Below are 140,628 nucleotides of genomic sequence, written 5' to 3'. Positions count from 1 at the left end.
CAGCGGGAAATACTCAGTTTCATTACATCTAGCCCCACAGTCAGCATTTCACGAGTTCCGTGGTTTCCACCCAAGGATCACCAGGTCAGGAGTTAAGTCCTCTAGGTCTTCGTGTCCCCATCAGATTGAGCACAGCCCTAAAATGTGAAGTTTTTTTTAAAGATGATTTATTTTAAACAGTGGGGGGAGGGGCAGAGGGAGAGAGATTCCCAAGCAGGCTTCCCACCGAGCATGGAGCCCATCACCAGCTCGATCCCACGACACTGAGATCATGACCTGAGCCGAAACCACGAGTCGCCTGCTTAACCGACTGAGTCACCCAGGTGCCCCTAAAACATGGAGACTCTTCAGAGGGTTCTGAAGGCAGAACTTCTTCAGGGAAGAGGAAAAGAGGGAGGGAAGAGGGGAAGGATGGTTGGAAGGAAAGAAGGAAGAAATGCTCAGTGGCGAAAACCTTCCTGTCTTTGGACAGGTAAAAGCGCTATGTTTAGGAAAGGCCATGAGTGGGAACTGGGGGGTAGGGCACTGCGGGTGGCCAGGAAGGGCCTTGGCTCTAGGTGACTTGGAACCTGGGACGGATCAGCTCTCTTCTGCCATCATGGAGTCGGAGGGAGCGTGAGCCGGTGAGGGGAGGGTGGCCGAGGAGGGTCCCTTTGGCCAGTCACTGCCTCTGTTGTGTTTTTCCTGGTAGTTGTGAGTGGGGCTGGGCCAGGGTGCAGGGGGTGGTGGTAGGGGGTGGGTGTTGATGCCTTTGGTGACAGGAGATAAATGAATCCATCCTAAAGAGCAGCTCCTTTTCTAGAAATGTAGCAGTTCAGCTCTTGACTTCACTGCCTTGGAGTTTTAATTAAATGTCAAATATAATTTAAGACTGCAGTCCTGATGGGTGTATGAACATGGAGTCTAGAGCCTCCTCTTTGTGGGTCTCCTCACGTCATACCCAATTTGGGGGGTTAATTGATCATTCTTTATTTGAATGTGACAGGAGAAAGCATTTGATTTCCCTTCTCCCCTCATCCTTGGTTTTGAAAAAAAGTAGTTGGAAGAGTCAAAATCAGACACAAAACCAGAAACTTACATATTTGTTACAAGTAGAGAAAGATCTAGGTTGGGACCTGGGTGATTTGAGGCCTCTGCAGAAATATGTGTATTTGTTCTGTGGTTTTTCTTTCTCCAGTCAGGCTTGGGGTGGCATAACTACGGCCCCATGTTCTCTGCTTGATAAAGCTGTCCCAGCAACTTCCCCTGCCTGTTTTGTGGGAGCAAAGAGGAGGGAGCCCCGGAGCCCTCTCCTGGCTGCCGGATGCCATCAGCCACAGTCCCCAGGATCGCTGCCAGGAGTGAGAGCCGTGTCTCCACTTGCCTTGTGCAGGTGACCAAGGACGGACGTGGCTGAGGCCATCGGCTGGGATAGGGGCAGAGCCAGAGGCGTGGCTGAGAGCTTTCTGAACCCCCTAGCAGTTGTTTGAAGCAGTGTGTATCACAAAAATAACTGGGCTAACTTCACTGCCATCCAAGTCAACACGTATGACATGTGAATGTAGTAGTGGGAGCTGGGAAGCCAAATCGTCCTGGGTGTTACTCAGAGATCATCTCTGTCTCTCGGGGTGACAGGCTCTTCCTTTATAGGATCGATGTCATTTTCCAGCACAGTGCTGTTGCTTCCTTGTTTGGAGCTCCGTAAACCTCTCCTTTGCGTGGCAAAGTAGACCTTTTACAGCCTGGTCCAGACCATCCTCCGTAGCCTCCTTCCCACCAATCCATAGGGCGCCCCCGAACTCTGGCCAGACCAGGCCACCCCCCAGCCCTGGGCATGATTTCCAGTGCAGAGCTGCCTCCGTCTGAACCTCCCACTTGGGTGGGTGAGGATGGTGTTGAGCGGCACGTGTAGGACACTGACGCAAGCACAGCCTCAATCTGTAGGACCTTCTATTTCTCCCGCGAGAGGAAGACAGGCCATTGCCAGACTTTCAGCTATTCAGCAGCGCTGTTGGAATCCCAGGTCTGCTCTCCCTTCCCGCTCTGCCATGCTTAGCTGGTTGGCGTTCTGTTGTCTGGCTCCCCACCGGTGGTCGCAAGATGGCTGTAGTGGCTTTAGGCATCGCATTTGCATTCAGGGCAAGAGGAAGGAAAGGGATAGCCACAAATCCATCTGTTCTTTCACTCGGGAAAGCAAATGCTGGCCCAGAACCTTCTCCAACAGACCTCCTCTCCCTTCTCGCTGGCCAGAACTGGGTTATGTGGCCACTGCTGGATACAAGAGCCTGAAAAGCAAGAATCTGACAAGGGGGTGAGGATGTCTTGACTGGCTCATGGGAGTGGGCTGGTGCCTCCACTCCCCCAGCCCTTAAGGGGGGGGTAATTTGGAGGTGTGATTCACACTGTTTCCCAGAGCTTCTCTATGGGCTTGAGCTTCAGACACACACTGAGGTCGCGGGCTTAGTAAGACACACTTCTGGACCACTGCCCTCTACCTCGCTGGTGTTCCCAGGACCTCCCTGGTTAGCCACATTGGTCCTTGGCCCAGGGTGCTCTTCCAGGGTGATCCAAACTAGGACGTGGTTCTAGTCATCTAGGTATTTCCAAAGGTCAGCATAGTACCAACTTTAGAGCAGACCCCCACAAGTTCCGTGGAATGAACCACTGGGTAGCCAGGGAGGGGAGGTAATACACAGAGTTAAGCATCGTCACAAGGCGACTTTTCTCATGCAGCCCTGTGGTAGAGACATTGACTTCCCCTCAGATATCTGTGTGCTTCTCCGCATTTCCCATCCTCCTTGCAGCTGCGGGGATTTATGTGGCAAGCCCTGGCTAATGGCGAGGAGGGGGCCCGACACACTGCCCTGCGTACAGCATTCTAGCTCTGTCTTTCCCTCCATGGTTACCTGAAATCCCTGCATCGGCCCAGCGGGCAGTGTGACACGATGCAAGTAGCCTCGATGTCTGAGCTCCTGCCTGGAGGGCACCTGACCCATGGTAAACTTTGGATGAGTGGGAAGCAAGCCATGTTAAGCCATGGGGGTTTCTTTTTTTGTTATCACAGAGTCATCTAGCCTGACCTGCATGATTCATTCACCAACACTTACTTTTGAGCTCCTGCTACGTGGTTCCTGGTGCTAGGGAAAGAGGCAAGTGGAGAGGCCGAATCCTTGTCCTCAGGGGCTTGTCCTCTCCTTACCTATGCCAGCTGAGGGACAGGAGCCTTCTCTCCCAGGTGGGAGTGGCTCTAGCGTGACTCCCCTCTCACTCTTGGCCACCTCCCTCCTGACTCTCTGGTGGAGAAATTAGGCAGATTATAAGTTTGTGGGGCTATTGAGGCTCGAAAGCACTAATATGCAATGTTTTTCAAAAAGTTTTGGTTGCAACTCACAGTGAAAAATACAGTTTACATTTCATTAGAATGCAACATGTATGTGTAGGGATGGGATCAATATCACTGGCAACATATTCTGATTTTTCGTATTCTATTTAATTCTGTTGAAGAATGCTCATTGTGGCCCACTGAATTGATTTTCATGACCCTCTAATGAGTCTGCAGTTTGAAAAAAAAAAATGAGTTGATATGGTAGGACTTTAGGGAGCTAGAAAGTGGTGGTAAACGCTGGGGCCCAGGGATGGGTCTAGGGATGCTTCCTGTAGGAAAAGCCCCTTGACCAGGGTCCTGGAGGAGGGGTAGGAGCTGGATCAGTAAGGGAAAGTCATCCTAGGAGAGAAGCCTGAGCAAGACCTTGGCAGATAAGCCTACATGTTTGGGGTTAGCCTACCTGTGCAGAGGGGCCCTATGTGGGTAATGGGAAATAGTAAACAGGCAGGAGTGATACTCCAAATAGCTCCGATCTGGAATATCTCTGACCCCTGGATGAACACGGGCTTTGACCAAGCAGAACATCACCAGCTGGGCGCCATCCTGCCTGAGCGATGGTACCAAGGTAAGCCTGACTGTCTCTCTGGAAACAGGACCTGCAAGGAAAGGAGTTGGTTTTGAACAGGGCTTGGGGATGGTGGTGGAGCTGGGAATAGCAGGTTTGGGGACCAGAAGCCCTTGTGGGATGGAAAAACATCTCTGCGTTATGCTCCTTTCTAAAAAATAATCTTATTAGCTTTTTTTTTTTAAAGATTTTTTAAAAAAAATTTTATTTATTTGTCAGAGAGATAGAGTACAGGCAGGCAGAGTGGTAGGCAGAGTCAGAGGGAGAAGCAGGCTCCCCGCGGAGCAAGGAGCCCAATGCGGGACTCGATCCCAGGATGCTGGGATTGTGACCTGAGCTGAAGGCAGCCGCTTAACCGACTGAGCCACCCAGGCGTCCCTCTTATTAGCTTTTTATATGATTCCAACCCCCTCGGGATTCTGAACATCTAATTCCCAGGTGAGGATCCTGTCTGGCTGAAGCCTGGGAGAGATTAGGATTCAGTGAAGGTCAGGGGCAGGTCACAAACAGGAACACCTGTGCATGCTGGGGCAGACCGGGAGGCAGCCTGCCGAGACAACTGTGTTTGGTGTTGCCGGACTGAGGGCCGAGGGAGACATTGGGGATCTGGGTTTAGGTCCAGACAACACACTTCCTTTGCCATGAGTTTCAGGGTCTAATAAAGGAAGTATAACAACATCTGCCCCGCTGACCTCAGAATTATACCATGAGCATGTGACAAGGAGAAGTCAGAAATCACCTTGAAATGAAAAAGTGGTTTATGAGCAGAAACACGGCCTTGAGGTGGCGGAGGAAACACTTTCCTCCCGACTTGCCTAAGAAGGGAAATTTTTGTTTGAATAACACAAATGTAATAGAACTGTTCAAAGTACATGATTTCTGCAAGGAAATTGGTGGGACCTAACTCACGGTTCTCGTAGTTTTAGAACAGTGTGAAAATAATGCATTTTTCATCAAGATTAGAAATAAAAACAATAATAAAAATCTAACATTTATTGTGTGTTGATTATGTGCCAGCAACTCGACCAGGCACTTTGCATCTCATCTAATTCTCACAACCTACCTGTGCAGTGTATACTATTATCATCTTCGTTTCACAAAGAAAAACAGCCAAAAAGCTGGTATAATTCAACTGATGATGGCATGGCAATTGTCACCTCCTGCAGTGCCCTTCCACCTGCAGGCAGGCGTTTTCTTGCTAGCCTAAGGGCACAAATGCGAGGTCCTGCCTCTGCCCCATCCCCCAGCTGTCTTGGGCCATCTTCCCCTAGCACAGCCACATTCTGCTCCCACCCCACACCCCCGCTCCTCTGGTGTCTCTCTGCCAAGCCTCTTAAGTTCCCAAGAGCTTGGGTAGGAGTGTGGTGTCTGGAGCAAGTACCCTAGGAGCAGAGTAATCCTGTCACTTTCTCTGAGGTCTGCACCATCCTCCTGTTACTCCAGGACACGGCCTGGAGAAGGGGAGGGGCTGGCAGCCATCTGCGAGCTTCGTTGGGAGTCTGCGTTCCTTCTCTTTCCCATACGCATAGTCAGCAATACCCAAGGGAAGCTTGTGATTCTTACTAGGTCTTCCCTGAGATGCCATGATGCCCGGGTCCTCCCTGTTTTCATCTGCTTTTCCAGATCCTGCCCATGCCCCCTGCCCCCAACACGTTCCCCGCCCCCCACCCCAGGCCCCTGCTACCTGACTGTGGAGATTGAGCTCCAGGCACACCTACTCCATGAAACTTTGCTTTGTCTTTTGTAGTCAGGTGCATCTTTCCTTCTTGGCACCCTGTCTGTCGACATTTGGCCACGTGGGATTCTTACTTGTCCGTATTGTGAAGAACACGTTGAGTTGACGTTCCACGAGGTAGTTTTTAGGGTTTCTCCCATTGGGACACTCTAATGTGTTCACAAACCCACTTAGACTTGCTTCTGTCCACCCTTGATAGATCTTTATGAAAGAGGATGGCTTCATGAGCTTGAATTCCTCATCCGCCACTTTCTGTCTGTGTGCTGTTGGGCAACCCAGTCCCTTTTCTCAACCCACGAATGAGGATAATGATACCTCAAAGAGTGGCTGTGAAAAGTAGAAAGAATTAGGTAAAGCACCTAGCACAATGCTGGTTTCAATAAACAGCCCTGGGATAGGAGAATAAACCAGGACTGGTAGAACGAAGGTTGCATCCTGGCTCTGTGACCGTTCAAACTGAACTTGAACAAGACAGATCTCTCTTTGGAGCCTTGGTTTCCTCATTTGTGGAATTAGCAGGTCTGGATGATATTTGAGGTTTCTTCCAGTTTTTTTCTTTTCAAGTATGTATGTATGTATGTATGTATGTAAATTCCAGTGAACATACAGTGTAATAATATTCATTTCAGGTGTACAATATGGTGATCAACCCTTTGATATACACCTGTTGCTCCTCACATGTGCCCTCCTTCATCCTCATCACCTGTCCCCCCTCCGCCTCCCCTCTGTGACCTCAGTTTCTTCTCTAGAGTTAAGAGTCTGTTTCTTGGTTTGTTTCTTTCCTTCTCTCTCTCTCTCTCTTCTTTCCCCTTGGTTCATTTGTTTCGTTTCTTAATTTCCACTCATGAGTGAAATCATATAGTATTTGTCTTTCTCTGACTGACTTATTTCACTTAACAAAATACTCTCTGGCCCCACGTATGCCATCAGAAATGGGAGATTTTGTACCTTTTTATGACTGAGTAATATTCCGTTTTATACACACACATATATCTATATATCTATATCTATATCTAATCTATATATATATCTCACAAGTTCCTTTTCCCCCTTCAGATTTAGGATTAGAGTTTGGGTTAGGGTTGGGGTCAGGGTGAGGGCCAGAGTGAGGGTGAGGGGTGGGGGTTAGGGTGAGGGTGGGGGCTGGGAGTGGGGTTACTGTGAGGGTCAGGGTCAGGGTCAGGGTGAAGTTGTGTGCCTGGTGACCTGCAGCTAAGAGTTCTCTCCAGAGTGTGAGGTTTAGGGTTAGGGTTAGGGTACCGGTTAGGGTTAAGGGTTAGTGTTGAGGATCAGGGTTGGGTTAGGCTAGGATATGTGCCTGGTTTCCTGCAGCTCACAGCTGCTGTTCTTTTCTTCCCTACCCTGAAGTTTTTATTTAAATTCCGGCTGGTTAACATATTGTGTTATATTAGCTTCAGGCATAGAATCTAGGGATTCATCACTTCTGTCCAAGACCCTGTGCTCATCACAACAAGGGCTCCCAGACGCCCATGCCTTGTTTCACCCATCCCCCTCCACTCCCCTTCGGTCACTATGAGCTTGTTCCTTATAGTTAAGAGTCTGTTTCTTGGGTTGCCTCTCTTCCAGTTCTCATGTTGTCTCTGACCCAGCTTCCCCCGCAACCCCCACCCCCACCAACAAGGCCTAGATGAATGAGCCCAGTAGGACTCAATTGGTTCCCCTGAGCTGAATTTCGAAGGTGTCTGCTTTCCCAGGGAACATGGTTGGCCTCTCCTTTGTGACTGGGGAAGCTTGGGCTCTTCCCTGTGTGAGGCCTGGCTTGGAGAAGAGAGAATGGGCAGGCAGGAAAAAGGGAGGGCATCTGAGAGGAGGACATCGTGACCTTGAAGCTGACGTCCTGTTGTTATCCCAGAAATGACAGGTTAAGGAAGGGCTCTGGCATGCTGCTTGTCTCAACTTTAATTACTATAATTCTGAGAAGACTTGAGTCTAAGCCTCAGAATTCCTCCACAGAAAACCGTGTCTTTGCAGCGTCCGCAGACAAGGACGTTAGCAAACTGGCAGTCAACGCTCCATCAACTCCCCATGCAGGGAGGGCCACCGCTGACAGATGGAGGTGTGTTTGCGGCATGGGTCAGAGTTTGCCGAGCACCTTCCGCACGCCTGGCTCCCCTTTCCCTGTGATCACATGGCTACTCAGTCGGCCACAATTACAGAGCTATGAAGATGTCTGTTACCTGGTGGGGAGGTGTGAGGGGACAGAGCCATTCTGAATGAGGCAAACAGAAGAAAAGGTGGGGAAGAGTCAGGGACGTTGATGTTGGGGTCTTTGTACTGGATGGCAGGTCCATGTTATAGGGGTTGCGGGGTCCTCTCTGTGTAGTTCTGGGTGGAGGAGGGGGATGCCTTGCTTGTGTGTGCACACGTGTGACCATGATGGTGAGTGAGAGGCAAGCCATAGCTGGCAGGGCTTGGAGAAGCCTGGCTCCCACGTAAGTATCTTACTCATTCATCAGGCCCAGAGAGCCTGGAACCTTTCCTGATTCTGGAAATGATTATTCAGTAATTTCAGTGTTGATTCTTGGCAAAATCCCAAAACAGATGACTAAAACTGATGATTTGTGAGTTCTTGGAAAAGAAAAGGTGATTGCTAGAAGCCAGCATGAGTTCACTTAGAACAAAGCAGATCAACCCACCTCCTTTCCTTCCTTTTGACAGCTGTTGGATTGATAATCAGTGTGGTGGCGCTTTCGCTCAGCGGAGGGTGGGGGCTGGCAGTTGAGAGTTCTCCTTCTCCCCATATTGTCCATGTGCCCGTGGGACTTAGGTACTTCAGGGTGGGCGGCCTTGTGGGCTGTCCCTCTCACAAGTCTCTGTTTTTATCCTGAAAACATGCAGGAATGGGGTGGTCCCCAGAGAGACCGGGGAAGCGGACCCCATGGCCACATTGCCACCTTGGATGGCTGCATCTAAGGCACATAGGCAGGCAGGAGCAGCATGGCTCCCTGGGGGCACCTCACCAGTAGATAAAGGGCAGTGGGACCCCGGGCCCAGACCTCTAAGACCATTAGCACGAGGCAGGGGATGTATGTGTGGGTGGGGTGGGGAGGTGGCTTTGGATTCCATATGGGCCCAGGGCAAATTTAGAACACTGGGGGCCTGGGAAAAGCTTTACACTTCCCATTAATACTGCAAAACTTGGGGTCCTGAGTAGATGTGGTATCCTCTTTCTCACCCTGGAGGGCTATCATAGTCCCTGCAAGTCAGACTGACCTCTATGGCAAGGCCAGTGAGGGGACCTAGCCTCCAAGTTTCTGCTTTCTTTGCAGATAGCAGCAATTTTAGACAAGTTTATACAACCCTGGGAATTCCTGGGTATTTCTGGCAATCAGATCCTTGGTTAAGTGGGTGGGGACTCAAAGCCATACTAACTTGGGCATGAAAGGAAATGTGACCACATTTTATATGTAGAGGCTGATGAGACCTAGCTAGTTGGGCTGGTCAATCTTTGAACTCACAAGTTAAAATCGCTCATGACAGCCTTGTGAAGAAATGACAAAAGATGATTTTTCGTTGGTAGTGCCCTTGGGTGGGCCCAATAGTGTCCTTAAAGGAGATGGCTTAAATCTCAAATCTCGGGCTAGAAGGGAGACTCCAAGTATGGAGCCATAGCACTCAGCCCTAAACCCTTTCAGCTCAATGATTTCATTGATGATGCGGGCGAAGACACAGAGAGTAGGATTATTAAATTTTTAGATGACAGTTAGAAAGGATAATTGAGGTCCGGCGAAAGAGCTGAGGGCTTGAAAACAACCTGATAAGCTGAAATGATGCCTGAAACAAACAAGATGAAATTTAATAGGGACAAATATTAAGCCCTATATTTAGGTAATAAAAATGAATTATGTAGGTACAGTTTGGGAAAGCAGGATTTCAAATTAAAATTGGGTGGCTGGGACACATTGAGCAGAAACTGCCTGATGGGGGCAGCAGAGAGCAGCTGCTTTTTGGAGCTCACTAGGGAGCGTGGACCAGGCAGGTAGGGGTGCCGTTTGGGTAGCAAGAGGCACAGAAGCACAAGGGGACACTCGCGTGCCCGGCATGGGCGGGGGAGAACTGATCTGCAGCACACGGGCTCCAGGTGTGTGGGCTGTCTGAATCCAAGTGAGGCTGGGCTCCTGGTGCCTTGAGTCACTTCTGTCCCAGGCCTGCCGTCCTCGTCAGTCCTTTTCTCAGCTGGGTTTTGCCCAGTCTCTGAAGGGGCTTTCCATGCCCACTAACCCCGTGGGGGGCACAGACTGGAAATGACTCGCTTCTTGAGATGGAAAACAGATGAGTGACAGCCTGAGAGTGGGGTGGGGGCATGGCATTTGAGGGGGAGGAGGTAGAGGAGGTGACCTTTGTGGTGATGGAACAGTTCTGTATCTTGATTGCAGTGCTGGTTCCATGAATCAACACCCGTGAGAGAAAAAGGCAGGGAACGGCATACACACATTGTGTCACTGTACCTTGTCAGTTTCCTGGTTTTGTTATTGTCGTATAGTTATGTAAATTGTAACCATTCAGGGAAACTGCATGGAGAGTCGGAGGTGGATCTGTACTTTTTACAACTTCCTGTGAATCTGTAATTATTTTTTTAAAAAGTGAAAGAAAACAAAACAGGAGAAAAACTAAGCCAGACTCTGCGATGAGTGCCCTTGGATGGGGGTAGAGGAGCAGATCTCCAGTCCTGCAGAAACTAGCTGTTAGGACAGCCTGTGGGGAGGGAGGTGAGGCTCCCATGCAGGAGGTCCTCGGGGTCACTGGCATTTGAAGAGCCCTTGGCAAGGCCCAGGACTTTGGGAATATAAAGCTTATGCACGATTGAGATAAGAGCTACTCCCCAACCCCACAGATGCTCCAGTTGGGTGGAGGACCGGAGGCACTCCCCATTCCTGGGTCCTTGACAATGAGTTTGGTTAGTGGTTGCCAGGGAGAGGTGTTTTGGGATTTTATCCCCGGAGGGACACTCAACGATTGGTAAGGTCCAGCCTGGGAAAACCTGCCCCAAGTTCTCTAAGAGCTGGAGAAGCAGAAAGTAAAGGTCTCCTGGCTTGAGAACTTGGACAGGACTGGAGCCCTAGGGAGACCTGCCCTTGGCCAACCTCAGCCCAGACCTCCTGCAGAGCAGGCTGGGTGATGACCAGCTGTGCGCAGGGCTCTGTGAGGCCACCTCTGAGGGGGGGCCAGCTCTAGTTTCTGCTCTGGGGGAGGTGAGAGGCAGAGTGTGAACTGCCCTGGAGGACATTGCCAGGACGACCCTCCTTGGGGGCCCTAATGACTTCCAAGGACATGGCTGCAAGTGTGTCCTCTGTCCTGTCCCTGCTGAGGGCTTGGGACTGTACTGCTCTCGGCATGCTGTTCCACCCCTCTCTTGGGGCCCAGGAGAGGCTAGTCATAGTCCTGCCCCCAAAGCCAGTGGGATCTGGAAATGGATTTCCCAGAGAGGACAGAAGTGTCAAGTATTTTGGCAAGGCTATCAAAAGGCAGCCCCCTCCCCTGATGTCTAGAGAAGGAGAGGCCTGGTGGCTTTCCAGGGCCCTCTTCTCTCCCATGGGTTGCTTGCTTGCTGGGGCTCCTCCTAGCCCCCAAGACTGGTACCCAGGGCATGAGTGGCACTAGATGCCCCTCAGTGCATCTCTCACGTCATTCCCATGGCTTCTTTCCAAGAACCAGGTCCCAAACCACCTCCTCTTTTTGCCAGAGTCTCTGCGAATCAGGCCTTTGCAGCTGACACTCCCACCAATGGCATCGCTCTGTCGAGGGCACATAGCCCCACTCCTTGGTTGACATTCTCCTGGGTCCTTGACACTGCTCTGGTCCTGCTGAGACTGGGTCTCTGAGTGACAGCTCCTCTGATGGTTCTGTTCCCCTAGCCCCGTTGGAATGTGCCATATTCCTGCACCCCCAGAGCCCATTCCTTTTATATCCTCGTCGTGCCAAGGAGCTGGCACCAAGTGCTTGTAGATTTTGACCTATGCGGGCAGCACATGCCCGGGAAGGACTCTGCCTGGGGAGGGAGGGACTTGAAGAGACTAGGGACATCAGTATGGGATAAAGGAGCAACTTAAAGGTTCTAGAACAATTAGGGGAGGCGGGGGAAAGGGGAGCGTGACTCTCCCCAAGCTAGAGACCAACATACCTGGTGAGGAGGTGTGGAGAAGACCCTATGTTGTGGCTCATTTCCACTCCCTGAGTCCAGAGTTAAGACAGCAACAGGGACCTGTTTGGGTTTGGGGACCTGTGCTCATCAGCAAAAGGGGTTGTGTCATCTGCTACGCGCCTTTCTTATTTGGCTTTCGAGGGAGACCACGGGGCTCACAAATTCTCCTTTTTGAGCTGAGCTGGTGACAGATCATGGTTTGTTAATTCTGTGCCTACTGCATACCACATATTAGAAGATGATCAGGAAGATAAAAAATGTGGGGTCCGCTTATGCCCAGGACTATAGGAGAAGCAGCATCTGGGGCTTAGGGCACCGGGTGCAGGGTCTGTCTGACCTTGGCAGAATCATGTTGCTGAGTGAGAAGGGGCAAGCGGTTTGCATGTGCTGCTCCTCCACTCCCCTTCCCGAGCTCTGTGTCATCCCTGAAGTTCTCTCCCACCCCTGACATCCGGGAGGCTGCTCCAGGAAGCCCATTGCAAAGTTGCTGGGAAAAGACCAAAGGGGTCTCTTGCAAAGACCAAAGGGGTTGCCAGTTCCAAAGACCTTGAGTGTCCTGATGGCCACGTGGACTGGGACAGCTGGGGGTTGGTGCATCAGGGCACGGTGGGGCCTGTGGGGGCTGGGGAGTCCGCACTGCAGCGGAAGTCATTCAGATACAAGTTGTTTAACAATGGCATCTACCAAAGAAGATAAATCTGAGGCTGGAATCTGGCAGAAGCTCATGCTGACCTTTCTCTTCTGTCCTCCCCTCAGAAGGCGGCTCTCCTTGTCTACTCCTCAGGGTTCTTCCCACCCCAATCCAGTCACTCCAGGAAAGTGGCCTGGTGTGTGAGTGAAGGTCTGGTTCATTAATCTGCTCCCTGAATGACTTGGGGCAAATAGTCGACCTCTCTCTTCTCTTGCTCTACTCATCTGTCAAATGGGTATCATGATATCCTTCTAAATCCGCTTTGAAGCATTGTTCTGAGGATGAAATGAAATAGTGTATTTTTAAAATTCATACCCTGTTTCATTCCACAGTGAATTTGAGGCAGCTTCTAAAAATACCTGTGATATAAAGGATAAAAATAAATAATATGTGAAATCATTTTGCGATTGTATTGTAAACACGTTTTCCTTATCGTTCCTGGGAGCAGTGTGAAAGTGATAATAGATATATTATTTCCCAGACTCATTTTCAATTTAACCTTGGCCTTCAGGGCCTTAACTGAAAGCTGGGCTGTGGGGGTGGGGGAGGGGGGAGATCCTCAGACACCAAAGCCAGCCATCTGCTGGGCCCTAAGGATGGTTTTGCCTGGGGGTGCTTGGTGGGGGCGAGGGGGGTGGTGAGGCGGTGAGTTCTGACTCTTCAGCCTCTTGCTGCTCTGCGTGGAGGCTTTCCTGGCAGCTCTGTTATCATTCACGTCAAACCTTTCTTGAGCATCTCCTTTGTGACTTGGCCCTGGCCTGGGTGTGCAGACACAGAGAAGAAAATGACCAAGGCAGGTCCTACCCCGGGGGCTCAAGAGGAAGGACTCTGGGAGGGAAAGTCACAGGGGCTTAGCTTGATTGGGAAAGTCATTAATTCAATTCTTTGTTTCTAGGATGGACACCATAAACTTCCTCTTCCTCCCTTGCAGCAGTGCTGGAAGGAAGAAATGGGAACATGCTCTGATAAAACAAAATTGCTATGCAAATGTAAAAAATCATCCTTTCTGTTCAGTGCTGCTCTGAAATGATTCTGAAAATGACAGAGCTGTGAGGATTTCGGAGCCGACATGACCAAGGGGGTTCGCCTTGAATGCTCCGTCCTAGAATCTTTCAGGGACCTCTGCAGGACTGGGAGCCCAAGCCACAGAGAGGAGCCCTTCTCCGAAGAAAACAGAATGCCTATCAATTCTGGGGCATGTAGGGAATATTTAATATGTGCCTGGCACGGAGGTAGGCGTTCTGAGGGGAGGGTTGTTATGGGCCGAATTGTGTCACCGCCCCACCCCCCAAATTCCTGGGTGAAGTCTTAACACTCAGGGCTTCAAACTGTGACTGTATTTGGAAATAAGTCTTTAAAGAGGTAATTAATTAAAATGAGGCCGTTAGGGTGGGCCCTCATCCAATTTTTTAAGGGTGTCCTAATAAGAAGAGGACATTTGGTCCCACACAGAGGCACCAGAGGGGAGACCGTGTGAGGACCGAGGGAGAAGGCGGCCACCTGCAGATCAAGCAGGGAGGTCTGGGCAGGAGCCAACCCAGCCAGCACCTTGATCTTGAACTTGCAGCCTCCAGAGCCGTGAGACAATCAATGCCTGTTGCTTAAGGTTTGTAGTCTGTGGCATTTTGTTCTGGCAGCCTGAGCAGACTCAGGTAGACTTACAGAGAAAAGTACAAAGCATTCATGCCTTTAATGACCACTCAGTGAGGTGGGTGCTGGGTGGACAGGAGACACCAGCATGAAGAAGAAAGAGGTGGTCTGCACTCTCAGCAAGCTTAGTGTCTGAGAGGATAGTGTTGCTGCCTTCAGGATGGGGACGGAAGACCGGCGTTCAGAGAAAGCACACTGGCCATCTAATTCTGTGTGTGTAGGTGGAGTTTAAATTGAGTGGTGCTGACTCCCAGCGGGGGGTGCACAGAGAAAATAAAACTGAAAGGGAATCACGAGGGGAGGTTTTGTGGGGCGGGGGGCTAGAACAGTTCAGGGGATGCCAATCTGGGCTGCTCTGGACATTTGCAGCGAACTTCCTGCGGGTGTCCTGCCTGTGCTCAGGGTGCTGGCCAGGCCAGGCTTGTCTCCTGGGAGCCACCACCACCACCCTCCGGCCGAAAGCTCCTGCTCTCGGATGGCTGAGGCTTGGCTGGCCCTTGTGTGGTTGGTTGGTCGCTGCCGTTTCTCCAGGCAGATGGGGACTGCTGGCTGTTCATCAAGTTAGCAATTAACAAGTAATTCATTAGGCGCCTAATGAACAAATTATTAACCTGGCAAGCCATGTCCAGCTGCTGACTGGGGGGAGAAATGGCTATTAATAAGGTCTTGCAGTGGCAGCTGCGGTTTAGTGGTGAAGGCAAGGGCTGGGCAATAGGAGATGTGGGTTCTGGACTTTTGGGCCAAATCTCTTCGCCTCTCTAGGCCTTAGTCTGGCTGCTCACATGGTGGGAGTAATAAAACCCTATTAGTGGGCAAATAAAATGTCAGAAACTGTCTGTATAAATGCAGGGATCCACTCCAAAGCCCCTTCATTCTAACTCCCTATGATTGTACCTCCCCAAACCGATGTAAGGCACACCAGGACCATCCCTAGAACCCCAGGGAATCGGGGAGTGTCACTCACAACTTAGTATCTGCCTGGAGCCCTAGTGTATGCGAGGACTATGGAGGGTAGGGTAGATGTGAATGATGGGTCCTTGCTCTGCTGGTGCTTACCATTTGCGAATATCAGGCATTCAAACACAGCAAACTCACTGGTTTACGAAGCAGTCTGTGATGGGGCCAAGAGCCACAGAATTTCAGAGGAGAAAAAGAAGTGTAAACCGAGGGATGGGGGAGCCTTCCAGGAGGGCAGGGACTTGAAGCATGACTTCATTGTGTTTTTCTGATTGTAAAAATAACATGCACTCCTTCCCTCAAATCTCCAAATAGAGAAAATTGGAAAGAAGAAGATAAAGATAATCTGTAATCTCATCAGCCCGAGATAACTGCTGTTGACATTTTTGTGTGTATCTGGGGAGGATTTTGACAGACAAAGATGGCAAAAGGATATTCTAGGTGGAAGCAATGCCTTGAGTGAAAGCTCTGGGCTGGAGGAGGGTAGGACCTGGGGTGGGGGCTCCGGGAGATGGATGTGTGGACCGGGCAGGCTGGAGCAGGGGTCCTGGAGCAGAAGGGAATTGGCGGCCCGGAGGCAGGATAAAGGGCTGGAGAGGGCAGAGGGGTCAGACAGCTGTGGTGGAGGGGGAGTGTGTGTGAGAGAGTGCCTCATGCAACAGACCAGAAGCCCCAGCCAGCAAGCCAGCCCTCCGCTCTTCAATCACACTCGTGATGCAATGGAACTTATTGATGTAGCTGTCCCACTTAGGAGAAATACTGCAAAAGCCCCGGCAGGAAAAATAAACAAATACAAAGCTGTGGCAGAGCTGCCAAAAGGGGTGCGGGATCAGAGGAAGAGTCGAAGGAGGCTGTGTCTAGTGGGACTGGCTGGGGCTGTTCTGGCTGTGTCGTCGTCTCCTCAGGGGATACAGGACCCTGTCCTGCTTTGCCCTCCACCTGGCAGGGGAGACCTCCCCTCAGACCCTCACCCATCTTAGGAGACATTTAATCCACAGATGGTTTCTGTCTCGTAACAGCGTCAAGCTGACAAAAGTCCAACCAGATACTTCAAAGGGTTTTGCGGGAGGCAGTTTTTCTTTGGCTCCCATGTCGAAGACACAGAGGCCCACCACACGCCTACCAGCCCCACTGCGTCAGACGGGACCACATCCCTGTTCTGGTCAACGGGCCATGAGTGAAAGTGACGGATCGCTCTGGCCAGCCCTCTCTCCTCCTGCCTCAGTGGCTGAGAGGACTTTTGTTCCAGGAGGAGCGGCCATGAATGGAGAGGGCGTCGCTCGGTCTGAATCCCTGAGCGACCGTGTGGAGCAGAGCTCCCTGCGACCTTGAGGCGAGCATGTTGCGTGAAGAAGAAAGAAACCTTTGTGGTGTAACCCTCGGAGACCCTGGAGGTGTGTTCTCTGCCCTAGCCTAGCCTAGTTTAACTAAAACAACCCATTTCGGTAGACTCAGGTCTGACCTTTTATCTAACAGTAAACCTAACAGCTTTCACTGGACAGCTTTCCCCAGCTTATTAGAGAGCAGGTTCACATCATTTCAATCCTAGGAGCAATTACATATATGGGAATCGGTCCCTGGTGAGAGCTCAGGAAATGTTAATTCTTTATGCAATGACTTCTTTAAATCCCCACTGCTACGCATATCCAGGTTTTAATCAATCCCTCTCCCTACTATGCTCGAATTCTACCAGTGTTTTGTTTCTCAACGGTGTTATACTTCTTTGTTCTTACATCCGCCTCCCACAGCCAGGTTAGAAGCTCCTTGATCCTGTCTTATTCAGGACTGTGTTTGTCCATTTTGCGTGTCTGTGACTCCAATGGCAGGTGCTCAGATGTTGGCAGAGCGAGCCACAGCTGTGTGTGAGCAGTGTGGGCCTATCGTCATTGTTTTGTGGAGGGGCAGCCAGGTTAGGGGACTGGCCCATGGTCACGCAGCTACTAAGCCAGCAGTGGGCGCCAGCCTCCTGACTAAGAACCACAGCCTGTTGACTCCTTTGAGACCCAAATGAGATATTGCCAAGGTGTCTTGTGAGGCATTCCCATTATGTTTGCATTTTCTATTTCTAAAGGCAAGTGGGGAGTCCCAGGTTGGGGCGGTGGGGCGGGGGGAGGTTAGAAGCTGGAGAAGAGCCGGGTTGACTAAAGAGGGCTGTTGCAAGGACAGGGACAGGAGCTCCCTGGGGGAGGAGGCCTTGTCTGCCATATCCTTGGCAGGACAATGGGGCCTGGAGCATAGTTGGCGCTCAGTTCAGTGCCCCCTTGAACAAATGGGAAGGAACCCACAGGTGAAGGGAAGCCGGGAAGGAAGCTGCAACTTGAATTCTGAAGGGACAGATCTGTGACGGGGTGTGCAGGGTGGGGAAGGTGCACAGCCTCCCTTCCTGCCTACCCTCCAACTGAGCGCACCCCTGGGGGCTCAGGTGGCATCTATCTCCTGCCCCTGTGGAAATGCCGGGATGGGGTTGGCCGCCAAGCACGTGATATTATGTGTGGCTGGCTCACTGTTGCACTCGTGCCATCCATTTAAGTGCTCCCAGAAAGCCCATTAGCAAACACAACATCAGCCATGGGGCTTCCCTATTCCTAGTTCCTCACCAGGGTAGGGGGGCGGAAGGGAGTCCCTTTCTCACACTCTGGTGGCCTGAATCCCATCCAAGGAGCAGATGGATGGAGCATCCGGGTGTGGTGGTCCAGCGGGGGCTGCGGGCAGCGCCTGAGGAAGAAATGCCTGCTCCCTCAGGGCTGACGGCATGTGAGGGCTCTTCTGTGGCAGGGATTGGTCTTAATTAGTCATCAGATTCCAACAGGGGCTGGTTGCTTTTCTTGGCACAGTAGTTCTCTTCCAAAAGACCCATTCCCTGTCCTCCTTTGGGGAGCAGAAAGATGTTTCTCTTTTGAAAAGCCCTTTGACACCCCCACTGGACACTCCTGGCATGGCTGGGTACTGTGAGGTCAGCCATAGTGTGATTTGAGGGGTGAAGAGAACAGCTTCCCAGACACCTCCCAGAACCCCAGACCTTAGGACCAGAGGGCATTCAGAATTCATCAAGCGCCCCTTGCAAATGGATTAGATGAACTCGCATGCCCACTGCAAGGGACTGGTTATGGCTGCCTGGAGCGCTGCACTGAGCAGTCTTGGCTGCGATCAATTAACAGTATCTGTGGTGGTTGCAAGAGGGGAGTGTGCATGAATGCAGCAGATTTGCCTTCTCAGATCTCATTTGAATCCCTTTCTCCTGGTGCCTGATTTCCACCATTAGAGAACCATTACCTTGCATTAAGGCCTTCTCTCTCTGTTCATATTTCTTTAGAATGCATATGTATCAGAGAGGAGTACCAAGAAGATATTGAAGAATTCAATGATTGATTGATCAGGATTGATCACAAAGAAAGGACACTTATCAGTTTTGCTAGTTCTGGAAAATGCAACACACTGACAACCTTAAAATGCATGGATTATCACTTGGCTTAGGATCTGTTTATCAGACCGCCTTCTGAAGTGGCAGCGGGCTGAAAGGAAATGGGAGAGCAGGTCAGTCCGGTGCAAGGCAAGGTTGGAAAGTAGAGGCCCCCCTCCCTGATGGGGTGCACACTGGGGGTCAGAGGTATGGAAGCATGACCTGTGGGAGGGCACAGACCAGCTCTATTCCTTCTGTTCAAAAACCCTTTTTTGGGAGACCGTGTGTTCCTGGCACCATTGCCCATTCTCTGAGGGCTGTGTCTTTATCACCCACTTTGAGGGAGGGCAGGTTTGGGGAGAACGAGGTTTGTAACCGCTTCATTTCTTCCGAGTAAATATTATTGGGGTCGCTGGGCTGAAGTGCCGGGTGTGGGGCATTACGTGTTAACAAGTAAGCCAGGCAGTTCATTGTGTCGATCGGGAATTCTAATGAACCGTTAATGTACTAAGTCTTTATAGAATTAGACTTTAAAGTGAAGAGTATAAGCCAATCTAGCTTGAATTAAAAGAACTTAAATGGCAAAAAAATCCTTTGGTCAGATGTATCAGTTTTTCCTAAGGAGAACAGAATGGGAGTAAAGAGAAGCCTTCTATATGGGTCAGGTAGACCTCAGTGAGTCCAGCAATAGTCCAGTAAAAGAAGGGCTTTGACCCAGGTCAGTGATCCCAGGTCTGAGCCTCTGTGCTGAGCTCAGGTCAGGGAAGGGGAATCATCCATCCATCCATCCATCCATCCATCCATTCAACAAGCACTTACCTGAACACTGATTATGTACCAGCATCTGACCATATGGGGATGAAGAAGATATAGGTCTAGTCTGCCTAGAGCTTTGAGTGCGGTGAGGAGTATAGACAAGAAAACAGGCATTCTCAGTAGAGTGGTAAGTGCTGAGCTTTGGAGGCCTTGGTTTTCACATCTGTGAATAGGGGCTATTCCTCTTTACCACGGAGCTCCAAGCCACTGGAGCAGCCAGAGCTGTCCCAAGCCATGCACCAGGTGTGGGTGGTTCATCTGGAAGCAGACAGGGAGGGGCCTCCAGAACTCACCATGGGATGGGGGCTGCCCCAGAGCACAGTGACTTTTTCTGCGAAACTGTCTTACTTTTTTACAATTGAAAAGTATTTCATTTTTATTTTACTGAAGTGTTTGAGCAGAGGCTACCTCACAAATAGGCAATTTGGAATCAGTTCAGTCTGGGTTCAAGTCCAAGGTCAGCAACTCACTATGTGATCAGGGATAAGTCACCTGATGTTCTGACTTCCAGTTTTTTTAATCTGGGAAATGCCCACCTCAGAGGCTGTTTGCAGGAGCCCAAAGGAGTTGAATTTACAGAAAAAAAATCTTTGTAAGCTGTTGAGTGTTATGCATGTGTTGGCTCTTTATTCTTGTCCTGCAAGTTTCCTTCAACCCTGAGAACCCGAGGGCCCATGATGATTGAAATTCTACCATTAGTACTTCATTCTTTTGGGTTAAACATTCCCCCTCCCCTTGGGAGCAGCATCGGTTCAGACTTTCCTGCTGGGGCAAGAGAGAGGATAGTAGAGGAAAGCACAGTGCACAGGGACAGTGGAGGTAAGGAGAGAACATTTTGGATGATGGGCAAAGAAGTTCCCAGGATGAGAGGTCGGGCTGAGGAAGGTGGGCTGGTAAATGTGATCATCTGTCTAAACTCTAGGTTGGGTCCAGGGAAGGCATTTCTGCTCAAAGAAGGACATTCTGCACCCCGTTTTCTGTCCAGAGCTCCCTGTGAGTTGCCTTCCAGCTCGCTGGAGAACTTCAAGTGACAGTCCATCTCAGACCTAGCTCTGGTGCCCCACCCACTTTGCCAGGCTTGGCTAAATAAAGACACAGTCCCTGTGGGGAGCTGCTGGGTCTGAGAGCTCTCCTGGGGGGCACCAGGCAGCAGGAGCCAGCTCCCCACAGCTTAGCAGGAGCAATCACTGCCCCTCTCCCTGGATTCTGTCTCTGACCTTGGGTAACCTGGCAGATCGCCAGTGCCTGAGAGCTGGGGAGGGTGTGCATGCTCAGGAGAGGCTGTGGGGTTGTTCCAGGCAGCTGGGGTCTGCCAAGCACAGTGTTGGCACTAGGACAATTCTGGGGGGCGTGGCCTGGATGGTGCCAACACGGGCGGCAAGCTCCGCAGTCAGAGCTGTTGGGGAGGAGGCTTGACAGTGAGCTGGGATATTTTAAGCTGACAGTAGCTTCTATAGAGGGGCCATTTACCAGCTCCACTCCTGCTGCCATTAGGGAGTTGTGAAGGGGGCAGAGGAGAAAGTGGGTTTTGCAGTTTTCTCAGGATATCTGTGACTTCAGGTGAAAGAGGAGTTTAGAGAAACAGTCCTTCCTACATTTGTCCCAGATGAAAGAAAATCACTGCCAAAAAATATTGGGTGCCTTCTCCCTCTTCTCCATGATCTCCTATGTGGGAGAAAGCAGCAGAGAGGCAAGGCACCCTGGTGGGATGAGTGCTTGGTTTCCTTGTTACAAGGGGAAAACTCACTAGACCAGAGTGTGGGAGGACCTACTTTTGAGTCCCCGCTCTGCCACTTGCAGACTGCATTTTGACCTTGGCCACATTGTGGGACATCATCAACCCTGAGTTGGTTCACTTGGAAGGGAGGCTAATCCTGCCACACTCCCTTCTCAGAGATGCTGTAAGGGCTTCAAGATCAAGGAAGAGAAAGCCATGAAACTCTGAGGTCCTATATCCACATAAGGTGGTTCTGATAGCTCCCTGCTGGGAGTCACAGAGTAACATCCCATCTGCCTTCCTGCATCCCTGCTGCAGTAGCAGCAGCAGCTTCCTCCCCCTCTAATGGGTTAGCCTAGAGCTTAGGGACTCCCTGGCATGGGTGGGGCTGCACAGAAGTCTCTGATGCCCTGAGGAGAGGATAAGTAAAGCCAGATTCCCACCTCCTTTGGTGCCTACCTCTAAAGACAATGATGAAGCACAAAGAACACTGACCGAAATCAATTAGAGAAATCAATGCCCACCTTGTATGGTGCAGTATGCCCTTCTTCCCTCCTACCTTGGACCCACCCACCTTGCCCAGCAGCCCTGTTCACCCTTGGGGATCAGATGGTTTAGTTGAATCCCTGCTGGTCTCCATTCCCAGACTAGTTCTCTCCTAGGCTGGGCCTCAGGGATCTGGAGTAGGGGAGGGAATGCTGGTAAGGGTGTTCAGCCTGCCATTACGAGGGAGACAGAGGGCCGGATGAGGGCTGGGAAAGCCCATGGTTGAGCTGGGCACTGTGCAGGTTCACCATGTTGGACAGGATCCTTGCTAGGCTCGCTACTTGAATTCCAAGGATGAGGCCAGGCAAGGACCACAGGAAAAAGAAAAAAGAAATTTCAGTTTTTACAATGTCCTCACACTGGTTGCTGGGCAGGGCAGGGAGAAAGGGAATATTTAAGATGCTCTGAATTGGGACATGAAAACTTACAGGCTAGAGAGCCATCACTTTGCTTATTTATTTAGGGCACATAGATTACCAGGGAGGAACCCTGGATCCCAGCTGCCAGAGTCCAAATCATGATTCTGGCACTTAAAATAGGACTTCAGCAGAGTTAAATCACTTTTCTTGCCTCAGTTTTCTTATTTATAAATGGGGCTATTAATAGTACCTACCCCACAGAGTTCTTATAAGAATTTTGGGGCGCTTGGGTGGCTCAGTGGGTTCAGCCTCCGCCTTCAGCTCAGGTCATGATCCCAGGGTCCTGGGATTGAGTCCTGGGATCGAGCCCTGGGATCAAGCCCCACATCTGGCTCTCTGCTCAGCAGGGAGTCTGCTTCCCCCCCCACACACTCCCCTACCCTCCTGCCTCTCTGCCTACTTGTGATCTCTGTCTGTCAAATAAATAAATACAATCTTAAAAAAAGAGAATTAAATAACAACATGTATCTTGCCACAAAGCCGGTTACTTTATTTTTTTCCAGTGACAAAGCCTGAAAAGTCAGTGCTGGTCATCTTATACTGGCTTGACCACTGTCTGAGTAGAAAGCAATTTCCCCCCTTCTGGCCCTCTGTGATGGATGAATCTGTTACCAACAGCTTGCAGGTTTATCTTGATATTTGCCTCTGACATTTCCTGTCCACGTCCACCGTCACCTTCTGCTGTCCACCACCACCTCCTTCTCCACACCCACCTTCTCGTATCCCTGCCCACCACTGCTTTCTGTCTGGAGCTTGTTACTGCCTGTCACGTCCACCACCACCTCCTTGTCCACTCCTACCTTCACCTCCTGCCAAGCCCACCACTGCTTTCTATCTATACCCATTGTCCCCTCCCACCACTCCCACCACCACCACCACCACCACCTTGCTCACTCCTTCTGTCATCTGCTGTCACGAGCACCATCACCTCCTCCACGCCCACCTTCTCCTATCCCTGACCCCCACTGCTTTCTGTCCATGCCCATCCTCACCGCCTGCCATGCCCACCACCACCTCCTTCTCCACGCCCACCACCTCCTTGGGTTTTGGGTAACCCTCGTTACCTCGGGTGAGACTGTTATAATTGCCCTAACTGTTCTCCTGTCTCCATCCTTCACAGAGTTGTCAGATCAATCTTCCGAAAATACCATTTTCGTTATGTCATTTGCCTGTTCAGAAACTTTCGGTGGCTTCTAGGGGGAGCAAGTCCGAGGCCTTCACTAGTTTGGTCCTCCATTGTCCATATCGATGCGGCCTTCTAGATCCTCTTCCATTAGCCCGTCCTGACCTGTGCCCATGGTTCCTCCTTACTCTTGGACTGTTTCTCAAACCTTTCTTACCACTGTGTTTTTACCTATGCTGCCCCCTTCCCAGAGCTCTCTCCTTTGTGTGCAGCCAAATTTTACCCATCATTCCAGGTCCAGCTGGCATCCTGCCTCCCGAGAAAGTCCTGAAATCCAGTGGTGCTCTTCTTTTCTCTTACTTGGCCCAGTATGCCTTTGGGTTGCTCACTCTTTTCATAGTATATGCCCTAACTCTATCTGTAAATGTTTCCATGGCAGGGACAGTCTGATGCTGTGCTGGGGACAGAAAAGGGGTCGGTTAAATCTGTGCTGGTTGGCTGACTGCAGGAGACTCTGGTGGGTCTTTGGCTGTCTCATACTGGTTTTTGAAATGTCTTAGCTGGCACCTTTTCATTCTTGGTTGGTTTTATCTCCAGGGCAAGGGAACACTCACTCAGCCTTCTTCCCTCCACTGAAGGAAAGGAAAGGATGAGTTTCTGCTAAGGGTAGCCCAAGTCTGGTCAGCTGAGCTCTGTGGCTAATGAGTGTGTGCACATGCCTATGTATGTAAGTGTGTGTGTGTGTATGTACATGAATGTGTGTGCACTGCACGTGTGTGCACCGAGATGGGGCTGCAACCCCCCCTCCCCCAGTCCTTCTTCCCTCCCTGCTACTGCTCTTGCCCTCCAGAGAATCCACTCTACAAGACGAGTAGGTCTAGAGAGATGAGGCAAAGGGAAGAAACTAAAGGTCTAAGTGTTCTCTTTCCCTTCCCTTTGCACATCATAACTTGTCCATCTTTGATGGTGGAGTGACAGGCATGCTGGGTGGGTGGGTGGGCAGGAGGCTTACCTGCTGGGTAGCTCAGGATAGCTGGGATGGGCCCTTGCAGGTGGTCTGAAGGATATAGTACCTGAGTGTGAAAGTGTGTCAATAAGCCCCTGGGGCTTTTGTTCACACCTACTCACTCTCCTTTCTCCCATGACTCCCTCTTGCAAGATCTCCTACCCCTCATACTCTACAAAGTGGTCTTTGGATCCCCACAGCCTTTTATCTTCTCATTTCCCACTAAATTTTATGTCTTGTCATTGGTTCCCAATCCTTTCCCTGGATCCCAGAGGAAAAGGGTGACATTTTATGAACAACTTCCTATGAACCAGGCATTTGACTAGCTATTCTGTGTACAACGTCTCATCTAATTTCTTCAAGGTTTTTTTTTTTTAATTCCCATTTTATAGAGTAGAGATTTTCTAGATTAAATCGCCCATGGCTAGTATGTGTTCATCTGTATTTCCTCTGTAGATCCTGGCTGAGGGGAGCCTTACATACAGCATATGCTCAGGAAATAATTGAGGGCTGGGGTCAGCAGAGGGTGGGCTGTAGTGGAAGAGGCTTATACAGATAGGGAGGAAGAGAGAGCCCAAGATCAGAGTGCCCCACAGCCCCAACAAGCTGAATGTTGATTTGGCTGGTGTTGTCCACTGTCCTTGTGAAAGCCTGGTAACCTCAAGTCTGTAAAGGGCCTCAGCCACTCACCTCTTGCTACCACATTCCGCCCCCCCAACAAGAGATGTCAGTGGGAGCCACTCTTGGGTGTCCATTGATGCTTTCTCAGCCCCCTTCACAGAAACAGGGGCCAGGCAAAGCTTCGACATAAGTTTCAGAGTTGTCCTTCATGTACCCACTGGGGTTAAAAGACAGTTTAACACATTTTTGGAGGAGAAAGAGAGATGTGCTAATTTGGGAGCCTGGAATAGAGCCCTTGAAAGAGGGACAAGCTGCATCAGATAACGTGGTGTGGGGATGGTGGAGGGTATTTGGGCCACCAGAGGGCCCTGAAGTGGGGGAGCCGCTGGAGAAACGTTATTTATAGCTTTATTTATAGAGGGCTCCCAACCTCTGGCCTCCAGTCCAAGACTCCCCAGCAGTATAATTCCTATTGGCTTGTCATCCTTTCATCTATACTTTTCTGAAGCTGGTTCCTTAAGTTCCCAAATTTTGGAGAAGAAGCTGGGAGACCTTGTCAGATGTGAAGTCTGTTTCTAGAACTATAGAGGCCTGGAATAAAGGCAGGGAGGGCTGCCCTGAGGAGGCTTTCCCCAGCTCCGATCCCCAAGCTTTCTTGGCGCTGATCTTCCACTAACTGCCTAGGACTGCGGCTGCAAGCGGGAATAATTCAGTGGCGTGGGGAGGAGATAGGGCTGCGGCCAACGCGCCAGGATCAGCCAAATAAGAGAGGCATTCGGAGGCGACCCGCGCGCTGTGTATGCAGGGCTGGAGAAGCCCAGTTCCCGCCTAAATCCTCAAGATGGAAGTTGCTCCCTCTAGCTTTTCCGCTAGTGAAGCGTATTGGTTTTGGGAGTGACCACCCCCTTCTCGCGCGGGTCGACTTTTAACATTTACTATTTTCTAGAGTCTTGTTCATTTAAAAATGCATGGTAAAAGACACTACCAAATACCCCTTAGATCCGGCCCAGATCCGGTTTTGGGTAGCACGGAAAGTTTACAAGGTGCTAGGTGTACCCCACCCCAGCACACGGGGTGCACGCAGAGCCGAATGCAAGAATGTGTGCTCCAAAGCCGAGGGACCCTGGCAGCTCTAATGTTGCAGAGGATGTGGCGGGAGGGAGAGTGAAACTGGGGTGCCCAGCGTGCGTAGGCGAGTGCCCCCGCATGTCCACGGCCTCGCCGCCTCGCCCCCTCTTGCTGAAACGTGCCAGCAACCTCAGCTCTCCTTCAGCCCTTTCCCAGCCAGACGCTCCCTTTTTGGTGCCTCTGGGCGTTTACTGTAAATTCCGTGACTAAAGCACGCCGGTGAGCCCGGCCCATGGACAGATGGATCAATCGCCCCCTTCTCGGCTGGGGGAGGGGGACCCCACCCGGAGCCTCCGAAGCGGTTTGCTGCCGGCTGCCTTGGGAGAGCTCTCCGAGCCCAGCCTGCCGCCGAGCGCGGACCGCGGAGCTTGCCTGGCACGGAGCCCTGGGCCGGGTCGGTTTCGGGCGCTCCCGCCGTGGCGGGGTGCGAGCCCCCGACAGATCCCTCCCGTGCGGTTCGGGCAGGTCAGCCGGCCTCGGAGGAGGCGGTCAGGGCGCCCGGGCACCGCGGCCTTCCTCCCGGGCCAGGGGAGAGGAGTGGGTAAGGGGTGTCTCGAAGGGCTGCAACGCCGGGGAGTGAGGGGGCCGAGGGCGCCGGAGGCGCGTGGGGAAAGTTCTCGAGCTCCCCGTGGAAAGCACACGCGTAAGCGTGCTAGGGGCTAGACCCGGGCAGGCAGGCTGCTTGGGACGCTGGGGGCTGGCGCTGGAGGTGGGGTGGGGGTGGGGGGGGTCCTTCTTTTCTCTTGAGCCTTCGGGAAGAAGCTCTGCTTCGACTCTCCCGCCCAAGGACGCATCTGTCCAAGGAGGGTGGAGCCCCTCCCTAGACCCAGGCCACCCAGCCGGGGATTTTCGAGCGCCCCCCCCCCCCCCCATGCCTCCGGGATGGCTGGGGTGTTCTGGACTCCATGCCCTTCGGCCTCAGCTGAGCTTCCCCAGGCTTTCGAGACCCGTGGGCCGAGGCGGCGGGGGCAGGGGCAGTGGGGGTTGGAGGGCTCAGCCCCTCCGCGGCGGGGTTGGGGGGGCGCGGAGGGCGGTGTTGAGCTGCGAGTGGAGAAGGCGGGTGCGGAGGCTTTGGTGGGTTTGAACGGTAGCTCGGGGAGCCGGTCAGTTTCCGGCCAAGGCAGCCGGTCAGTCCCGGGAAGGGCGGGCGGCAGAGCAGAGGGAGTCAGCGGCGAAGCACTTCTCTCGTCCAGCGTTCCCCGGCGCCACTGCCACCGCCGTGTCGTCGCCGCCGCCGCTGCAGAGTGTCGCTGCTCCGCCGCGCTCCCGCGCCCCGCGCCGCCAGCCGCCTGGGAGCCTGAGCGCCGAGCCCCGGGCGGAGAAGAGGGGCGCGGGCGCGAGAGCCGCGGCGTTGGAGCCGCGAAGGGGGAAGGGGGCGGGCGGAGGGAGGAGCAGGGAGAGAGGGAGAAGGGGGAGGGAGAGAGGAGAGCTAGGGAGAGCTGGAGAGAGCGAGAGCAAAGAGCGAGAGCCAGGGAGAGGAGAGGGAGGGAGCGAAGAGAGAAAGACACACGCACGCAGAGACACACGGTCACTGGAATTCCATTAGAAAAAAGTGAGACGAGCAAGGGTTAGCGGGAGAAGATTTTTTTTTTTCTGAATCTTTTCTTCGTCTCGGTGCGAAAGAAGCGACTCCGGGCTCTCGTCTTCCAAGCTCCCACTGGATTGTTCCTTGGCGCTAACACCCGTCGGTGGATTTCTCTCCTATTTGCATTTTATTCTGACCCCCACCCTCGCTGCTTCCTTCCAGCCCTTCATTCTCAAATCGCCTCTTCCCCACCTCCCCAGTCCGCTCCTGGGAAGCGCAGGGGAATTGGACCCGCGGGGACCCGAGCCTTCCCGGACCAGCGGAGGGCTGGACAGAGCGAGGACCAAGCTGTCGGCTTGTAAAGCAGATATATCCTCATTTACGTATATTTGATTTTAGTGGGCAAGGGGGGCGTCGAGAGGTAGCCCACCGTCCTCCTTCCCCCCACCCCCTTCAGCCAGAGGCGAGAATCGCAGGACTCAGGATCCTTATCGGGTGGATTAGCTGGAATCTCCGCATTGGATTTGGGGCTGATTATCACTGCTTGGCTATTATTATTGTTGTTATTATTATTTTTTACCCAAGGGAGAAAGACACAAAAAAACTGTGGGATTTATTTAACATGATCTTGGCAAACGTCTTCTGCCTCCTCTTCTTTTTAGGTGAGTACCTGCGGGCGGGTTGGGCAGCTTGTCCGCGGGAGCCTGGGGGGCCGTGCGTTCGGTCGCCGGTCGTGCGTTCGGTCGCCGGTGAGAAGCCGGGAACGCGGAGGGCGAGCGGGGCGCGGGCTGGAGACCCGCGGGGAGAGCGCGCCGCGGAGCGAGCCGGGCCCCGGCGCTGCCGAACCGAGCGGGGCCGGTCTTCGAGGCTGCGGGCGGAGGGACGCGAACCGCGGCTGGCTGGTTACGCGCGGGGCTTGGGAAGGAGACTTGGAACACCCAAACCATCGCCGCACACACGCACGCACACACGCACCCTCTCTTACTCACACACAATGCTAGCACTCATTTCTCTCAAAATATTCGGTTCAAATTGCGGCAACTTAAGAAAAAAGAATTCCAACTCTTGATCTGGAAGAGAGAAGGGTGGGGAGAGGCTCTGTGTCACGGAGAGAAAAATCATGCCAGTTCCATCTTTCTGGTCGGCTCCCGGATTGATCCCGGTGGACGGCGTGGGTTTCTCCAAGATCTCCAGCTTGGACATTGGTGGGGGCAGCGCTGGCAGCCATCCCCTGCCAATCAACCTTTGGGAAATGCATCCCACTTCCCTCTCTCTGAACCCCTTTCCAGTGGCCCCGCTCCCTGGAATACTTTTCAAGTTTCTCCCCACCCTTTGCCCGCCCTCCCAGCCAGACCTGAGCCAGATGCGTGGGCAGGAGTGGAGGGTTGTGAGCAACCGTTCACTACCTATCCTTCACCACCTCTGGCCGCCTGGGGACCCTGTAGCTCGTGGGAGAAGGAGCGAGGGAGGTCAAAGTTTGCTTCCTTGGGTGAAGACGGAGAGGAGTTGCGGGGGCGGGGGGGGGGGGGGGGGGAGGGATCTGAACAAGACCACCTGCTTATTCTATAAGCCCCCTCCTCCAGGGTCAGGGAGGAGGGGTTGCCTGGTGCCCTGAACCCTGGGCAGGCTCTTTCCCACCCAGAATCCCCAATCCCTCTCACCCTTTTGTGCTATGTGAAATCCCAGCTGCTTGGGAAGTGGGTATAGAGAGAGCATTCTGGGAGTGGAGGTGAGGAAGAAGGTGTTGGCAAGGCCTGGTGCTGACCTGAGTCTCTGGCAAGGCTACTGCTTGGGGTAGGTCTTCTGGAGAGGGAGCTGGTCCTGGGTAGGTGCTCTGGAGAGGGAGCTGGGTAATGAGTGTGTTGAGGGTACTCACATCTACTTGAGTGTGGGTGCTGTCCCCCCCCCCCCCCCCCAGGCTGCCTGGCTGGGTCAGGACTGTATTCTTTCTCTCCTAGAGGAGGGGCGAAGGGAAGGCCTAAGAGGGTAGGTGCCCATCACAGAAAGATGTGGGTGGTCTGGTAAGTGCCCTCCTGGCTTGAATAAGGGATTTGAGTCAATACTGGTTGGGCCCTGGACCCTTTGTCCACCCCCTGCCTCTACCCCCTCTCAGAAGCTGCCATTCCCCTGGGTGCCTGGCCTTGCTCTAGGGTGTGGCCTTCACAGGTCCTGCCCCCTAAGCCAGAGGCAGCTGTCTCCAGGGTGGAAGGAGCGGTGGAGGAAACTGGGTAGGGGCTCTGGGGCCCACCGTGAGCTTGCAGCTTCCTGGCAACCCACTGCAAGTGGGCTCTCATTCTGGAGGGGTTGTTATAAAACCTGACCTTTTCTCCCACTGCTGGTTTGAAAACCCAGCTTTCTGGGGCCAAGAAGAAAAGAAAATTGTATTTCAGGAAAAGCAGCCAGATTGTCTGCTGCTGAGCTGTATGTATATACCCCAGAGGTGAATTCTGACATCCTGGGGTGGAGAAGAGTGGTGTGGGCCCCTTAGTCCTTTCTAGACCCAGAACCCCATGTTGCAGGCAGGCTTTTTTCAGCTGGGAGGGCTGCGGAGTTGACTTTGTTCTCATGATATAGGGGTGTGTGTGTGTCTTTGTGTCAGAGATGCACCTGGAGTCTGAGACCCTGGGGACAGAGGTGAGAGGAGAAGTAAAAGCCGGGGACAGCAGTCCTTTTGGTCAGAGCCCTTCAGCTCCCTTCCCTTGAAATGCCCCTTTCCAGAACTGGGGGGGGCGGGGTTAATGGAGTGGCCACCAGATATTAGAAGGCTCTGGGTTAGGCCAGCCAAGGAGGAAGGGATGGGTTGGTAGTAAGGAAACTTCAGCCTCGGGGCCACTTTCCTTGGCAAGGAGCCCGCCGTTTGGGAGTTGGTTGGAAATTCCACTTGGGGGGGGGAGGATTTGGGAAGCTTGAGCCTGGGTAGGCAGCTTCAGTGTGTGTGTGTGGGAGCATGGCGAAGTGTGGTGCCAGGAACATGGGTCTTCAGTGTGCCCCCCACAAGGTTCCGAGTGAGGCCTGGAGGTAGAGAGGCCTTTCTGGCCCAGTCATCCTGACCTTTAGGGTTGACTTACCCAGGGAGAGAGTGAGATGGGGCAAGTCACTTGGGGACAGGGCTGGTCAGAGGGCCCACTTCCCACTGGGATCCTAGTGTGCATTCTAGCTCTTGCAGGGCTCTCAAGTGCGGGAGGGTGTTTGTAGCTCCGTGCAGTCTCTCTGTCCCCCCTTGTCCCTGTAGCAGCTGTTCCGCTTGTCTTTTCTTGATGGATCTGAGTTTTCTCCTGATTTAGAATTTGGACGCACCAGGATGCCTTCTGACCTTTACTCTTTTAGAATTCTTGGCCCAAGGCTCCCAGTTGCTATTTCTTTCTCTGGCTGGACTTGATTGGTTCTGGGGGTCATGACGCCAACTAGAAGAGCCAAGGATGGGTGCAGCCAGGGAGTTTGGGGAGAGGATACACTGGCTCTCCACAGAGCATCCCCCATCACTGGGGAGATGGGGGAAGCCCTTGCTTTTGGCCCAGGAGCGCAGGATGCTGCGAGGATTGTCCTGTGGGGCTCTAGAACCCACCTGTAGGGCAGGCAGGGTAAGTGTCCTTCTTACACCAATCCCCCAGGCCAGTGTCCTAACTTGTCACAGACAGTGCAGCCTCATGCACAGTCAAGGTGGGAAAGGAGAAGGTTGCTGGGATGCTGGGGGGAAGTCAGTGGAAGTCCCGGGTTGGGTTGTTCTTGAGCCTCTAGCAGGCAGGCTGGCTGGCTGGCTAGGTGGGCGTAGCAGGTGCAAGTGAGGACAGGTCAGCCCAGCTGCTCCTGGGTGGCTCAGAGGCACTGAGTCCTGCTCGGGGACCTAGCAATTTGCTGAAGCCAGGAAACAAAGCTGCTGCCTCTGCTTGGGTGGAGGACGCCTCTCCAGCCGGTGCCGCCCAACAGCTGGCTTCTTCTCTGGGCTTTCTCAACCTGGCCACAACCTTCAGCTCTTCCCTGTCCTAAGCTATTGGTATGGTCAATGGGAGAAGGAGTATCTTTTGCTCTGGACCTTAATGAGCTTTTCCACTCCAGGCCTACCCCTTGCTCTTCTACTTCCTCTTCTTGTGGGGTAGGTCGGCTCCCTCCAGTGGTGGAGTCCTTTCCCCTCAGCAGCAGTCTGGAGTGACAGGCTCGTGAGGCAGGGCTCTGCCTCTAGGTGTCGCTGTCTCCCTATGGTAGCTCCCCCCCTGAGCAGGGCCTCCTGGGGGAAGGAGTGAAAAGTGGCCTTTCTGGGTCGGGATGAAGGGAGGGGAAGGGCAGATTCTGTGGACTTCTGAGGAGGGGACTTCTGGCACAAGATCTTAGTATGCTTTGGGCTGGATGGAATGGAGGAAGCCTCCCAGGTCACTCCTGGGTCTTGGAAAAGGCAGTCTTGGCTCTGGCATATGGAAGGCTTTTTCTGGGACAGGATCTGGAGGAGAAGGGGAGACTGTCCCTGTCTAGAGGAAACCATTTTGGGAGCTTGATTTGACAGGACCAGTGGGCTCCTCCCTGCCCTTCACTTCTGAGTCTTTTCCCCCTGAGTCCCTTCCTTCAGAGGACTGCGGGTTTAGATGCTTTGAGTGTACTGGGTGAGAAGGGTGGCTGTTCACTTTTGGAGAGATGAGGCTCCACATGCAAGGGCAGACTCCAGGGAGGGCAGCTCTTCCCTTTTGTAGCTGCAAATTGGCTTATTATTCGGCTTTTGGAAAGAAGAAAAAAAGGAGAGATGGAGCGGGGAGAGGGTTTCAGAGAAGGGTGGTGAGGAAAGGGAAGAGAGAAGAAGTAGATGGTGCTAGAGAGAGAGAGGGCGAGCGACGGGGCTATTCAAAGAGCAAAGGTGATGGAGAAATAGACCTTAGAAGGAAGGAAGTCAGAGAGAGAAGTGTGTGAGAGAGAGATGAGAAAAGCCCGTCAGGACGAACACACACACACATACACACACACACACACACACACACAAACACACACACTTGGAGGAAAGCTATGCCTGCAGCACTCTTTCTGCAGGGCTGGGGTAGAACTTGGCCACAGAAGGCATGTTTTCAGGTGTCCAGCCAGGGTTGCGTTGGACTGGGAGGGGTGGAGGGCTGGACTGGAAAGGGGTGGCTGTCCCCTTCTGGGCTTGCCTCAGGACCAGTTCAGGCTTGTCTCTCGGGGTCTTTTAGAGCCTGGAAACTCAGAATGGACAGGCCAGTAGTCCGAGGGGTCCTTTGTGACCTCGAGTTGTCGTCTCCCTTCTTTAGGCCTCAGTTTCCCCAGGGTAAAATGGTGAGGTGGTGGAGCTGGATGCTGTGGTCTCTGAGGCCCTAACAGACTAGGGAAGTAAAATTATTTCCTGCTGCTTTCCCCGTTTGACCCAGTGTGTTGGCCGGACCTCTGGCTGGAACCGAGGTAGATGGAGGCTTGGGCAGCAGGAAAGCGAGAGTCCCCCTCTGCACAGTTGGGCAGGCCCTGCAGCACCCCCCCAGCTCTCTGCTGAGGCTGTGGCATTCTTCTCTGGCCTCTGTGGTCTTGCTCGAGGGTCTTCTGGCTTTACTGTGGTCAGCTCCTGGGCCCAGGGCTGAGAGGCGACTGAGTGGGATCGCAAGAGAATCTAGTGGAGTCAGGGCACAGTGAAAGCTCAAGGTCTCCTTTGGGGTTGAGGAGGGATGTTGGTGTCTTGGGGATCCATTCCCGGCTCTTCCTCGGACCCACTCTGGTGGGGAAAGGCAGCATGGAGTCGGCTTTGGTGTGCTTTGGCGTGAGATGGGTGTGAAGTTCCCAGAAGGGCCCCAGCCTCCAGGCCTGCATCTTGGGTCGGAGGTCGTGGCGGCCCTCATTCATGCTTGTCTTCCCTCCTCACCACCCAGACGAGACCCTCCGCTCTTTGGCCAGCCCTTCCTCCCCGCAGGGCCCCGAGCTCCACGGCTGGCGTCCCCCGGTGGACTGCGTCCGGGCCAATGAGCTGTGCGCCGCGGAATCCAACTGCAGCTCCCGCTACCGCACGCTGCGGCAGTGCCTGGCGGGCCGGGACCGCAACACCATGCTGGCCAACAAGGAGTGCCAGGCGGCCCTGGAGGTCCTGCAGGAGAGCCCGCTGTACGACTGTCGCTGCAAGCGGGGCATGAAGAAGGAGCTGCAGTGTCTGCAGATCTACTGGAGCATACACCTGGGGCTGACCGAGGGTAGGCGGGGCCTCGGGGGGCGGGGCGGGGCGGGACGGGGCGAGGCGGGTGGGGGCCCGGGTTCAGGGGCAGACTTGGTACCCCAGGGAGCTGGCAACTGCTCCATTGCTCCCTGCCAGGGGAGCCTAGAACCCAGAGGAAGCTGCTGGCCCACTTGGGAGGGCGGCTGTTGGAGGTGGAGTGACAGCTAGGGGGTAGAGGGGGGCAGGTGGGAGAAGGAGAAAAAGGCTGGATAAAGGAGGGGAGTAAGGGTCGGGGAGAGGATGGATGGATGGATGAATGGACAGACGGACGGACGGACTGTGAAGCGGTAACAGAGAAGGGTAGGCAGCAGATGGGGTGCAGGCAGAGCTGTGCCACCAAGCAAACCGGCCCCCACCAAGCACCCTCCCCCAAGCCCTGGGCTCTGAGCTGAGGGCAGCCCCAGTTTTGCTCTTCCTGCTGACAGGAGGCTTGCTCTGCAGGTGGCTTCCTGACCCTGGGGCTGGCCTAGGCCCCTTCTACAGGGCCTGAAGTAGAGTGTGGGCAGCAGGCCCCTGCAGCTCTGGAGGTGGAACCTGCAACTGCCCCTCCCCTAACAGCTGCTTTCCCGATGGTGTATAGTGCCGGAGGATGGGACACCTTGGTCAGACCTTCATTTATTGGTGCAACAACTGTTTATTGAGAGGGTATCATCTGTAAGGCATTGTGGGAACACTTGAGAATAAGCTAGCATAGCCTCTGCCTTCAGGGAGCTCATAGTTGGGGGGATGGTGCAGAGAAGTGAGGGGCTTTCTGTCGTTTGGTGGCATGAGTGCTGTGGGAAAGCACTGGTGCTGTGGGATCCCCAAGGCAGCATCTTAGAAAATCCGAAGAGCCTTCCTGGAAGAGGCAGCCTCTGAGGCGAGACTAAGGAGTGAGCTGCGGTTACATCGGGAGGGATATGGGAAGTGTGGGAGATGGAGGGGGAGCTTGGGCGAAGGCCCCCAGGAGGGAGTTAAACTCACCTGCAGACCTACAAGTAACTCAGTATAGTCAAGTGGGGAGTTGAAAGTGGGGATGGGTGAGAAGAGGGGAGGGGTGTGGACCGGCTGGGCCTCAGGGAGCCCCGCAAGGGGAGGCCCTGTGATCTGGGCTTCAGGACAGTGCTCTTGTGTTCCAGGGGAGAGAGTAGGTTGGAGGCTGCTGCTGTGATCCAGGCCAGGGGTCGTGGTAGCCACCCGAGGACCGTGGCAGGACTGAGGCTGGGTCCAAGGAGGTAGAACTAACAGGTCTTGGTGAAGGGAGAGAAGTCAAGGGGGGCAGTTTTCTCTTTTGGGCAACAGGGTGGGTGATCAGGCCATTTACAAGAGGCAGTGAAGGTTTCCTGTCAGGGGGAGGCTAGGGAGATGATGCCTTAATTTTGGGGCATGTGGCTTTGGTTGGCCATGGCCCGCACACAGCCATCCTTGTAGGGCTGGAGCGCAGGTGGGGAAGCCGCACTGCACAGACAGTGGGTCACTGAGAGGAGGCGGAGACAGAGCCCCCCCGGGACCACCGACATTTAAAGATGGCCAGCATGCAGGGGCACCTGCAAGGGAACCGGGAGAGAGGTGGGAGGGACAGCAGGAGACCCGGAAAGGAAGCAGGTTTGGCAGTCTCCAGTACTTGGGCTCCAGCGGGAGAGGGCTGGCAGTGTCTTTGTGCCCTTGGGGTGTGCTCTGCAGGTGGCTGCTGGGAGCAGAAGCCTGGTTAGGGAGTGAATGGGAGCTGGGAATGGTGACTGTGGACCACTTCTAGAATTTTGCCACGAAGAGGAGAGAGGACAAAGGATGACTGTTTTTAGAGATGTGAGAAGGTAGAGCAGCTTAAATCCAAAGGTTAGGCCAGTAGTGATGGAGGTGTGGAGGTGAAAAGAGGGGTACGCTGTGGAGCTGCACCCTTGCTTAGCCTGAGATAGAGGGTGCTGGAGGGAAGGAGGAAATGGGGCCAGAGAATGAGTGATTTCTGATCAGGGACCAAGATGGTTCCAATATGCCCTGAATATGGGAGTAAAGTGGGCATGTCATTATGAACAGTGTCACCACCGTGAATAGCAAAGTAATTCCCCTGAATCAGTCTCCTGTTTCTAGCAACCTCGAGCCCTGGAACTAGAGGTGAGCAAAGAGGGGGAAACAGTGCCACAAAGCTGGTGTCCATTATTCTCTTTGAGGTGAGGGAGAATGCCTCGCAGGGCCTGAAAACTGAGGTCCCTGAGCCCATGGCTGGGTTGTTTAGTTTCTTGTTTTCTTTCCTGAGGCCTTCAGTTTCAACCTGGGGTAGGTGGGGCATTTCCTTGGGGTGGGCTTGTGGAGGGCTGCAGGACACACAGGGAGCGGACAGAGGGACTGCCAGCTGGAAGAGCCAGGTGGGCCTGCTGAGAGCCTTGCCACCAGAGTGGCTTCCTTTGGCGAGAGCACCGAGGCCCCTACTGGTGGGAGCCCGGCTGTGGGGCGTTTGGATGACGATGGTACGCATCACGGGCTTTATGCCCTATGGTCTGAATTCAGGGCCCTCTCAACCCAGGAATGGGGGACTGGAGAGGTGTGAGCTGGCTTGCTGGTTCTCTTACTCAGCAAACACCTCTGAAGCCCTGACTGTGTGCTTCGGAATTAGAGGGGGGGAGTGCTGATTCAGCCATGGTCCCTGTGCTGGCCTGCGTCCGGGCTAGGAGAACCTCCCCTGGGCCAATCCTCCAAAAGTTGAGCCTCTGCTTTCTCATTTCTTAGAACCCACCCCGCCCCCATTCCTGGCTCTTGGGAGCCAGAGGTAGTTTCTGCCTAGAGCCAGCCAGGGGAGACTGAGAGGCCTTTTAACAGCAGGTAACGTTCCTGTGAGTGACAGGATCCACCCGAGAGTTAATTATTCATGGTGTGGGATGAGCAGTCTCCCTGGGGAAGGCTGCAAGCACTTCCTCCCTATTCCTTAATAACACTTAATAACCTGGCTTGGGCCCGGGGCAGGGTGGGGGATGGTGGAGAGGAGAGATCTGTGTTTGGACTCTGATTGCGGCTTCTCCTTGGCCCCTGCCCACGGATGTGATTGCTCTGGAGGGTGGGCCCCACCTTCTCCCTCCACCTGAGGCTGGGCTCTGCAGAGTCTGAGAACCTCAGCAGCAGAAAGAGGTGGCGGTGGCAGGAATGTGCCCTCTGGTGAGCTCCTGGACAGTCCCAATTGCAAAGGACCTAGAGATCGTTCTGTCCCACTCCCGCTTTGGTGGGGAAGCTGAGGTGCAGGGAGGAGGGTTGGTGGAACCAGGAGCCCTGACTCCTTTTCCAAGTCCCCTTTCCACCTGCCCTGGGGAGATGCTGTGGCCTGGGGCTCAACTTTCCCTTCTGTCACCACCACCCTAACCACCAGTATTTCCATGGGAGGGGGGTGCTGCCCTTGATGGTTCCCTGGGGCACTGGTGACCAGGCTTCTTGCCTTCTCCAGAGGTGGCACTGAAGTTCAGGGTCATTCTGGTGCTTCAGATGTGAAGAGCACAGGCCCCTCCCACAGGTCATGGCCCAGGAATCTGACATGCTAGATTTGGGTCATTCTGGTGGCCAGGATGCCCGAGGGGACAGGTCTCTGATTTCCCACTGGTGAATTCTGCTGCAGGAGCAGGTCAGCATGAGTTGACTTAAATAGGATGGGCCTCTCCCAGCCAGTCCTGGAAGAGGCTGTTTTCCCCCTGGACACTCCCCCGCCAACTCTGCAGTCACTCATGCTAGCTGATCCGTACCCAGGGGCCTCTCTGCCAGGTGCAGGAGCGAAGGTCAGGCCCTGGGCTGGGGGAGCGATCCAGCTGGCATAAGGCTGACCCTGTGAAAAGTCAAACAGCAGCAGTACTTGCTTAAGAACACTTAGGTTCATCAACACTTTTCATTTTGGAGACCGAATACGTCTGGCTAAGTGCTTGGACTCTGGCCAGCTGCCTGGGTTCACAACCTGGCTCTGCCACTTACCAGCTGTGGGACACTGGGCCAGTTACTTATCTCTGTACCGTCTCAGGCCAGTTCTTTTTTTTTTTTTTTTTAACCCATCAATAATTACTTTATTTATTAACATATAATGTATTATTTGCCCCAGGGGGACAGGTCTGTGAATCATCAGTCTTACACAATTCACAGCACACACCATAGCACACACCCTCCTCAATGTCCATCCCCCAACCACCCTATCCCTCCCTATCCCTACCCCCCCCCCACTCCCCAGCAACCCTCAGTTTGTTTCCTGAGATTAAGAGTCTTTATGGTTTGTCTCCCTCCCCGGTCCCATCTTGTTTTATATTTTCCCTCCCTATACCCCACAAACCCCTGCCTCTCAAATTCTTCATATCAGAGAGATCATATGATAATTGTCTTTCTCTGATTGACTTATTTTGCTCAGCATAATACCCTCTACTTCCATCCACATCATTGCAAACGGCAAGGTTTCATTTTTCTTTTGATGGCTGCATAGTATTCCATTGTATATATATACCACATCTTCTTTATCCATTCATCTTTTGATGGACATCTAGGTTCTTTCCATAGTTTGGCTATTGTGGACATTACTGCTATAAACATTGGGGTGCCCGTGCCCCTTCAGATCCCTACATTTGAATCTTTAGGGTAAATACCCAGTAGTGCGATTACTGGGTTGTAGGGTAGCTCTATTTTCAACTTTTTGAGGAACCTCCATGCTGTTTTTCAGGCCAGTTCTTTAGCAATAAAACAGGGAGAGGAAGAGTGCCTAACTCATAGAGATATTAAGAGGATGAAGTGAGTTCGTAGACTGTAAGTGCTTTCAGTGGTGCCGGCACACAGCGGGCTCAGTATAACACCATTTTTTATTACAAAAACGCTTCCTAAGCCCTTGCATTATTTGACCCCGACAAATAGCTGTGGCTGATAACACCACCACTGCCGGGGGTTTCCCTGGTGCCTGTGAGTAGAGAGGAGGACACTGAGGTTGTCCAGGCCTGGACAGTCCCAGGGAAGGTGGGATTGGAGACTGGCCTGAAAGGATGTTGGTGGGCAGATAGCACTCAGGCTCCACTGTGTGTCACAGGGCCTGAGGGGTGTTCGCTCCTATGAGGGGCAGTGAAGGGTAGGGGCCCGTTCTCCAGGGGAAAATGAGTATCTGGGGTCCGCACCATTTTTGGGGAGTCTGCTAGCAGACAGATGCCTTGCTCTGTGAACCAGCAGAGGGCCAGCAAGCCTGGAGTGCTGGCCTCTGGGGGACCTCCTGGGGCTGGCTGGATGAGCCCCTTAAAGGCAGATTGCAAGTCCCCTCTTCTGGATGGCTGGCCTCTTCTTGCCAGTGGCCCCATGGATGCCACTGCACGTGTGCTCTTCTTCAGGTGCCAGACCCCGGGTGGATGGGAAATCAATGTGTGAGACTCTGGGTCGTCACCGGTCTCCTCCGCCCCTTCAGTGCACACACACAGTCTGAGTGATTACCCATTGATTTCTCCTCACGGTGACATCTCAAGAGGATATTTCCTCTCCTGCCAAGGTGTTGGTGGAGGGGGTGGGAGTCCCGACGAGGAGGTGCTGGGTCTCCAGGGCATCCCTGTGCCATTTATCTCCTGTCACTTGCTCGCTTTTCCCATTCACCAAGGCTCAGAGGCACCCCAAAGCCCTGAGGGGAAATCTGAGAAGCCAGCAGGGGGTGGGGAAGCCCAGCAGGGAGTGCGGAGGTGGGGAGTCAGTCAGACAAGCTGGCGGGGGGTGGGGGGGGGGTCAGGCCTCCACTTAGCAGACCTTCAGCCCCTCCAGTCAGACTCTTCTGGTGACATGACTGGAAGCAAAGAGGAAGTTCTGGGCCCTTAGGTGCCCTGGGCAAAGCATGAGAGCCAGGAGACCCGATTCTAGTCTAGCTCTGCCACAGGTAGCTGTGTGATCTCAGTCAGGTTGCTTTACCTCTCTGGGCCAATTCAGAGTCCTCTCCTGTGAAATGAGGAAGCTGTACTGAACAACCTTGGAGGGCCTTTGGCTTCAAATCCTTTGCTTTATGCCTGGCCTTCCACAGGCTGTCCACTTCCCCAGTGCTTGATTTCTGGAAGTGTTTGGAAGTCCTTAGAAGAGGGCTGGACATGCAGGGAGGTCAGGAGAGGGAAGCGTGAGCAGTACTGACCTGCTGTGGGGGACCTCTACTCCAGTTGGAGAGAAAGAGCTCACCTATGTGTTCGGAGTGCTCAACATCCCATGCATCGCTCCCTCTTGTCTGGCACTGTGGGAGGCGTGAGCCTGTGGCTGATGCTGGTTCTCTCTTCCAGGTGAGGAGTTTTATGAAGCCTCACCCTACGAGCCGGTGACCTCCCGCCTCTCGGACATCTTCAGGCTTGCTTCAATCTTCTCAGGTAAGTGGGCTCTTGCTAGGGCTTCCCCAGTCCTCCCCGGCGCCCGGGCCTTTATCCGGTTCTGCCTTCTACCAGCAAGCCCCTCTGTGTTTCTGAGTTCTGGGTCCTCGTCTATGAAAGAAGAAACCGTACACCTAGTCCCGAGGCTGTGTGTGGAGTGGAGCACGTATGGGAATTGCGTAGAATGCGTCTACCCTGCAGTGGGTCTTGAATCGGAAACTTGGTGTCACTCCCCGAGTTTTTCTTGCCTTGTGGCCTCCTTCTTTCCAGTCCCCAATGCTTGCACTTTGGAATTCTACTTTGGTCAAGTTGTTCAACTTTGTTGTGCCTCAGTTTCCTCAGTTGCACAGTGGGAGAGTACCTACCTTGGACTGGAGTGAGGTCTGGATGAGTCAGTGGCTGTAAAGGGCTCAGAGAGATGCTGGGCAGCGCAGCTCAGGGTCCGAACAGGAACCATTAGCTGTGGCTCTTGGCAGTAGTGTCATCTCTCCCCGCTCTGCTCTGGGACTCCCCTTCCCCCGAGGGCTCTTCTTCTTGAGCATGACTGAGAGAGGCCTCTGAGTCCCCTTGCTCTTCTTCTTGAGCATGACTCAGAGAGGCCTCTGAGTCCCCCTGCCACTCCTGCCCTAGCCTGCCCCAGGAAGTGAGAGGACTCTGGAGCTCTAGCTTGGCTTGCCATGGTCCTTGTGTAGGAGTCTGATGAGTCCGTTGGTTCCTTCTTCTTGGCTTGTCCCCTCTGGCATCTGGGAGACCTGCAGGCGCAGGGCAGCCGCTCTTGCTCGGGCCCTGGAGAGGGCCTTTCAGTCTTGGGAACCACTCTGGGGTGGGGGTGCTGGGGATGAACGCCTTCTGAAGCCATCACTGGGGCTCCAAGGTGGCTGTGGGGGCCTGTTCCGGTTCACACTAGGGCTCCAAGGTGGCCATGGGGGCCTGTTCCGGTTCAGGGCTCCAGACCTTGGGATTCTAGGAAGTTTCGTGGCAGTATGTGAAGCCTTCTGAAGTTTCTTTTGCTCTAAACCATGGGTTCTCAACAGCAGTGCCATTGGCGTTTTGACCTGGATGGTGCTCTCCTGTGGGTGGAGCTGTCCCATGCCCATGGGTCGCTGCATGTTCAGCAGCGTCCCCGGCCTCTACCCATGGGATGCCAGGACTAGCACACTGAGTTGTGACAACCGAAAATGTCTCCAGATGTCCCAGATGTCTCTTGGGGACAAGACTGCCACCAGTTGAGAAACAGTGCTGTAAAACTGTGAAATGAAAGGCTCTCCAGTGAGACCCTAAACCCTTTCAAATGAAGAATTCTCTAGGAGACTGTTTCTCATACTTTCTTTTTCCATTATTGCCCCCCTAAGGAGAAAAGTCAATTCTCTGTAGAGAAATACCATCTTAGTCTGTTTGGGCTGCCCTAACAAAATACTGTGTTGGGGAGCTTCACCAACAGAAATGTATTATCTCATAGAGACTGGAAGTTGAAGATCAAGGTCTGGTGGGGCTTGGTTTCTGGCAAGAGCCCTTTTCCTGGCTTGCAGATGGCCACATTTTTACTGTGTCCTCACAGGGTGGGGTGAGGGGTGGCAAGGAGGGAGGGAAGGGGAGAGAGAGTGAGAGAGTTCTTTTCTTTTTCTTCTTTTTAAAATAAGGACACCATTTCTATTGGTCATGGCCCTACCTTCTCACCTTTATGACCTCACCTAACCTGATTACCTCCTAAAGCTCTATCTGGAAATACAATCACATTGGAGATTAGGACTTTAGTATATGAATTTGGTGGGTACAATGTAGTGCAGAACAAATGCCAAGGAATACCTACTTTTTTTTTTTTTTTTTTGCCTACCCAAGAACCAATTTTTGCACCCTTGGTTCCATTGAGAATATGTGAAATCTGGTAATTTCTAAGAGAGCGATATCTAAGAGATTGATATGGGAGGGTACATATGTACTTGGTGGGGGAAATTCTGGAACCCCATGAGAAAGGAGGCATTGACCAAAGGGTGACCATCTAGATTTGCCTTTGAGCCCTGGTGGTGTTTGGGGGTGGTAGTGATGGAATGGAGACTTCAGAGGTGATCCTGATTGGTTTTGGCTAGAACTCCTCCTCAGGCCACTCTTTTGGAGATGGCCTCGGGGCTCAGATACAGGTTAAGAACATTTTCAGCCTGGGGTGCTATAGTAGGGATGCCCTCCAGCCCAGATGTACCCAGTTTCCACCCTGCCAGTTGGGTACTCTTGGAGGAGTGGGAGCCTTTGGGTTTCCCTCCAACAAAGAAATCGTTTAGGCTTGCTCCTTGAAGGGTAAAGGTCAGAGGTCTGCTTCCCCGGGCTCCCACTAAACATCTTTCCTTCTTTTGAGCAGAATTTTTTTTTTTTTTAGATTTAAAAAAAATTTATTTACTTATTTATCAGAGAGAGAGTGAGTAAGCAAGAGAGCACAAGCAGGGGGAGCAGCAGGCAGAGGGAGAGGCAGACTCCCTGCCGAGCAGGGAGCCCAATGCGGGACTCGATCCCAAGACCCTGGGATCATGACCCAAGCTGAAGGCAGACACTTAACCGACTGAGCCACCCAGCCATCCCTCAAGCAGAAAATCTTTATGTAATGGGCATGATACTCTGCAGGGTAAGGATATTAACAAGTGAGGAAGTTACTGGATCTCATTTCACTGAACCAGATTTATTTACCTGCTGCCCAGATGAAACTAGACCCAACATGACCCTGGATCCCTGGGGTCAGGGAGAGGGCATAGCTTCGGGGTCTGTGACAAACCACCCCCTGCATCATTCAGTTGAACCACCCCATCCAGAGAAGCCCCAGAGTTGGTGCATGGGTGGCTTCGTCTGGGAAGCTTGGGTGCAGAGCTGGGAAGAGGGCCCTGGCCAGGCCAGCAAGAAACCAAGTGGGCCAGGGTGGGGCACAGAGAAGAAGCAAGGCTGGATGCCGAGCTGGGAGGCCGGGGCGAGTGCCAGTGCGTTCTCTGCCACAGATCACCTGAGGGGCTGTGGGCAGGTCACCTCCCTGCTCCAGACCTTGTGTCTCTTTTCTGAAGAAGGAAGACAGAAGCTTGGAGCAGAGCTCCCCGATCTTCCCCACCAAGGCACAAAGACAGCGGCAGTATCGGGTGGCATGCTCAAGTGAGCAGAACGTCTTGGTGCTCAGGGGGACCTGGGCCTCTCTGTGGCTGCCCCGTGGGTCAGTATCTGGGCACACATGTCACCTAGCTGTGGCTGGCTGGCTGAGAAGGTCTGGCTTGCGGGACCCAAGATCTGTACTGGGCCTCTGGCATGATGAGGCTGCCACTCTTGAGAACTGGGCGGAGCCCGTCTACTCTTGCACAGGCCCGGAGTTGGCTGTGCATTGCTTCCTCCATCATCTCTGCGTGGAAAGGCTGTGGGTGGGGAGCATGGGGTCTCTGTGGCCCCCCTCTGGGTCACACTACGCCCAGTCAGGGCCCTTGGGACTCGGAAAAGGGTGCTCTTGTAGCTTTGGGGTTCAGTTGCTATTATCTCCTTCACATCTAGTGACTAAGAATTTGGGTCCCTGTTTTTGGGGCCTCCTGGAACATGTGTTCTTTATCTCTGGCCTCCTCTCTCTGTTGGGGTTCTCAGAAAGTCCCACTGGAAATCTGCTGGCAAAAAAAGCTACCAGGACTCCTCCAGCACCGTCTGATGCCAGAGGCTCTGGGGCAGGGACCAGCCTCCCCTCCTCTCTGCCTAGTTCAAAGACAGGCCCTAGGATCAGTGACTGGGGCCGGGATTACTGGTGTCCCGTTAGCCCTGAGTCCAAGGCTGGGAAGAGAGCAGGCTGGCTCTGCCCTGAACCATGGCCGCAGTGATGCTGGAGGCGTCCAGGTGGGAAGGGAGAGTTCATGGGGAAGTGAGATTTTTCCTGTTTCTAGCCATTCGCTGTGTTTGCAAGCAGGGGGTGGCGTGCTTAGGGAGGTAGCCCAGTGCACGAGAAGAGTGTGGGCCTTAAGGTGGGCAGTCCAGGCTTTGAATCCTGACCTGGCCACTTAGTGGAGTGTGACCTTGGGCCTCACTGGGACTTCTCGAGCTGTATTGCCTGTGTTTGTAGAGTGGGAATAGGATCCCTAAGTGCAGGACTGCTACTGAGGATTTGCTGAGAAAGGATGTAGGTAGAGTAACAAGTTATCCAGCCTGTGCTGAGGATGCTCAGTAGGGGAACAGGGGCTTGGGGGTGGGGGGCTGAAGTCGAGAGCCGCTCCATCCCCAGGTGTCCGTGACCCCGTGAATACCGCACCCCAGCTCGTCACACGTGGGGAGGCAGGAGAGGATGGAACAGGTGAGAAGAAGGTCACTTAGGGAAGGGAGAGACTGTTCAGGCGGAGAGAGGTGGTGGAAGGGTTCCGTTCTCCATTCCGAGGCTGAAGGGTCTGGGAGGCCCAGACAATGGTTTCCCTCGTAACCACGGGCCGTGCCTGGGGGACAGGGAGAAGGAATAGACGATGGCCACCTCTGCTGGGCTGTGCATTCTTGGTGAGTGTGGGGAGCCTCCAAGGGGCTCTGCATCCCCCGAGGGCCTTACCAGGTGCTCGGTCCTGGAGCATGTTGATGTAAACATGTCTTTTCTGCAGCTGGAAGGGACATGGAGATCACCTAGGCCCACTTCTTCTCCTGGCAGGAAAGGAAATGGAGACCCTGAGAATAGGGACAGATTGGACTGGGATTCAAGTCCTTGATACCACCCTGCCCAGGGTCTGCCTCAGGCAGGTGCCTCGAAGCCCTGGTTTCCTCTTACACGGCACTAGAAACACCTACCTTCTAGTGTTTTTGTTGGGACTAAATGAGATCTTACAGGTAAATGCTTGACTCAGTGTGGGGATATTGCACTAAAATGTGTAGCTATTTAAAACTTATTCTGGAGTGGTTGGCCTGGACGCTTGCATCTGGGAAATGGTTGCAAGCCTTTCAGTGATGTGAGGTAGCCTCCCACCCATGATAGGGCTTGGTGGGGGCTGGAGTGGGAGGGGACTGGGCAATTTTCATAAGACAGTAGGCCCCGGGGGCTCCTGCTGAGGCATCCTGGCCTTGGTGAGCCACACTTTGGAGGGGTGGGGACACATGGAGCCTAGTGAAATGTCTGGGCCTGGGAACTCTTGTGGGCTGGAGGAAGATGCAGTGGGCGGCGTCTGCCTCAGTTTGACCAGTAAGCCTCTAGGGTGGGCGGACCGTCTTGCCTGGATAGGGGCAGGGAAGGCCTAAGGATGTTTCGGGCTCCACTGGTCCCTTTTCTGGGCACTTAGAAGTGGAGGGGACCCTATCCCTGCCAAGAAGCCTGGCAGGTGGCACCTGACCGAGAAGAGCCACCCTCATGTGCTGGGGGCACGAGTGTGATTGAGGGTATTGGTCTGTGTCTACACATCCACGCTTCTTGTATTCCTGTGGATACTTTGCACAGCACTGGGCTCCTAATACAAATCCACAGAAGATTCTGGAGAACTTGGTGGGCCTGCTAGAGCTAGTTTGCATCTTGGCCTTACCCTATCAGCTGGGTGACTGCAAGGTGGGGGTCCTGATCCCTCTGACCCATCAAACGGAGCAGTTGGGGCCTGCCCTGCTGGAATTGGTGATGTGTGCACAGCTCCATATGTGGCGCGGGGGCACCCTGGGTGAAGGCTGTGGGCGTCACTGCTGAGGGTGGGAGAGAGCTATTGGCTCCTGGGGGGTGTTAGACCACACAAGGCAGGTGATGGAGAGGTCCAAGCAAGTCTGAGGGGCCTGTGCATGCCACATCTTTGGAGTATCTGAGGCTTAGGGAAGGGCAGGGTGCTCATAAGTGCTTCGTGGTGGGGGCGACCTGTTGAGTAAGCATTGAGCTTGCTGTGTTCCAGATACTACATCAGACCCTGCTTTAGAGTGACGTAGACTCATGTCCTCACTGTCTGGTGGGGTGAGCAGACACCCACTTAGACACCTGCTAGGAGGCTTATTGGTGGTGATGGTGTAGACTAAGGGCCGCCCCACGAGTTCAAGGAGGCTGGGTAAATCAGGAGCGGTTGGAAGAGAACAGAGGGTTCTGGGAATGCCATTCCTGGCAGCGTCATGGCTTAGAGGCCTGGCCCAGCTGGGGTGATGGAGCAACCACACACCCTCTGGGCCCCGTGGGCTCTGAGGACAGTGAAGAGAGACCCTTGTGTCAGAGGGGAGGTTGGCTTCTCTGGGATCTCTATGCTTGGGACTACTGCCTTGGACTTCTCCAGGATGGGGCTCAGCATGACTGCCTGGCTCAGGGACCTGGGTCCCTGGGGAGGGGTCCAGGAGAGGGTCAGGTCCTAGGCTCCAGAGCCAGGCCTCTGTGAAGGACACCTCAGTGGCCAGAGTGGGGGCCTGGCTTGGCTCTGCCAGATGCCTCAGGAGGCCCCTTCCTTTCCCTGGCTCCTCTGAGTGGGTGCCTGAGCCTTTGTGCCCCTAGCCCCTCCTCCCCTCAGGTCGCTTAGAGGAGGCTGGTGAGAAAGGGCTTTATAGGCTTAGCCTCAGCAGGTTGGCTGGCGCCTCTCAGATGCCCCCCTCTGAGGCAGCCCCTGTGAGGAGGCTGTGGGGGAGGTTTGGGGACTGAGGGCAGGGGAGGAGCTGAGGAAGCAGTCAGCCTCTCTCCCTGCCCCCCTGCATGGTGGCTTAGGCGATAAACTGCTTATCCTCAGGTTGTCTCCCTGAGCCGAATGCAGAAGCGTGTTATTTAAATTTCAAAATCACATTCTTCTCCTAACAGCTGTCAGAGACTCTGAGTGTCAACGAAAATTGGGCTTTAGCTGCAGCTCTGTCACCTCTTACACCTCCCCTCTCCTGAAGAACTCATCCCATGGCCAGGGAGAGAGGGCGTGGGGTGGGCAGGACAGCGCCTGTGGGGACGGGGGAGGGGAGGTGATGGTGTGGATGGAGTCAGGTGCCCAGTGACTCCTGCTGTGCTGGTCAGCAGTTGGGAGAAACTGGGAGGAGGCAGACTCTGCCATCAAGGGGGGTGAGGTGTTTCTCTCTCCGTTTCCCTTCCTGCTCTCTCCTAGCAGTGCGGGTGACCTCAGCTCCTGTCAGTCGGGGGGGAGGATTTGCTTGCCCTCAGGTGTGAGCAGGGTGTTGGTGACATCATGTTTTGTTGCCTTTGTGTCTAAAGAAGAAATTGCTATGAGAAAAAAGAAAGGAAGGAAGCAAGAAAGAATAGGAGAGAACAAAGTTTAACAACAAAGAAAGGCTTTTTAATGGTAGGATTTGAGATGTCATGGTTGGGGTGAGGTTTTTGGAGTGCAGACATTTTCCCCCTTTTTTAAGGGGGCAGGGCAGAGGGAAAGGGGGAGAGAGAGTCCTAAGTCTCCACACCCAGGGCAGAGCCTGATGAGGGGCTCCATCTCATGACCGTGAGATCATGCCCTGAGCCAAAATCAAGAGTTAGACCCTAACTTACTGACCACTCAAGTGCCCCTGCAGGTACTTTTAAAATAATATCTCTTAGGGGCACCTACTTGCTTCTCCTCGGGTATGTAAGACAGGCTCTGCCAGCAGGGGTGATGGACGGGGTTGGGGGATGGTTCTGGGCTGGGTCTCTCTGCTTTTTAGAGCCTCCTGAGATGATTCTACAAGATTCCACATACCCCCCTCCCCCCAAGCATGCTCCTGGTTTAGCCAGGAACCATGTTCATCTTACTTATCCCGGTGTAAGGCAGGGTTTGGTTAACTGCCCTGGGAATGCCCCTTCCAACCGTTTCTGTTGAATTTTTTTTCCTTTTAAAAAATATTTTATTTTTCCAGTGTTCCAAGATTCATTGTCATATCTGTTGATAGACTCCTTTAATCCCAAGGCTGTGGAGAGAAAGGAATGGGTCTGAAGGGGGTCAGGTCAGTGTGTGTGGAGGGTGGTGTGTGTGCGTGTGTGTGTGTGTGTGTGTGTATGTGCTGTGAGCATGTTATGTGTTTGTGTGTGGAATGGTGTGTATGTATGAGTTGGTGTGTGTGTGTGTGGGGGTGGTATGTGTGTATGAGCTGGTGTGTGTGTGTGTGTGGAGTGGTGGTGTGTGTGTGTATGAGTTGGTGTGTGTGTGTGTGTGTGACTTGGTGTATGTGTGTGTGTGGGTGGTGTAGGTGTGTTGTAAGCATGTTATGTGTTTGTGTGTGGAGAGGTGTGTGTCTGTATGAGTTAGTGTGTATGTGTGTGGAGTGGTGGTGTATGTGTGTATGAGTTGGAGTATGTGTGTGTGTATGAGCTGGTGTATGTGTGCGTGGGGGTGGTGTGTGTGTGTTGTAAGCATGTTATATGTTTGCGTGTGGAGTGCTGTGTGTGTATGAGTTGGGGTGTGTGTGTGTATGAGTTGGTGTATGTGTGTGGGGGGGTGGTGTGTGTGTGTTGTAAGCATGTTATATGTTTGAGTGTGGAGTGGTGTGTGTGTATGAGTTGGGGTGTGTGTGTGTGGGAGGGGTGGTGTGTGTGTATCAGTTGGTGTGTGTGTGGAGTGGTGGTGTGTGTGTGTGTGAGTTGGTATATGTGTGTGGGGGGGTAGTGTGTGTGTGGATTGTAAGCATGTTATGTGTTTGTGTGTGGAGTAGTGTGTGTGTATGAGTTGGTGTGTGTGTGTGAGGTGGTATGTGCATGTGGCATGTATGATATGTGTGTGGGGGCCGTATATGTGTGGCGTGTGTTTTGTGTGGAGTGGTATGTATATATGAGGGTGTGCACATGTGGTGTGTGTGTGTGTGTCCTGAGAGGGAATGTGGAGAGGGGTGATGTGGCCCTTCCCTCAGTGGAACCGTCACTGCTTTTAGCCCTCTTTCCTGCCTCCTAGGGGAGCCCTGGGAACACTGGTGCAAGAGTGAATACAGAGGGAAGGGATGGGAGACTTTCCCATTTGAAGATGAGAAGGCCATTTTCATGTGATCAACAAAAATAATTAATGGACTAAACCTGTATATGTGTGTTTTGGGGCTTCCTACAATCTGGAAGTTACATCATTGAACCCTGGATGCTTCCATCCCGTCTCGCAGACGTGGGGTGTGTGTGAATTCATCCCTCAAACTCCAGAAGCATCTGTGTGTGCTGTGCCCTCTTCTAGGGGCTGGAGGTATGTTAGCAAACCAAACAAGGGAGTCATTGCTTTTTCTGGAGCTTATTTCAATTTGTCTGAGACAGAGAAAAACAGAAGACAAGCCAACAAACAAATGAACAGCACCACCAACAAAAAGACGGTGACGAATGCCACTCAGGATTAAATAGGAGGCTAGGACAGAGGTGGCTGGTGGCCCTTCCCAATGGGGAGGGCCAAAATCGGGCTCCTGGGAAGGATCCAGCCATGGAATCCGGGAAATGGCAGAGGGCACATCTAGGGGAAGGTCCCAAGGACCGATGTGGCTGGGGCCCAGTGAGTGAGGGGGAGGTGGTGGTTGGGAGGTGGGCATAGGTGCAGGCAGGGGCCAGCTCCCTGGGCTGTGGCCAGCAAGTTAAGGACTCTGGGTTTCATTTTAAGAGTGGTGAGAAACGTTGGAGGATTTTAATCACTTGAGTAGCACAGTATGATTTCTACTCGGGAAAGCTTACTCCTGCGCTAGAGATAGCGGATCGTGGGGCAGAGAAGGGCACAGGCAGGGGAGGAAGCTGGTGAGCAGTTAGGGGCTGTTGCACTGGCTGGACTCCTAAGATAGGAGGGGCTGGAGAGGGTGCGTGATCTGGGATCTGGTGTGGGACGGAGCCCAGGACAACTGGCGATTTAGACTTGAACCGCGATGGTACTCCCACATATTAGGATGGGGAACAGGGAAGGAGAGGTTGGGGGACAGTAATCCGGAGTCCTCTGTCGGCCACAGTAGTGTGGAGGTTCTAGTCAGACCTCTGCCTGAAAATGCCAAGTAGGCAGTTGGATGTCAGCCTGGAGTTCTGAGGAGAGATCGGGGTTGAGATCTAGGTTGAGAGTCGTTATCATATAGATGGTATTTAAAGCTGTGGACCCATGAGGTCACCTAGCGAGAGTGTGTGGACAGAGAGTGAGCGAGGCTGGGCTCTCCATGCAGGGGCGAAGAGCAGCAAGGAAGCTGAGATGAGGGCTGATGGGGAGGGGGAAACCAAGTCAGGGGTGTGGGGGGAAGCCAAGAGAAGAGCAGTTCTCAAGAGGGAGGAAGGGGTCAGCTATGCCAAATGTAGCCAAGAGGTCAAGTCAGAGAAGTTTAGAGACATTTACATTTGGCAGCATAAAGGTCACTAATGACCTTGACCGGACTGTCTTAGTGGGGCCATGGGTTGGAAGCTTGATTTGGGCAGGATCGAAGAGAGGATGAGAGGTACGAAGGTTAAAACAGCAGCTGTAGGTGGCTTTTTGGAATTTCTTGGTGAAGAAGGGCTTCTCATGGTGAGAAAAGTGTATTTCATAATTAGTAAAAAATTTTAGCTTGTGGTTGGTGCTTCTAATCCTGCATCCATTCACCACAAATAAAAAATGCTGATGAAGGATTTAGGTGAATCACATCACTATGAAATGCTTCAATTTCGGTTTTTAATTGTTATAAATACAAAATTAAAGCTAACACACCACTGCAGGAATTGGTGTGAGTATGGTAAAAATTCTAGCTGAAAAAAAAACCCCATCCAAACTACATTTAAAAAGACACAGAGCCCTCGAAAGTGGCTGAAAAATTCCCTTCCAATGTGAAATAATGAAATTTTAATTTTTAATTGCTTAAAACACAAAATTAAGACTAATAAGGCTTTTGAAGAATGGGAGAGAATTCTGACAGTGGTTAAGATTTGACAAAATATGAAATGATATTCAAGAGCAATCGATTTTTAGAATTGATTTTCAGTGAATTTGCCATTCATCAAATGGACTTTTGGTGGGTTGGCCTGCTTCCAAAAACACAGCCGACCCTGGAGGGTGCTGGGGCAGCTGCGTGTTGTGTGGGGCTGGGGGTGAGGGGGAGATCCCAGGGAAGGTTGAGGATACAGGGGAGCCTGGGACTGCCGCTGGTTTGAGGAGGGCAGCACCCACAGTGGCGGGGACGAAGGTGGCGGTCCCACTGGATCCCTGGGCCTTGAGTGAGGCCAGATGGCTGGCAGGCGAGGCACTGGGACTGGCAAGGTCATCTCTTGGGGAAGCTGAGGTACCACTTCATGCAGATGGTATGGGGCTCCTGGCTGCCACTCTCAGTGGTGAGGAAGAGCCTGGAGTTCCTGCTCTCTTAGGCTTCTGGATGACCCGAGAGCACTCTGCCCCCTGCCTCTTGCTCCCCAGTGAGGAGACTGGGCACCCTTCTATCTTGTGGGGTGTGGTGTGTGGGCCTGGAGCAAGAGGTGCATGGGGTGAGTCTCTTCTGCAGGGTTATGTGACCGTGGAGAGATGGGAGGAGGGAAGATCTTTCCAGGTGGGGAACACATTTGTAAACAAGCATTTATGGTGTGTGTGCCGTGTCCCGGAAACAGCGAGAGGACTTTTTATCTACCTTATCCTCTAATCTTTAGCACTGTCCTAGGTACTGGCAGGCTGGGGGTTTCATCCTCATTTTGCAGATGAGGAAAATAAACGAGGCTCAGAGAGGTTGCATAACCTGTGATGCTCACTCTGCTAGCTGGTGGCCCAGCGAGGTCCTCTGCCTCCCAGCTGGGCCAGAGCTCCTGCTCATAATCACCAGCAAGCCCCGAGCAGGGATGGGCAGGGATCCTGGTTAAGCCTGCAGAGCAAGCCTCGGGCCAAGGGTAAGTTTCCATTAGCTACTTCATTATAATCCTATTTATCCTGGCATGTAAGCTCCAGGAGGGCAGGAGGCTTTGTTGCTTTTGTTCATTTCTCCAGCTGTGCTCCGCCTGTACGGGTGCTCAGTATGCCAACGTTGGGAGTGAGTGGATCTTGAGGGGCAGCTGGGCATGGATGGCCCCATGAGGCCGAGGGGTGTGGAGGTGATGGTGTGGGTGGCTGGAACCCAGTGGGGAAGGTGTGCTTCCTCTAGCTCCCCACCTGTCCTGTCTTCCATCCAGCCCTATTTAGAGTGTATTTTGTCTGTATCTCCTTGTCGACTGCCTCTCTGTCCACCCTTATGTCCCTAATTATTTGGACTCAGTTGAATAGTTGTCCTTCTCTTTGAAGCTCTTGGCTTGGTTCCCAGGACCCCTGACTTCCCACCACCATGTGGTGCTCTCCTTCCCAGCGTCCACTGAATGGCGGTGTCCGAAGCTCTGTCCTGAGCCCTTTCCTCTACCCTAGCGTCCCCTCAACCTAGGCAACCTCATTTAGTCCTACGGCAGCAAGTGGCCTCCACATCAGTCATGCTGTTTTATGCCTCTAGCTCGGATCTGCCTCCCGCACTCCGGACTCGTTTGTCCTGCTGCCGTTTCAACGTCTCCACTTGGACAGCTAGTAGGCATCTCACACTTCAGGTGAAAACATCATGATGTGTTTAGTTCTGCCCTCCTTCTCCCCTCCAGGTCTTTCCTGTTTCCCAAGTGATTTCACCATCCACCTGGTGCTCAGGCCCAACACCTAAGAGTTCTTCTGGATTTCTTTCTTCCTGGGCAGTGTCCAACTCACCCTGTTGGTTTTTCTCCAAGTTATATGCACAGTGGGCTCATTTTTGATGTCTTTGTAGTCACGACCGTACCCACGCTACCACCTGTGGCTTCTCTCTCTTACTTGTGCTTCATTAAGGTAAACCTCAGCCACTTTACCCTCCCTTTGGCCTGTGAACACACCAAGCTCATGCCTGTCTTAGGACCTTTGCACCTGCTTTTGCTTTTGCTTGGGATTCTCTTACCCTGGATTTCTTTTGCCTGTTTCCCTCTTCCTGCCCACCATTCTTTCTCAACTTGGATGTGGCATCCTGGACCCTCCCATCCCCATTTATTCTTTTCGGAATTCCCTTAGTTTATTTTCTTCACAGCACTTACCAGCACTTATTTATTTGTTCATATATATATATATATATATATATATATATATATATATTTATCAGTCTTTCCCTAGACTGAAAGCCTCTGGAGAGAAAGGACTCTGTCTTCCCAGTTCACAGCTGGGTTTCTAGGGCATGTGGTCAATACCTGAAAATATTTGTTGACTGACAGCTGTGTGACTGACTGCCAGGTGACAGGGACCTGGGGTCTGGGCATGGAGGAGGCAGGTGCACCTGTGAGCCCTAGGACACATGAGCGTGTTTCTGTGAGTATACGTGCTGGGTTTGCCTGGGGCCAGGGTGAACTCCTTTTAGCCTGTTTCTAAATGAGGTGGGACAGGTGCTTCCTCACTCCCTCATATCTTGTGTGTGTGTGTGTGTGTGTGTGTGTGTGTGTGTGTGTGTGTATGGGGGGTGAGGGTAGGCGGGAGAATCACAAAATGTAGAAGTCCATATAGTTCAAAACCTGTCATTTTCCAGGTGAGACAGTAAGACCCAGAGAGGGCCGGGATTTGTCTGGGGATTGACCCGTTGGGAGAGGCAGAGACAACCAGGCTTCGGACTCCTGCTCTACTGAAGAGCTGCAGAGTATGTCCCAGGGAGCCGGGGTGGGCTTGCGGCTGGACACTGCAGCCGGAAATGAGATTAGGGGTAAGCAACAGGCTGGCAGTTTCCTGGAAGGCCAGAAGCAGAACAGAAGCACCCGGCGCCCCACTGGCTTGCAAGAATCACAGAACGCCCTCCACGCTCGCTCTGATGATTTCTGCTCCCACAGGGAGAGGCCTGTCAGCCCCTGGAAGGTCAGCCTTGATGAGCCTCCTGGTGAGGTTGCGGGTGAAGCCCCCGGGGGGCATGCTCTGATGACCACAGAGGGCTGTCAGTGCTAGGGGGCGGGAAATCTGCAAAGTGCTTTGCCTTCTGCTGAGGGTGGGTTTGGTAAATGGCGTGTTGGATAGGGAATCTGCGTGTTTGAGGAGGGTGCTGCCAGCCCAGCCCCTGCTCCAAGTCGGTGGTCCCATAAGTTCGGAAGGCAGCCTCAGAATCCCCGGGGAGCTTGCAAAATCCAGATTCTTAGGCACCGTCGCAGAGCTCTTGATGGGGAGGCGTGGGGCCCATGCATTTGCATGTAATGGGCCCTTCAGGTGACTCCCAAATGCACGGAAGTTGAAGAGCCTCAGCTGTCAGTCAGTGACCTCCCTCCGACCGCACACACAAGGCTGCTGGAATGGGAGATGGGTGAGGAATACACATTTTTATCTTAATAGCAGTGCATTTTAACACATATTAGAAAAGTCCAGAACTAACGTAGGTGTTATCATTTAGGATAAATTGGGGTAGGTACTAAAAAATGTAAAGGGGCTCGTGGGTGACTGAGTCAGTTAAGTGTCTGACCCTTGGTTTCCACTTGGGTCATGATCTCAGGGTTGTGAGATCGAGCCTGGGGTGGGGCTCTGTGCTTGGTGTGGAATCTGCCTGAGATTCTCTCCCTCTCCCTCTGCCCCTCCCTGCTCCCTCTTGTACGTGCACTTGCCCTCTCTCTAATAAATAAATAAATCTTTAAAACATTTAAAAAGTGAGTCAATTAAAGAATTTAAACATTTTACTTATGTATTAAGAGAGTTCTTTAAAGGAGAAATTAATTAAATATTTGTACGTGTGGTACCGGTAGCGTGGCCAAAATGACAGAGGTGGACCAAGGCAGACTTGGCTCCTTACGAGGTCATACACTTATTTCAAGGATATTGGTTTTAAGCTCTAGGGACTAATGGTCATTGGCTCAGGGCAGCGCCCCAGGAGGAAGGAGGGGAGGCAGGTGAGGCTTGGCTGGGGTGAGGGAGCCCCTCTATGGTTGCTTCCCTGGCTCTGGCCTTAGGGAAGGACAGGGAGGGAGGGCAGGAAGAAGCCAGAGTGTGTCTCCCAGGGGCGGAAGCCCAGAGGCTGTGTTCACCAGGGCTTTGGAAGGTGCCAGGTCTGGTTCAGTTTCCCTTTACTCTCCCTGGGGCAGCTGTTTCCCTTGACTCCTTGGCCCATCTGGGCTCCTCTCAGCGGGCCCAGGAGACCTGGATGTGTGGGGGGTAAGCAGAGTGAGTGTGGAGAGCAGGCTGGCCCAGGCCTATGTGCCCTTCTAGCGCCTGAGGGCTTTGTAGGTCCTGTGTGGTCTCTGCTAGGGTTGTGGGGGGTGTGTGAGGGGAGGGGTAGCAGCGGCCCCCCTTTCCTACCCTTTGGACATTTCAATCAAGGGGCTGAGCCCCACACTGGGGGAGGCTGGTGTTTGCAATCCAGCACTCCCTCCTTCCTCTCCCACTGGTGGAAGAGAAAACAGAAGCTTTCTGGAGCCAGGGGAGAGGTGGCTCAGTGGTGGAGAGAGAGGCAGGGCGCGTGGGAAGCGGCTGTCTGGTCGGCCTGCCTGCCCCAGGAACGTGCTTCCTAGCTAGAAAGGAAAGCCGAGCCCAGGCCAGCCTCCTGGGCGTTCTCCGCCAGGGCCAGTACCCGCTCTGAAGGAGGGGGGTCTGAAGGGGCCGTTCTCTACCAGGGTGGGCACCCGCTCCAGGAGGGTCGGAAGGGGCCTCTTCCCTGCAACTAGGCAATTGCTGTTACAGTTGCCACATTTATTGTTTTTTCTAGGAAATTTACCAAGTTTTGGCCCAGGGGTTTACATTTCCCGCCCCCTAGCACAAGCTTTCACTATTCAAGCTCCAAATGGAAGGCACTGAGGCTGTAATTACTCCGGCATTAGCTCAGGAACACGCTGAGAGGAGCAGGGGCAGAGCACCTGGGGAACCTAAAAGCAGCCGCAGGCCTGAATTAGCTGCTGCTCCGCGTGCCGAGTCGCCCCGCTCCTCTCCGCTCCTCTCCGGGGCCCTTGCCGTCCTCGCTCCCCTCCACCTCTGCCCCAGGCTGCTTTGCTGGCTCTTCCCTTCTGCCCGCCGGCGTCCTGACAGGTGCAGGGAACGTGGAAGTATAGCCTGGTTGGCGGGGGGGAGAGAAGGCTTTGTAGACAGGGTGCCCCCAGAACAGCCCGTGTGCAGACAGGCGTCCTTGGATCCTGGCCCCGGGCAGGATGGTGTGGCCTCAGCTCGGAGCGACTGCTTGGGAGGCTGCACCCCACTGTGGACAAGCCCCTCTTCTGCTCTCCCGGGCCCCTCTTTCAGCCTCCATCTCCAGGCTTCCTGAATTGCTGTCAGCTCCTCCCAGCTTTTGCCCAGCTCGTTGTTGACTCAGACCAGGACCTGCTTTGCACTCTTTTTGCTTCCTCTGACTCATGCTGTAGGTTCAGCTCAGATATCACCGCTTCCGTGACCGCTGGTTTGGGCACGATGCTTTCTTCTCTGCTCCCACAGCACCCTGACTTCCCCGGCACACGGTTCAGGCCCTTTGTTTCCAGCTGGGTCTCTGAGGAACTCCTTGGCACACAGTAGGCCTTCAGTAAAGATTTGTTTATCCATTGAGTGGGAAAACCAACCTCGATTCTCTTTCTGCTTTAATCTCCCCTTTTGTTTTTATGAGAAGAAGAGAGGGAACTTTTCTCTTTTAGCCTTTGTGGGGCTGTTGTTGGCAGGGTGTCGGGGTGAGGTCCCATCTTTGTCTATCGCGCCCCGACTTCCACATCTGCACCCTTCTGGGCCACATGGATACTTGCTTACACGTGGTCTTATGTCGACCTCTATTGCTGACTCTGCGTCAGTTTGGCTTCTTTAATAACATTAGCCAACAACTTTTGAGTACTTGTTAGGAATTAAATATTGTTCTAGGTACATTTATTCTTTCACTTGTTAAATTTGTCAACTCCTACCATGCACCAGACATTGGGAAATATGGATACAGCAGTGAGTATAACCAGTAAAGCCCCTGCTTTTATGGAGTCCCATTTGACACAAACAAATGACTAAGGAAGCATATACTGTGGTAGACAGTGATGAGTTGTGGGAAAAAGAGATCAGAGCAGGGGTAAGGGAAGTGTTTTCTTATTATGTATAGTGTGGTCCAGAAGGGGATTCACAGATAAGGTAGCATTTGAACAGACACCTGAAAGAAAGGAGGAAAGGTGATGGTGGAGAGCTTTCCAGGAGGAGGAAACAAGTGCAAAGGCCCTGAGGTCAGGGCACAGTCCAGGAAGAGCAAGTCCAGGAAGAGCATTCTGCCTTGTGGCTAGAATGGAGGAAGTGACCAGGAAGAGTAGGAGGTGAGGTCATCTAGAACAGGGCAGGCTAACAGAAGTATGAGTCACCTATATAATTCTAGGTTTTCTAGTAGCCACATTAAAAAAGTAAAAAGAAGCAAGTAAAATTAATTTTGACAATATATTTGTTTAAGATATTTCCAGAATATTATTGCTTTACTGTGTAGTCAATCTAAAAAATTATTTTTTTTTTATTTTTTTTTAAAGATTTTATTTATTTATTTGACAGAGAGAAATCACAAGTAAGCAGAGAGGCAGGCAGAGAGAGAGGAGGAAGCAGGCTCCCCGCTGAGCAGAAAGCCCGATGTGGGGCTCAAACCCAGGACCTGGGATCATGACCTGAGCCGAAGGCAGCGGCTTAACCCACTGAGCCACCCAGGCGCCCCAATCTAAAAAATTATTAATGAAATGCTTTACATTATTATTTTTTTTTCTTAGCAAGTCTTAAAAACCTGTGGATATTTTCAAAATCTGGTGTGGACCTCTCATTTTGGGTTAGCCACATTTCAGTTTCCATGGCCACGTGTGGCTAGCAGCTACCATATTGGACAGCACAGATATAAAGCCTTGAAGACCATACCCTGAGTGAGAGGGGAAGCCACTAGAAGCATTGGGGCCCAGGAACATTATCTCTCTGCCTTGGATTCTAGAAGGTTCACTCCAAATGTGATGAGAAAATTGCTTTGAGGCAGGGGTTGGGATGGGCACAAGGACAGAGCAGGGAGATGAGGAACCGAAGGTCTTGCCGGCATGTGGTGAAGATGGCTTGTAGAGTGCTGGGAGCAGATGCAGTGGTGAGAAATGTTTGCATTCTGCATGTATTTTGGAGGTGAAACTGCCTGGTTTTTCTGACGTGGTGTGTGAATGTGAGAGGAGTCATGGATGTACCAAGATTTTTTGGCCTGAGCTACTGGGAGGGTGAGTTGTTTTCAGAGGGATGAGGAGGACTGGGGCTGGGGAACAGCCTTGTGGGGAACACGTAGGTTTGGTTAAGTTTGAGATGTGGGTGTCAGCCTTTCAGGGAGAGAGGGCAAGCAAGTAGCTGGACATACAAATCTGGGGCTCAGGCGGAGATCTGGGTGGGGACAAGCCATGAGGGCCCCAGGGAGTGGGTGCACAGAGAGAAGAGGGGGCTGAAACCCTAGAGGAGAGGGCCGAAGGCTGCTCAGGTGAGTACAGGAAGACCAGCAGAGAGGGGAAGGATGTGAGGAAAGGGGGCCAGAGGGGGCCATTGGCTGTGTCCAGTGTCCTGATGGGCTGAGGAAGAGGAAGGCCCAGGATCCCTGACCACTGGCAAGAGCAGGAGGCCAATGCCAGGCTGCAGTGGGTCCAAGTGAGACTAGGAGGGGAGAAAGAGACTGTTGGTATGGACAACTCCTTTGAGGGGTTTTGCTTTCAAGGAAGCAGAAAAATAAGGTGCTACCTTAACAGTGGGTGTATGGTCACAAGGAGGCTTTTTTTCCCTTAAAGATTGGTGGTGTAACAGCTGATGGGGATGATTTCATAGACAGGGCAAATTTACCATGCAGGCAAGAGAAAAAAATGAGCTAGCTCATTCATGCTCACAGCAATGCTATGTGGGAGGCACTCTTTTGCAGATGGGTAGACTGAGGCAAAAGAAGATTCAGTCACTTGTCCAAAGCCACACGGTAGGGCCATCCAATGACGATGGCTCAGGTCTAGAGCACCCAGTCTTAACCACTATGCTATGCTATTCTGTCTGTTGGTTTCCTAGCTAGAGTTGTGAGCTCTTCGAGAATTGGGACCAGCTCTTACACATCTGTATCTGACATAGCACCTAGCAGAGAGAGGGCGTGCAGAGGGGCATTTGGTAGATCTTTAATGACCCAGAGACCTGAACACCAGGAACTGTGCTAGAATGCTCAGGCACCTATGCTGGCCAGGGCGGGGGGCGGGGGGGTTTGTGTGGAGAAGGGCATGCTGTCAGCCTCCCTCACCCTTCATCCTTCCCAACACCATGACAGGGGTGGTGCTCACTAAATATTGGCAAGACTTTACTGGGTGGATGAAGAACGAATGAAAAAGGTGCAGCTCACCCATCCTAAAAGCTAAGCCGATGGTGTACACAGTGCTGGCGTGACTGGGTCCCTGCTCTGGTTTACTCCCAGTGTGCTGGGTGACCCGAGCCAAGCCCTTGCCTACATAGCACCTCAGTTTCCTCATCTGTGAAATCAAGAGGTAGGATTAGGTGATCTGCTGTCTGGCTCTGTCCGAACATCTCAGGTGGGCACGCACGGACTGGATTCCCGCCTCCCTCCACTGTCTGTAATTAGGATGGTCAAGAGTCCCTCTGTGGTGGGGATCAGCTGGCAGGGGAGGGTCAGGTGGCCCTTAGAAGAGCTGAGACCTGTGGGATAGGGTAGCCACCACAAAGGGAGCCTGGGAATTCCCGAGAATCCTGCTTTATGTCTGAGACGCTCCACTCCACGGGCAGTGATACCAAACTCAAGCGCACGGCACTGACGCCGAAGTCGCCATATCCAGCATGCCTACCCTTTGGCTGGCTATGCGCTCGGCCCTGTTAAAGTCCGAGCTGGCTTTTAGCCTCTCCCTCGTCCTGCTGGTCTCCCACCGGCACCATCCTTTGTAATGGTTCTCCAGACCAACTGGCCCCTGCAGCACCCCTGCCGTGGGGCCTTCTGAAATGTGTAGGGACAGTTTCAGTGGTCCTGTGGTGGCCCTGATGGTGGTGGTGGTGGCTGCTGAAGATCCTGTGATGGGAACTGTCCCTCCCTGAATGCCAGCAGGACCCCAAGCCTGCTCAAATGTGCTGCTGCTGGATGCCTGGGAGCCTGGGGGCCCGTCCTGCCTCAGCTGCCGTTCAGTTGTACGGACTAGAGCCAGTCACTTTATTTTCTGTTACCCGCGTTTATGAACAGGACCGCGAACCCTTAGTTGCTTGCCATTTTGGTTGTGATACTTTTTTTTTTAAAAAGATTTTATTTATTTATTTGACACAGAGAGAAAGAGCACAAGTAGGGGGAGAAGCAGGCAAAGGGAGAGGAAGAAGCAGGCTCTCCGCTGAGCAGGGAGCTTGATGTGGGCCTTGATCCCAGGGCCCAGGGATCATGACCTGAGCCGAAGGCAGAGGCTTAACCCACTGAGCCCTCCAGGTGCTCCTGGTTGTAAGTTTTTTTTTTTTTTTTTTAAAGATTTTATTTATTTATTTTACAGATAGAGATCACAAGTAGGCAGAGAGGCAGGCAGAGAGAGAGAGGAGGAAGCAGGCTCCCTGCAGAGCAGAGAGCCCGATGTGGGGCTCGATCCCAGGACCCTGGGACCATGACCAGAGCTGAAGGCAGAGGCTTTAACCCACCGAGCCACCCAGGCGCCCCCTGGTTGTAAGTTTTAAACAAGATGGAATGAACAGTCCTCCCCATCAGAGCTCCCCACAGGTACAATTGCTCTGTACCAGGGGCTGTCCTAAGCGTGTGGTGGACCCTTTTAGTCATTCATTTAATTCTAGCTGCCTGTTAGGTGTCCCCACTTCACAGATGAGGAGACTGAGGCGAAGGGCATCATGACCGCTGGGAGGTGTCCCCCGGGAGCAGGTGGCTTTGGGCCTCCGTCCCCCGGCCAGCCTGTGACCTGCTCTCTCTTCCCCCTCCAGGGACAGGAGCAGACCCTGCGGTCAGCGCCAAGAGCAACCACTGCCTGGACGCCGCCAAGGCCTGCAACCTGAACGACAACTGTAAGAAGCTGCGCTCCTCCTACATCTCCATCTGCAACCGCGAGATCTCGCCTGCCGAGCGCTGCAACCGCCGCAAGTGCCACAAGGCTCTGCGCCAGTTTTTCGACCGCGTGCCCAGCGAGTACACCTACCGCATGCTCTTCTGCTCCTGCCAGGACCAGGCGTGCGCCGAGCGTCGCCGCCAGACCATCCTGCCCAGCTGCTCGTACGAGGACAAGGAGAAGCCCAACTGCCTGGACCTCCGCAGCGTCTGCCGGACAGACCACCTGTGCCGGTAAGCGCGCCGCCGCGGGTCGGGACTCGGCGCATGCGGGACCCTGGAGTCGCGGACGCGCGCAGACGGAACTGCCGGCCACTCATTCATTCATTCATTCATTGGCGCACGGGCTTGTGGTTTGTCTGCTGGCTCCGTGCTCAGTGCGTGCTTAGGACCGTGCGAAACCAAGATGAACAAGCCAAGGGGCGTAGAATTTCAAATCCGAGACCCCTAGAGCCTGGGTCTTCAGTGATTTCAGTCCCACCTCTGATGGAAGTCCCCACCTCACGTCCCTGGGACGTGGTGTGGCCATCAGGAAGGGGCTCTTCTACATCACAGAGGTAGCTCTCTGTGCCCAGCGGGCTGAGCCAGGCTGGTGGGGCCCTGGAGTGCGGGTCTGAGTCTGACTGCCTGGGTTTGACTTTCTGCTCCCTCACTGTGTGATTGGGAGCAAGTTGTAAACATTTGTCCAGTCGGCTCTCCTTCACCTGTAAACAGGACTAACAATGCCCATATCACAGGGTCCTCGAGAAGATTAGATGATGGGATGTGTGCCCCAAGTTTAGCACAGAGCCTGGCTTAGAGGAAATGCTTAGTAAGTGTAGCCTAATGATCTGGAAGGTTTTTTCGGTTGTCGTGACGGTGAGTGGAAATGTGCTTCTGCACAGTTCTTCTGTCTTCTCTGCTTGCTGTTAAGTGTTTATCTAGCCCCTGTTGCACCCAGCACTCTGTTCTCAGGGCCTGCAGAGGCAAACATTGTGCTCTGAGAGAAGCAGCCAGTCTGGAAGGGAGGACGGACAAGGCAGCCTTCCCAGTGCAAGGGTGTGAGGGCTCTGGGCTCTCTGATGAGGCAGCATCAGGGAGGGACATCTGCCTCAGCCTGGGGGCCCGGGGAAGGGGGTCTTGAGCTGAAACTTGAAAAATGAGAAGGAGGAAGCCCTGGAGTGTTGTCAGCTGGAAAAGCGCATGCAGAGGCTATAGGAGAGAGCCTGGCCTTATGGGGCGCTGTAGATGGTGGGTGCACGTGGTGAGGGCGGTGGGCTGGGGAGGCCACAAGTGGGGCTGCTGGAGAAACAGAAGTTTGCTCATGATGTGCTGGATGCTGGTTTGCCAGCAGCTGTAGGAGCGGAGAGAAGTGTACCATTTCAGATATGATTGGTGAGTAGACTTGACAGGACTGGTTGATTGGGTGAATGTTCGTTTCCTGGGGGCACAAGTCATTTCTGTTTTGTTTACACCACACCTCATCCTACACAGAGAGCCTGGCACATGGTGAGCATTCCACAAACATCACTGGAATGGATAAATGAATGATGCCGTCATGTTTCCTAGTCAAGTAACTATGGGATGAAGGAGCCATTCAGTGCGTGTGGGGGGGGGGGCGGGGTTGGATATGCAGCGTTTGTGGTGCCTGGAGGTCTGTTGCCATCCCCTTGGCTATGTTTGGGGGCAAGCCCAGTAAAGCGGCTAGAGTGGAGAAGTGGGTTTGGGAGCTGTTGGACACCTCATTGGTGGTTAGAGCTCCAGCAGTGGGTGGAATGGTGCAGGGTGGGTTGGTGGAGCCCAAGAGGGAGTCTAGGCTGGAGAGGCCTGAAGATAGGAGAAGCCATTGGTGTGGATAGTGAGTCAGAGCTCTGCTGGACACACAGGTTCTTCAGGGAGGGGCAGAGGACGGGGGGCTTGTAACAGGGAGGCTTACATGTGGAAGGACAGCCAAGAGAGAGTGGCCCGGATTGCAGAAGAGAAGGGGGTTCCTGAGGGAGGGAGTGACTAAGATGTGATGTCTCATGGTGTGTATGTGCATGTATAGGTGTGAGTGGACATGAGAGGGAGTGTGTCTGTATGTGAGAGTGTGAGAGTGTAGGAAAGTGTATGTGTGTGGTGTGTATGTGTGAGGGAGTGTGTGAATCCATGTGAGTGAGTGAGTGTGTGAGTGGAGGGTTGAAGCCAGTTGCGGTTGGTCTGGGCCTGGCAGGAGGCACAAGCGGAGTACTGAGGCAGAGGCTGCAGAGGGAAGGGAGGCCTCTTTGTACCAGGGGAGTGCTTGTGCCATGTTGGATGAAGGGGGAATGCTGGTCGGCTTTGGAAAACAAGTTGCTGAGTTCCGAGGCTCTGGTCCTGATCCTCAGAGCCAGCTGCAGGGCTCTGGAGAGCTGTGAAGGAGGTGGGCCTTTCTCTCTTGCTTCCTTAAAAAATAGGCCTTATCACCTATAGACGCTGATTGAGGCCATTTAAAACAAACTATGCAGGGCACTTGGGTGGCTCAGTTGGTTTGGCTGCTATCTAGTGATTTCAGCTCAGGTCATGTCTCAGGGTCCTGGGATCAAGCCCACATTGGGCTCTGTGCTCAGCAGGGAGTTGGCCTGGGGATTCTTTTTTCCTTTCCCTCTTTCCCTCCTCCTGCTCACACACACGATCTCTCTCTCCCTCTCTAAAATAAATGAATCAGGGGTGCCTGGGTGGCTCAGTGGGTTAAAGCCTCTGCCTTCAGCTCAGGTCATGATCCCAGAGTTCTGGGATCGAGTCCCGCATCGGGCTGTCTGCTCAGCAGGGAGCCTGCTTCCCTTCCTCTCTCTCTGCCTGCCTCTCTGCCTACTTGTGATCTCTGTCTGTCAAATAAATAAATAAAATCTTAAAGTAAATAAATCAATCTTGAAAAAGAAAAGAAAAGAAACTGTGCATACAACAGGAGCATGGTTAGAAGAAGAAAGTGAGGGCCCTACCAAGGAAGTCAGGAGTGAATGCTGCAGGCCTAGCAGTCACTGAGCTGGGGCTCTGAGCCCGGTAGTGGCTGGGATAGAGCGGGACCTTGATGGGTCCCATGAGTCCCAAAACACGATGGAAGGGAGCATCATGGTTCTCAGAAGGAAATGGATTCCCTCCTTCTAGGTGCTAACATGGCCTGCCAGGCCGCCTCACATAGTGTCTGTGCAGTGACCGATGCGCCAGGAGTTGGGCCTGGGAGGGAGCTGGAGCGTTGCTGAGTCTGAGCCCGGGAGGGACAGGCCAGGGCCCTCAGGAGCCTGTGCCCGCTTGTGGGCTGGGGAAACTGTGGCCAGCGGGCAAGCCCCCCTTAGCCATCTCCAGGAGGGGCGGTAACAGAGGAGCCCTGGGACCCCCTTCATGAGTCCTCTGTTATGGAAGGACGACATGTGTGGCTCCCGGGGGGTCTGCAGCCTTGTGTGAGAGGGGAGACTTTAGAGCAGGGTGATTTCAGGCTCACAGAACCTCTGGGTCATTTGAAGAGCTAGAGGGGCTTTTCATTTGCTTTTCTAGGGGTGGGGGAAGCCAGGAACAAGAGTTTGGGGAGTAAGCCTCACATCATAGAACCAGGGGCTGTTTCAACAGGTTTAAGCTTCGGGAGGGTCAGGAATGAGGCGTCCCTGGAACTAAGGCCTGATGGTGTCTGAGAGGCACTGAGCCGGGTGGGGAAGACTGTGCTTCAGGACGTAAACTGAGACAGCCGACACCATGGGACCCACGGACGGTGTAGTCTCTGCATGTTTGAACTGGGTCAAGGATAAAAGTTCTAGGAGCTCCAGGGTGTGACAGGGTGAGCTCCTGGTCTAGAACCAGGTCATTCCTCCACCTCTCCCTGCCCAGCCCCCAGCCATGAATGGTTGTAAAGTGTGGTCCTACGAGTGGAAGGACAGGGACAGAGGAGGGCCTGGAACATTGTTCCGGCCTGGGCAGGCGTCCTCTGGGCAGCTTTACCGGTCAGCATCGAGGCTTGAGGCAGGGTGGGAATGGTGCCCTTGTGTGAGACAGAGCGATGGTGGTGGACGGAAGTGGTCGTCGTGGACACCCTCGAGCTGTAAGACCTGCCCTTGGTCTCCTGGGTGGTCTTGGATGGGCCGTTTCACTCCTTATGCCCTCCTTGTCTTTACTGATCACAGAGGGATGCTCACCGGGCTCCAGAGACCCCTCCAGGTCTGTGAGTCAGTCTGCTGGGGCAGCCTTCTCCCATTGCATCTGCTGTTCTCGAGGTTCTGTATCTGGAAAGATGAGTTCTCGGTACAGGAGGACACGGCAGAGACACCTCCTTGGGACAGAGGATCTGGGAGGGCAGATTTGAAGGACTCTAGGGCAGGCCTGCAAGGGATTGTTTTTCCATGCACCTGCAAGCCTGACTTACTGACCCATGGACACTTTTCCCATGTCCGTGGAGTAGCCTAGGAGGGGATGGGTGGCTTGGAGGAGGCTTGTAGAGAAGAGGCAGCCCAGGCTTCATTTTCCACTATACCCAGGGAGGAGCACCCTCTTTTCCCTTCCTGGCACAGGATCCTTTTAGGTTTCTGTCCTCCAGGGTGGACACAACAGGTGGCAATCTTTACCGTGAAATGGAAGAGCCCAGTGCTGGGGTGTTTGGGTCAGGAAGTGGAGACCCCAAGCCTTCCTTTCCTGGATACTTTAATGGACAAAGCTGGCTTTAATGGGGGTCATGGGGAAGCTTTTTTGAGCTGACTCTTTGGGAATGGGGCCCTTGCCTGGAGGCATCTCTCAGAACCTGCCCTGGGCTCCAGGGCTGTGCACCCAAGTCTGGCTGGCCCCCTTCACTATATTGCCAAGGAAAACAGGGGAGCAGGCCCAGCTATGCTTCTCCCTGGGTGAACATTGACCCAGCGTTCCTGGGGGGCAGCTCTGCCAGAGCCCACCTCACCTGGCACTATGTTAAAAGCAGGCCTGTTGGTCTGCTCTGGGGCATACCCAGAGGCAGGCCTTGTCTCTCCCCAGGGTGATATTTAACAGACTTTGCTGTGCTGTCTTATGAAATGTCGGTAACCACAAGGTGTTGGGGTTTAAAGAAGCCTTTGGTTGAACACGGACATCTCCTTGCAGGCCTGGGGGTAATGGGAGGCATTTCAGAGTCCTCCCTTGGTTCTTTGGACCAGGATCAGTGTGGAAGCTTCCTGCTCTAACCAAGGTTCCAACTGGTCCAGAAGTTGCATACCCTGTCTCTAGCCTTTGTCTGGTTCCTATCCTGTGAGCTTCTAGAGCTGTAAACGTCAGACCAGGAGAGGCTTTTCCTTTTACAGTGTTCTGATATGGAGTCTGAAAAGCCCAGAGAATCTCTTGGAATGAATCCAGGGAATTTGGCTCAATTCTCTATCTCACCCCAGCTCCACTAAGGGCCATGACCTACTTTTTTTTTTTTCCCTTTAAACACAATCTTTTGATTGCTACTCTCCGCTTACCTTTGCTGTAAGGATGGCCTGGATTGCGCGTGTGTGAGCACATGGGGGCGGAGTGTGTGTGGCTGGGAAGCTGTGGGGAGGATGAGTCTGTTGTCCTGTAAACGGTGTCCCTTTCAGGCCTTGTTTGGAAGAGGCTCTCTGAAATGCCCTGCTCCTCTTGGTCTACGGAGAGGACATAAATAACTCGGTGCTGGCGCTGTGCCATATCCCGGGCTATAATTTCACCTCCAGGGGCTGAGGATGTGTATAAATAGACTCCAGCCCTGGGCTACCCTGGCTGCCTGGGTCTCTTCATGCAGTGGCCACTGTCCTTGTCCAGGAGGACTGCTGAAGGCAGAGGGCTTGGGGTCCCCTCCACCAAGGCTGTCCACAGGGAGTGGGGAGGAGTCCTTCCGGCAAGCTCGCCCTCTTGCTTAGCTTGGGCATGTCTGGTGCCTGTAGGTGGTATATATGGACACATCCGCATTTGATTCTTGGCTCCCTGGAGTGGTTCCTCAGCGTTCTCTGGACTCTTTATAGAATAATCCGTCGGCTGATGTTTTTAGTGGGTTATCTCTAAATAGCAGCAAATGACTATTTGCAGGGGGCGTGTGGGCTCTGGGGCTTCCAAGCCTTCCCTTCTCTCAGAGGAGAACGTCTTGAATATCTTGAAATCATATACAAAGTCTTGCGTGTATGTTCCAGAGAGAAATGTGTGGCTTTCATGAGATCCACAAAGGGTTTCTTGACCTCTCAAAGCTTACAAACCTTTGCCTTCTCTGGATGGCCAGCTTGGACGGGCTCCCTGGAGGATTGGAGTGACTGCTCCAAGATGCCGGCCACAGGCCTGGGCGGGACAAAATGGCCGCCCTGATGGATTCCGGCCAGCACGCCTGGGCCCAGTGGGTCACTCGGAGCAGAGGAATGGGGGTTGTAGGGACATTCCTTTGTTCATTTACAGCTATTTGTTGATTTCCGCACTGTGGGCCAGGTCTTGTACGGGGATTAGAGAGTTAGTGAAGTAGGCGGACCTCTTTGCCCTCAGGCACTTACTAGTTCCTGCCAGTTCTCTTGCCTTCACAGTTCTGCTCTGCTGCCTACCAGGTCTTCCCTGGGTCACTTTGGTTACACTGAGAGCAACCCTTGTAGAGAGGAGCCACACCCATCCGATCCTGGCTTAGGGAACTGCCTGGTCTTGAGCAGAGCTCAGCACTGAAAATTCCTGTCTTCTCAGAGTAAAGCTGTGCCCAGGAATGCCGTGGGGTAGGGAGGTCACCATCTTCCTTGACAGTGGAGGGAGACTCCTTACCTGGGCAGCATTAGGATCTTCAGCCTTGTGGGCAACCCCAAAACCCATCTTCCCACCAGGGACCCCGTGCTGGCCCTGGCAGCTGACCTCAGTAGGGGTCCTGCTTGCCCTTGGGCTGTGGGCCAAGGATGCCCAAATGACTCCTCTTGGAATTTCCTGTGGGCTTTGAGACCCAGCTGGAATGTTGAACATTATTGTGCTGAAGGCTCTGGGAAAATAAACAGGGAGAGAAGCTGCCACCTGCGTGTCTAGTCTACATCTTCTGGCTCTGCCCACGCCAGGGGTATTCGCATGGCTGGGCCCCGAGTGCCTTTCCCTTTCCCCTTTCCCCTCCAGGCTTGCTGTCCAGGCGTCTGGGCTCCATAAACCTCCTACCCCGCAGAGACGTGGTGACGTACCCCCTGCTGAGCTGAGGCTCCCTCTTGAGGAGCCCAGGTTTGGTCACACCAGAGGGATCAAACTCCAGTTGTGTGTGTGTTTGCTGGCACAGGACCAGTACACACTTTGGCTGCCCCCATCTTGCTCCGTTTACTGGCTCCTTGGTTATTTCCACTTGCACTCGTTGACGCGGGCGCTCTCCTGCTTTGCTCGTTAGCGTCTCAGTCTGCTCCTGCTGGAACGAATACCACAGCCTGGGGGGCGGAAACAGCAGACATCTCCTTCTCATAGTTCTGGAGGCTAGCAGTCTGAGATCCGTATACCGCCATAGTTAGGTTCTTGGAGAGAGCCCTCTTTGGGGTCATGTCCTCATGTGGCTTCCCTTGGAATGTGCACTCAGAGAGAGATCCGGTGTTCCTCCTTTCAATATAAAGGCACACATTCCATCATGGGATTCTACCCTCATGACAGAATCCCCTCCAAATGCCATCACAGTGGGGATCCAGATCTTAACACATCAGTTTGGAGGGACATGAACATTCAATCTAAGGCATGAAGACTTATCCTTCGTTCACAGCCCTGCTTGGTCCTCATCTCCTAGCCGTATCTTCTACTGATGCTTTCTCGAACTTGTCTGTATCCTTCGTGGGGCAGCGATCACATGACTTTCCTTTAACACTTTATCTTCCCAGTGAGGTCTCTGGTTTCTTACATTCTTATATTACTACGGCGTTGACTTGTTTATTTAACAAATATTTACTAGGGGCCCGGCCCTGTGCTAGACATTAGGTCCTTATTGGAGAACGTAGTAGAGATGGTCCCTGCCCCTGTGGGAGTATATAGTCTGATGGTGGAGGTAGGAGGAAAAGTTTGCAAAATGAGCAGGATGTAGAAATAGAGGATAATGGGGAAGGAATTGGGGAGCTACTTGGACAGGGGTCAGAAAAGTTTATCTGAGGAGATGACATTTAAGCCGAGACCTGAAGCACGAAGCAGCCAGAGGTAAGACAGATGGGAGAGAACATTTCACATAGAGAGAATAGCCTGTGCAGAAGTTTGGAGGAGGGAGGGAGCTTGGCATTGCTGGGGGGAATGACAGGAGGCTGGCGGGGCTGGAGCAGAGGGGACCCAGGAGAGAGGAGCAGGGGGTGGGGGAAGTGGGAGCAGAGAGGCAGGGCTGGGTCATGCAGGGCCTCGCAGGCTACGGCAAGGAGTTTGGATTTTGTTGTAGATTGAAGTATAGTTGACATACAACGTTATATTGGTTTCAGGAACATGACAGTGATTTGACAATTCTATACGTTACGCAGCATTCGCCGTGTAAGTGTAGTCACCCTCTGTCACCAGAGTTATTACGATATTATTGGCTCCGTTCCTCGTGCTGTACGTGACATCCCCATGACATATTTGTTTTATAACAAGGAGTTTGGATGTTTTCTGAGCACAATTAGAAGGAAGCTTTGAAGCCCACTAGTGACATTATTAAAATCATGATATGAAAAGATTACTCGAGCCGAGGGAGGAGGCAAGAGTGGCCTCAGAGAGCCCGGGAAGAAGTTATCCTAGTGTCGCCAGACAAGAGGTGATGGCTGCTTGGGTCAGGAAGTGGCCGTGAGTGGGGAGGTGAGTGGGCAAATGTAAGGTATTTTGGAGATGGAAATGATATACCTTGATGTGGGAGTGAGGAGATGAGGGAATTCAAGGATAACCTGCTGCCTTCTGGCTTGAGCAGCTTGCTGTGTGATCATGCCATTTTCTGAGATGGCAAAGGCTTGGACAGGGAGATAAATCAGGGATTCCGTTTTGGGCATGTTAATTTTGAGATGCCTTTGAGACATTCCTATCTGGAGTTGACAGGGGTTATAAATTCTGGGGGTCATTAGCATATTTCTGGTATTCAAGGCCAGCGCAATGGGCCGGGTCTCCTAGGGAGAGGCTGACCTGGACAGAGGCACTGAGAATGTGCCTGGCCCCTGCAAGTGCCTGGTAAGGGGTTGGTGGTGGTACTATGGTGCCCCAGGGGTCAGAAGGAGACTTTTGAGAAACAGGGAGTAGATGTCTGTGCCACATGAAAGGTCCAGAAAGATGAGGTCCAGAAAGGTCCAGAAAGATGAGGACAGACACATAGCTCCTTATTGGATTTGGGGAAATGGGAGGCACTAGTGACTTCTTCTAGCAATTTGGGGGAAAAGGAGATTATGGAAACTTGATCAGAGCTAAGGAAACATTCATCAGTTGGCTGGTCAGAGCTTCCTGGGATAGCTCCTCAAGGAGAGGAAACATGTGCAGCATGGAGAAGTTGCTCATCTGTCTGTTCAGCGGCCAAGGGGCACCTACCCACTGGCTTGGCTTTGAGAAATGTGGGATGGGGGTCACTTCCCCCATGGGCACTCCCACGTGCTCTGCCATGACACTCTGCAGGGCCCGGGGCCACACCCTTGGCCAGGGGGAGTCTTCAATTCTGAGGCTTCTCAGCCCTGGGGAGAGCCCGTGGTGTGGGCCCCATTTGCCTGATGGTCTCTGATGCTGACCCATGCACTGCACTGTGATTAGAACCCTGAACAGCCCCACCTTCCGTGTCCTCCCTGGGCTCTGAGGTGCCATGATATGGCTGCCATTGACTCAGGTTTTCTAACCATGACTGAAAGGGTCCTTAAAATGTCAGAAGAGATCTTTCGTTAAGCCCCATGCGTTTCTGATCAACGGACACGATCTGTCCTCCCAGAGAAGACAGCCTGGGGCTGCCCGAGGGGCCTTGCTTTTTCAGCTTCTTCAGCCAGGAGGCATACACTATAACACTGAGGAGTGTTTGAGAGGAGCCCCTGGGGCCACCTGCCTGGGCAGTCCTCTCTGTGGTGTTTAAGGGGGTGGGACGGGACTTTCCATGGTCAGCCAGGATTTGTGCTTTGTCCTCTTGGGGTGGTATCCCCAGCGGGCAGGCAGCCCTTTCCCCTTCTTCCTGGTATCTGGGAGCTGGCTGTCCCCCTCAGGGCCCCTTGGGGGCTCTTACGGAAGACTCCCAGCCCTCGTGCCGGTGGCCTTGCTCTCCCAGCATCTCGGAGGTGAGGAAGCTGATAACCGTTGGTGAACTCACCTAGAGTAGAAGCAGGACACCGAGTTGGGTATGACGGAAGAATAGGATCCTCACTCTTCATTATGCAGCAGTAGGGAATTTGGGGGTAGCTCTGCACAGCCTGCCTTGCCCATGGTGCCTGGCTTTAGTCTGGCGGGGGTCTTTCCGAGTGTGCCCCTTCTCCAGTGCGTGGCCCGTGGCAGTGGGGGCTGTCTGAGCACTGTGACTGGCTTGAGCAAAGACTTCCCAGATGTATTCTCCAAAGGGCAGAAGGAAGCAGCTGGACCACAGCCCTGGCTTCAGACCCCGACCTGGGCAGTCGTGTGAGCCTGGGAGGTTTCTTCAACATCATGGAGCCTCTGTGTTCCTCGTCAATATAAGGGCAGTAGCGTGATGACGCCAAGCTGAGGCTTGGTAACCAGTCAGCGGGGCTCCCATGGGTGCTGGGTGCCCGGGATGCTCAGGTGAACCGCACGCCCGCCCTGGTACTGGCTGTGAGGGCCAAGCCTTCCCCACCGAGGCTGCTGGGAGGCTCTTACGGAAGGCAGCTTTGGGGGGATAGCTGAGCTGAGGATGAGGGAAAGATAGGCCTGTGTGGGGAGATAGGCCTCTGGTCCTCGCAGAGAGAATGTAGGAGTTATTAAGTGGGGGCCCCATGGAAGCGTGGGAGAACCAGTTTGATTTCCTCCAGAAGACAGTGGGAAATCGTGAAGTCTTTTAAGCAAGAGAATGACATGATCCTGGGGGTTTTGGAAAGATTTCTTGGGCTACTGTGTACACAGCAGTCTGAGGAGAGTGAGGCTGGAGACAGTCATGCTGGGACCACATGGTGATGTCCCCTGAGGTCAGGCCAGGGCCGAGGGCTAGTGGGGAGGAGCCGGGTCAGAGACGGGCTTTGGAAACCTTCAGAGGTCACTTGCAGGAGACTTAGAGGACCGGGACCAGAGGGAGGGAGGGTCCAGATTGATGCCATGGTCTCTGGTCCGGATGTCTGCTGATTGGTGAAGGCACCACCTGAGAGACGAGAGGAAGAGGAGGAGGCCTAGGCAGAGTGGGAGGGCATCTGGGTTTCAAACCTGTTGTTGGAAGCAGGTGGAAATCCAGTGAAGAGTTTGTGTACGTGGGAGGCCGGGCCTGGGATCGAGATTATGGGATTAAGGGAAGTAAGGCAGGAAAAGCAGTGAGCTTGGGGCCTGGCACATAGGCACAAGGTAAACATTAGTTCCTTCAAAGAGCGTATAAGCTCATTTGGGGAGACAAGGCTCACATGTGTGAAAACCTTAAATACAAAGAGGAGGCCCCACTTAATTAAGTGTTGTAAGGATTAAGTTGCTTGCCATAGGCGTTCAGAGGAGGGGAGCCCTGCGGCTTGAAGAGCCACAGAAAAGGTGGTGTGGAGTCAGGGTCCTGCGGCTGGGGGCGGAAGGGAGGGCAGGGTGCCCTTGGGGGGCAGAGGCTTTCTGGGGAGGGGGCAGGAGGGAGAAGCAGGACCGGGCATGGCTTTTTCGGGCAGGGAGAAATGTCCTGTTTGGATCAGTGGAAGGTGCCACAGGTGAAGAGCGGAGAGTGAGTATGCGTGTGCGTGCATGCGTGTCTGTGTGTGAGTCTGTGTGTGTGTGTGTGCGCACACACGTGTGTGAGGCTGGAGCTTTGAGATGCCCTGGGGAGACACAGAGCAGAGAGGGTCTCCCCTAGCCCCTCCCAGGCTTCCACTGTTGGTCCTAATTCCAGCAGACTCAGGCATTTCCAAACTTGTTGCTTAGTAGTTGAAGAAACAGTATCAGGTGAGAAGGGTCCTGGATTAGGAGTCATGCTAAATCCTAATATTGCTGCAGGCCTAGTTCTACCCTTTGTTGTTACTGGACTGTGTGAGACCTTGCTGGAAACTGGGATGGGTTGCTTTTTTAGGTAGTGAGTTCCCCATCTTCAGAGGTACCAAGCAGAGGCTTGAGGCCCCTCACCAGGCCTCAGATGAGTGTCAGGTCAGATGGGCTCTGTAGGTTCCTTCTGAGCATGTGTGACACAGATCTCCAGGCTCTTGGGGCCCAGTGAAGAGAATGGGTTGTGTGATCCAGTGGGGATCCTCCCCTTGCCTTTCTCTCTTTCTTTTTTCCCCTGATTTTAAAAATGGAATTCACTTTACCATTTTTGCTGATTATAAAAGTGATATGTGTTCACTGTAACACATCGTTCAGGCAAGATAGGCATAGTAAAGAAAGTAGAGATCGTCTTCAACTCTAACACCCTGAAATAAGCCATGGCAAACGTTTTGGAGAAAATACACTTCCAGACTTTTTAAATACGCATACACATATTTTAACAAAAATGATGTCATGCGGTGCATGCTGTTTTGTAAGCTATTTTTTACTCTAAATTTACTGTTAACATTCAGCCTTTGTCAACATCTCTGTATGTATAGGTTTCCTGGATTTTGATGGAGGTCTGGTTTTCCCTATGGCTTTGTGTCCCTGGGGATGACATTCCCCACTCATTCTTTGTACACGTGTGTGTTCCCTCTTCTTGTGGGAAAACCTCGTCGGGATCCAAGCCTGTGGGATGGTAGGGGACAACACATTCTAGGCCCTTGGAGGGAAGGGGGGGGTACCAGACAGCAAGACCCCCAGAGAGCTCTCAGGTGCCCAACTCAGGACTTTCTCAAGGTGGAGGGGAGGGCAGGGGACTGGAATGGAGTAGGGTCTCTACAGTAGGTATGCGTGCTTGTGGCTAGCTTCTCTTTGTGGGTTTGGGTTCACTCGGCTGGAGGAAGTCCCTAAGGAGAGTGTGGTCTGTTTCCTCTAGCTTCTGAGAGGCAGTATGCAGGGAGAGGACTGTAATAGAGCCCATGAATTTTAGAACGGAATATGTGGAGGCCTCTTGAGCAGCTATCCAAAGACAAGGAATGATGATGCCCAACGTGGAAAATTTTAGGAATCGGTATGGGCACCATTAAAAAATAAGCTGGCTGGTGATGTTGAGAGCAAGAGGCCGTAGGGCTCATCGGAGAGGCTTGGCCTGGAGAGTCCTGGCAGGCTGAGCCTGGAAGGAAGTTCTGGGGGTGGTGTATTTTCTCCACTTGGTTTTCCTAAGTGCTTTGCTTCTCTGGGGGAGTTTTAAGTAAACTAAGCAAGGATCATTGCCTGCTGCTTGCTAATCCTCCCCTAGTTCCAGAAGGGATGACTGGAAATCCCTGAGAAATCAACTAGTAGCTACCGAGTGGTAACCAGTGAGCTCAGAAGACCTGGGGGCTGCCGCAGCCCTGCGATTAAGCCTCCAGCTCTCCCTGCTAATGGACTGAGGTGTAGAGCTGTGCTTGGAGCAGAGGTGGGCTCTCCTCTCCCAGGAGGTAGCCAGGGTGGGGAGAAAGCTGGACAGGTGGCCAGGTCTGGGGCCCCCCTTCCCCCACCTTCCCCTTGCTGGGAACTTGCCCCGAGAAGCTCCTCCCCAGGAGGAGGCACTTTGGCCACCTCTTCTGCCTGTTCCTGCTTTTGTGTTCTGGTTGCTTTAATTAAGGCCTGTGTCTTTGAGGAGGCTGGGCTGGTAGAGGGGTCCTCAGAGAGAGAACCAACCTAAGCACCTTAACTTAAAGGAGGGAAAGGAGAACCCTGGAGGTCCCCGTCCACTGGCCTGAGCACCCTCCTCTCTTCTGCGCTGCTTGAAGGAAGGGTGGCTGGGAAGGACCTTGGTGTGATGGTGTGGAGCAAGGGGGGCTGGCGGGGGTGGGTAGGGGCTTGGTTTTTGTGTCTTTAGTGTTCCTCAGCCTATTGATGGAAGAAAAGTGTGTTGTCTAGAAGGTGGCAGCTATGGGAAGAACAAGTCTTGGTGCTCAAAATTGTGTCTGGGTGGAGCCCCCAATGATCTAGGAGTACACTTGGAAATAGAGCTGCAGGAGATCTTGAAACTCATCCCAACAAAATTTCATTTATAGATGAAGACTCCAGGGTCCAGGGAGGTGAAATCATCTGCCCGAAGCCACAGAGCTAGGGAGGGGCAGACCCCAGGCAGAAGGTCAGGTCGAACCTCCCCAGCACTGCAAGGCATCTTGGCCCGGCAGTGGGTGCATTGGACAGGGAGTCAGAAACCGGGGTAACACACTTGGGACATGGAATGCTTCTGAGCCTCTGTTCGCTTACTGAAAAGAGCATACAGAATCAAATCTGTCCCATCCACCTACATGGCTGCTGTAGAAAATGAGAGATCAGTCAAGGTGCTTGTAATGCTGCAAAGAAGCCGGCCCAGTATCCTTTCCCTGCATATTTGAAAGTGTGATGTAGGGGCGCTGGGGTGGCACAGGCGGTTGAGTGACCGACTCTTGGTTTCGGATTGGGTCACAATCTCAGGGTTGGGAGATTAAGCCCCGCATCAGGCTTCATGCCCAGTGAGGAGTCTGCTTAAGTCTCCCTCTCCCTCTGCCCCTCCCCCCCCACATGTGGGTGCACTCTCTCTAATAAATACATCTTTAAAAAAACAGTGTGATGTGTTCACCCCTACCCCCAGAGAGAGCCCTGGCCAGTAACCTGGAGAGAAATGTAGGCCTTGATGGCCCTACGGGGCGGATCCCCTCAGACCTGGGGAGGGCCGGAACATCAGGGAAGGCTTGGGGCTTGAGTGCTTGCAGAGCCCTGAAATGGCTTTTGGCTTCTGGCCGTGGACAGAAGGTTGAAGATCAGTTGGATCATGGGCTAGACCAGACTTGCACTTCCTTTCCTTTCCTCCCAGTTCTTTCCCAGGGAGCCCATCAGAGAGTCCGGAACCCCTGCAGTCCGGCCAGAAGCCCAGCCAGTCCATGGCAGACTAAAGGCTGGGCAGGACGGGGTGTGGGGAGGAGGGAGTGTCCGTCAGTCAGTGGCCCCCTCACTCTCCCTTTCTTCATCAGGGCTCACGCCTACGTTGTTCTTGTCCCCCGCTCCTCTCTCCCCTTTGGATCAACCTCCCAGAGGTCAATGGCAGAAAGGAGGGGGGAGAAACAGAAATGATGATGACTTTGATTTTTTTTCTTCTGTTGGAGCCTGGGGAGGGTGGTTGTTTTGCTTCCTGGACCTCAGCAGAGAATTCTCTGCCAGACAATCATCTCACGCTTTCATTGCTTTCTGATGCTCCTCTAACTGCACAGGGTCGGCTATTAAATGGTCATGAAACCTCAGCCTCTATCCCATCAATAGTCATAAAGTTGGGGAGATAAAAGCCATCAGTTTTCCATTATAGCTGAAAGCAATGCTGTAGATAGCTATTTTCTGAATGCTGCAGATAGATGTATTTTAACTAGAGCAGGGTTTCCAAGGGGCCCCCCAGCTCAGCTGTGGGCCCTGCTGGGCCTGGGATAACCTGCCAGGTGGTTCGAATGGGGTGGGGTGTGTGGGGGAGAAGACAGGGTCTTTCCTGCCTTGTCTTTCTCCTTGGAGAATTGAGAGGGCATGTCCTCAGGTGTGGGGTGCTGGGCAGAGGCCCACAGCGGTGGGACAGTGGGCTTCAACCCTCCGTTTCAACCACATACTGTGGATAAATGCAGGGCTTGTCATCTCACTCTAAGGAGGAGTGACCCTCCTGAGCTTGGGTGGTGGGCAGGCCAGGGGCCTGTTGATTTGTAGAGATTCTGGGCAGGGCGAAGGGGGGCGGGGGCAGCCATAGCCTGAAGACGCCGGCGGGCGGGATGGGATGTGGAACCTTGGGAGGACGGCTGCTCCTGATATACAGCTCCTGTAGCTTCTCACAGACGAGCAGGCCATTTGGAAATGGATTTGCAATCAAACACCTTGGCAGTGAGCAGCCATCAGATAAGTCCTCAGAATGAACTTTTCAAAGCACTCAAACCTCGGGGCCCTCCTGCCTCGGGTTCCTGAAGAGCCTGGGATTTGAGCCCTCTGCCTCAGACCCCCTCTGTGCCCCCTTCCCCGGCACTCCTTCCAGACAACCTGTGCTCAAGCCTCCCTTGTCTCTGGGATCTTGCAGGGACAGGCCCCCCGCAACCCCCAACAACACCCCAACACTGAGGATGTTTCTATGTGAAATGGAGAATGCCCTCCAGACCCTCGGAGGTCATCCCCTCTTTGAACCTTCTCCGTCTTCCAGGAAGCCGTGTTCTGTTGCCTTTGCTCCCAATACGACTTTGTCCCCAACCAGTGAGAGCTATTCTTAGGATGCATTGTATTTATAAAGTGAGTGGATGTTACTCCACAACACTCTGGGGTCAGATCACATTTCCTGATATTTCTAAACCGGCTACAGTTCCCCACTCCCCATCCTGGCCAGCAGGAAATGCAGTCCCAGTTAATGGAGCTTCCCTGTCTGTGGCACGCAGGAGCCCAGCCTCAGGTGGGGAAGCCGGAAGAGGTGGGGGAGGCTGGTCTTCAGCCTGTGGTGGTGCTTCTCCTGCCGGCTGCACCATGGGCCTGGGTCCTTCAGCATCTGCCCGGTACCTCCGTGCCACCACAGCTGTAAACCCAACTGACTCGACTTGCCCAGGGGCACAGCCCTCCAGGCCATGGGGCTCCCTGTTTAGCTGCTCTGGGTGTTCCTTGTACGGGGCTACAGGACAGTGGCCCCAGCTTTCGTCCAGCCTAGGGGAGGTGGCCTTCTCTCCTGCCCTGCTTGCCAAGCCCTGGGCAGCTCTGGCTCTCGGCCTGCTTTGCATGAGGTGTCTGAACACCTTCTAGTGGCAGGGACGCCCAGGCCTCCAGGCCTCAGAATCCTGCTCCCCTTCTAGAAGGGGCACATGCGTGTGCAGGGAGGAAAGGAAAACGCCTTTCATCATCCTCATTCATATTCTGCTGCACCTTGAGGAGTGTGAGGCACTGCTGCCTTTTCCACCGCATTCCTGGTATGTGTCTGCCCAGCTCACACTGGGGCCTGTTCACGTACCCCTGCCCAGGGCCTGGCACAGTGCAAGGGGCAGGGAGCACTTGAGTTCTCGAAAGCTCCTTGTCTCCTCAAATAGAGATTGTAGAAGATGGTTGCTCCTTTTCTTGATGCAACAGTGCTCTCTGTGACTCCCAATTATGTTGTGTGGACAACGCGCGGTGATGCCTTTAGGTGTCCCTGACTTAGAACTGTTTGCCCTGCACTAATTAGCCCCAGATAACTGTGAATTTTGAGTTACCATGTTTTGCTTTACCAGGCGTTCCGTCTCCTTCTTCGTGTTTGCTGTCATTTCCTGCTGAAGGCTCTGTCTGTCCTGGGAGTTTCCTTCTGTCATCCTTTCTCGTTCTTGGGGTTTCCGTGGCACAGAAAACCAGATCACTGATATATTAGAATTACGTATGCACCAGGAGCCATTAGACTCTAAGAGAGAAAGGATTTTCATAGGAGTAAAATATCTGTTTCGGTGTGCAAACTTTACACTCCATGCCGGCGGCTTCCGTGTTCCTGGCAGCCTGCCCGACGAGTGACCTACAGAAACGCTGTTGTGCTGGAGCCTTTTCAGATTAAAAATATATATTGTGAGATGACTTTGGAAAAGGGACAAGAGAGCATAGTAAGACTTTTTGGAATTAGAGTTGGCTCTTGAGACGGATAAGGATAAGCAAACCCTCTGTTTTCTCTGCAAAAGAATGTGAGCAAATCCTCATTGTCCTGTTCTTCCTGATGACCTTGGGTAACAGCACAATTTTACCCTTTTTGTCACTGCCCATGGGCCCAGGGATAGGGACGAGGGCAGTTTTGGTGTCCGGTGGGGCTGCGCAGCTGCGTGGGCTTCCTGGCACTGTTGCTTCCCGATCCCGTGACGGTGAGCGCCGGGTCGGTGCCCGTGACAGCAATGCCCGTGTCAGGCAGGGGTGCTATGAGGCCCAGATGGAAATGGGGCAAGGTGAGAGCTTCATTTCAAATAGGAGGCCAGTGCGAGTGAGACTGGTGGCGGCGGCTTGCTGGAGAGTAAGGCCTCGGCCAGAATGCCTGGGTCCTTACCCCTACATCAGCCCTTCTTGCTGGGAACGCTCAGGGATGTTAGGGAACCTGTCGGGGTTTTGCTCCTTTGTCAGAAAACATCAGGGCTGAATGAAATGACACTCATCCCAGCTTTTGTGTTTCATAATTTGGTATGTGTTATTTCTAGAATTGGGGGCAGAGAGAGGCAGTAGTTGATCTGAGGAGAACGCCGGGCTGAGGGCATCAGTAAAGTTTTTGCCATCCAGTGAGGTAAAAACAAATAAACAAACAAACCAACCAACCAACTGAGGGTTTTCACTGACATCTGTCTTAGGATTCTGTAAGTTTGTGTGAGAAGACGTGGGTGGTTAGTGTTTCTGGGTGCTGTGCATGTGTGGATGTGTGAGCTGTGGGGGACAGAGAGATCCCGGGGGCACGTGAGGCTGTGCTGGAGATGCTGAGCCATTAGGAGAGGGCCTTGTGTTTTGCCCTGATCTATGAGGCTCGAACTTTGCTGGCCCCCACACAGGAGCTGAAAGAGGGGCCTTGGGTTAGCTGCTTGCCCCTCTGGGCAACAGCTTCATTTCTGGAGTGAGAGGAGTGGGCTCACTTGTCTCTATGGTCCCTCTTCGGCAACAACACTGACAGCCTGAGAAAATGCCTTTACAATCCCTCCTCCTCCTGCCCAGGGAGGTTCTGCCCATGGGCCCATCCTGTCCTCGAGTCCTCCGGGTGGTGTGGCCCATGACAGCTCATCTCTCCGGGGCCTCGTGGGTGCCGCCATATCTGAGTCCAGGTTTTCTAGGTATGAACGTGTGTCTGCAGTCCTGGAGGCCGTTCTTGGTAGCATCTGGGCTTCCCAGACTCAGAAACATGGGGGCCAGGCAGGGGAGGGTGGGAGGTAGCCTCCTATATCTCGGAAGAGCACACCAGAGAGAGTCATTCCCTGGTGACTCTGCCCGGGTCACTGTGCCCTTCGGAATGGCAGTGGGAGGGAAGGAGACTCGGGGTATGTGTTCTCTGCAGGAGAAGTATGTGGTCACAGGAGGGGCGTGAGGGAATGAATGCATCTGTACGCAGTTAAGAAGAATTCCTTCTGTGAGTGAGTGGGTCTGTGTGTTGTCTGTGGATTTTGTCAGCGTGCTCCTCCAAAGTGTTTCTGAACTGCAGGGGCCACTTCTGGGCATAATTGCCTCCTGCTTTCATTGTAATGAAACCCACGCTCTCCACCATTGTCAGTGAGGAAATTGGCAATGCGAGGAGGAGGGGCAGGTGGGCCTCTACGTCCCACCCTTGTCTCCTGGGGCCCTTCCCCAGGGATTGTCCGCGGATGGCCAGCTGTCCTCCCTCTGTGTGAAGGGGTCAGCAGCACTCAGGCTCCGGAGGTGGGTGGTGCATCCACACCCGCCAGTACCCCCAGTCACAGTCGGGATCAGCTGAGATGTTCAGGGACACTGAATAAAGCCTTGGGGAGGCAAAGGTAGATACACATGGGGAGTAAGTGCATTTGAGTCACCCGCTTTGTGGGCCCAGCATGCTCTCTGGGGCTGCCAGAGCCCATCCTGCTCTGGTCTTGTCCGCCCCATGTACCCACCACTTGGAATCCACTACCCAGGCACAGGCCTTAGTGCCTGACTCTGCTGTTCAGACCCCAGAGAGCAAGGCTGCCAAATGGGACTGAGGCTGGATTGCCACCCCTTCAGGGAGGCCAGCCTTGCCCAGGATGTGGCCTTCGAAGGCAGGTGACATCGATGGAGCTCTTGTGTGTTAGACAACATGTTACTGTGTTAGGAATTTTCACCCCCAACCTCACATGTTCTAAGGACCCTTTGAGGCAGGCCCGTTACCACTTCTCTATGCTCAGGGAAGGACTCCCAGAGCAGAGATTTTCAGTGACTTGCCCGTGAGCACACAGCTAATAAGGCGAGCAGAAGCCTGAAGCAGGCAGACTCCTAGGGCTGTGTTTTCACTGTTATTTTGCCTTATCTCCCCAGATGTGGCCCCTGTTTCTATTAGCTGTGGTGAAAATGCTGATTCCCGGGTCCCTCCTAAAACCTATGGAAACAGAATTCTGGGTTTGGGGCCCAGAAGTCCAATTTCATCTGGCTCCCTGGATCATTGTCCTCACAGCAGTGAGGGTTAAGAATCGAAGCACGTGGGCACACCGTGCTCATGGTCAGTGCTGGACTGGGGCTCAAGAGAAGGTCCTGGGACGTGCGGTCTGATGAATCTCCTTCCTAGATCCGCCTGCAAGGGGCCGTTCATGTGCCCATGTCTTCGCCTTCTCTGTGTTCTCCAGAGCTCCCTTCCTGCGGCAGATGGAGTGTGTTGGGGCGGGAGAGTGGCCTGGATGTAGCTGCTGTTTACTTGCATGGAGCATCCAAGAACTTTTGTTTTAATACCCAGTTGGCATTTTCACTATGAAAATGACCTCTGCTTGTTCATCCTCTGGAAAACAATCAAAGTGTTTGCTGCGAGCCCAGACGGTCACTGGAAATGGGATGTCAGTGCAGAGAGACACTGTGGTGTGAGTGGGACAGATGGATGGGCCTGAGCCTCCAAGACTGAGCTAGGCCCAGTGTGGAGACTAGTGCTTATCTCAAAGAGGGGTGACACTGGGCTGGCCCATTACTGTGAGTTGGTGGCCAAATAGTGTCCTGAATGGCTTCTCTGACTGCCGTGCTGAGGCGTACCTGGCCCTCAGGGGGGCATAGGATTGGACTCCGAGGACCTGCAGGAAGTGAGGCTAAGGCCTGTAGTTGTCTTTTCCTGGCAGCACCCAGGGAATGGGGAGAGCACAGTGAGAGTTGCTTCCCTGGAGTGTTCTGGGGACCTGGTCCTGGAGGGGTTCTGGCCCGCCAGGGCGGCTCCCAGAGAAGGCCCCCAGCAGGGACAGGGGAGTGGGCCATCCCTGGGTGGACAGCAGAGTCATGTCTTGGAGAGTGAAAGCTGCCCTGGAAGGGGTGGTGAGCCAGGCTGGGCACACTTTGGGGTCTTAGCCTGCATCTGAACCGAGCTGGGAGGTGGCGGGAAGCCAAGCACCTGCTGTAAGGGGAGGGTGACTGGTGAGTGTCAGTGGGTGGAAGAACATCCCTCCCAAATTCTACATCCACTGGGAACCTAGAATGTGGGCTTGTTTGAATAGGGTCGTTGTAGATGTAATTAGCTGAGGTCATGCTGGATGAGGGCATCCTTGTGACGTAAGTCATCCTTGTGACATAACCATAAGTGCATGCTGGGAAGAAGCCAGTGGAGACAGGCAGAGGCTGGAGAGATGGGTCCGTGAGCCAAGGAACACACAGGCTGCTGGGAGCCACCAGGGCCCACAAGGTAGTGCTGACCTTTGACCTCAGATGGCTAGCCTCCAGAACTGGGAGGTAATTAATTTCTGTAACTATAAGCCACTCGGTTTGTGGTGATCTATTTGGGCAGCCCTAGGATGCTCATGCATGGGGGCAGGGTCTCCCACACTTCTCTGGGGGGTGGTCATTAGCCAGGGAAAGGCCATCTTCCTGCTATCACTGTGACCCCCCCCCCAGGGGGCTGGGGGCCCTGGCAAAGGTCATGACAGTTCATAGTCCATGAGAGGCAGGTAGGAGGGGGCTCAGATGGGCAGGTGCTGTTCAGGAAGGGCTGGGAAATCCTGAGGGGGGCTTTCTGAGGAGAGGGAGTGGGATTGAGATGGTGGGTGCCAGGATGCTTGGCTGGGAGAGCACAGGTTGGGTCTGTTTCAGGGTGAGGTGTTACTGTGACTTCCTAGGCAGAGAGGGGAGCTGGAGAAAGGGCACGATTTCAAGGACAGAGACCAAGAGCAGGTCTGCAGTAGGCCTGTGGGGGGTGTACCTTCTTCCTGGCAGTGAAGTCCAGGGCCCTCTGGGTGGAGCTGAGGTGTGACTTGGCGGGGGGATGGGTGGAAAGCAGGTGGAGTGTGTTCAAGCTCAGGTGGCATTGTCTCTGCCCTTGTGACCCGCTCTCTGCCCTGGGGCTTCTTTCTTGGATACCACCACCACTATCATAGCCAACCCCCGAGGGTAAGGTCCATCCCATAGGGGAGCAGCCCACCAAACCCTGAAAGGATCAGCAGCCTTGGGTTTGCCTGGGTTTGTTTCCCAGCCCCAGCACTTCCCAGCCATGCCTCCAGTCATTTCCTGTCTCCAAGGCTGGATTTCCTTCTCTGGAAAGTGGGGAGTTTCGAGGTCCCTGTCTCAGGGTGTTGTAAGGGGTAAACAAGGTAATGCTTTCAGGGGTGCTTAGCGGACACGTAGTAAGCATTCCAGATTGTTAGCTCTTGCTATTTAGTCTGAATTTGGTAGGCCTCAGTACATGCAAAGGCAAGACTGCGAGGGAGTAATTGTAAAAAACAGAAACAGCATAAAAACGTGGGTTCTCAAGGTCTAGGTTTCCGATCCTGCGTGCCTAGGCTGGCTCAGCTCTCTTGTAGCTCTCCCTCTCCTTGGGCTGAGTGCTGGGCTTCCATGAAGTGGACTTCTGCTCTGGCCCTTGGCCTGAAAGCCTCTCAGCCTCTTCAGGCCCCTGTCGCTGTGACAGCAGCCTGTATCCATGGAGGAGGAGAAGGGAGGCTGCCAGTCTAGCTCCTTGTCAGGAACTGGATTCGAGGGGCCCAGCTCTGAGGCCTCAATTTTGGGAGAAGCTCAGAAATATCCTTTTGGATGTACTTAACTGGTATTCACCCCTGACTCTTCAACTTCTCCCAGCTGGCTGGCTCTCTGCTCTGAAGATGGAAGCTGGGGTGGCATCTCATTGTCTCTTATGCCTATTGCTGCACCCCTCTGCTCCCTTTCAGAGCAGGAAGGGTCAAAAGGGATGGGTTTTGAGAAGGTCTGCTGTAGGGAGGTGAGTGGGAAGGCTGGCGTCCAGACGTTACGTGTGGGCCGCGGCTCTGTCGTAGTCTTGTCAAGATGTTGGATGTGTCCCATGGGGACCTCTACCAGAAGTGACACTCTGTGTGATGGCATTAGAAATGCTACCTGTATTTGAGCCTAGAGGTGGGTCAGGAGGCTAAGGAGTCTGGTGCATCCTATGAACTCCTGAATGCCTTCCAAGGTATGATTATTTTTAAATTTCATTTATATTCAGTTCTGTGCATGTCAACTTACCATTGTTTGGGGGTCCTGGACATCTTCATTAAAAGAGCAGCTTTCACTCTTTGCAGACCCTTGGCCTACAGATCATGAGCCACCTGATCTCAAATTGCCATTCCCAGTTTACCTCCTGGTTTGAGAAGGCCTGGGTATCTACTTCTTCTATAGCCTTATCTACCCAGTAGCTGCAGACCCACTATTACAGAGGAACATATCAACTGCGTATTCAAAGAGTAGCTCTTTGTCAGCTGTACAACTGGTCTACCTTCCCCATTCCCATGGATTCATATATATCAAAACTCATCACGCCCCATTCCAGTGCAGTGGTAGATTTTACTTCTTCTTTATCTGAACACCCACATCACCAGCAATACCTAGATGAGAAACAGGTTTCCCATAAGGATGTCCAGAAGGCCAAGGGACAGCAAGGAAGAGCACCATGAAATACCATGCCCCCTGGAAGACCATCTGTGGGTGGACCCCATCAGGCTCTCCTGCTGGGTTGGGCTACTTTACTGGGCAGGAAGCTGGAGGACTGCTTCTTGGGCCTGGGGTCAGATGTATCAGCCTGATCGGCTTCTGTTCCTGTGCTGTAGTTCTCTTGTGGCTCTCTTTGAGCGGAAACTGACTGCCCCTGGGCCCTCTTGTTTCCTGGGGTGGTGGTCTGTGATTTCTCACCCACTGTGCCCCACCTTCCTAGTGCTATCATACTGGGGATTAAGTTCCAACATACATATTTTGTGATGACACAAACATTCAGTCTGTAGCAGACCCCTCAGGCACTTCCTTCTGCTTGGGCTGGAACACGGGTGCTCTAGAAAGCCCTCTGTTGCATCCAGACTCTGGGACATCACCCTAGAGACTGCCTCAGGAATCCACTCATTCCCACTCACTGCTGGATCCCTTTCCTACTCCACATCCCACCATTGGCTGTGATGGCCTTCCCTTTGTTCCTGGGGCTGCCCTTACTTGGGTCTCATTTTTGACTCAGGCTTTTCTTTCCTTGGTATTTTGTACTCCCGTGTCTTGTCCTGCATCCTTTGAACCTTCGAAGCCCTGGCAGAGCTGGGCAGGGTATGTGTGAGAGCCTTAGTAGAAGTAGTGAGGAACTTGACTTGGCCCCAGAGTCTGCTTATTCTAAGATAAATTCATTTAAATGCTTGATGAGCTCACAGGGGTCTTCTTACTCCTCACCTGGCATTATATCTTCACATAGGAATCACCATCTTTTTCTCGCCAAGTATGCATGTCTACCTGCCCCCTTTATCTCCTTCTCAGATGAGGCCAGGTACTTTGGTTCAAATTCTCAGAAACTTGAGGGTCTTGATGTTTCATTGACTTACAGTAGAGGTTTTTGGGGGGCTAGTGACTAGCCCAGTGGGACCCAGTGGCCATCTGCTTCTCTGAGTGGTTTGCCATGTCCCTCTGATCTCCATCCTGCCCACTTCCCTTGGGAGGCCCTGACAGGCACTGACCCTTTGAAAGACCGAAGCTCCCTGTGGTCAGCAAGGGGCATGGCTCCTGGCCCTCTGACATCAGAGGGGAACGAAATTGTCACTTGCTTTGGCATTGGAGGGTAGCAACAGGGAGGACCCACGCAAGTCAGGGTGTAGGGGAAGGAAGGACCTGTGTGTGGGGGTATGGGGCATGTGTCTGTCCGGGTGGCGGGGCCCTCCCGTGGGCGTGCCCATGGGGATTGTGTTGGTAAGTGTCCCGCTTGCTGGTGAACCGAACAGCCCGTCTTCTCTCTTCCCTGGATGCTGCAGTCTGTGTGCTTGACCTTAAGCTGACAGGTTGGAACCCCCTCGTTTATAGATTTTATTTTTTTAAAGCCCTTTTTGTAAAACACTAACCTCAGCGAAGGAGAAAGGAGAGAGAAAAAGAAAAAGAGCTGAGTTCAGCAACTGCAGTTTGCTGTATTTTTCATCTTGCCTCAGCAAGTTGGGACCACAAATAATCTGGTCTTCCATGCTTCAGTGATGCTTGCTGCTCAAGACCGCACGCCCCTCCTAAGGCAGGGTGTTCCTGGGAGCCAGCATCACTCCCCTTCCCCAGCTCAGGTGGTCTGGGCGCACGTGGGTGGCCGGGGCAGGGGATCCGAGTGGGAGCTGGAGCAGAGGGAACACTGACCAGCAAGAGGGTAGGTCGTTAATTTCCGAATGATTTCTGGAATCAGCTAAACATTTCCTTTTAACCAGTTTCCCCAGCCTCACATTCTTTCTTAGTTCAGGAAAAACGTCATTTATAATGGATGTTGCCTTGATAAATTGCTCCCAAGAAGCATAGCATTCTCATTAGTCTATATAATGAGAAAGACTCTTAGTGGTGACATAGCTGGCCAGATATTTGCCTGATTGGAAGAATATTTGCCTATGCAGTCTGCTCTAGAAGGCCTGGGATGGAGGGCAGCGGGGAAGGGGCTGAGGGCTCCCTTCAGGCTCTGTGGCTCCGAGGCTGTGATCTTCCAGCATTCTCGAAGAGCAGACCCCAAGCACACGGGGTCCTTCCTGCTTCCTGGTGGGTACAGACTGGGGTATGCTGGCTTCTTACCTACATTGCCACCCCAGCCCTCTCCTGTCCATGGGTCTGGCTGTCTGCCTTGACTGGGACCTGGTCTTTTTGAGTCAGCTGAAGAAGAGAATTTGGGTGCTTTAGTCCTGCCTTGTTCTTTTATTATTATGCCGAAGGAAAAAAATAAGTGTATACATATATAGAGTGAATTCTGTTTTGCAAAGCACTTTTGCGCATGTGGTTTCATTCCAACCACTCTTCTGTGTAGGTATAACGGAGCTGCTTAGGTACTCAGAGAGGCAGTGATAGTTCTAGAATTTATGGTGTGTGAGCAGCAGCATTTTGACCCCAAAACTCGACCCCGTCACGGATTCCTTTTGCCCTTCTGCTTGTTTGAGAATGGACAATTTGCCCAGCCTTGCTCCACAGGGACCCATTGTGTTGTTCTCTCTAGGGCCCCAAGACACTTCTTCATGTTAAAATGGTGCTTAAGGATGTGTGTTAATTCTTGCAGGCCACTGGGGCCTCTTTCAGCAGATGGCTATTACCAGAGATAGTGAAGATTCTTCTCCAAATTCCTAACAACCACCAGGATTGGAGGAGGAGGAAGACAGACCCACTAAAGGGCTATCTTTCTTGTTTCCTAAGTTAATGCAATGTTGATGCATTTTGCCGTGCTGTCAGCTAGAAATCTGGAGTAATTTTATATTTCAAGAGGAGGTATTAAGAGAGTTCTTGGCTCTCCTCCTGCTTTGAGGGAAGTCTTCCAGGCTTCCAGAATAGTTCGCATTCATTCATCCACTCACCCACCCATTCATCCACTCACCCATCTAACCATCCATCTGTCTACCTAACCATCCATCTATCCATCTACCTACCTACTCTCTTATCTATCCACCCACCCACCCAGTCCTCCACCCACCCACCTAACCATCAATCCATCCATCCATCCATCCGTCCATCTTTTCCTCCCTCCTTCCCTTCCTCCTTCCATCCAGTGGCTGTTGAGTCCCTATTTGATGTCAGGTATTACTCTGGACATTGAAGATTCAAACATGAATAAGACTGTTTCTGTTCTGAAAGAACTCCTACTTTAATGGGAGAAACAGATATGAAAAGTATAAATTATGGTATGCTTGGCGGCACAAGCTCAGTAATTGGAGTTTGTGAAATGCGTTCAGAGTTGAAGCAGAACATTCACAGAAAGCGTTCTGGAAGGGCTGGCACCTGAACTGGGTTTAGAAGGGTGAACTGGGAGAAGTTTAGGGAGGACATGGTTGGGGGATGGTGTTCCTGGTGGAAGCAGCTCCATAGGATAAAGGTCTGTAAAGCAACGTGGTTGGGGAATGTGTGCTCTTCGGTATTGCTGCAAGGTCTGGGGTGGGAGAGAGGAGGAGTGTAAGGAGGGTGAGTTGGTAGATGTTAGTGGAGTCCAGATTATGGGTGGCGATCAAGGTGGTACATGATGGGCTGAAGAAGCCTGGGCATCAGTGGGGCCACAAGGTCACAATGAACCCTTCATAAAAGCCTAGCATGCTAGCATGCCTGGCGCAATCCTAGGTGTAATATGGGAATCTAGATTACCTTCTCAGAAACTACCAGACCTTTTTTATGCATTAGGGTGCTCACAGAGGGGTGAGTACTTAGCCAAGATCGTACCCCTTGTAATTTGCAGAGTTGGGGTTTGAAGGTGATTTTGCTCTTAGATGCTGTTCTGTCTCTTCCGTTGCTCTGAAGTTTAGGCTAAGCATCTACCTCTGGATTTTTCTCGTATGTTATGTTTCAGGAAATGTTATTTGATGTAAGAATCTATCTGAATCTCTGTAACAATATGCCATGGAATAATAAGGTTTGGATGGATTGCAAAGGCCGAGGAACACATTCTGTGGAGGTTGTGGGGGAGGGGAAGTGCTGAGAATAACAAAGCCAGGGAGGGATCTAGGTCTTTGAATAGGAGGTCCTCATCATCAGGAAGGGGAAGAAAATGTTGGAACTGCTAGAACCAAGAGCAGAGGAAGTAAGCTAATGGGACTTTGGGGGTCAGCATCTCAGGACTAATTCCTAGAAGGTTAGGAATGTTAGGTCTTCCTGACCCTAGGAAGACCATGTGAATGGCTGGCCACTGAGACCTGGGACCTTGCCTGGTGCCTGGCCCTGCAGGATCGCCTGCTACTGCCAACTGGAGGGTGGTGGATCTGGAGCTTTTTGCTCTGGAGCAAGAGGGAGGAGGATTGTGGTGGGGAGAAAGAGAAGGAGGAAACCTAACCTCATACCACCAACAAGAACCATATCAGCATTCAGAGAAAGTTGAAAGAAATCTTTCCGCTGGCTGGCTACCTAGCTCAAGGCTAACCACACTCTTAACACAATAATAAGTCAATCCTCACTGAATAATTAAATAGAGAGCCTTCATAAGTATTGACTTAATGTGACAGCAAGTCTATAGTGACTCTGGGCTTTGCTTATGTAAACACAATCTCTTGTTCAGCTTACTTAGCAGTTCAATGAAATAGAACAGTCCTTCAATTAAAATCAAATGATGCATATGTTTAATTCTTTTCTCTTCTTACTGGGTAATAATAGGTTTGGAACCTAGGTGAAGGGATTGAGGGAAAAATGGAGAAAAGGATATCTGGCCATCTTCTTGTGTTTTCAGAGGACATGAAGGAGTATATCCAGTGGTGGTCTTGGGAAGACGGATATGGTCTTGGCTTCCATCTCTGGACCCTAGGTGGGAGACCCATCCAGACCCTCCCAATCCTCTCCCAAAGCAGGCTTGGGTTGGCCATTGTGGTTGTCACCGCTGTCTCTTGTTGGTGGCCTGGGTCTAGCTGATTGCTTCTGGTCAGTTGGTGGTACAGCGGCTCCAACTACAGCACTCACCAGGCCATTTCTTATGGATACTCTCAGGGTTCACCTGGAGGGGAGAAGAGGGTGCTGTGGGATCTCCAGGCTGGATGGCAAGGGGGGCCAAGAAGCAAGGTGGCATGCCACTGATTTCCTTGGGTGACGCCAGAGAGAAAAAACCCCCTGAGTTCTGTGGCTTTAGAAGGCTAGGAGAAGGGGAGGGGGTGGTGGGTTGGGAAAAAGATGGAGGGTGATGGGGTGGGTCGCATGATGGAAGGGAAAACCTATTGGCTTTGGAGCTAACATTTGAAGCTCAGTCTTCCGGCCTTGCTGCTGAGATAGTAACTGAGTTAATTAACCTCTCTAGGTCTTTGTTTCCTTATCTGTGAAGCGGAGGTAATAATGCCAGCTTCAGAGAATTGTTGTCAGGGTAAAATGTGGGGATGTTAGTAGAAGTACTTCGTGTGGCACTGTACAAATATGGGGGGGTGCTTGTTAATACATCAGAGATGTTACGTGCCTGGGCCTGAAGGGAGAGGGCTCCTACCTGCCGCACCGTGTCGCACGCTTGGGAGTAGATCGTGGGTTTTCTGGTTTCAACAGCGGCGGCAGCAAGCTATGTGCCAGGCACCATCCAAGTTCTTACGTACATTTGCTCGCTGGACATCTCGTTCAATCTTTGCCATGGCCATATGAGGTAAATACTATCATTACCCCAATTTTCCAGTGAAGAGATGGAGGTTTAATGACCTACTCAAGGTTACACAGCTAGTGAGTAGCTAAAGCCAAGCCTCAAACCCAGTTGGTAGGCGAGATGTCAGAAATTGGACCTTAAGGCCGAGTGTGCTTCTGGCTGGGGTGGAGAGGGGAGAGGGCTCTTGTAGAATTCAGGACCTCCTGTGGTGGGGAGAGCCAACATTTCCACTTGTGGCAACCTGCACTGGGGTCATGTTCATGTCCAGAAGGGCCTGGTCTGCATTTCCCAGCCTGGCACCAGCTTCTGTCTCAGACCCGTAAGCTCCTAGTGTTGGAGATGCCCCGGAGTGAGGAGCTGGTTCTCTGGGGTGGTAGGTTTTCTCTGTCAGCCTCTTTGTCTTGGGACAGAGGGTCAGTTAAATTTGCTAATGCTCCTGGAACCAGTAATACTTTCTCTAAATGAAGGCTTAGAAACATCATTGTTTATAATAACTCAGGATTCCTGAGCCCTCATTCAATTAAACTTGAAGAAATAATTACAATCTTAAAGCAACTTTATTAAAAGAGAACGTAAGGAACAGTGTCTTCTATTAGCATCTTTGGAATTTGCTTCTGGATCCCATTAGTTTGTATATTTACCATTTTCCCCCTGTTTTTGCAACCAGGGTGAGCAGACGGTATTGTCTCCTGATTTTTAATCCCTTCACGTGATTTCATGTTTGAATTTTCATATGTTGGCACAATCTACATCCTTGTCATTTTTAATAGCAATGCGGCTTTTTGTGGCTGATCCGTCTGAGCCATTCCCCTCTAGTGAAGCTGGGGAAAGGATCCAAGGCCAGGTCCATTTTCCTTCATGAATTTTGTTAGCATCTGTTTTCCAAAGCTCTTGCTAAGGTGCTCCTGCAAGCCTGGGCCTTTCACATGGGTTAGCCAGACCCTTTGTGGGTTTGGTTTTTGATCTCTCTCTGTCCTTTTCAGTGTATGCCTTTTTGGTTGCTTTTAACTTGGACAGAGAAGAGCATATAAAACCAGAGAGTAAAGCTAAACATTAGTCAAGAATATTTCTGTTGTGAGAGAGCCCCAACTACCTTAAGAAAATTACAAAGGAATTTACTGGCTTCCCGTGAAATATAGAAAGGGTGGGAGTGTATGCCAGCACTCAGCTACAAAGAGGCCTGTCTCCATCTCTCCTTGTCTCTTGTTTCTGCTTCTCTCTGCAGGTTAGCTGGATGTTTATTCTTATTGTGACCGTGAGGCTAGAACTGTGGGCCCGATTTTTCTGGGCTCACATCTATGGTGTCTCATAACCGGAGAGAAAAGAATGTCCTTCCTTGCTGGCTCCATTAGGAAAACCTCAGGGAAGGACCCTTTTGAGCCTCGTTTGTGTTACCTCCTCATCCCTAAACCACTAGTCGGGGTGGCCGGGGACAGCCTGGGTCATGTGTCCACCTTTGGCCCAGGATGATAGAGTGCCATGGTTGACAGTTTTTACTAGAACTGCCCGGCTGGAGGAAGAAGTCCCTTCCCTCAGTCCACCCCCAGGGGAGCTGCTATTCTGGGCAGATAGATAAATATTCACTGCACACTCGAAGAATAAACAGAAGGGAAGGAAGCCAGGTTGGGACTTGAGTTCATGAAATCAGTGGTGGCAGTGTCCTGGGAAGGACGGAGGATCAGGTTGTCCACGGTGAGCCCCGGAGGTGTCAGAAAGCAGCCACGTGGGTGAAATCCATTTTCCCCTTTCTCAGTGTCGCATAACATTGAACCCACTTAGGCAAGCCCTGCACTGCTGGAGGGGACCTCAGAAAGCCATTCCAGAGGCACTTGGGTCTATTAAAGTCATTTTCTCTGCATTCCCATAAATTGTCTATGAGGCCTATCATGAGTAATTTGCACTTCTTGGAGCCCCTTTTCCCCTCCATGAAATATTCAAGTGCCCTGTTCGTTTGCATGAGGCAGGGCTGGTGGCTGCCTCTGGAATCATCATCCACAGTGGTGGCTCGTGACAGCAGAGCCGGAGGAAAGACTGTGTCCTTGTTAGCAGGTGCCTAGTCTTGGTGTGCGGGCTGGCAGGCATATAGCTGTGTGGTCTATGTGTCAGAGCTGCCGTGGCCTTGCTGGGGAATATATCTACTCTGCGGGATTGTTTCGAAAATTAATTGAGGGAACAGTGTCTGGCACGTAATAGGTTCTCAATAAATATTAGCTTCCTTTTCTCCTTCTCCACTTCTATAGAAGGCCAACAGAAACCCACTGGTTCCCATGGCAACAGCATAACAGGTATAATCTGATAAATGGGAACTTTGGGCAGCTGACAAGCACTTCAGACCAAAAAGCCATGTACTGGCCAGCATTGGAATGCTTTGGGATTCTGTGGAGCGATTCACCTTTTATTATGTTAGGGTAGATAGGTTTGAGAAACCATATGTGTTTGGGAAGGTAGTTATACTTTGGATCAAGGGCGCTACAGGTGTCTGTACTTTTTTTTGGCTAAGAGCAAAGTAGAGAGAAGAGTATATCCAAGTGTAAGTGTATGTCTGTGTAGGGATTGATGTACGTGCATGTGTGTGTGTGTCTTTGTGTGTGTGAACACAAGCATTCTTTGCCTTGTCACCGAGAGCCTTCTCAGGTCATGGCCTGAAGCGTTACTTTCTTCCCTGACTAGGTCACAAAGTGGGGATATTTATTTTTTTATTTACTTGCTTACTTATTTTTTTAAAGTTTTTTTTAAGATTTTTTTTTTTTTTAAATTTGAGAGAATGAGAGCGAGTAGGAGAATGGGGTGAGGGGAAGGGGGAGAGGCAGACTCCCCATTGAGCAGGGATTCCCATGTGGGGCTCGATCCCGGGACTCTGGGATCGTGACCTGAGCGGAAGGCAGGCAATTCACCAACAGAGCCACGCAGGCGCCCTGAAGGTGGGGATATTTACAGCTGAGACAGGGAGTGAGATCTGAAGGGGCCCCAGAAGCCCCGCTTTGCAGCCTGTGCCGATGGCCACATCCCCAAACGTCAGCTTGCCCTAGATTCACCGGCAGGGCTGGTGCAAGCACGGGTGGCTGTATGTCTGGGCTTCGCCTGGAGAATCTGCATTTCTACCAAGTTCCCAGTGGATGCTGATGCTGTTGTTCGGCAGACCACACTCTGAGAACCAGTCCCCTGTAGGGAGTCGACCCCACTGCTCCGGTCTGGGTGATTTCCACTTGCGTGGGTTGATCTTTGTGTATCCGGCCTTGCCTCTTTTTCCCTCTGCGGGAACACATCTGCTTGTCAAATAGGGTTGCCAGAGCTAACAAACAAAAATTCAGGCCTTGCATTCCAGATGAACGATGAAAAACCGCTTAGTGTTAGTATTAGTTGTGTTCGGCTTAACATTAGTATGTCCCAGATACTGCCTGGGAAAGACTTACACTAAAACATTCATTGTTTACCTGAACTTCAAATTAAACGGACGTCCTGTGTTTAATCTGGTAACTGTTTCATCAGGCTGTGGGTCAGGTGTCTCTCCGTGCTCCTGCCGCTTGCGGTGATTGAATAGGCTACAGCTGCTGCTGTGACTGGCCCGAGGAGGGTCTGTGTTTTTCGGACAGAGCCACCTGCTGCCCCCCGGCTCACTGGCCGTCTTCACTTGGTCTTGCTGGGAGGGACTTGGCTGGTGTTCATATCGGTTCTCTTGCTGGCTCTCTGGGCTTTCCTTTGTCTCTCTCTCTCTTGTGCTTCCTTTTATGTCATCCTTCTTATGGGGATTCTTAAAGGTAGAAGTTTGCCGGGGGATGGGGGTGGGCCAAGGACAAAGTCTGTTCCTAGCCAAGAGAGCAGAGTCCAGAGAGCTCACCTCACGGTGTGTGCAGGGAAACGCAGCGGCAGGCCTGAGGATGGGGCAGGGAGCCCCCGCTGGCTTGCGGTGTGTTAGGAAGAGGATAACATTTGCCTTGGAGAACGCACCTCCCGGGGCTGAGCTGGGAGCATTCATGGGGCTGGTTCGCATGGGGTTCGGAGCCCGCGTGTTTGCCCGCTTGAAGGAAATTGACACGCCTTGGTCTCTGATGCTGACAGAGGGAGCTGCTGCCATGGACTTCAGCCTGCCTTGAGGGGCAGACAGAGTTGGAGCAATCAGAGGCCTTCTGGAGACTTGGACATGCCATCCTCCTAATAGGCCCCATTTGGCCCTCTCTCTTGCCAAGGCCACTTTGACGCCAGGAACGGAGAAATGGGGGAACAGAAGGCCTAGCCACGGCCATTCCCTTTACCTGCCCCTCTGCTGGCTGTGGGGTCCGGGCCTTTCTCCTCTCCTCCATGAGCTCTGAACGGAGCCCGTAAGCCTGCTTACAGGAAGTAGGCCATGGCCTTCAAGGGGTCTGGTGAAGGAGTTTTGTGCATGTTGTCTGGCTTCGGGGGCCTCTGTTCCTCTTCCTGTGTCCTCAGAGTGATGTGGAATGTAGCGGTGGGTAGGGAGGCTATCGCGCACCTGGGACCAGCAGGGTGACTCTGGAGACTCCTGGTGAGGGATGGGGGAGGGGCCATCTCTCCCGGGTTGCCTTTTATGGGAGGCAGACCCACCTCAGAAGGCTGAACAGGTATTTCTTCTTCTCCCAGACACAGGAAACGCTGTTCCCTGTTTTCACTTGCTGGTGCTTGACAGGCACAGTGCTGGGGACAAGATGTCTGGATAGAGAAGGAAGATAATGTGATGCCTCCTCTAAGTGCCCCAGCTGTCCAATGTAGTCCTGTGAGGGAGATAGGCAGGCACAGCTCACCCAATTAGATAACTGAGGACACTGTGCTCAGAGACATGACAGGGCTGCCCAAGGTCACACAGCCTTGAGTGAGAGAGAACTGCCATGGACAGATACTCTCTCCTCTCCTGGCAGCTGGATCTGTCTTTTCCCCGCCCACTTGGGGCTCCTTTATCTTCAAGTTCCTGGCTTTCCTTTTTTTCGTCTCTTGTCAGTGGCCTTGTCTCTCTTCGTAGACAAGTCACATTCTCCTTTCTCCTGCTTGGTGCCTTCTCCAGCCTCTGGGGCCTCGTGACATTCTGAGAGGCTTCGTGGATGGTGGGGTCAGGCAAGATCCTCAAGCTTCCCGGTGCCGGTGAGTGGAAAACTCACCTTGCAGAAGGGAAGGAGGCCATGTGTGCCCATGTGGAGTGGAGCTGCCTGGGAGGCTCCCCTTAGGTCTCCTGGGGTGGGCAGTACGCCTCTCATCAAGTCCTGGGTCCTGGCCTGGTGGCCATTCTGTCCTGACCCCAGGAACTGGGATTTCCTTTCTGATGTTGCACTGACCTGGAGACCCTTCCCATCCGTAGTCTGTCAGCCACATGGCAGGGGCTCAGTGTGTGTTTAGAGGAAGGATGAAGAAATCGGTGAAGTCTGCCACTCTGGGAATGTATGTTCCCCCTGGGGAAGGGCTGCTGGGGGGCCTTGGGGAGGCACTGAAATGGAGTTAGGCTTAGCGTGAACAAATGGCATAGGAATGCACTCCTGTATTTGGGCTGAGAGTTGACATGCATGCCTCTTTGGTAGGGAGGAGATGGAAACTAGGGCTGTGCTTGTTATCTAGCTTTCTTGCTCACATCATGCAGGGGCTCCATCCTGGCTTTATTTTTTTTCCCCGCCCCCCCTGGCAGAGCTCCTTAGCATTGGGACTGACTATGTGCCCTTGGCTCCTTCTGGAGGGAGGCACTTGGCCAAAGTGAGCAGTGATGTCCCTAGAGGGGCTGTAGGAGTTTCTCAGGGCCACTGTTACAAAGTCCCACAGGCGGGGGGGGGGGGGGGGGGCGGTTAAAAGAGAAATTTAATCTCTCACAGTTCTGGGGGCCAGTAGTCTCAAATTGAGGAGCTGGCAGGGCCCTGCCCCCTTGAAAGGCTCAAGGACAGAATCTGCTCTGGCCGGTCTATTCGCTGCTGGTGTTGCCTGTGGTTCTTGCCTTCCTGGGCCTGCAGGTGAGTCCCTCCAGTCTCTGCCTCCATCCTCACATGCGTTCTCACTATGTCTGTGTCCCTTTCGCCTTCTTATAAGGACAGCTGTCGTTGGCTTGAGGGCCCACTCTTAACCACTGTGCCCTCACCTCGGTCATGCCTGCAGGGAGCTCACTCCTGCAGTGAGTGACCAAGTAAAGGTCTCATCACGGGTGCTGGGAGTCAGGATGCGCCTCAGCCCGCATCATGTGCCTCCAGATCCCCTCCACCCAGTAAGGTCCCTGCCCCTGCCTCCAGGTCTCTGGGAGACTGGGGTGTGGGCAGAGGTCACCCCGCTCACACGGTCAGAGCACCTTTGCACACCTGCAGGGCGCACAGTAGGACACGCTGCTCCTGCTGCTCCAGATCAAGTCTTACTCTGCAGAACCTGAAGCCTTGGTTAGAGATGTTGCTTCTCCCTGTTTTGGGGCTGGGTGGTGAGGAATAGAGAGTGTGTTCCTGGGTGGGAGCGAAAGGGAGGACACCTGCAGATTTCCTTTTCTCTGGGACGCAGGATGTCTGTGCAAGGACCCGTCAAGGACTTCTGTGTGGGAGCTGTGATCTCAGGCAATAGCTTCTCCGAGCCTCAGCTTCCAACTCTAACGTGGGGCAGTAACCGCAGTCCGTCTCGGAGTTCAGGTCTCAGTGTGGGTGAGGATTGAATGATAAATGGATGAGTGTGGAAGTGTCCTTCTGTCAGTCATTATTTTATGGTGGGAAATTACACATTACATAAAGCGGACCGTTTTATCCATTTTTGAGTGTCTTCACAACGTTGTGCAAACAGCAGCAGCGTCCCTCTGCCTCGGGTGATTTCTCATCTGCCCAGACAGTGAAAACGTCTTTTACGAAGATCACTTTCTATTCACTGGATAACTAAGGAGCCTGAGTGCCGGAGAAGGAAGGGTTTGCCCGAGTCCCCGTGAGTTAGGGGCACAGCTGAAGCGAGAACCCGGGGCCCTGGCCAGTGAGTGTGTTGCTCGTCTTCCGTCTCCCACACCTCTGTGGGCTGCAGGGTCTGGGGACGCCTGAGCATCCCTGGGTTGAATTCCTCTGGGGAGCTTTCTCTCCCCCAAACCACACCCCCCCGGGACAAACTGGAATGTGTCCCGTGATGGGACACATCTGGCTGTCTGCTCTAAGGGAGTTCCTCCAACCTCTTGTCTCTGTCTACCCACTCCTTTATCAGATGGGACAGGGCTCCAGTGGAGGACCAGGGTGGCCGAATTTGGGGCACCCTTTCGGATGGCTTCGTGAGGTATTGCGTGGAAAGAGTGGGGGCAGGGTGTCAAGGGCTGGGTTCTGTCCCTTCCTGTAGCTACCATAGCCTTCTCATGGAGCACGTATTTGTTGAGGTCCTACTGTGTGCCCATTGGGAAAATACGAGTGAACAAGACCTTATTCCTCCCTGTTTAGAGCTGCTACAAGGCACAAATGGTACGATACAGGAGGAACCCATGGCAAAGGGCACTCACCTGTAGGAAGTGATGACGGGAGGTGGGATGGCCACCCCCAACCCAGGCTGATGGGAGCCAGGGTGCTGGGACAGGTTAGACTTGGTTGTCCTGGGCTCTGTGGGACCTTGCACATCAGGTGCTGGAGACACACCTGGGCCAGAGAGCGTCTGCCTTCAGGTGGATCAGGGTCGAGGAGGGAGGTGCCCAGGTAGTTATGAAGTAAATTACGGGTGCCAACAGAGGGGAAGGGTGACAGTGGGTTATGTCACCAGGGGAAGGAAGGGCTGATTCTGCCCTCGTGGGACAGAGAAGCAGAAGGAGAGCCAGCAGGGAGGCTTTGCTCTGACCCAATAAAGAAGAGGCCAGTCAAGAAAGTCCATGAGTGTCTCAACCCTAGGGGAACTCTTTTTTTCACCTGCCGGGGGGCTGGATCCCATGACCCTCGGACGGATCCTGTGAGGGAGCAAGGCAGGGATGACTGTATGTGTTTTGCAGTCAGGAGGAGTGATATGTTGAAGGCCTAGGACAAAGTCACACAGGAGTGTGGCCAAGCAGAGAGCGAGTCCACTTTCCTGACTTGGTCCCGGACATTCTTGGTAATCCCACTCTAGGTTCTGTCTGTGTTCCTCGGACTGAAAGATCCATTTGGAGCCTGCCATGCTTCAGCTGTGTCCCTGGCTCTCCAGGAAGTCCTGCCCTCAAGGAGCTCCCAGCCCGAAGCCCCCAGCGGTTTGCGTCCCCCTCCATGTTCATCCTCTCCATCTTCCTAGCTTCCTCCTGCCCTGGGGACCCACAGGGAGGAGCTGCTTTTCCGCAGAAAAGGTGGGAAGGCAGCCAGACTAAACCGTTCTCTCTGTTGGGTCTTCTCCTGACATCAGGTCCCGGCTGGCAGACTTCCACGCCAATTGTCGTGCCTCCTACCAGACGCTTACCAGCTGCCCTGCCGACAATTACCAGGCGTGTCTGGGCTCCTACGCCGGCATGATTGGTAAGCGGTCCCCGTGCACCTGGGCTCGTGGGGGCTCCTGGCTGCCTGTCCCCCATGGGCAGGGGGCCCCGCTCAGGGCCAGAGGGTGGACGGCCTGAGCTTGCGCTTCTCTGCTGTGGGAAACCAGGCCAGCCCTTTAGTGTGGGGCAGGGGGGCCCTGGGGGTCTTATAAGGCTTTTGAAATGATAAAGTAACATTTATTGCATGGCTCAGACATTCCAGGTGCTGCACTGAGTGGTATACGCAGATTGTCTTACTTTAATTCTCACAACAGGGCTTATTAGGGAGGGGTTGGTGTCCCCATTCTACAGATGGGGAAACTGAGGCTTAAAGAGGTCAAGTAACTTGCGAAGGTTCACCTGGCTAATAAATGTGGGCCCTGGGATCTAAACCCAGGATGCGAGCCTTAGTCTCCCTGGTTCTAGAATGCTCGCTCTGCTTGCTGGAGAGGGCAGCTCTCTGTTGTGTCTGGGGCCTGGGTCCCAAAGAGAAGGCTTACTGTTCCTCTCTCCTTTGCCTTCCCTTTCTCCCTGCCCAGGGTTTGATATGACACCCAACTACGTGGACTCCAGCCCCACAGGCATCGTGGTGTCCCCCTGGTGCAGTTGTCGTGGGAGTGGGAACATGGAGGAGGAGTGTGAGAAGTTCCTCAGGGACTTCACTGAGAACCCGTGCCTCCGTAAGTCCTCCCAGTCTCTCCCCATGGCCCTGACATCCCAGAGGGGCCCTGTGTGTGGCTGCCTTAGCCATCCCCTTCTTTCTCCACTGGGGTGCTCAGTGCTGCGGCTTCCCCAGCAACCTATAGAGACCTTGGGTTTTGTGTTCTTGGAGACTCGTCCTCCTGAATGGTCAGTAGGCCAGCCTCAGTTTACCACTAGGAGGCCTTGAACCTATGTCAAGTCAAGGTCAAAAGTTTCTGGTCTGTTTTCTTGACAACTTCAGCCGGGTTTCTTCTCAGCATCTGTCACTTGTCCCTTTAAGGATCCACTCCCCTTTAGAACTGGTGACTTTTCAAGTCATCAGATTGCTATTCAAAAGGCTAGAGAAGGAGGTTAGTCACAAGTCCCACCTGCTTGGATCTGCTCAGCCTGACAGCCTTGCCTTCCATGCACTTGAAAATCCCCTCCCTCCCTTCCTCTGTCCTTTCTTCCTTCCCTCCATCTGTCCATCCTCCCTTTCTTTATAGCACTGGGGATTCAAAGAGATGAGTCACAGTGCCTGTCATTGAGAAGCTCGCAGTCTCACAGAGGCACACCATCAGGGGGTCACTGTGATCACAGGACCGGGTGAATGATGCTAGGGTGGAGGTCTGCGCTGGGCTCTTCAGGAGCTCTCCAGACCCTGGAAACTTCTCAGAGTCTGGCCCATTGAGGGACAGTGGGCATCTGTCTGCTTATGAGGCAGGGGCATGCTGGTCCACCTTAGGCAGAAGTGGTTATAGGACCTGCAGACCCCTTAGTCTTGCTAGAGAACGTGAGGATGCCTGGAGTTGCTTGGACAGGGAGGGGGAGTCCCTCTCAAGAAGGGCCTTGCAGTCCTGACGATGTTAGGGTCTGGTGGTCCTGCCGGTGGCAGGAGGTGGTGGTGCAGGCCACTGAAGGGGTGTCAGAAGGTAGCATTGTTCCAGACCCACATTGCAGAAGTCCCACTGCCTGGTCTTAGTGCGGGGCGGGTGGTGGGGATGTGGTTCTGGCAGGGGGCCCAATGCAAGTGTGCTCAGAGGGCGGAGATGCTGCTCGCAGAGAGGACGGCGTGAGTGAACTGGAACAGTGGTGGGGCGGAGGGGGAGTGGATGGATATTTAGGAGGTGGACTTCCCTAGTGCAAGTGGGCAGTTAGGGAGGCGTAGTGGGGGACCTGGGTGGGAGAGTTGACCCCTGAAAGGGGCCAGAAAGCCGTGATGCAACGGGAGGGAGCGATGACTAGTTGGGGTGTGGACGTGATGACCTTGAGGTGCATATAGGACTTGGAGGTGGAGGTGTCTGTAGGCACTTCATTTGAGGGTCAAGTCTTGGGGACAGGTTTGTCCGAGAGGGCCCACTATTTAGTCCTCAGTGCACTGGTGATAATGGTGTGGGAGTGCGGGAGGCCACCCCGGGAGGAGGACTGAGTCTGGGGCTCCTGGAGTGCCAGCAGTGGGACCCAGAACCATCTGAGGTAGTAAAGGAGCCAGGAGAACCTGTATTGGGGGGGGCTTCTGGGGGATGAGGGGATTGGTGTAGGGGAGTGGTGCCCCGGAGAAGCCAGCACTCGCCGCCCCAGGTCTGGCCTGCTGCCTCCGTCCAGGATCCCCACATCCATTTCCCCTGTTCTCTTCCTCTTCCACATTTCTTTCTCTTGTGGTTTCTTGTTTTCCTTTTGCTGTTTTCTTCTCTACATGGGACATGTCAGTAGTGTCTGAAAACGAGCTCTGGACAAGGTAAGTTTGGACAAGCCACAGCCTGTGCCTGGCTCTGGGTTGCTCTAGAGAAGGCAGCATTGGGATGTGAGCAGCAGCCCCCATTCCTCTGTGCCTACCTGCTCTCTCCCCCAACAGGGAATGCCATCCAGGCCTTTGGCAATGGCACAGATGTGAACCTGTCCCCCAAGAACCCCTCATTCCAGGCCACACAGGCCCCTCGGGTGGAGAAAGCGCCTTCTTTGCCAGATGACCTCAGTGACAGCACCAGCCTGGGGACCAGCGTCATCACCACCTGCACATCTGTCCAGGTGAGGGGGCACAGCTTTGTAGCGGGGGCAGGCTGAGGGCCTAGAGAAGCACCACAACACCAGAGGTGGGGGTGAGATGTTAGCGAACCGGGGACCAGGGCCTGGGCTCATGAGTTCCTTCCTCTTGACTGGGACCCAAGAGGCAGGGTGGAACTGTTGGGGCTAGTTTTTTGTGCATACATTCCCTGGGCATTCACCTTACAAGCATGAAGCACCTGTCCTATCAGAGGATTGTGCTAGATGCCCTGGGGTTCAGAGAGGTGTAAGGGTTACCGTTCTAAGCCATCTGCTACTGACCAGGTATTGTGCTAGCACGTTCTCTACCTATTTCATTGCCTTTTCACACAGCGAAGTATTGGGCTTCTTGTTTTACACACAGGAAATGGCCCAGGAGGGTTAGGTAGCACACCCAAGGTCACACAGCTGGTTAGTGGTAGAATAAGATTTCAGACTTACGTCAGACTCCAGAACCCTTGATGTTCCTTTGTTTGTCCATATGTCCGTCCATCGATCCACCTAGCATGTGTTATGTATGCGTTGTGTACAGGACTAATGGGAGAGGCAAGGGAGGCATTGATGAATGAAAAGGACACAGTCCTGGGTTTTGTGGCCCTTATGGTCTCGTCAGGGGTCGAACAAATCAGTGAGCATTGGCCATGGACTGTGGTCAGTGCCACAACAGGGGACACAGGTGGCACCATGAGGGCATGTCATACGGCTCCCCACTCAGCCGTTCTCCCGGCTGCTGACTGCTCTCAGGCCTTCATGCCAGTGGCTGCAGTGGATTCTTTGCTTAGGAGGTTGGTTCCAGTCAGAACACACACACTCACACATATATCACTTATGCTCACACAACACACACACATATACATACTCACGGACACTCAAACAACACACCCACACACTCACACACACACACACACACACACACACATTCTCAGACACTTAACTTGCACATACACGTTCTCTCCCACATACTCATACACACATATATGCTTTCTCTCTCTCTTTCTCTCTCTCTTTCACACACACACACACACACACACACACACACCCCCCACTAGGGCAGAGTGTACAAGAGGACCTCGTGCAGAATATCAGGGCAGAAGAAGGACATCAGTGAGCTTGAGGGTGGTGGGGTATAGTGGGGGAGTTGGGTCCTGAGTTGCCCTTCCTTACAAAGGAGCAGTCCTGCCTGGTGAGGCAGGTCTGGAGGACAGGTGTATAGACGTGGGATGGTAGCTGACAGTGTCGTACTATGAACTTGAAATGTGCTAAGTGAGCAAACCTCAGGTGTCCTCACGATAAAAAGGGAAAGAGAAGGCAAATGGTAAAGATGTGAAGTGATGGTTATGTTGATTGGCTTGTAGTAATTATTTCCCAATATGTGTATACGTATCTTTCCCAGTATGTGTATACGGTCATCGGGTTGTACACTTTAAATATATATGGTTTTTTTTTTAAAGATTTTATTTATTAGACAGACAGAGATCATAAGTAGGCAGAGGCAGGCAGAGAGAGAGGAAGGGAAGCAGGCTCCCTGCTGAGCGAAGAGCCGGATGCGGGACTCGATCCCAGCACCCTGGGACCATGACCTGAGCCGAAGGCAGGGGCTTTAACCCACTGAGCCACTCAGGTGCCCCTTAAATATATATGGTTTTTGATGGTCAGTCATAACCTCAGTAAAGCTGAAAACCCCCCAGTGCCAGGATGAGGACTTGATCAGGACACGGCCCTGGGGGAGGCGTTCCGGTGCCCTGGGACCCGTTGAACCACAGGAGCAGGAGCGGGTGCCTGTCCTCCTTGGGAAGCCCAACCCGCTTCCCTCCTGGTGGGTTCCTCTGTGCTGTAACAGCTGACCTTCAAATACCCGCGTGTGGGACTCAACCTGGGCCCTTCCGTGCCCTGCGGCCCTCCACGAGGTCACCCCTCTGGATCTGCGCTGCGGGGTTCATGTCACCCTTGGGCAGCTCCTAATTACACTAGCTATGCTCCAGTGGCTGCAGGCGGGGGCTCAGGGGCCTGCCCCAGAAGTCCCAGCTCAATTTCATGCTAGAACGGAGGCGGGCAGATCCCTGGTCAGGGCTGGGCCCCCGTCACATGATCAGATACCACCTTGGCCCGTGATGCCCATGTCCGTCGGGGCACTGTCAGCCTCCCTGAGCCCCTCGGGGCTGGCTTCCACGGGGAGATGCTGACTCAGCAGGTGGCTGCTGACCTTTCCCAGGATGTTTGCTGTGACTCACCGTAGGTATGGAGGAGCTCAAGGCCTGTTAGGTGTTAAGGATGTTGGGGGTGGGGGGGGGCTGGGCAGGGGAAGCTGACTGGTTGGGGGGGCACCCCAGGCCTGGTCCCTGTAACTGCCCACTCACAGTCCAGTGACTAAGTCACTGTGGGCAGGACAGCAGAGAATGGGCGTTCCAGGAGGAAAGGAAGAGATGCAGACCCTCAGGGTGGGGTGGGGGATACTAACCATCACCCCTGGTTCCTTCTCATGGAGCCTGAAGGAGGAGGGCCCTGTTTCTGCTTGTCTTCAGTGAGCACCTACTGCTGTGGGCCAGATGCTGGGAGGGCAGAGTGAATAACCCCCTCCCTGCCCTCCTTCCGGTTGGAGGCTGGTGTGGGTGGTTTGTCCCCTCCCCTGCTCATGCCCTCTCCCTCAGCTCTGCTGGCTTGGAAAGGCTCCATGGTGGCCTCTGTGGGGGCTTTGAGGATGACAGCCACCCATAGCTACAGAAGGGGGTCCCTGTGTGAGGGCGGCAGAGGCAGAGGCCAGGGTGTGTGGCACACACCCCCTGGAGAGGGAGAGGCAAGGTCACTTTACCTGTTTCCATCTTCCTTCCCATCAACAGGCGCAGGCCCTTGGGGAAGCCTTAGGGACCCCCTTCACTGACAGAGATGGCAGCCAGTTGGGGACCCACATAAGTGATTGGATGTTATAAGTGATCTGGTCCTCAGAAGGACCAGAGGGCCTTCTGAGATCTCCTTCTCAAACCCCAAAGGATGGCAGCTGGGGGAGGACAGTGACTTGTCCAGAGCCCCCTGCCTGCAGCTCCTGGACAGTGTCCCCTGGCTGTACTGTGTGGGTTCTGCCTCCAGATCGGCTCCCCAGAGGGCTTTCCCATGGCGTGGGGTGGGGTCTACAGCCCATAGAGCTCTTGTCCATGTCAGGGTGCCACTGAGCAAAAACATGGGTGTCCCCAGAGGAGCCAGGAGCTAGGAGGCCCCCAACTTGGCCCTGTATCTACGTGTCCTGGATGCTGTTTTGAGTCCTATTCTCATATGCTTCCCCTCCTGGCTGTGGCCCCATTCCAGGCAGCCCTGCCAGCCTAGAACTCTCTAGAACTTGGAGAATGCATGGCAGGATCCACAAAATGGTTCCTCCCTGTCCCTTCTGGCCTTGCCTCTATGTGTGCTTCCACACACCCCTGTGCGAGTTCCCTCCTTGATCTGAAGCCCAGCCAGCCTGTCCCCTGGGGTCAGCCTGAGGACTGTGGTGAGCAAGATGCCGGCCCGTGCACTTGCCAGTCCCTTGCAGTGAAATGCCTACTTTGATTCGCCTTTTGGGGTGTTCCCCCGACTCTGCTCCTACCTCGCTTCCCTTGAGCCCCTCTTATGATGTGTTCTGCTCCCTCTCCCGGGTACGCGTCCCTGAGGGACAGAGGCTGCCTCTCACCTTCTCTGTTGCCTTGCATACCCCAGCGCTCAGTGCGTGGTGCTGAGCAGGTGCTCCAGAGAGGCTGAGGGAAAGAACCCAGCGTCCCCAGTTTGTGGGGCTTAGTGGAACTTCCCGCTCTCCATTCTAGAACAGGCTCTGTGTGCTTTCTTGCTTGCAGGCCACTCTGTCTACCTAACTTCCTCACGGCGGCTGTCTGTGTGCCTGCCATGAGGGTAGGGAGGTAAAGCAGTCTTTCTGTTGAGGACCTGTGAAGAGTGTCCAGAAGCCTCTTCTGTCACGTGATGGGGCCTGGACCAGGGTGGTGCTGTGCGGATGGGGGAGGCGGGGAGATTGGCCACGGGCTCTGGCTTTCTCTGCTCACGGTTTGTTTCTAGTGTCCTTGGTGTTCCCTGTGGTTTTCTCTGGGCCAGTTTGCAGGGACCCACGAGATCCCCTGGAGTCTCACCTTTCCTGGGGCTGGAGGGCCCTGGCAACAAAGTCTCCTCTGATCTTTTTGTCTCTTCCAGCCAGTTTTTGCTCTTACTCTTGGTATCTCCCATCACATGTGGGGGCGTTAGAAATGTATTTGGAGGGGGTGACCCAAGCCCCCCTCACTACACACTTACAAGGGCCTCAGCAGCCCATAGACGCTTTTGTCTCCTCATGCTGTCAGGATGGACCTCTCAGCCAGTGCCCAGCTCTGCGGGCATCAGAGTGGGAGGACTGAGAGGTCTGGCCGTGGTCCGACAGTTCCGATGTGCAAATACAGCTCGTTTCCAAGCTTTGAAAGACTTGAATGCATTCCTGCTTTTCTTCCCTTGCTCTGACTCCCTTGGAGTCATTTATTTATTTGTCCGTCAGGACCTTTATTCACTTATTCAACATGGATCCTCACTGTGTGTTACTCTGATCCAGGCTCCGAGGCTGCCCAGCTCACTGGGCCAGGGCCTTGGTTCCACACTGTAGGATGGGTATGAGGCCTGCTCAGATAATTGGGGGAGGAGGCCATTGGCACACCAGGAAGGCTGATGAAGGGACGTGGGATCCAGAGGAGGGAGGGCTGCTCTGGACTGGGAGTGGAAGCAGAGGACTCACGGGCCGAGTTCACCCCGCTGCTAGGCCTGGAAGAGCAGGGAGGGCTGAGTGTGTTGGAGTGGAGTTGGGGTGGAGTGGATGAGGGCGTTCAGGCGGAGGGGCACATGGGAGCAAGGGCACGCGGTCCACATAGCGCAGGATGGGGCCAGTAAGGAATCTGTCCTGTTACCTGTTGGATAAATCAAGCTTTATTGGCACACAGCCGCACTCCATTATTTTTTCATGTGCTATGGGCAGAGCTGCCTAAAATACTCATGAACCTTTGCAGAAAATGTTTGCTTGCCTCCTGGTCCGAAGGAACTGCAGGCCCTGGTTTGGGGGAGAACACCAGGTACTTAGATGGGAAGGATGGGTGGGAAGACAATCTTATGATCAAGCTTCAGTGGGGAGTGTGGAGGGAGCTCTGAGGGCCTTTGACTGGGGAGTGTGGTGGGGGGAGGATGAGCTCTGTGGTCTGAGACTTCCGCCTGGGACCGCAGGTAGATATTGGTTGGTAAGGGGGAGACACCTGTGGACCTGTTTGATTTTTGTCAGCATTGATAGTCATAGGCAAGATGGTAGGGCTAGATGGGGGGGGTGGTGAGGAGTGGAGGGGAAGAGGCATGAGTTACCAGGGGGGCCTATCAAAGGGGAGGTGGCCAAGGACACTGAGATCTGGGACCGGGGCCAGGAACAGAAGCAGGGGATGCAGTGATCCTATGGATGCAACACTGGACTTGGTCCCCGGCACCTAGGCCAGACTGGCAGGGCCCTGGGACTGCCAGACCGAGCTCTGGAAGTGGGGGCAGAGGTGGGCAGGGAGAAAGAGAAAGACAGTAATTCCTTCCAGCTGCTTGAGAAAAACCCCTCTGGGAGAAATTTCTAGAAGGATCAGCTTTGCCTTTGATGCCATTCTCCCTCTGTGTCTGAGCCCCTTCCCCCACTCCAGTCCCCCAGTGCTACCTGCTGCTCTCATCCTTCTGGAGGCAACCCACGCTACAGCCAAGGGTACAAAGGCTCTGCCCCTTGCCGTCCTTGCAGCCCAAAGCTATGCCCTTTGGGACACAGTAGCCCCACAGCCCCTGAGCTGGCCTTGAGGAGAGAAAAGGCTCAGAGATGGAGCGGGGGCAGGGCAGGGGTTGAAGCAACTCACCTCTGTTCCCCTAAACTTGTTCCATAGGAGTCCAAGAAAACTGGGTGAGGTGGGTGTCACGGGCAGCCTTGGTGGAGCCCAGCCTCAGAAGGCAGCCTGTAGCCTGGCAGATTCGGGGAGGGAGCAGCCTCTCCTGCTCCCCTTTCCTGAGCTGGCCCTGAGGTGACTTGTGTGGATGTTTATTTCTCTCACTAGGTCGTGAGCGGCGCTGTGAGTCATTCATCTTTGAAACCCCTTGCGGGTTCCGTGGGGGAAAGTTAATGATGGGCAAGAGAGGCAGTGGATCTGAGCCACCGGTCGTTTGGCCATTACGTAGAGGAACCTTCTCTCTGCGCCTCGCCCACGGGCTGCTTTCAGAGAAGGTCAGCTGATGGGCAAGCCCCCGCATGGCTCTGTGTGGCCAGGGCTGGGTGAGGGTCTCAGGGTGGCCCCTGGGGAGATTGCTGCAGCCTTCAGCATCCTCTCTGTGTCTGCTGAAAGTCAGGTGCTCCTGGCCAGCCCCTGTGTTTTGCTTCTCCAGTCTTTAGGTAGGGCAGGGGTAGCCCCAGGCTCCAGCTAGCCCTGGCTCTCACCTCCTGGCCCCATCCTGGGCCAGGCCTGCCTTCCTCAGAGGCCCTGCCTTAGGACGCAGAACCAAGCTTGGCTCAGCCTCATGCCTTGTGGGATTAAGGAGCCCTTATGCCGGTGCGGGGTCTTGCTGGGCCGTGTGCCCTGTCTCATGTAATCGTCACCATGGGTCAGCGAGGTGCATTGGTCTCGCCCTATTTTATGGATGGCGAAATTGATGTCACAGGAGATGAAGTGACTTGCCTGGGTCACCAGATGAACACAACTTGAGTCTGGGCCTCTGGCCTCTCAGGCTCTTCCTTCCTCGGATCCGGGAGTCGTCCTGTGGGGATGAACACCAAGGATTAGGACCCTTTGGCTTAACAGGGAAAGGCTGGATGGGTCTGTGAGGACAAAAGTCTGTGAGCCAGATCTCCGAGCACCCGAAGGAAGTACTCGAGGACAGCAGGAGGAAGCCCCAGATGTCACCCTCGTGTTCAGTACACGTTCAGTTCAGTGCGTGGCCGGCGGCCCCGGAGCCTGCTGGACTGACTTGTCATTGATTCAGAAGGACCTAGGTCCATGCTGTGGATGATGGATGCCCAGTGGGTGATGGGGGGCAGGCCTAGGGGTCCTAGCCCTGGTCTTCACACCAAAGTCCTTGTGGCTCCTGCCAGGGGCTCCCCTGGGGTTGGATTGCCTGGGGGCTGGCCCGGGGAGCTGTGCCCCTTTCTCCTGTTAATGTGGGTGTGAGGAGAGGATGGAGACATTTCCTGGGCAGCTTCCTCTCCTCCTCTGTTACCCTCCTCCTCCTCTGCTGCACCCTCCCTTCCTCTCCATTCAGTGCCTCTGTTACCCTGTCCCGTCCGTTCTGCTTCTTCCACCTGCTTCTCCCTGTCCCCCACTCCCCTGCCCCATTCCCTGCTGTCTGTGCTCCTTGGCTGCTCCTCGATACTCTCTTCCTCTCTCCCTGACTTCTTTCCCTTCTGCTCCTCCCCCACTGCGTTTTCCTCAAATATTTAGGCCCAGCCCCCTCTCCTCTCTGCTTTTAAGAGGAGCTTGTGGTGTCCACTCATTCTGAGGGGAAGCCCAGCCATAGGCCAACGGCTGGCTGCAGGGTGTCATTCAGATCTCACCTCCTCCCCTTGGGCTGAGCCTGTGGTGTCCCCATGCTCCTTTGTTTGCCAGGTAACCTGGGGTGCTGCCCTCCAGAGCCAGTGGGGGCCGCACCTGTGCCAAGGACCCTGAGAGCTGGTATCCCATTGCAGAAGCCTCAGAGGTCACTTAGTTCACTTGTTTTCTCAAACCTTATTATTATTATTTTTTGAAGCAGTATTTTTTAAGATCGGTTTTGCACGTAACTCCAATGCATAACACCAAAACAGAGTTAGTTTGGTTGGCGTGGGGGTGAGGACGCGGATCCTGACTGACTGATTTTACGCAGGTTGCATAGTGAGTGACACTGGGGGAGGGGAGGCACCGGAAGAGGACTTGTGCTGGAGGGGACAGAGGCCTGCCAGACCACCGAACCAGTGACAGCAGGAAAGAACACAGGGCATTGGGGGGTGGGGGGAGCTGGGCCACGTGGCACAAAATGCCACAGGTGCTTCGAGTTGCTCAAGGGGGGTTCCTGAGGCAGATTGCTGAAGAGGAGGCCATTTGGATGGAAGACTGCACAGCTCCTAGGCAGGATGGGCAGGCTCTGTCCCTCAGTGGCCTCCCACCGCCCTGGCTGGAGCTCCGCTAGGTGGGGGTGGTAGAATCCAGTCCTTGGGTTCCGAAGAGCCCCACAAAGGTGGGGGCCTTGGCCGGGCTGGATCTTGGCAGCTGAAGTCACCGGCACTGTAGTCTTGAATGAGATCTTCCTGGGTCAGGTCCCCGGTTCCTTTCTTTTCCTGCTCATCGTCACCGTGCTCATGTCTCCACTGTTGGTAGAGACTTTGATTTTGGCTGGGCTCTGTGTGACAGCTGGGGTCCTGTTTAGCTGACCAGATGCCCTGGGTGGTAGATTGCCTGTGATGTTTAAGGGATTATTGATACTTCTGGCCAAGAGCAGCAATTTAGGAATAATTTCTTGGGCTTCCCAGTGCTTTTGGTGGCCAGAGCTTCTCCGCAAGGGCCTTGGGAACCAAGCTGTTCGAAGCCAGGGTAGAAACACCATGTCCCCCAGCTGGTTCCCATGGATCATTATGATGACGGTAACAAAGGATGGTTACTCCTGCACACTCTCCTGTCCTGCATCCAAGCGGTTATGCCAGGAGCAGAGAATCCTGGAATCATCAGCAAACCAGCCTTCCTTTCTCATTCCTTGCCTTGGCCGCTGAGCTCCCCCCGGGCCGCACATCTGTTTAGGGTGGAATGGCCAACACATGGCCCTGTGGCTCATGTCTTCCTTACCTGCACCAGTGGCAGACATCATTAATCAATTACAGTTCTGTTTCCCACAAGCCCAGACAAGGGCTCATGATCTTCTTGGAGTTGGCACTTGGATCCCCGTTCTGCTCTATGACATTCATTCATTGATTCATCCTTTCATGCATCTAGGAGAGCATTCACTGAGCTGGGGTGATGAGCCAGACACTGCCCAATGCAAGGAAAAGAAGCCATGGTCCCTGCCTCGTCAAAGAGCTCTGAGTATAGTTGACAGACATGCAAATGGTTTATTAATACCTAATGCCTTAAGTTGGGGAGCAGAGTTAGGAATCTCTTCTCCAGGAGCCCAGGGGAGACAGGACCTAAGTGTTGATGGTGTGAAAAAAGGCATAAGGGTCTTTTTGCTGCTTGGGATTCAGCTGGTATCTCCTCACACACCCTGTGCTTAATGATGCCAACAGTGGACGGCAAAGCCATATGTTATTTGGTCTTGTTCAAGTCCTGGGACAAAGCTCGGCCAGAGAGCCAGCTCTGGTGGCCTGTCCTTACTAGCACCTTCTCTTCCACAGGAACAGGGGCTGAAGGCCAATAACTCCAAAGAGTTAAGCATGTGCTTCACAGAGGTGAGTGAGGGACAGAGTGGGGGATGGGCGCGGGGACCAGAAGCGGGTGGGGTGTTTCCCAGGTGAGTCTCAGACTCACTTGCATAGGCCCGGCTAGTTGAGCTCTTGGTCTAGGCTGGGGTGGGCACTCACTGCTGGGGGTGCAGGCATGGCTACAGAGGGGCCCTTGGCTGTCTCCTTGGGTGAGACACAAGCAGCTGCTCTGAGCAGAGGCCCTCTCAAGCCCTCCTGACTCTTTAGGACATGTGTCTGCATCTGCTCTCTGCTGGTTTTGTGATACTGAAGAGCTAGAGAGGTAAGGAAGCTTCAGCTTCTAGAGGAGGGGAGAGCTCGGACAGAGATAGGCAGGGAAGCTTCAAGGAGCAGAGGGATTCAAAGAAATTTAGGATCAGGAAGAACAGAGCTTCCCCACCTCTCCCTTCCCCTTTCTACTCTCCACTCCCCTCTCCTCCTCTCTCCCCTGCCCTCCTACTCCCCTCTCCTCCCCTCCTTCCTCTCTCCTCCATTCCCTCTCCTCTCCTCTCCAGGGTGCTTGTGGACCTTGGGAACTTCTTGAGATCTTAGTACTATACCCCCTTCTCTCTGGTTCATAGACCTCTGCCTCACTTGGCAACATGAGCCCATTTTCTTGGGGACTGCTGGCACTGCTGCCCTGGCTCCTGGAGCCCAGGGTTCAGGTCAGCTCCGTGGAAGCCTGGCTCCGTCTCCAGGCAAGCACAAAGCAGGGCCCCTGGGTGGACCCGGGAGAGCAGGAGATCGAGGACTCTACTTCTTGAGTCCTTTTCTTTGCCTGACCCCAGACCTGCTGACTCATTTGGTTTTCTGTCCTCTGTTGTGTCTTTGCTTCTGTCCCCCCACCCCTCCCATGTGCCTGACTGTAGCTCACGACCAATATCATCCCAGGGAGTAACAAGGTGATCAAACCTAACTCAGGCCCCTGCAGAGCCACACCGTCGGCTGCCTTGACCGCTGTCTCCTTCCTGATGCTGAAGCTGGCCTTGTAGGCTCTGGGAATCAAGTCGGGAGATTTCTGGAAACTACACAGATGAGAACACCCACCAGGCAAAATGGAAACACACACAGACACATACACACACACCTTGCAAAGAAATGTTTTCCCCCACCTTGTCTCTGAACCTGTCTCCTCCCAGGTTTCTTCTCTGGAGAAGTTTTTCTAAACCAAACAGACAAGCAGGTGGGCAGCCTGAGAGCTGGCCCAGAGGTCCCTCGGCAGGGGAAACCCAGCGCTGAGGAAGGGCGTGGGGGTCTAGAAATGCCCTTCACTTTCTCCTGGTGTTTTCTTCTCTGGATCCTGCTGACGTAAGAGACCAAGACGACACCCCTGCAGCCCAAGGGACTCATGGCTGTGCTGATACGAACTGGGAGCAGGGTGGCGGCCCTTCTCCAGCTACCCACTCCGGGGACCTGCGGGGGGCCTGGCAGAGGGTGTCGGGGGGTGGGGCAGCGAAGCTGGCCGCTGGGGGTCCTACCGGGTCCCTTGGTACCCTCACTGGGCTTCGAGGATGGAGTTGATTTCACCCTCTCTGTCTGCGGGGTGAGTGGATCTGCATCTGACCTGGGAACCCCCAGCAAGGCCTGGGGAGGGCATGGCACTGGGCTCCCCGATGTGACCTGGAGGGGGGTGGCCAGGGCCAGCTCTGGGGGGCTTGGGAACTCAGCCCTCCTGGGACATCTCCTGGGGCAGAGGGAGGAAAGCTTGGGCACCAGCTCAAGGCTGCTGCTTCCTCCTCCGTGGCAGGAATTTTGAAATCAAAGAGAAATGATCCTTTGTTGGCTCTTTTGGTTTCTTGTGGGTCCATTTGGTGGGTTTCTCCCTCCTCCCCCACCCTAGGGAGAGGGGGCCCTGAGAGGGGCAGAGAAGAGCACGGTGGGACACCTGCCCGCCCCATGCTCTGGTGGCTGCAGCTCTCTCCTCCTCTCGGCTCCCTCTTTCTCTTTTCCACGTTCTCTCCTCATTTCCCAGACGAACGCCAACTCTATGTACATAACACGCCTCCTTTCTCAACATATATGTATATACACATCCATATACATATATTGTGTGGTTTCCCCTTTTTTTTCCTTTTTTTAAGAAGCAAAACTATGGAAATAATACCCCAACAGATGAACGAAAATGTATTATTGTAAAGTTTATTTTTTTTAATAATGTTGTCTATAATGGGGAAAAAAAAAGGAGATCGACTCCCTGTGTCTCTGCCCCTGTCGGGCTGACTGGGCTGTGGAGGGGGGGTTCCTGCTCCGTATTCATACTTAGCCAAGGCTCCAATAAACATACTAGGAAGCAGTTTGCCTTCTGCCTCACTCTGGGCGTGCCTTCTCCCCCTGTTTTGTTCTTAGCCCAGTGCCACCCCTTGGCCGCTTACCTGGGCTCTTGGCGGGCCTTGGGGAGGGTGTGTGCATGTCTGTGCATGTGCACATGTGTCTCCATCCGTCCTGTGTCTTTGGTGTGGGTGGTGGAGCTCCTTTAGGAGATCGTTTTCCACTTGGTGGATCTTGGCATACTGGCCAGGCTGAGCCTGCTGGGCCCTTCTTCACCTGTCCTCTCCTGCCTCCCTTTATCAGTCAGTGCCAATGTGCTTTGGCCCCAGCCTTGAAGAGAAAGAAAGCAGTGGTGGGGATGGAGGGCCAGGAGACAACTTGACCTTGATGCCTTGGGTCTGTTTGGGTTTTAAGGCTGCCTGGGTGGTCCTATTAAGTGGTCCTGTTGGTGGTATCTTCCCACTGGGACTCCTGGCTTATGAAGGGTATGTGATTGTGAAGGCCGGGTCCGGCCTTCTGGGTCAGCCACCTCTGGCCTTACTCTGGGTCGAGGTGGCCGTGAAGTTTACTTGGGAATCCATGTTCTTTGTGAAGAGCGAAGACTGGTTAACTTAAAAAGCTTTGGGGGGAGAAGGCTCACAGAATCAGTGGAAGGTGGGGGTACCAGGGGAGCCTAGGGCAGGAACCAAAGGAAATCTGGAGGGATAGAAGGCATGATCTGTGGGGTCAGCATGCTGCTGCCTTTGGGATGAAGGGTCACCAAGTGTCGCCCAACTGGCTGCACTGGGGCCTTGTGCCCACCTCCTGCTGCACTTTGGTGGGAGAGGAGAATATGTCATGTCTGGCATTCCTAGTGTGATATAAGCTCTTGGCTTGCATAACGAAGGAGAGGAAATCTCCCGAAATGAAACGGAGGCGCCATGAAAGGAGGAAGGGTTGTGGGGCAGCTTTACTCTGCCTGAAAACCTCTCCCTTTCCAGGTATCTCATAGCTGAAATTTTACTATTAAATATTCATTCCTGTGGTTGGGATGATTCCTGTTCTCCGTGATCCTCTCAAAATATGTAAATAAAACTAGGAAGAGCAAAAATGCTACTACCTTAATGGTAAGTAGGTTAATGGTCTGAATGAATCTCAGTTAACATTTAGACATTTGGACCTAGACATTGAGATTGGGTTTGGGGGACAGTTCAGTGAAGGGGAGCAGGAACAGAATCAGGGGAAATGACATGGTAGGGGCTCCAGAGATAGAGCTGAGATTATTTTAGGGTTATTCTGGGGAGAGTCAGCTACATGAAGTGTAGGCTCACTGTGCCTTTATCCCAGTCAGCATAGTCTGTACAGTGTGCTTTGTCACTGTCCCTGGGGGATTCTGGGTCTGGGGCACGCATCAGTCTGCAATGAGGCCCCAGGACCTTGTCAGGACTGAGACCACATAGGAACGCTTTTCCCCACCCTGGAGAAGCTTCCAGCCTGGGACAGATTTGCTCAGCCAAGAACCCAGACATCTGCCTCCTGCCTGGCTCACGCCGGGCTGCCCTCCTCTAACGTAGCTGGGAGCACTCAGACTGGGCTGCAAGCCCAGTGGAGACTTGTAATGGCGGTGGATCCAAGAAGGCCAGTTCAGGATCACAGAGGACGCCGCATCAAGTGATCTGCGCCCAGGTTCTGAGCTGACCTCAGTGACAGGCTGCCTAGCTGGACCTCTGCCTTGTTCAGAGACCAGACGCTGGATCTTTATCAGTTCCCTGCATCCCACTTCCTATCTTCCTAACCTGTTTGCCAACACAGGTGTCGCAGGACTGAGCCCAACCCTGCTCTCTTAAGTCCTTCTAAGACATAAGCCCTGATTCCATCCTCAGGCCCCAGCTGGGTCCTGCTGTCTCCACCAGACCTTCTTGATGCCAAGCTTCTCCAGGGCTGCCAGAGTGACCAGCTGTCACCTGTGTCCAGGCTCCTGCCCACCCAGGGGCCCTTGGTTAGCCTCTCCTATGCTGCTTAACTGCTGGTCCCTGGGCTCCCTGGGTCCGATGGTCCACCTGTGATGGCTTAACTTCATGCCCAAGGACCTCATGGGGGACGGTGTGCATGTGCCTGTCCCTAGTTGCCAACCTTGTCCGAGAGACTGCCTAATGCCTGCAGGAGACAAAGACTTGCCTTTCTGCACATAAGCGCGAAAGCCCCAGTATTGCCCTCCACTTCTCTGCCAGCCTTTTCTGACTTGAGAAGTGAGTTGCAGCTGGGTCTTCCCTCTCTTGTAGGCTAGGATACCAGGGGATAAAACTGGCCACACCCTCCGTGTTAATATCAGTAGATGTATTCATAGCCTGTTGCCCATTCTTTTAAAGTCTCAGTGGGGAGTAGATGTTTATCTTTTAGAAACAGATTTGATTTTTTTAAGGAAAAACCAGTCATTTGGAGCCAAAACTGGTAAAAGTTGATATCATAGTAATGGGTTTAAAAAGGCTAGTTGCTATCCTCTTGTTCAGCCTGGGTTATCTCACCTACGTTCTGTTAGATGATGCTGAAGGCCCTTCTCAACTCTGCTTCAGCTGTGGACAGGGAGAGAGACACGACAGACAGAGGCCCACACCCAGCGGCTCTTCCTGCCCAGGGAGCCACCCCTCGATCTGAGCAAGGCGGGACCAGCCCCATCTGCCCGCGTGGCCATTTGGAATTTCTAAGTTCAGATGTGTTTTCTAAAAACCCGGCCATGCTACTTCATCATTCCACTCCTATCCTAAAACAAGTGAGTGAACGGAAAGGGCTTTGAAACCTTCGCAAAGATGTGGTTTGTAGACTCAGGGCTGAGTAGGGAAGCATCAGTTAATCAGAACACGGATTTGCCATGTTCCACTTCTGGACTAATGTGCTTTTTTGGGCTGCACCTTACAGAGCAGAGAAAGGGCAGTTAACATTTTAGGAGGATTTTAATAGCCTTGCTCAAAACTGAAACAAAATGTGGATATTTAAAAAGACATGTACGTGAGATTTACGCATGCTTACGTAGCCCCCACCGTGTGCCAGACACGGTTCTAAAATTGCATGATCATGCCTTCATTTCATTTCCACGGGGACGCAGTGAGGCTGGCTCTGTCTCCTCATTCTGCCAACGAGCAGACTGAAGCACAGACGGGGTAAGCTGGCCCCAGTCGGGCAGAGGGTCAGCGGGGCTCAAGCATGGGGCCAGGCTGCAGCCCAGTGGAGCTGCCTCCTCTGTGCCCTGCTCGGTGCTGGCCCACGGCTGGCCTGACGAAGGCAGTCCCTCCCCTGGGGGGCTCTAGGTAATCTGGGCTTATCGCCGTGCTTGTTCTTCTCTCTCCAGCCTACCCGGCACACGGTGAGGGAGTTCTGTGAACAAAGCTCATGAGATCCAGGTGTGGACTGTGTGGGCTCAAGAAGGGGAGAATTGTAAGGACCATGCTCCCTGGGCGTGGCTGCCCCAGACACGGCTCATCCCAGGTCTGCCTTGGAGGGAGCCGTCCACCTCTTTGTGTGCTGGAATGGGTGTGGACCTTTGGGGAAACAGCTTTGGCCCGAAGAGGGCCTCTTGAGGAAGGAGCTTCACCATCTAGGAAGCTGCTTGTTGGATGCGGGATTGCTCTTGCCTTGGGGACACCGTGGTGTAGAGGAAAGAGGGTACATTTGGGGGTGAGGCGGATCTGAGTGTGCAGGACAGATCTGCCACTGGCTGGCTGGCTGATCACGTCCAGCATGAGCCTCAGGTTTCTCATCGGTAGAATGGGGATGGCCATCCCTGCCTCAGCAGCACTTGTTGGGATTACGTGCCCAAGGGCTTGGTCCACGGTGGGCCATCTCCCTTCACTAGTGGGCACACCACGCAGAACCTCCGCAGATTCTCGGCACCTGCCCAGCCTGCCAGAGCTCCTCCGAGTAGCAGCCGGATTCCTGGTGGCAAACAAAGAACATGGTGGTTATTAGGACCCTGGACTGCCCTCTTTGAATGGTTGTCAACTGGGATTGAGAGGGCCGGAGGGGTGGGGGGAGAGAAAAGGGAAACTTCTTTGTTATTTGTAAAGCAGAGTTGACTTGATCTATGAGTCACTGGGGGCAGTGGCTACAGAACAGCCAAATGTCACGCTCTCTGGAGTCCTTTTGATTGGCCACCCCCTCTCCATGCATGAAGGTGCTGACATCTCAGTCAAGGACACCAGGGCTAATGCATCTCGGGTCACCAGCTCCAAAAGGAGACGGGAGGCCGGGAGCACTGAGGGAGACCAGGAAGCACTGAGGGAGACAGGGAAGCACTGATCATGGGGCCTGAGGGCAGTGTCAGCACCCATAGGGGTCCTGGCAGTGAGCCCAGGGCAAGAGCAGAGCGACTTAGCTACCGACTTAGCTACCGTGGGTTCTTGGGAACAACCTGTGGGGAGGGAGCCCCAGGCTCCTCTTTTGAGATGAAGTCTGAATCACCTCCACGTTTGATGAGCAGAATTGGCTCTCCTCTGCGATTTCCCTATAGAAACAAGGCTAGCAATGAGGTGTGAGTCTGGCCATGTTCAAGCTCACAGGCTCTCCTCAAGAAGTGTAGGGTACATCTGGAAGGGTGTCAGGGGGCCTGCATGTGAAGTTTGCCTGGCCGTCCACCAGCCAAGTCCCTGAACTTCTCTGAGCCGCAGGAAGGTTGCTCTAGATAAGAGTTCAGCCAACTTTTTTTTGGTAAAGGGCGCGGTAGTAAGGATCATAGGCTTTGTAGGTCCTGCTGTCTTGGCTGCCAACTACTAACTTGGCCTTTCATATGACAGTATGTAAATCACAGGTCCTGACCGCCTTCTAATAAAACTGTATTTGCCAAAGCAGACTTAGGGGCCTTAGTTTGCCACTCCTCTCTCTCATTCATCTCTGAGACCAAGCTCTCCATCCCTGGTAGCCTGAGCACTGAACTTCGGTGGCAGGAGCGCTGAGGGGAGGCGGGGCTGGAATCATCCTGGGGTTGGAGGATGAGAAAGGGCAACCAGGACGAGGAGGTGAAATTGGTGGGAAGGAAGGGCCCCGTGCTAGATGGGAAAGAGGAGGGAAACCAGGTACCTTAGGGGCTGTGCTCACAGTGGGTTGGTCCGGCATGTAGGGGCTTTGGGCCAGGCGGGCAGATGGGGCTGGCACTCACCTGCACTCAACTCAGCCACCGTGGGCCCACCCTGGGCCTGAGCAGGGGCCCACACTTGCTGGTTTGCACAAGGGCTCCCGAATGTGCTGCAGCTGACCTGTGGCCAAGAGCAAGGAAGGGAAGCTGCCGTTCCAGGGCTGGGAGGGGAGAAGAGTCACACACGCACACAGAGAAGGTGGGGTGTGGCAGCCGGGGCCCCGAGAGCCCTCGTATAACTGTTGGCAAGTCACTTACCTGGCTTGGGGTGCCCCCTTTCCTCATTGGCAAAGGGAAGGGTCAGAGGCAAGGCTCGCCAAGGCTCCTTCCCACAAGTGGGATTCTGTGGTTTTTATGACTGCGGGCTATTTCTGAACTCACCAGCCCGGCACAGAGTGACTTCAAAGGAGACCGAATTCATCTCTCTCTCAATAAACACCGCCACCCGCTTGGTTGCTCCCATTTTTCACCCAGCGTCTCGTGCCGAGCTTCAGATGCCTGCCGTGGGGCTCCTTCTGGGTATGGCCGTGGTGACGCCCCTCACGCTCTGCTCCATTTCTTCCCCTTTCAAGGCCGCATTTCCCAGAAAGTTGACACCTGCTGGGGCCACAGGAAGCTACGCCTACCAGGTCCTGCCTTCCCTTCCTGGGGAGGCTACACTTGCTTCCCCATCTAACCTGGATGCTGCTTGGCCATCAGAGGTCACAGAGCTGTTTACCCTTGGGCCACCCAGGCCCGAAGTGACTCATCCTCGTCAAATATCTCTGCAGGATGAGTTTGCCCAGCCACCATGGCCGGCGTGATTTGGGGGTGAGGAAGCTCTTGCAGCCAGAAGAGAGGTGTCTGGGGAAACCTCCCCCGTGATTTTCCCTAGGTGCACAGTGGACTCCCCTTCTCTCCTTCCTGCCCAGCCTCATGCATGACGTTGACAATTTAAAATAAAGGCTGCCGCTCTCACTCTACTTCATTTAAAAACCAGAGTTCAGCCTGGCAGGCTGAACAAATCCTTGCGGGATGACACTTCTGACCTGGTCCATCCTTCACTTTTATCCTCTGTGGAAGATGAAAGGCCTTTTTTCCAGGGACCTCCACAACCTGAAATCGCTCTTAATTCTCCTTGTGTTAGAAAGCTGGGCGAGTGTGAGGCCACAGGACACGAAGGAGTCCAAAATGCCTGCGTCCCGGAAGTTTCGTTTATAGCATTTCGACCTGGGAGCTGCTGAAATAACCTTCTCTTCCAAATGAGGAGGCGATTTTATTGGCTCCTGAAAATGGTCTGGAGGGGCTATTGTTCCAGCGATGGGGTGACCCCTCAGCAGCCCCTCAAACCTACCCAGGCCCGTACATCTCAGTGTCTGGGGCCTGTGCAACTGTGGAGAGGACCGGTCTAGAAAGAACACCAGGCAGTGGGAAGAGAGCTTGTGCGAGCAGCCTGGACTGCTTGGTCCCTGTCACCGGGGGGCATGGGGCTGAGCCCATGCATGGCCCTCATTCCTCTGGGTGTTAGCTGAGGGCTTTCTCCATGCATCCTGGCACCTGCCCCCGAGCCTGCTGGGCAAAGACCCCATGTGTCTGGGGACAGTTCAGCCTGGTCTGGGCATCTCCGTGTGGACTCGGGGATTTGCAGCTGTGACTTGAAATCTGATAGCGTCAGGACAGTGGGAGGACTGGTACTACCTCCTTCCAAACTGGGCTGTGGCATTGAGAGCAGAAGATGGGGCTCCCTGGGATCCCTTCAACTTTCACCCTGGGGGCCGCTGTCCCAGAGACCCTCCCCTTTTCACTCCACCCTCTGTGGTTGGGCCAGGGCTGTGGCCTTGGACACGTCCTTGTGTGGAAGCCACTCCAGAACCTATCCTAGGTGGGGCGCCTGGGTGGCTCAGTGGGTTAAAGCCTCTGCCTTCGGCTCAGGTCATGATCCCAGGGTCCTGGGATCGAGCCCCGAATCGGGCTCTCTGCTCCGCAGGGAGCCTGCTTCCTCCTCTCTCTCTCTCTGCCTGCCTCTCTGCCTGCTTGTGATCTCTGTCTGTCAAATAAATAAATAAAATTAAAAAAAAAAAAAAGAACCTATCCTAGGGCAGGCGAATGTGGGTTTTGACTCTGGGTGGGTCTCAGCAGGTCAGCGGAGTCGGAGGGGCTGTGGGGCGCCAGCAACTCAGGGTTATTGTCACGGTCATTCTCTTTCTGCAATTCTGTCTTTCCTCCTTCCCCTTTCCAGCGTCTTCCACTGGGCTGGTTTTCTCTGGTGTCGCCTGCTCACGCAGGAGTGTTTGTTCAGCCTCTGTAGGCCCTGGGGAAGTTAGGGCTTTCCTCCTCCAATCCCTGTCCTTCATGTCAGGTTGCTCTTCCTCTTAGCAGCCAGACCCACCGGAGTGGCATCTTGGGGGATGTGTCCCCACAAAGTCCTTGAACTAGCTGCTCTCTGCTTCCATCTCCATTATCCCACCTGCGCAGCCCCCCACCATCTGGTCCCACCCCTTGGCAGCATCCTATCTGGGGGCTGCGGAGTTGAGAGCAGGAACGATGGGACCCCCGTCAGCATGGTAGGCAGCCTCCCTCCACCCATGTGGCTCGCCCTAGAAGCGCCATCTCCCCCACTAGTAGCCTCTCTAAATTTTCTTGTGCATTTTCTTGCATCCCTCCATCAGCTTGGGCCAAACCCTTCTCATTTGAATGAAATGGGAGGTCAAGGGAGATTCATCTAAATGAATCAAAAAATCACAAAAAATCTGAGCTTTAGAATCTTGCTTAACAAGTAATATGATCTATTTGTAGTAGGACAGAGCCCTTGTAATGGCCTGTGAGACCCATGGGATCTGGCTGGCCGCCTTCCCCCGTCCTTCCCAATCGCTCTTCCCTGCTCACTCACTCCAGCCATGCTGCCTCCTTGCTGTTCTTTGGACATGCCCGGCTGGCTCCCCCTTAGGGTCCGTGCTATAGCTCTTCCATTTGGCTGGACTGTTCTTTTTCCAATCATTATAGCTCCCTTCCCTGCTCCCTCCTTCACGTCCCTGCTCACATGTCATGCAGTTCATGAGTCCTTTCTTGTCCAGGACACCTCTCTCAGCCCCCTCCTTCAGGACTTCCTGTTCCCTAACACTTCACTTCTCCAAGCACGAGTCACCTTCCGACAGACTATACATACGCATGTGTGTTTGTGTGTGGATGTATGTGTATGTGTATTGGGTATTTACGACCTGTCTCCTTCCACTACATTGTCAATTCCAAGAGGGTAGCATCTTCGGCTGTTGTTTTTCTGTTGCCTTCTCCAGGCCCCTGGAATAGTGCCTGGCAGAGGGGGATCCTCAGCGAAGGTTTGTTGATTGACTGGAAGAAAGTAGATCAGGAGTTTCAGTGGGTCCCAAGAGAACGCGCAGGTGGCACATTGAGGGCAAACAGGGTGTGGGAAGAACAGAGAGAATCCTGAATTAGCATATCAAAGCAGAAGCCCAGAGAGTGCTGTCCTGGGACAGCTTTTCCTTATTGTTGAAACCCGGACATCTGGGTGGCTCAGTCAGTTAAGTGTCTGCCTTTGGCTCAGGTCATGATCCCAGGATCCTGGGATCAAGTCCCGCTTTGGGCTCTCTGCTCAGCGGGAAGCCTGCTTCTCCCTCTGCCTGCTGCTTCCCCGGCTTGTGCTCTCTCTCTCTGCAAATAAATAAATCTTAAAAAAAAAAAAAAAAAAGAAAAGAAACAAGTCCAGAACCTATATTCTCTCCCAAGGCCACGCCGTGCGTTCTTAACAGCAGGGCTGAGCCTAGAGCTCAGGATTCTGTTGGTCTGATCCCCCTCCTTACACCCCGAGCAATGGCTTCTTCTCTCAGATGCTTGTCTGTATACCCTGCGATCTCATTTAAAAGAATTAATTTGCTTAGCAAACTCTTCTGGTGGGTAGGACAAAGGGAACTTTCCGTGAAGCGCATGAAGAGCATGGATTTACGGTTGGCCAGATTTGATGAGGGTGTCTAAAGAGAGCCTTTGGCCGCCGATGGAGATGCGAACATCTGTTTTAAACAAATTCAGGGGAGTTCCTCTGCAGGAAGCTTATTTTATAATCAAGCTGGCACATCTGGATTTCTCTATCCTGTCCCTCCAAATCACTGTGTGTCCTGGTTTACCCAGCCTCACGCTCCTAGTTAAAAAATTGGGAGGTTGGTAAGGAAAAACCCACCCAGGGTAGGAGGCTGAGCTGGGAAGGGTTAAAGAGGGGCCTGGAATGGAGAGACAGATAAGGGGGCAGGGGGCTTATTCACTCGTGGAGCTCCTGATGATACTGGGGAAAATTAAGTCTTGCTTGTTCAGGTATGTGATTGAGAGAGGCCGTCGGCAGAGGGACGAGGAGCTCATGAGGAATCACCAGGCCATTATAGCGAGATCAGCAGCTGCCTCTTGAAATGGGAGGACATGGATACAATCTCAGGAAGGCGATAAAACGGAAAGGTTTTGGAGTGCCCTGGCGAACAAACAGACTCATACAAAGTCTGTTTGGGTGAGCAGCCTCTTTATCATAATGATCCCCCCAGCCACTGGTGATAGGGTGTGAGGGGCGCCAGTCAGGGGCCCAAAGTCAGGGGTTAGAGACAAAGCTCCCTGGCCTCCTGTCGGGGTCACAAAGCTGCTGACTTTTCAAGACAAAGGAGAAGTCAGGGACCAGGAACAGCAAACCCTGGGTCTTAAATTTTTGAAATTTACTGGCAATCAACCTCAAAAAATGCCTCGTGTGCATGATACCAGGCTCTCCTCTCCACGCAGGGTGAGCCAGGCAGGCTGCATGCTGCCCGAGGGCCCATTCTCTCTTCCCTGTGCTCCTGTTCTGCTGTGAGCGGGAGACGAGTGTGTGTGCCCCAGTGGGGATATATACAAGCACACACGTACACATTTCTTCTTGCAGAACAGTGAGGGTGGGTGGAATCATTCACTCTGACAATTCTCTGAACCGAACCTGAGTTCCTTTGTGGGAAGCCGACTGACTGACAAGTCGAAGGGCTGTGGGCTGAGATAGGGTGGGACCATGGAGACTCCGCTCCCCCGCCCACCCTTGCAGCCACCCAGACCCACCACAGGTCTCAGGTGACCAGGGGACCACGGTTGGGCCTGGCAGCAGGCAGGGGGGAAGTACACGCAGCAAGGGGGGGTCCTGCTGCCTATCCATCTGACTTCCTGTCTCAAATCCAACTGAAAGCCCGTCAGTCCAGGGCATTTCTTTCAATGGTCCCTGTGATGGCCCTCTTCCTGCGATAATTGGCAACTAGTGAAGAATTTTGCTAAAGCCTTCATCTGGCTTTTAAAAATGTCATTGACTATTTGCACGTGAACTTAGAGAGAAATCACAAGAACAGTGGACAGGGAGAAAAGCATCCAGAAGGAAGGCTGTAGAGGGATTTCCCCTTTCACTTTAATTGGCTTCCCTGTGCCTGGGGGAGATTGCCTCACAATGAAAGATGGGTAGGATTTCCACACTGCATCCCTTTGAATGGAGTCTAGGAAGTATTTGCCCTTTGGGGAATTCTGCGCATGGCCCTCAGGGCGGTATTGAAGGGGCAATGTCCTTGAGATGGACAACAGGCAAAGGGCAGAGGAGTTCCAATGAGGTCCTCATCACTGAGGGTAGTCATTGGTGGGGACTTGAGAAAGAGAGAACGGACGAGCAGAGGGAGAGGAAAAGAGAATCCCAAGTAGACTCTGCGATGAGCATGGAGTCTGATGCTGGGCTCGATCTCATGACCTCAAGATCATGACCTGAGCTGGAACCAAGAATCAGATGCTTAGCTGACTGCACCACCCAGCTGCCCCAGTTGGGGGCTTTTGACGGGGGCTGCTCCACTAGGATGGGCAAGGCTTTTTGCTGGGCCTGGAGGAAAAGGTGTGGGGGAGGCAGTTATCTGTCTGGGAGTCAGAAAGGCAAGGCTGTGGTCCCTGTCCTGGTCTGGGTGAACTTCCTTGTGTCTGCCTCAATTTCCTCTTCTGTCAATGAGTGGCTTGGAGCAGGTGCTCGGGCAAATCTAGAATGAGCCGAATGCGTGAGAGCTGTGGGTGGCCCACTGGAGTGTATGGGCTGCCTCAGTGTGGGCCAGGTCCATTTCCAGCTCCTTCAAAGACAAGCTCCCGCTAAGTCACCTTGGGAAGCCACCGAACCTCTGTCTCAATTTGTCTCCAGTAAAGGGGGTTAAGTGACCCTTATTTTAAAGAGTTGGGGATATTGAGTGAGCTAATGTAAATGTAGGGCAGGGCCTGGCACAGAGTAGGCTCTTAACAGAACAGGTTGCCTTCTTGGGTCCTTATTTCCTCATGGTCCACACCAAAGTCTTTCTCACTCACTTGCTGCACTGGGTTGGAGAATTGGAAAGCCAGGTACGGCGCCCGTATGAGTTCGAGTCCCTGTGTAGGTAAGTACATTGAGGAATATTCTGGCATTCTACTCTTGCCTCTCCTGGATGATCGCTGTAAGTCACAGCTGCTTGAAGGAGGTTTGCTTTGTTTGCAAGCCCATTCTGGAAGACGCTGCCTGTTACAGGCGAAGTCCCTGAAATATACTATCTTAGATTTTAGTACAGGAAAAATGAAGTCCTCCTTGATGTTAGACCACGAAGGAGCAGATCGTATTTCCCCTTTTGGCCTTGGTTGCCAGAAAACTCAATTAAATTTTGTGCTTAGGAGCTGTAATGCTTCAAATGCTTGTACTACCTGACCTCTCTCACACATCCTTCAGGGAAACCTCTGATTCCCCAAGTCTGGGAAAGAGGCCCAGTTTAGTGCTTGTGGTGTTCAGGCTTTCCTCAGACAGAACACTGTCAGGCTGATGTCCTCCCTCCCTTTCTCTCAGCACTCACACATGTACACACACACACACACACACACGCATGCACAATGCAGTCAACATATACATGTACACACACGAGTGCACGCATACATACACATACACATGTAGGTGTGCGGGCTCACACATGTGCTCACCCCATGCCCAGCTGTAAGTTCCTTGAGGCCAGAGTACGTCTTTCAGCCCAGTACATGGGCACAGAACCCCTGGCATCTGAAATCTGTGAGATACTCAGTAAACGCCCATCAACTGAAGGTGAACGATCAAACAAGTGCTTGTATAAAACATCTCCGTCAGGCATCAAACGGATTCATCTTTTGTATTCATTGGGGTTTGATCTTTTACATTTCGATCTCCTACAGTTATTGCGCACCTCTCATTGTAAACACAACTCTGAAGCTTTTGGAATAATGTCGGGACAGGGATGTAAATAAATGAATGCATGAATAACCCACTTTTCGGCCACAGCGCCTCGTGCGCAGCTCCAGCCTGAGAGCGCCCTGGGCTCCAGACCATAGACTCTGGAGTGGGGAAGGACTTGCATTTTTTCAGCTCTGTCGCTTCACCGCTGTGTGCTCTTGGGTGCACGGCTCTGCCTCTCCGACCTTCTGTTGTCTTATTTATACAAGTGGAGGTGAAGCAATTTCCTTCCTAGGGGAGTGGGAGACTAAGACCATGTGGGAGAAGCGTGTCTGTCTGGCCCGTGGCGAACGCTCAGCAAGGGTTTGTGATGAAGGAGCCCCTTGCGGGGATGTGAAGCACCGATGTGTCCTGCTCGTCTAACTTCACCGGAAGCTCCTCGAGGCCGTACTTTGGGTGACGCTCCTTTCCTGCAAGCTGGACATACTTGTTCTACAAAGCCCCGAATGAACTACTGAACACCATTGGAGACACCGTGCAGACAAATACTGGTCTGGCTCTCGGACTCGGGGCACATGGACCTGGGAGGGGTCCTTGAGGTCGGGAGTCTACCTCTCATTTTATGTGGGAGAATCGGGGTCCAGGTAGGTATACCAGGCCACACTTCTGGGTGGACGGCCCAGCCCAGACCCTGGGCTCCAGACACTAGGCAAGAACAGCTTCTCCTCTGTTGGGCCCCTGGCCTGGATGGACTGAACCTGGCCAAGGACACTGGCCCTCCCAGGTCATGGCTTCGGGGTACCATCCCGAAGCTGCGTCAATTACCCGTGGCACAGGCTTGGAGCTCTATGTTTCTGAAGTGCTATTTCTAGCCGTGATCTCGTTTCATCCTCGCTGGGACTACAGGAAGCAGGCCGGTGGGTGTTTTCATCTGGATTCTCTGCAAGCAGCTTAAGGCCCAGAGAGGTCAAGTGCTGGGGTGGAGATCCCCCACCCAGCCAGCAGCACGGCTGGAGTAGAAAGTGCGGCTGGGAGACTGGTTCAGGGCTCTTTGCCCTGCACCCGGTGGGAGTACCTCCAGGGGCTGCGTCTAGCAGCTGGCACGGTCTCTGAAGTTTGCTCTGAAGAAGGTCAGAGCCTGAATCCCAACCAGTCCAGCCTGCAGGAGCTGAGAAGGCCTGGCCTTCTGGTAGGGCCACCTCTGCCCGTGGCTTCCACGGGCTGATGGCGTCAGGAAAAGACAGGAAGCTTGGCTTTGAAGGCCTTGATTTGTTTCTGGGGCTGTGTTCAAAGTCAAGAGCTCTGACGGGCAGTGTAGCCGAAGACAGCGATAATGTGGCAGGGGCTGGGGGGTGGCGCGGCAAGGGGAGCAGAGGCTCTGAAGTTTGCCTCTGAAACTCTGTGGTGTATGCACACAGGCCTCCGATCAGAGTGGCCACCCAGACGCACGCACGGATTGGCATTTAGCAACTTTCCAAATTCGAACTGCAGTATAAAATTAAACCCACATTTAAGGGCTTTTAAAGCATAGCCTATTTATTCAGTGGCTCTTTATGAAGCCCTCACCGATTTATAATCTATGCGGTAACTCACTCCACATTGCTAAGAGCTGGGTGTTAACCCTTACGTGGAAGAATCCTCTCTCTCCAGACACAGCCAGTCTCAGTAACTGGGGCCTGCAAGACAATGGAGGCCCAGGGGCCGGTGTGCCCTCAAGGAGGCAGGCGGGCACCTAGTAGGGGGAGGTGATCTGCGTGCACCCTCCACCTTGCCCCGATGACCTGCTTCTTCTCCTGGTCCTCTGGAAATCCCTGTGGGCCCGGAGCCTGAGATGTGGAAAAATGTATTCATTCAGTACTATTTATCTAGAGCCCACTCTGGGCTGACCAGGGGGGAGCCCAAGGAGGACGAGCCTCGAAAGTCCCGATGGGCCAGCCCGCAAGGTGGGCTCCCCCTTCGCATGCATGGGAGACCGGTGCCATGAATTCTTAAGACCTCCCAACCCCCACCCCACACCTTCCTGGGGAGTGAAGAAAGATGGGGCAGCCCTATAGGAAGATCCCCAGGCTTTGGTTTAGCTCCTTCAGGTGGGCAGGCTGTACATTGCAGGTTTTCGATTAAGTCTGTCCCAGGGAGGAAAACCCTTTCCTGACACTTGGGCTTAATGTGGGCGACTTTCTCTGTGGTGTCCTTCTGGAGAATGACTTGGGCCTTAGGGGGAGTTTCTGCTACTTCTGTTGGGGAACATTTGTGCTAATAATTTGCAGTCTCCGTTATATAACCAGGCCTTTGTCAGCGGTTTTCTGATGGGACCTTATGTGAAGTTGGGGTTGGCTGTTCAGTAAGCATTTCTGAGGAATGCTCCAGAAAGCCCATGATTGTGCTTCTGGCCTGCTGGACTCCGTGTGCCACTGGGGCTTTAAGTCAGGCTTCTGAATCTTTGCGGTGCTCTGTGTCCCTGAGGCAGCGGCTCCTGAGCCCCCGCTCAAGCCCCGAAATCCCCTGAGTGGGTCTGCGTTGGCAGGGCCCAACACACCTAGCTCTGGCCTCAGCGGGAGCAGGGACGTTTATGGCAAGCGGCAGAGTGTGGTAGGAAGAGTTCTCCTACAGGAAATGTCAGCCCAAGCTAGCCCCGCACTCTCTTGTTAAACATAGAGCCCCAGCTTCACACCTCATTATCTAAGATCTCATTAATGGCAACAAGGGTAACTAACATTAACTGAGTGCCTTTTAGGCATTTTACCTGCATTATCTTATTTAATCCTATTCATGTTCCTATGAGGAGTTGGCATCATTCTCTCCATCTCATGAGCATGGAAACTGAGGCTGACGTGTTTAATACCTCATCCGAGGTCACCTAGTCGCGAGTGGCGGTGGCAGATGGCCCGGATATGAAGCGGCGGCCTCCTGCTTATCGCCTGTTAGCTTGTCCATTGGCGCATGCGCAGACTGGATGTTTTCGGTAACTCTAGCTCTGAAATACAGATGAAGACCTTGTCCCGGAAAAGCTCAGAGTCTAAGCAGGGAGGCTGTCCTCAAAGCACACTATGTGGGCACAGCCGAGGGGAGGTGCTCAGGAGAGGGTATGCAGAGCACACAGCCCCGGACGGCCCCACGAGGGTAGGCTGAGCATCAGCGGCTGTTGGCTCAGGCTTCACGGAAGCAGGGGGTGCTTGAGCTGAGTCTGGAAGAGTGGGCAAGAGATGCCAGGCAACCCTGGGCACCCGGGGCACCCGGCAGGAGGAACAGCCTGTGTGGACGTGCAGAGAAATGAGAGCTGGCGCTGCCACGGAGCATCCTGGGTTGTTTGGTGTGGCTGGCTATGACAGGCCCAGGACTAATGGCAGGCTCCTATGTCTGGAGGAAGTCTCATACGGATGGAAGGGAGGGCCTACACGGAAAGATAAGGGGAAAGTTAAGTCCATGGATCCCAACGTTGTGCTGAAGCCCATCTCTGCTATCCATCAATGCCTTTCTTTTTCACCTTTAAAACTTAAAACCCATTTGCATATGGTCCCCTTTGGTGTCAGTGTTGTAGCCTCTCACCTCACACATTAAGGAATTGCAAGCTGCTGAACCCAGCTGCGTGCTCTGGGGCATCTGGGAATCTCTTCCTCCTTGTAAGACCTCCTCCCCAGTCTTAGCATATGGGAAGCATGTGCGAAGTTTTAGCACATGTACAAGTTTAGTACTTGTACAAGTTTACTACTTGTAACTCGTCTCCATCGCTCCTTCCCGCTGCCCCCCAATCACTACAGTGATACTGAGCTGTCTCAACCCTAAACTGGATGTTTAGGAGATTATGGAATTAGTGTGTCCTGCTCAACTTCTTCAGTGTCTCCTATGTCCTCTCAGAAAAATCTCAAGTAATAGGAGTGAACTAGGAACAGCTGGGATGAACGTTGGCCACAAACACTATCCTAGCAGGAAGGATGGGGGGAACATGGTCAGTTCAGGCTTCACGCTCACCACGCTTATCCTCCCCTTCCACACCGGCCTCCAGACCCTCAGGCTGAGTCTCAATCTCTGCTGCCCCCACCTCCACCTGTGTTCTTGAATGGGAAGTTTCCACTACCATGAAAAGGCCAGTACTCCCTGGGTTAATGTATATATTTAGTGTAATTCCAATAACATACCAATGAGTTTTGTTTTCCCCCCAGAATTAGACAAGGTATTTTAAAGTATATATGGAAATTTAAACCCCAAGAAATAACTAGAAAAAAAAAAAAAGAGCAGGGAGTGGAGACTAGTCCTACCAGACAACTTGCAAACATGATACGACCTCTGTAACTGGAACGGTGTGGTGGAAGCATAGAAAAATAGACCAAAGGGACAAAGGGACAGAATGCTTCCAAGATGGGCCAAGCACATATATAAGAAATTAGTAAATGATACAGGTGATACTGATATCAAATCAATATGGTAAAGATCAGGTGATAAATGATACAGGTGATACAGATACCAAATCAATATGGTAAAGATCAACTTTAAATAAAGGATATGGGGACCATAAAATAGCTATTTTTGGAAAAAGATGAATTTGGTTCTGTTCTTCATACCATGCATTGGGAAAATCTCCAGGTGCAACAAAGATTTAAATGTTAAACACACATATAAAATTGCCTTAAGGAAACACGGAGATCACCTTCGATGAGGACAGCCTTTCTAACTATGATTTAAAATCTAGAAGCCAAGGAAAAGATGGGTAAGGAATCTATCAAAATCCTAGAGGAGAACATAGGCAGTAACCTTTTCGACATCGGCCACAGCAACTTCTTTCAAGACATGTCTCCAAAGGGAAAGGAAACAAAAGCGAAAACGAACTCTTAGGATTTCATCAAGATCAAAAGCTTCTGCACAGCAAAGGAAACAGTCAACAAAACAAAGAGGCAACCCATGGAATGGGAGGAGGTATTTGCAAATGACACTACAAAGGACTGATATCCAAGATCTATAAAGAACTCCTCAAACTCAACACTCAAAAAACAGATAATCACATCAGAAAATGGGCAGAAGACACAAACAGACACTTCTCCAAAGAAGATATGTAAATGGCTGACACATGAAAAAATGTTCATCATCACTAGCCATCAGGGAGATTCAAATTAAAACCACATTGAGATACCATCTTACACCAGTTAGAATGGCCAAAATCAACAAGACAGTAAACAACATGTGTTGGAGAAGATGTGGAGAAAGGGGAACCCTCTTACACTGTTGATAGGAATGCAGGTTGGTGCAGCCACTTTGGAAAACAGTGTGGAGATTCCTTAAGAAATTAAAAATAGGGGCGCCTGGGTGGCTCAGTGGGTTAAGCCGCTGCCTTCGGCTCAGGTCATGATCTCGGGGTCCTGGGATCGAGTCCCACATCGGGCTCTCTGCTCAGCAAGAAGCCTGCTTCCCTCTCTCTCTCTCTCTGCCTGCCTCTCCGTCTACTTGTGATCTCTCTCTGTCAAATAAATAAATAAAATCTTAAAAAAAAAAAAAAGAAATTAAAAATAGAGCTACCCTATGACCCTGCAATTGCACTACTGGGTATTTACCCTAAAGATACAGATGTAATGAAAAGAAGGGCCATCTGTACCCCAATGTTCATAACAGCAATGGCCACAGTCGCCAAACTGTGGAAAGAGCCAAGATGCCCTTCAACAGACAAATGGATAAAGATATGGTCCATATATACAAGGGAGTTCTATGCCTCCATCAGAAAGGATGAATACCCAACTTTTGTATCAACATGGGCAGGACTGGAGGAGATTATGCTGAATGAAATAAGTCAAGCAGAGAGAGTCAATTATCATATGGTTTCACTTACTTGTGGGAGCTTAAGGAATAACATGGAGGACATTAGGTGAAGGAAAGCAAAAGTGAGTTGGGGGAAATCAGAGGGGGAGACGAAAGATAAGAGACCGTGGACTCAGAAACAAACTGAGGGTTTTGGATGGGAGGGGGGTGGGGGGATGGGTGAGCCTGGTGGTGGGTATTGTGGAGGGCATGTCTTAAATGGAGCACTGGGTGTGGTGCATAAACAATGAATCTTGGAACACTGAAAAAATAAAATAAAATAAGATAAAAAAAGAAAAGATGGATAAATCTGATTAAGTAAGAATAAAAAGTTTATGCATGTCTGAAACACCATAAGTAGAGTCAAAAGTTAAATGGCAAACTGAGAAAAAGTATTTGCAATGCATCTCACAATGAGCTAATCCTTCTGACATGACAAGAATGAGAAATCAGGAAGTTCCATAACCCAGTAGGAAAATGGACAAGGGATATGAACACCGAGCTCACAAAACAGAAATGCAAATGGTCTTTTCCTCTTCCAACAGAAGCACACCCTGTTCATAAGGAAGGAATACAAATGACAACGATGCCGGGAGATACCAGTTTTCACCTCTCAGCTCTGGCAAAAATCCCAAATCTTGACAAAACACAGTGCTGGCTAAATTGTGGGGAAGCACACGGCCTCTGCCGTCACTGGTGGGGTATAAGGTGGGGTGCTTCCCTGGGTGAGACCCTGGTAATGTCTCCCCGCATCCCAAATGCATCTGTCCTTCCACCCAGCCTCCCCATTTGTGGGGGTCTAGCCCACAGACACAGCTGCACAGGTGTGACGTCACCTATGTACAAAGTCATTTTGTACAACGATGGCATTGCAGCTGCTCTGGCACTGGGGACACACCCACGTCTGGCAACAGGGGAAGGGAGGAATACACTATGGTACGTCTACCCAGGGGAAAACTGCAGCAGTGAGAAAGAGGGAAATCTCTGTGTAGGCATGTGTGGACAGCTCCAGGATATTGTTAAGTGAAGAAAGCTAGGTAGAGAACATGTAAACAGTATCATATCTTCTGTGGAAAAATGGGAAGAAATAAGAATATGTATACTCATTTGTGCTTGTGTCTGTATGAAGAAACATTGGGGGACGAACAGGGATTGAATCAAAGGTGGTGGTGAACAGGGGAGGTATGGGGCAAAGTTTCCCTGGATTTCTTTTTTTATTTAGTCTGGGCTTTTGATGAATACATGTTTTATCTGACTTGTCCTGGAAGTCTGTATGTTCTAACCTAGCTTGATCATAAGAATCACTTGGGTTACTTGTTAAAATTAATCCAGAGCCCAGCCCTCCATCTGCAATGGGCCCTGGGAGTGTGCATTTGCCCATGAGCACCAGGTTATCCTTGGAGGGGGAACCTAGGGGAGTGCTCAAGTCCATCCATGCCCGTGGGAGCCAAGCAGACAAGACTAACCCAGTGTCACAACCCAGGTCCCGGTTTCCAGTGGGATGGGCGTGGAAATCTTGCTCCTTCCCCTAGGGATCCTGCTCTGCTTCCCCATGGGGCTGGTCCTCCCATCCCGCAGAGAAGCACCGCTATTAGGTGCCTTTCTCCCGCAATCAAAAGCATGTTGGATTTCATTCTCCATGGTTTTGCATTATGAAAATGACATAAATTAATTTTGTTTTAAAATATGAAATATAATACTCTTGAACATCGTTTTTCAAACTACCCCTACCCTGGCCTGTTCCCCCAGGAATTCTGAAAGCTCCAATGGCTATCCCTATGCACCCACCCAGCAATGTTCCTCTTCTACCCCCAAACCTTGCTCAAGGAAACTGGTGGAAACTGATGGAAGATGCTTCAAGGGGTCCTTCCTCTCCTTCCAGGAAGCACTGCCTCCACGTTGGTGGAGGGGATAATTCAGAGGGAGCCCCTAGTCCTGAAAGGCAGGCAGTGGGTCACTGTGGCAGTGCAGTAGCCTTGGGGCGGATCTCTTGGCACCAGGCCATCTCCCCTTTCTCTCCTTCTGGACCTCTCCTCCCTGTCCCACAGACTGTGTGTCCCTAGGGCCGTGTGTCCCACAGGCCGGTCACCTCTGCTGCCTCACCTCCCTGCTGACTAGGCATGTAAACCTCCCCTTCCTTTTTTACAGGAGGGTTTTTATAATTAATAAACTAATTAATTAACTAATTTTTTAGGGAGAGAGAGAGTGTGTGAGCAGGAGGTGGGGGGCAGAGGGAGAGAGCGAATCCGTAAGCAGGCTCTATGCCCAGCGTGAAGCCTGACTTGGGACTCGATCTCACGACCCTGAGATCATGATCTGAGCTGAAACAAGAGTCGGATGCTTAACTGAGCCACCCAGTTGCCTCCTTTGTAAGGGTGTTATTGGTAATCGTTATGGGGGAGCCTAAGGAGGAATGTAAGTCATGACCACGCAGGAGGTACAGAGGCGGAGGAAACAACAAGACCATGGTCTCCGTCCTCAGGCGTTGGTTTGGAAGCCCTCTCTGGGATGCACCCTGGAAGTTAGGGAGGTGTTGATGGAGACCCCCGTGCCGAGTGTTGGCCCTGGAAGCCCCTTAGCTCCCGAGAACGTGCCAGGAGGACCCGGAGGGGCTCTGGCTGAGCGGCGTCCAGCAAGGGCTCCCTGTGGGCCCACAGCCAGAGGGGCAAGACAGGGAAAGGAAAGTGGGCTTCGCGCTGTGGAGGCCAGCGTCCCCAGGGGTAGGGGTGGTTTCCGCAGCCTGGCCCTTTGCTCCACCCTCTCTCAGCTGCACTTGCAGCCTGGTTGTTTTTGTGTGTGGGTGTTTGTTATTGTTTTTGTTTTTTTTGGTGTCAGGAGGAAAAAGTCTGTTTCCTTCCTGTTTCTCTCTGAAGTCCCCAAGGACTAATGAGAGTGTGTCCTGGAAAAACCTGCGTTTTCCAACAGAATGTGCTAATAGCAAGGAATCACGAGCCAGAGATCACTTTGGCCAAACCCGGCCTGGGTAGGTGTTGGGTGTGTGGTGCTGGCAAGAGGGGCTCCCCCCTCCCCCTCTCGCCAGCACCCTACCCTGCCTGTATTCCTCCTGCGACCCCTGCACCCCACCGGCAGAACATCTCACAGAAGGAGTAGCTGTGAGACTGCGGGTGTGCCCCTTCTCCTCTGCAGGACTCAGTTTCCTCTCTGGTGGAATGGGGGGCTGCTCTGGGTCCCTCTCCGGAGCCCCTACGGCTGCTGTTCCTGCCTGGCACCTCTCTGCAGCGAGCATTTGGGGTAAAGGGAAGCCCCTGGCCCTAAAGGACGGAGCAGCTTTGGCTGGACTTTCTACCATGGCCGGAGCAGAGCACACGCCCGCAGGCTCAAAGAGGAAGCTCTGGGCTATGATGGGCCAGCTCTCCCCAGGCTGACAGACTGTGCATGAGGGGGTGCGGTAGGGGAGGGCCTGGCTGCCGCCCGCCCCTCCCCCGCACCAACCTCTCACTGGTTTGTTCTCAGTGTGGCTTTGAACCTTCCTCACTGAGGGAGCATCAACAACGGCTCAAGCTTCAACCCCATCTGGAAACGGACACTTCATTCCACGAATCTCATCCCAGTGTGCAGGAGTTCAGGCTCATTTCCTGCCATCCCCCTCACTCTCTCTTGGCTGGATGGAGAGCAGCCCATTCTCCCAGGTTCTAGAGCCAAAGCAATAGGGGGACATCCAGATTGATGACCCCAGCTTGGTCCCCCGAGGGCCAGGGAGGGAAGTCTGGAGAAGCTCCAGAGACTGGAGTGCTTAGGAACGTTCTCGTAGGGAAGAGCCCAGAGCGCTCTGATATAAACAGAAGGACTGGCATGCGTACAAGGAACCGCTGCCCACAGAGATGAGTCTGTGGCAGCCGAGGTGTCTTGGGAATGTTCCTACTTTCCTTTGTGTCCTCCTCCCAACCTCTTCAGGTGTCCTTTCTCTCATTGACCCTGTCTTTACCTCTCATGCCGGCTGACATGGCCTGCTGTTTCCCGAGGCCCCCACCACAGAGCTCTGCTCCCTGTGCTTGTACTCCTGTGTTCTTTTAACACACACTGGAGGGCGCCTGTTGTCAGTGGGGGCACGGCGGCCCTGCCTCTGGGGGACCAGGAGGGCTGCCTGGCCTGCCCGCGGTCTACAGCGTTCAGCAGAGGCCACTCACTCCTTCCCGTCCACCAAGTTCGTGTGCTTGCAGAATCCTGATGTTTCCAGGAGAGCAAATAAATGGAAAAAATGCACGTTGAGACGTGAAGTCCCCGGTCGTTCTCCCTGGGGTTCCTTCCACCTTCCACAAGGGAGTTGAGAATCGCACGTCCTGTAGGGAAGGATCCTTTCTCGCATCTCTGGTTCCTCTAGTTTCAGCCCCTCTCCTTTCCGAATCATCTACCTGCTCCTTCCTGTTGAAGAGCGGCTGGAGTCTCGTGTAGAGATCAACATACGGTGCGCACGCATGTGCGTGTGTGCGTGTGCATATGTGTGTGCTTGAACACTATTTTTGGAAAGAGGAGGCGCTGGGAGTCCAGAGACCTGGATTCAGATTGCTGTTAATTAGCTTTGTGACCTGGGGTGATTCATCCCACCTCTCTGGACCTCACTTTCCTTATAAAAGAAGGTAATGCTGTTTGCCCTGTTCCCTTCGTGAAAAGTCACCCGAGGAGAGGATCAGAGAGTGTCTGCAGATGTTTTACCAATGCTGACAAGATGCCTTCTGGATACTAGGGATCGCCCTTGCTCCCCCAGCCGTGCTCGGTGATACTGGCCTCGCACCATTTGGCAGTCTGGAACTGATTAGCAGTGGGGGTTCCCCCCGCCTTCAATCCTGCAGACACCCACACTGTGATTCTGTGAGTCCCTTCCTGGATCCGGTGAGCTTCCAACGCCTGACGAGGGTAGCCCTGGGGTCTGGGAGCTGCTTCCCAAAGTGCCAGGAAGCAAGGGCCTCTTCGTGCCCTTGCTCTGGGCTCTTTGTCCATGACTGCGGAGGATGGGAGTATAAGGCTGACTCCTGGCCTCAGCATCCGCACATCTCGGGTGTGAGATGGACCCCGAGAGCCATGCTGAGGTTACCTTCCTGGGCCTGGCCGAAGCCGCCTTCACCCTGCCTCCTTCCTCCTTACAGATTTCTCCGGGGAGCACACCCCTGGGAAGTCGCTTCCTCATGAATCCTGGCTTGGAACGCTGGGATCCGGTTCTAGGGAGCTTGACCCGGGGGGAAAACTTTCTGGTGATAATGAGCTGTTACATTTTAGCGGAGAAGGAAGAGTGAAGAGGAAGAGGACGTGGTTGAATAGTGACTAAGCACCAACTCTATGCCAAGGCCCTGTGTTAAATGTCTAATATGTCACCTGATCCTCAAAAAAAACCCCTTGTATGATTGCTATACTTCCTGTTTCACGGTTGAAGAGACTGAAGCTCGGAGAGCTCAATACCCAGGTAACAAAGTTAGCAAGTGACCCTTGCACCTTGGGTTCCACACTCTCTGCCTCATTCTGTTGCCTCCCTGGTCTGCTGTGATTTTGAGGTGCCTGGGGCTGGTTTTGGGGGACAACTGTGTGCAAGGGATCTCCTTGGGCTGGACTGGGCCTGAGTATAGCTCTATAGTCATATCCTGAACTGTGGGACAACCTCAGGAGCTCTTTGTTTATGTTCTAGAGAGTAATAGGTGTGTGTGTGGGGTATGCACATGTGCATGTGTGTGTGCACACATGCGTGTGTGCTTTGTGTGTACGTGTGTGCAGAGGGTGGGGCTGGGGCAGAGGGCACTCTTTTACCCTGCTAAGGAGGTTTAATTATCAGCTGCTTTTCAAGGGTTTTGAGGGTGACAGGCTGGGGAGACAGCTGGTTTTTAATGTCACCTGTCGTAACCTGCTCTAGGGCCAATTAGATGCCTTTTGTCTTCCCATCTTCACTGTTTATGGTGAGTTCCCTCTCTCAACCAGGCACTGACACTCTGCTACACCTCCAGCCAGAGGGAGGGAGTTGGGGAGCAGCTGTTAATTTTTCTCCTTGCCCTTTCTCAAGAAAGAAGATATGGATGTCCTCCTAGGGTGCAGGACAAATGATGGACAAAAAGCTTTGTGACCTTGAACCACTCTGACCGTCTGCTTTCGGGGCCTCTATTTATTCACCTGTAAAATGAACATGGTCGCACCTGCCTGGCCTTCTTCACGCAGCTGGTGGAGAGTGAGGGAGCAGGCACAGAAGCGCTAGCAGGGAGACACCCCCTAGAAAGTCGGGGGCTCCCTCTGCACCTCGGCCTTCCGGCACCAGTGGGAGAGCACTGGGCCCTCCCTGGAGTTCCCCGTGGGGTGGGGATTAGACTCCACACTGCAGGTGGACCCTCCACAGGGCAGGGCACCCCTAGGTGCTATGCAGGCTGGTCCGCCCCTCCCCGAACAGCCCTGTAAATTGCCTGGGCCGAATTCTGCACACACCTCAGTGGAAGGGGAATTATTTGCCAGATATACAGTGTCTGCGAGAAGGGCCTCTTATGAGTCAGTGTTCAAATATGTTACTGGCTCAATAGACAGAGATTTGTTGTAAATTAAGGAAAGGAAGCAAGGGGCTGCGACAACCCTTGTTCACCTACTGCTTTCTATTAGCAACACTTTCCCCTTAAGTAGTACATAATTCCCCGGGAGCTGCTGGGCAGGCAACTTAGAAGGGGGGATGTAATTACATTGTTAGCTATTTAGACCTACACAATAAAGTCAAGAGAGGACCAGGGGCAGCCCCTGGGGGGTTTGGCTGGGCTCCCCAGACAGGAACGTCCTTTGAGCAAAATTCAGGCTGGAATGGTGAGGGGCAGTACCGGCTGGCAAGGGCAGGGGCAGCCTGGGAGACAAGGCTCTATCTAACTCTCATCACTGGGACACAGCCGGGTTGCTAGGCTTATGGTTCCCCGGGGGAGCCCTGTGCCGGTTGATTGGCAGACTGCTGGCAAGGTGTAGTCGTTGCTGGCAGAGACAGTGGGTTGGCACCAAGGCTGCCCAGACACGGCTTCAGCCTGGATGAATGAAGCCTGCTGGGAGGGTGGAGGGGTCTAAAGAAAGGGATGTTGTGGGGTGAGGGGAGCCCCGGGCGAAAATCCAAACAGGCTGTGTTTGCCTCAGAGGGAGCTCTCTAGGGAGCTGGCTGGCTGGGGAGTCTTGCCCCTGGGGCATTTTCTGTGGCATGTTCCACTCCCCAGCTCTTTCTGGGAAGGCCCCTTTAGGACCCCATCCCATCCACAGCCCCAAATTCTGAGCCAGTCCTGCCTGAGGCAGGAAGGACCCGGGTTTTTCAGCCATCCTCTTCCTTTCTTGCTCCCCAGCCACATGGGAGGTCTTAAGTTAGGCGTCCTGGGTCAAACTATGGGGCGTGAGTGGCCACTCCGGTGTTTGACGTAACTGCCCATGCAGGTCTACACTGAGACGTCACCCTCGCAGCAGTCCCTACACAGCACCCCATGAGGTTGCTGCCGGGTCATCCCTGCTCCTTTTCAGATGTCGACCTCCTCTTCACTGTGTACCGGGGGAATGATATTTAGAAAGAAGGGAGGGCATCCTCAATCCCTCAGTCCTTTGAGTAGACCCTGGGGTACTCTCAGTGACTTAGGGACGTGAGATTGTGACATTCTAGAGACAGGATGAGGCTCCAGAGAGATGTGTTTGTCCTCTTCCTGGGGCAGTGGCCAAGGAAAGACCAAGCTGCCTGAGTGGGGGTGGGGAGGAGAACAAAGAGAAAATGGAAGAGTGTGCTGATAGCCCACAAATTCCCCCACCATAATGGAGAATGTCAGAATTAACAGGTACCTTGACCAGCTTCTATTCAGCCCCCTAGTCTCTAGATAGACGTCCAAAGCCCACAGTTTGCTAGCTTCTTAGTGGCAGAGGATGCCTTCTTGTGGCAGAAGCGTTTACAGAATACCGGAATGTGCCCGGCATGCGGTAGATGACTATTATATTTTAATTGGATGAATGAATAAATGAATGAGTGAGTGGCGGGTGGCATCAGTGGCTGGTGAGGGAGGAGGAGATTCTACTAGGGCTCTATAGCTCCTGCCTTTATCTTTTCCTCCCTCCCTCCCTGATCGTGTCATGGCATGCGAGGACAATGATAACACAGTAGGGAATTCTAGAATAAATGCTGGAGGATATTTGCAACCAGAGGGCAGCCCCCGCCCAGGTGCCACTAGGGCTTCAGGGCTCCACGTCACATGCTCGCACTCTTACCCCACCAGTGTGCTGTTGCAGGTGGGTTGAGAAGCTCTGGTGGTCTCCTTGCTCAACCAGGGCTATGGAGCTGGCGAGAAGCACATGCAGGCCTCAGGGGTTGGGGATCGGCTGGAGGAGAAGAGAGACTGGTCATTTCTATTCCAGGCTGCAAAGGAGAGAAGAGCTCATTTGGCTCGTAGCACAGAGCTCTGTCCCACCACCGATCACCGTTACAGCTCTGCACTAGAGCAGTTCAGAGATTGAAGGCCAGGTAGGGCCCTTATAGGAGCACTGACATTGCCTACTAGGAGCTCATCAGTGTTGTCCCTCCCTCCTAGGTCCCCTGCCCTACACCCCCCTCTCTTAAGTAACCACAGTTAGCTGAACAGTTTCTGCCCCACTGTTCTGAATGCAAGATTGTCCTCAAGATGGCAGGTATAAAGGAGAGCTCACCTCAGTTCAACTGGGGGTGAGGGGAGGGCTTTTTGGAAAATTTTTGTTCTAGAGGCTTCTCTGTCCAAAGTCCAGTCTTATCTTCCCAGGTTTGATTAGAAGCCTGCATGCCCTCTGAGTCTCTTTTCTATTTACCTTCTTATTTAGTTAAGTCTTGAGCCCAGGTAAATGGCTTATTGTAAGGGAACTCAGTCACTCAACTCCAGGGAGAACGAAGAGCACCCCATCGTAGAGCCATGAGCACGGGGCCTGCCCCCAAGATGGTTCTCCAGGCCTGTTTTGCCTCTTAACAGCAAGCCTATATAACCCATAACGAAACTTCTCCAGAAGTCACTAACTTTTACTCTTCTCCCACTCTGGGGCTCATTCACTCTGGGCATACTCTGCAGAGTATGCATACGGCATACTCTGATATGGTGGGAGGATCATGGGCCCAGGACAAAAACACCTCCTTGGAAGCCTGGCTCTGTCGTATGATCTTGGGCTGCTCAACCTCTCTGTGTTTATTTTTTACCAAATTTAAAATAAATAATGGGGTGAGGATTATGTGATAATCTGTAAAGGTACTTTGCAAATCTGAAACCACTATCGAAGTATTGGTTATGATTATTTAGTCGGACCCTGGGAACATCCTAGCTGCGCAAGTAGCTAGTCAACTTGTCAGAAGAACCAGTCTGTAAAGGACAGACTTTCACCTTCCCTATTTCAAACCCTGGTTGAGGAAGTGCTGAGGTAGGGTTGGGGGCGGGCTCTAAGACGAACGCCACTGACTTGCACTTGGCCTTCATGAGACTGGCACTTCACAGATGCTTACCAAACACCTGTTAGAAGTGGCACCTGGGTATAGCAGAGGAGAAAACGGACAGAGTGCAGGTCCAATAAGAAAATGCCAAGGTGGGATCAGATTTCTTGCGGAAGGAGTGAGGAAAGGCAGGAAAGCCATCCTGTGGTGATGCAGGCCAGATAACCTGCAGGACAGAGGGAAGGAAGGAAGCTTGGGGTGGAAAGAGCTTCTGACCAAAGCACAGTTCCAGGACTGGCTGGGCCTGGCTGGTAGGGAGTCCTTGAAACAAATTTGGCCCTCAGAAATGTCTTGCATTTTGCTGGATTGGGCCCACCTTAGTGCCTGCTGTGCTCAGTTGCTGGCTAGGAGCAGTCCCTGAAAAGTGTGGACTCCATATGAACGTGGTGGTGGGTCCCAAAGGGCAGAACTCAGACTTGGTCAATT

The 140,628-nt window shown here is 53.0% G+C and overlaps 1 protein-coding gene across 2 annotated transcripts; it reads left to right on the top strand.

Moving 5' to 3' along the window:
• Positions 1–27,362: 27,362 nt before the first annotated feature.
• On the top strand, positions 27,363–112,733 carry GFRA2 (GDNF family receptor alpha 2). 2 transcript variants are annotated; one of them, XM_047717283.1, is made up of 9 exons: positions 27,363–28,088; positions 33,282–33,596; positions 39,841–39,924; positions 60,597–60,951; positions 98,177–98,286; positions 98,825–98,965; positions 100,822–100,994; positions 110,368–110,421; positions 111,573–112,733. In XM_047717283.1, the coding sequence occupies exons 1-9, from the start codon at positions 28,049–28,051 to the stop codon at positions 111,597–111,599; spliced, it is 1,299 nt and encodes a 432-aa protein (XP_047573239.1). In that variant the 5' UTR covers positions 27,363–28,048; the 3' UTR covers positions 111,600–112,733. The 2 variants fall into 2 exon arrangements, with proteins under 2 accessions (XP_047573239.1, XP_047573238.1); XM_047717282.1 differs by having other exon boundaries at positions 111,303–112,733.
• Positions 112,734–140,628: the final 27,895 nt, after the last annotated feature.

This window comes from Lutra lutra, chromosome 2 (assembly GCF_902655055.1).
Source record: "Lutra lutra chromosome 2, mLutLut1.2, whole genome shotgun sequence".
NCBI lineage: Eukaryota > Metazoa > Chordata > Mammalia > Carnivora > Mustelidae > Lutra > Lutra lutra.
The sequence above is the reverse complement of the archived record's forward strand: the minus strand, read 5'-3'. Positions and strand labels throughout refer to the sequence as shown.

Excerpts from the sequence above, each read along its gene's own strand:
- GFRA2 (XM_047717282.1), top strand. The coding sequence starts at position 28,049 with ATGATCTTGGCAAACGTCTTCTGCCTCCTCTTCTTTTTAG. Across the intron at positions 39,925-60,596 it reads GCTTGCTTCAATCTTCTCAG|GGACAGGAGCAGACCCTGCG; the intron begins GTAAGTGGGCTC and ends TTCCCCCTCCAG. Across the intron at positions 98,966-100,821 it reads CACTGAGAACCCGTGCCTCC|GGAATGCCATCCAGGCCTTT; the intron begins GTAAGTCCTCCC and ends CTCCCCCAACAG.